This window comes from Suncus etruscus, chromosome 1 (assembly GCF_024139225.1).
Source record: "Suncus etruscus isolate mSunEtr1 chromosome 1, mSunEtr1.pri.cur, whole genome shotgun sequence".
Taxonomy (NCBI): Eukaryota; Metazoa; Chordata; class Mammalia; order Eulipotyphla; family Soricidae; genus Suncus; species Suncus etruscus.
This window is the reverse complement of record NC_064848.1, coordinates 108,764,028-108,908,206: the sequence shown is the minus strand read 5'-3', so window position 1 is coordinate 108,908,206 and position 144,179 is coordinate 108,764,028. Positions and strand designations below refer to the sequence as shown.

The 144,179-nt window shown below is 35.2% G+C and overlaps 1 protein-coding gene and 2 non-coding genes across 3 annotated transcripts; all 3 read left to right on the top strand.

Moving 5' to 3' along the window:
* The first annotated feature begins 14,037 nt into the window (after positions 1-14,037).
* LOC126027888 (U6 spliceosomal RNA) lies at positions 14,038-14,144 on the top strand. The gene has a single exon (XR_007502346.1). It is a non-coding gene; the product is annotated as a U6 spliceosomal RNA (small nuclear RNA).
* Positions 14,145-25,136: 10,992 nt separating this feature from the next.
* Positions 25,137-115,983, top strand: GNAI1 (G protein subunit alpha i1). Its single transcript, XM_049783903.1, has 8 exons — positions 25,137-25,497; positions 76,944-76,986; positions 77,082-77,223; positions 93,295-93,452; positions 99,567-99,695; positions 108,593-108,722; positions 109,915-110,068; positions 113,952-115,983. The coding sequence occupies exons 1-8, from the start codon at positions 25,380-25,382 to the stop codon at positions 114,140-114,142; spliced, it is 1,065 nt and encodes a 354-aa protein (XP_049639860.1). The 5' UTR covers positions 25,137-25,379; the 3' UTR covers positions 114,143-115,983.
* Positions 115,984-130,337: 14,354 nt separating this feature from the next.
* On the top strand, positions 130,338-130,470 carry LOC126032313 (small nucleolar RNA SNORA51). The gene has a single exon (XR_007503847.1). It is a non-coding gene; the product is annotated as a small nucleolar RNA SNORA51 (small nucleolar RNA).
* The last annotated feature ends 13,709 nt before the right edge of the window (positions 130,471-144,179 follow it).

The window sequence follows — 144,179 nt, the reverse complement described above, 5'->3', positions numbered from 1 at the left end:
TCTTCTCTGGCATTCATCCCCTGACGGCTTTCCTTGGCTGAGGTAAATGTTTCTGGGCTGGAGTTGTGGATAAGGCTGACTCTGCTGGCCCCCTTAAGCCCACCTATAAGGGGTCGAAGCAGAGGAGCCAATGAATACCACCACAACACGTAGAAAAACCCACAGCATAAGTGTGACAATGGGGAAACTATGCAGACTAACTTCAGCCATAGAGAATGAAGATGAAAACTCTGATGACCCAACAATGGCCAACCACCTAAGCAGTCTTTCAGAAATGGAGTTTAAAGAAGAAATATGGAGGATGCTCACAGAAATCAAAGAAAGTATAGAACAGAACACTAATAAAAATTAAGATAATATGAAGATAGAAATCAGAAAACTCCAAACTGAAATATCAGGTCAAATAACAGGTCTGAAAAACTTAGTAGATGAATTGAAGAACATAATGGATGAGCTTTCCAATAGGTTAAAATCAGCTGAGGATAGAATTAGTGCACTGGAAGATGAGATGCATAACAACTTTTCACAGCAGAAGAGATTGGAAAAAAGCCTTAAATCAAATGATCAGACAATGGAAAAATTACTCAAAGAATATGAGCAGATGAAAATAGAAGTCTTTGATAAGCTCAACAGAAACAACTTTAGAATCATTCAAGTCCCAGAGACCCAAGAAGAAAATCTCCAGGAAGAATCAACAGTCAAGAACATCATCATCACAAAGAAACTACCAGAGCTAGAGAAAACATGTGACCAAATCCTGCATGCCCGAAGAGTACCAGCTAAAAAAGACCCCAGGAGAAACACCCCAAGACACATCCTAGTCACAATGATGAATCCCACAGATAGAGATAGAATACTGCAAGCAGCAAGATCAAAAAGGGAAATTACATTCCAGGGAGCATCCCTGAAATTTACAGCAGATCTGTCACTCAAGACCAGAAGGCAGTGGTGGGATATAGTGACAAAACTCAATGAAATAAATGCTTCGCCAAGAATACTGCACCCAGCAAAACTAACTTTCAGGTTTGAAGGAAGTATACATGGCTTCACAGATAAACAATAGCTCAAAAACTTTACAGACTCAAAACCAGCCTTAAAATAAAACCTGAGAGATCTATTCTAAAGGCAAGACAGAACAAAAAACACACCAAACTTCTACACAAAGATGGCAATAAATCCCATGACAATTATTTCTCTCAATATCAGTGGACTAAATGCACCTGTTAAGAGGCACAGAGTGGCAAAATGGATCAAAAAAACTGAAGCCAACCTTCTGCTGCCTACAAGAAACACACCTGAATAGTCAGAATAAACATAGACTCAAAATCAAAGGCTGGAGGAAAATCATTCAAGCAAGCAACACCCTTAAAAAAGCGGGGGTGGCCATACTAATATCAGATGAAACAAAATTTATACTCAGAAAAGTTGTAAGGGACAAAGATGGATATTATGTACTAATCAAGGGATATGTACAGCAGGATGAAATCACTCTCCTAAACATATACGAACCCAATGAGGGACCAGCAAAGTATTTAATACAATTATTGACAAATCTGAAAAAGAATATCAATAATAACACTATAATTGTGGGAGACCTCAACACAGGCTTGTCAACACTTGATAGGTCAACCAAATGAAAACCCAACAAAAATATACTAGACCTGAAAAGAGAAATGGAAGAAAGATATATATAGGACAGTCCATCCTCAGAAACCTGGATACACATTCTTTTCCAACATACATGGGTCATTCTCCAGGATAGACCACATGCTGGCACATAATACATACCTCCATAAAATCAAGAAAATAGAACTTTTGCAGGCTAACTTTGCTGACCACAAGGCTCTGAAGTTAGATGTGAACTACAAAGGGACACAGAAGAAAAAATGTAACACCTGGAAATTAAACAGTCTACTACTGAACAACCAGTGGGTCCGAGATGAAATCAAAGAAGAAATCAAAAATTTCCTGGAAACAAACGACAATGAAAACACAAACTATCAGAACCTATGGGATACAGCAAATGTGGGACTGAGAGGAAAATTTATAGCTTTGCAAGAACACATCAGGAAGGAAGAAGGAGCATACATGAATAGCTTGATGACACAGCTTAGAGAATTAGAAAATGATCAACAAAAGAAACTAAAAATAGGGAGACAGAAGGAAATAACAAAGTTGAGAGCAGAAATCAATGAAATGGAAACCCAAAAAACAATCCGAAAGAACAACGAAAACAGAAGTTGGTTCTTTGAAAAAATAAACAAGAATGATAGACCATTGGCAAAACTCACAGAGCAAAAGAGAGAGAGAGAGAGAGAAACTTGATAATGTGTATTAGAAATGAAAAGGGGGAGATCACAACAGATACTGCAGAGATTCAAAGGGTATTCAGAGAATATTTTGAGAAACTCTACGCCACTAAATATAAGAACCTGGACAAAATGGATAAATGTTTGAACTTATATAAACTTCCATGGTAGAATAAAGAAGATGTAGCATATCTAAACACCCCCATAACTATTGAGGAAATTAAAACCGTAATAAAAAATTTGCCCAAAAACAAAAAGCCCAGGCCCTGTTGGATTCACGAATGAATTCTTTCAAACCTTTCAAAAGGAACTACTACCAATCCTGGCCAGGCTCTTTTATGAAATCAAAAAAAGGAACACTTCCAAATAGCTTTTATGAAGCCAACATCACCTTAATACCAAAACCAGACAGAGGTGCTGCCAAAAAAGAAAATTACAGACCAATATCCCTGATGAACACAGATGCAAAGATCCTCAACAAAATCCTGGTGAACAGGATCCAGTGCCTCATCAAGAAGTTCATTCACTTTGATCAAGTAGGTTTCATTCCAGGAATGCAAGGATGGTTTAACATCTGTAAATCTATCAACATAACACACAACATAAACAATAAGAAAAATAAAAATCACATGGTTATATCAATAGATGCAGAAAAAGCATTTGATAAGGTTCAACACCCATTCTTGATGAAAACTCTCAGCAAGATAGGAATAAAAGAAACCTTTCTCAATATAGTTAAAGCCATCTACCACAAGCCAGTGGCAAATATTATCCTCAATGGAGAAAAACTAAAAGCCTTCTCTCTAAATTCTGGTACAAGACAAGGCTGTCCTCTCTCACCACTCCTATTCAATATAGTACAGAAAGTTCTTGCTATAGCGATTAGGCAAGAAAAAGATATCAGGGGAATCCAGATAGAAAAGGAAGAAGTCAAGCTCTCACTGTTAGCAGATGACATGATACTCTACTTAGAAAACCCTAAAGACTCTACCAAAAAGCTTCTAGAAATAATAGATTCAAATAGCAAAGGGACAGACTACAAAATTAACACACAAAAATTAATGGTCTTTTCATACATTAATAATGATAGGGAAGAAATGGACATTAAGAGAACAATCTCATTCACATTCGTGCCACACAAACTCAAATATCTTGGAGTCAACCTGACTAAAGATGTGGAGGATCTATACAAAGAACTATAAAACATTGCTCCAAGAAATAAGAGAGGACACGCGGAAATGGAAACACATACCCTGCTCATGGATTGGCAGGATCAACATCATTAAAATGGCAATACTTCCAAAAGCATTGTACAGATTTAACGCGATTCCTCTAAAGATACCCATGACATTCTTCAAAGAAGTGGATCAAACACTTCTGAAATTCATTTGGAACAATAGACAACCTCGAATAGCTAAAGTACTCCTTGAGAAAAGAAATGTGGGAGGCATTACTTTCCCCAATTTTAAGCTGTATTACAAAGCAATAGTTATAAAAACAGCATGGTATTGGAATAAAGACAGACCCTCAGATCAGTGGAATAGGCTTGATTACTCAAAGAATGTTCCTCAGACATATAACCACCTAGTTTTTGATAAAGGAGCAAGAAATCTTAAATGGAGCAAGGAACGCCTATTCAACAAGTGGTGTTGGCATAACTGGTTAGCCACTTGCAAAAAAGCAAACATAGACCCCCAGCTAACACCATATACAGAGGTAAAATCCAAATGGATTAAAGACCTTGATATTAGATCTGAATCTATAAGGTATATAGAACAACATATAGGTGAAACACTCCAGGAAAATGAGACTAAAGCATCTTTAAGGAGTAGACAGCACTCTCCAAACAAGTGGAAGCAGAGATAAACAGATTGGACTATATTAAGCTGAGAAGCTTCTGCATCTCAAAGGAAATAGTGCCCAGAATAAAAAGGCCACCCACTGAGTGGGAGAAATTATTCACCCAATACTAATCAGATAAAGGACTAATATCCAAAATTTACAAGGTACTGACAGAACTATACAAGAAAAAAAAAACTAACCCCATCATAAAATGGGGAGAAGAAATGAACAGACACTTTGAAAAAGAAGAAAGGCAAATGGCCAAAAAGCACATGAAAAGATGCTCAACATCACTAATCGTCAGGGAGATGCAAATCAAAACTATTATGAGGTACCACCTCACTCCACTGAGATTGGCACACATCACAAAAAAGGAAAACAAGCAGTGCTGGCGGGGATGTGGAGAGAAAGGATCTCTTTTTCACTGCTGGTGGGAATGCCGTCTAGTACAACCTTTATGGAAAGTGATATGGAGCAAACTGGAAATTGAGCTTCCATACGATCCAGCTATACTACTCCTAGGAATATACCCGAGGAACACAAAAATACAATACAAAAATCCCTTCCTTACACCTATATTCATTGCAGCGCTATTTACAATAGCCAGACTCTGGAAACAACCAAGATGCCCTTCAACAGATGAGTAGCTAAAGAAACTGTGGTACATATACACAATGGAATACTATGCAGCCGTCAGGAGAGATGAAGCCATGAAATTTTCCTGTACATGGATGTACATGGAATCTATTATGCTGAGTGAAGTAAGTCAGAGGGAGAGAGAAAGACGCAGAATGGTTTCACTCATCTATGGGTTTTAAGTAAAATGAAAGACATTTTTAACAGTATCTCAGAGACAAGAGAGATAAGGGCTGGTAGGTGCAGGTTATGACATGAAGCTCATCACATAGAGTAACTAGTGCGGTTGGAGAGATGACTAAACTGAAAACTATCATAGCAATGTGAATGAATGAGGGAAATAAAAAGCCTGTCTCGAGTACAGGTGTGGGGGGATGGGGAGGAGGGATATTTGGGAAATTGGTGGTGGGAATGTTGCACTGGTGAAGGGGGGGTGTTCTTTACATGACTGTAATCATACAACTATAGTCATATTTGTAATTATGGTGTTTAAATAAAGATAATTATAAAAAAAGAAATAGTATCAGAGTAGAAGATCCGCAGAATATTTTCCTATTTTAGCAATATACCAAATGCTTTCTTTCTTTTTTCTAGAATACTGTCTTCACATTTTTAGTTGTTTGTGGTGACTGAGATCTAATTGAGATTTATTTGCCACATCCCCTTACTATCATGCTGGATCTTGGGATGAATTTTTAATACATCATTGACAATATTAAGGAAAATGCTAAAAATACATTTTTAAGTAAAACACTACATGCATTACATAAAAGAATGTTTTTAAAATATAAAAATATATCAATAATAATTCTATAATTAGGGTATTCATGTTGTCAACATACATGGGTGTTAAAATATTTTTAATGAACAAAGATGTATGGCATTTTAATTTTAGGAATAATAGTAATGATATAAAATTATTTTGAGGGAAAATAAATATGTTTTCCCACCTCTCCTACCTTCTCTCCTATTCCATTTTTATAGCCCTGGTTCAGTAGTTTATATTTTTATGGCCATAGTCTATTAACTCGATTCCATTTTTTATCCATAAAATGACACAGCAGTCTTTCTACCTCACAAATCCAATCAGGAAAATAAATGTTTTAAATAACTATGCAACTTAGGGTCTAGAGAATAAGTATAGTGGACTGGGTGTTCCATCCATTGCACCCTTAAGGTTTGAGAGCCATCAGGAATGATCTCTGAGAAGAAAGATAGACGTAAACATTGAGCACTGCTAGGTATGTCCGTGCCCCCCCCCAATGTAATTTATGGCATTCTATTTCATTAATATATTAATGGTATTCTATTTCATTCCCCAAATAATCCATACTGATTTTAAAATAAGTGTTCTTTTGTGATATAGGTGTGATGAAATAGTATATACTGAACTGGAATTGTCAATGGAAAATATGGATAGAATTTTTAGTTATATTTAAGAAGTAGAATTAATAGGGTAAAAAATAAATACCAATAGTTTTTTGGGGGAAATTGAGCATTCTCATGGCTTACTCCTAGCTCTGCACTTAGGGATCACTCCTGGGAATGCTCAGAAGGTTATTAGATCTAAGATCAAATCTTAACTTAGGATCATTAGGTACTTAGGATCAAATCTGAGTTAGCTGTACTCTACACAATACTATCATTCTGGCAGCACCACCAATGAATTTTATACTTTGATTAGTGAAATTGATTAAGAACTAGATAGTTAATGACACTTAATTAACAAAAACCACCAAACAATAATAAAAAAGCAATACATTTTGGCTGGAAATCAATTTCCAAACAGATTGATTCAGGAGACTTTGCATCTCTTGATGATGGTCTGATTTCTCATGAGGTTTTCATATGAATTAAGAGAACAACTTCATCCATAAATAACAGCATCCCGGACATTTATGTTTAAAATAGATAAAATCTTGTTTATTTAAACCAGGTATTTTTGAATGTTATAAAATAATTTTGGGAAATAGATAATATTTTTAGTAATATATTTCCATATAAAAGTTAGGAAAATCAACTGAGTTTTGTAAGATTATATAAAGAAATATAATTTTATATTTTCATGTATCCATCAAACATAATGCATAATATAAATAAATGATAAATAATTGAAATACAGTCCACCAAGAAAATTAAAAATTAATGTACTTGATTTTCTGTTGCATTTTATTTTACTACTCACATAGAATACTTTGTCTTTTTTGGTACACACATACAGATACCAAATTACAACCCACATAATGTTTCAGTATTAAATTTACAAAATGAACTTTAAAACTAGGCAAATTTTGGCTTTTAAAGGCTATATTTTTTAAAGATTACCTTATTTTTACTCTAGTTAACTTTATTTATTCATATCATATACTTAATAAGACACAAGATATTTCTTTAGTACATATTAAAGTTTTGAATAATGTATTTGCATTATGATTACTAAGATCTTGCATTATTTTGCACTCAAATTTATCTTATTTAGTTGAATAGTTTAAAAATAAATGTGTGTAAATATGTACAGATATTCTTTTGGAAGATGATTCAATAATATTTGAAATTACACAAAAGCAAATGGCAATTCAAAGTTCATTATGTAGATACAAAATTCTACATAAACATGACTCTATTAAAAATTTAGATACATAGTCTGGCCAAGTGTTAGCAAATGTAGACAATAAAGTGCTTCTCAAATTACTGAAGATGGAACAGAACATAAATGTTCTAAATGGGAAAAAATTGATTAGATTCTACATATTATTATAAAGCTGATTTTTAAATTAATATAAATTCTATTTTTTTGAAACTTTAAAACTGTCAATCATATTACCTGGAATAATCTTTTAGGTTTTGAAAACATACATTGATTATGACATTAAAATACAGTAGAAAAGTTCTCTCCTGTTCATTATAATAATGTCCTCTTCCCCACTTTATCCTGCTGACTATTGCCAGGATATTCTCTCTGCATATTTTCAACTCTTCTCCCTTAGTCTTAAACCTTAATTGATATATATTCCACTCAACTTTTCCTGAAAAAACTTAATTTATTGAAACTCCTTCACATTTTCAGCAACAATCTATTCCTTTTCTTTGTATTTTGCATAAGGAAATGTACTATCAATTCATTTTGATAAGCACTGGATTCCAGTACCTCTCACCGTTTCTTCTCCCAATATCTCCTCTGAGTTTTTAATTTCCTCATCTATTAATTAATCTCTTCCTCTGGATAATTACTGGATAAAACTACAGAAAGTCTCTACTACTTCTATTTCTTTTTTTGTTTTGTTTTTTTGTTTTCTTTTGGTTGTTTTTTTTTTGGGGGGGGGGGGTCATACCTGGCAGTGCTCAGGGATTATTCCTAGCTCTAGGCTCAGAAATCGCCCCTGGCAGGAACAGGGGACCATATGGGATGCCAGGATTCAAACTAATGACCTTCTGCATGCAAGGTAAATGCCTTACCTCCATGCTATCTCTCCGGCCCCACTATTTCTACTTCTTAAATGTTCCATTTAGCTCCTTGATTCTTCCAATTACTGAACTATTTTTCCATTTCTCTTCTTAGCAATCTCTGGAAAGTTGCTTTACTCTCTTCAATTCTATTATCCAATTCATCCATTAAGCTACATATATTTGATTTTATTCTCCTTTCCACTGACTCAGTTCTTCTCAAGGTCACCAATTACATTTAGAGTTGCCAATTTCAATACTAATTTATCTTTGTTTAACCTACTTGGCCTCTTGGCAGTATTCAACATGCTGGCAATTTTGTTTTTCAGGAAAACCTTCCCTATGCAATATTTGACCTAATCTGCTCTAGATTTTCTTTCTGCTTCCTTATCTTTTTTTTTTTTTTTTTTTTTACTGTCCATGTCCTTCTAGGTACACTTTTTATTTTGGATAGCTTTAAATGTATTTCTGTATTGTGTCATCTCAAATTTATTCTCCCATTCAGATTTCTGAATTCTAGTTCATATGAATTCTATTATAGATTCAGGTATTCAGCTATATGTAACATATTTATTCACTTAGGTGCCTAATCAGGATAAAATATTCAAAATACAGCTGACCATTTTTTCTCCATATTATCATTCCTCTTCCTGCATTCTGAAGTTACTCATGACTCTACCAGTTCCCTAAGAAGAAAAATATAATTTAAAAATTATACTTGATTACTTTCTGTTCCAAACCATCATTCCTGATATCCTGCTGACCAAACTATTTTGGACTAATCCAAATTATATGAATTCATTTTTGGCTTGAATTTATCTAAAATATATCAAATCTGTAATTGAACTGTACCATCCTTTCCTATATTATATTTTCATATTTCTTAAAAACTATAGGAAAAATATCAATTCCTGTCCTAATTAAGTTCTCCCATTTCCCAAGTATTATTGAGTGATCTAAAAACAAATTAGATCACATCATTTCTCTCTTCATTTTCTTCTTGATTTCTCCATTTGCACCTTTTCAGGATCAGTTCTTATTTATTTCTGTAAATATAAAATGACCCCCATTACTCTTTCTCTCCCTTAATGATTCAGTCAGTTTGCCTTGATTTTTTCTCCTATTTTCTCTCCCTCCTTTTTGCAGTCTTCCTCTCTCCTGTAAATATCATTTTAAATGGCTCTGCCTACTTCGTCTTCTTTTCTCACCCTGCTTTTATTTACCCCCACCTATCTCTATCTGAAAGTGTACTGCTCAAATTCTTGATCACAATCTGTCCATTTCAATATCCATTAGAAAGAATTTCCCCAAAGAACTGGACTTTGTTTCTCTTAGTTAAGGCCAATCTCTGCCCTAAAAAGCTCTTGTTAAGTGTGAAGAAATATTTAATAAATTTATAGACTTTATAAAGTATATTTGTTGTATAAAGAAGAGGAAGATTTTGAATGAAAGTTTCTTAGAAATCTAATTCTCAGTGGTCCAGTGCACACAATTTTCTAGATCATTAAAAAAATGTATACTCCAAGGAGATAAGAAATAAAGTTCAAAACAATAAAAGTAAAGCAAACTTACTTAGGGAATGCACACTATTTAATTGTTTTAAGTTACAGGAAAGTATATATATAATTATAGTAACACTGAAAAATATATGTAAGCCGTTAAGCTAATCTACTATTGTAGCAATGGTTAAACATCAATTAATATTTGATTACATAGTTTCCAAATTTTCTAAAGAAGTTCTAAATTTGGTTATTAGGACTTAAAACGTGGTTATACCAAAGAGAAAATAGATTTTTCTGCATATTTACTTATTTCTTAAATAAAGTTAATAAACATTATGTTTTCTTCAAAATATTATTAGTGCTATAAAATATTTTTTCAAAATACCATTTTCCAAAACATTAATTTTATTGCTTGATATACTACATTTTGACTTACTAAAAGCATAATTTCTGCACTGAGATGTGCCATCTGCTGAAATTTAAAGACAAAAATCTGTTTTAAAATGCAAAATATCTTAATAATAAAATTTTATTAATTACATGTTAAAATAACACTTTATATAAGTTAAATAAATATTTTAAAACTTTAATATGTTATTTATTAAAATTTATAATGTTTTCATTTTAATTGCATATGTATCATTTACATTATATTTACTGAATAGTACTTATGCTCATGTTCATAATTATTTACATATATACACATGAAAATATTTATGAAGTTTTTTTTATTAGTTATACTTTCTAACTCTCTAAGGCCATCAATGAATATCAGACATTTGATTTATTGCTCAGTATTTTATTGTATGCAATCTTAGCTGTGTATTTTTATAAGAACATTAAGATGATCTCTACATTTTCACTTTTTTGGCAATGCTAAGATAATATGAAATGATGTTTTTATTTGTGAAAGAAAGTTATATGGTCAACTATCTTCTATGCCAAATTGTAGAAGAACTGGAGAAAGCGAAATGAAATGTTTAGAAAGATATTAAATAATAAGAATAACACAAAGCAAAAAAAATGAAATCCAAAATTGGATTTCTGTGAGTAAAAAGGTAAAGGAATTAATGAAGTATCAGTCACAATGGGTCTATAAGGAGTACAGTGGTCTAAAAATATATTAGGCATAGCATCAAACTTAAGATAGAAGTGACCCAAATCAGGACATCAGAACTGACTGAATATGCTTCGTCCAATTGATCTTACCCAAATCTACCAGTTATTTTCATAACAAAAGGATGTTCTTAGCACATATGGAAGCTCCTTTATGATGTTTCATACTTTCGTTATATTAAGTCATGAAGATATTTTATAAATAACTTTTAAAATTCTATTAAATTTTTTGTAAAATATGTCAGATCATTTAACCCTTTGAGAACACTTACTTTCATATCCAGTTGAAATGAGAAATTTTATCATTTTAACTGTAGAAATAAAATTCTCTGAGGGATAGAAGAACTATTATTGATGGGCAAAAATACACTTTAAGAAATAATCTGAAATATAGTGAAACCCTGAGAATGTGAATGCCAGCTGAGTTCCAAGAATAAAAGAGTCTCTTAAGAATTCTCAGCATCAGAAAATGAAAGATTTTTCTCCTTGATGACCGGGGAAGGAAAAAAAAATAGGAACATAAGACTAAAAGGCAAAGAGAACAAAAAATATTATATATTAAAGTTTCATGTAATAAGATCTGTTACAAGTCTCCTTAGTGATAGACTTCTGGCATTCAAATCCCCAAATATGGGCATTTAGCTGCTTCTAGGAGATCTGAGCCAGGTATAGACTTTGTGTCATTATATGAAAGATGTCAAAGTGTATACGTAGTATGTAAATTAAGAATGTCTGGGCCTGGCGTTGGAGAGATGGCATGGAGGTAAGGCATTTACCTTGCATGCGGAAGGTCGGTGGTTCGAATCCCGGCATCCCATGAGTCTGCCAGAAGCGATTTCTGAGCATAGAGCCAGGATTAACCCCCAAGCGCTGCTGGGTGTGACCCAAAAACAAAACAAACAAACAAACAAAAAAGAAATGTCTGGGCCTAATCAATATGGAACAAAGGAAAAGCAGACATAGGCAAAACATATAACACCCAACGATTTCATTAAAAATACATTTCCTGATATTCTCAACAACTTGTCAAATAACTAAGCAGATATCACCTTTCGACAGATGAAAAAACTGTGAATATTTACTTACACATGACAGTGTTTAATATCAAATTAGTCTCAGAAAAGAACACTATCTATTAATTTTCTTCCTTTTTACTTTATGTCATTACAGTGAATTAGTTATTTCCTCCACATATTATGGAAACAACAGAACATTGGTACATTTTCCTAGTAACAAGAGTAAAGATATTTCCCTTTAACAAAATGTTTCCGATAACTCTTAAATTTTTTTGTTTTGTTTTTGTTTTTTGGGTCACACTGCAGCGCTCAGGTGTTACTCCTGGCTCTGGGCTCAGAACTGGGAATCACTGTTATAGGTACAATGTTTCTTTTAGAGTTAATAAAATAAAATTCCATAAAGTAATGATGTCTGCATAATCCTGAAAAAGTATAAAAACCCAGTGAATTGTATACTTTGAAATGATTTTGATATGTAAATTATGTATATGCTAATTAACAGAAAAGAAACTAAACATATCACATTTCTACTCAGGTAAAATTTAGTAGAATAAATTAATATTAAAGTGAACTAAGCTGAAGTCACATTGTTTTTATTATAGTCACAACATGTTTATTTTCGATGCTTCTCTATGTGGCTAATCCTTTAGACAGCACTGTCATATTCAAAATAAGTATAAACAATATTTTTCATATTAAATGTCGACCTCTTGGTTTTAGTCTATTATTTCAAACATTTATTATTTAATAATCTTATAAAAGCTAATATCTAGGAAAGAAAAATGTTTTAACTTTCATCATGCTTTGAATTTACCTGAAAGTAAACTCTTTGTTGTAAAAACCACTTTTAGTGTCTCAATCTATATAGGTCAGTTGTTCATTTCTACATTGAGAATTGAGAAGCAATGTAGAACATTGATAATTATCTTAAATTTTACTCTATAATTTTAACTAATTACTTTACTTAAACAGCCTGGTTACAAGTTTGATAATAATATATTTTTTTTCACAATTGCAAATTTGCTCATGATTGTGTTTCAGTCATACCCTCTTCACCATTGTACATTTTCTATCACCAATCTGCTGTTACTCTCCTGTCCTCCCCCCTGGCTGCCTCTAGGGCAGACATTTTTTTTTATCTCTCTTTCTCTCTTTTTTTTTTTTATATACCGTGATTTGTAATATTATTACTGAGGGGGTATTATGGCTATCATTTTATCTCCTTTCAGTACTCAATTTTTTCCAGAGTGATCATTTTTAACTCTCATTGTCCAAGAGGTCCCTTCTCTGTCTTATGTTTGTTTGTTGTCATTGCTTTAATAATAATATCTTTATTTAAGCACCATGGTTACAAACATATTTGTAGTTGGGTTTCAGTCATGAAATGTACAGCCCCTTCACAGTGCAACCATCCCACCACCAAATGCCCCCTATCTCCTTACTTTTTAGATTCAGGAAATGCTTAGAATTTCCTCATATTCTAAGCTTTTTGCACTTCATCCAGGAATTCTAAAAGTGCAGTATAGAAAAAGAATGGAAATTCCAAAAGAGCAGTTTAGAAAAGGAATGGGAATGCTGTAAGTTGCAACACCCTTCCATCAATAGCTGTACTCATCTCATTGTCCAAGGTAGAGTTTGGAAATGAAAAATATTGAATTTTATGACTGAAGCTTGAGAGCCTTCTCAAGTTAGAGCACATACTAGTCAAGACATATTAAAAAGAGTGGGCAGACATGCTAGGGCTTGCCTGTGAATAACAATGTACTCTAGGCAGGCCTGATGCCCATTTAACCAAAGATAGAAACTGCAGAGACCCTGCCTGGGCCTGCCTATTCCATGGAGATTAGTAACAGGACATGCAAAGAGGGCACAGAGTTCACAGTCCTTCCTTTAGGAGGAAACAATACACTGAACATTGAATGCCCAAGTCACTTGCCTAATAATTAACTGTATTTAATTGAGGTTGTGGGTACAGGATATATGGGAATAAAGGGGTCAAAGATAAATCAGGCAGAAGGAGGGCTGATTAGAAATTTTCTACCAATACTGGTGTCTTACCTGTTTTATCTGAGTCACTAATATCAGGCAGATTTAGGATCTTTAGCACTTGACAGATATTTTTGATATATATCTGTTTTGCATGTTGTTGCCTATTCAAAAATATGCATAATAGTGCTTGCCTCGGCAGCACATATACTAAAATTGGAACGATACAGAGAAGATTAGCATGTCTCCTGAGCAAGGATGACACACAAAAATATGCATAATTATGGTCTTACAGCACTCATGGTGATTTTTTTCCCATTTAATGACCCTAAACTCAGTACACAGAACTCGCTGCTTAATAATTTAATATAAGTCATATTTTGTGTTTTTTAGTCCCTAATCCACATAGCTCAATACATGTTACTGTCCAATAAATTCTTGTTAAACTTTTAATGTCATTATTTAAAAAAAACTGTTACTAATAACTGTAATTGGGTTAGTTAGGATAAGACCCAACACTTGCCTGAATTCCTCTGGCATGCCTTCTGCTACTAGTCCCTGGTGATCAACCCTTCTGTTGTAGTTCCTGCTGAGCAGAACAAGAGACACACATGTCAGTTTCACAACGTAAATAGAGCTACAAATAAAAAAAAACCGTTGAGCCCTGTAGGAAGCATAAACTGAGGGGGAGGTGTCAGTACAGCTATGTAGTAAATAAACACAGGTCTAATAAATCCAGGTAGCTCTTTCTTTCTTTTCTATGCTAGGCCATGCTTGAAGGATGGGCCTAGATTTACAGGATCCTTTTTTTTTTTTTTTAGAACAATGTGGTAAAAACAAGAAAATATTGTAGTAAAAAGAATCCTTATTCTTAGACTTATTTTCAAAGGGAAAGTAAGAAGCTTGAGATCCATCAATAGACAAAGCAAGTAGGAATCAAAACATACTCTAAAAATTTAGTGTATCAATGCTAAAAATGGATTTTGAATGGTGAATTTGGCTATAATTTGTACTTGTTCAATCTTTGGGTCCAAATTCCTCACTTAGCATCCAAGGCCCTCAATTAGTCTCTCTACCTGAATCTCCCCTTTCTCCTATTTTGCAAAAGAACTAGCTACTTTAACTTTCAAATATAAAAGGCAAAAAGGAAAGACATTATAATGATGAGCTATGATGTGCAAGGAACTGTGTTATTCATTTCATTATTAATCATAACACTCTGGTGATCTCTCATTTCAAAAATGAAATTGAGGCTTACAAATTACAATTTAGAGTAAAGTTAGAGGCTGTGATATATCTCAATCATGCAGTATTGGCCTTGTAGCTGGAGAACCTTGGTTCAATTCCTAGCACTGCAAAATGAGAATAGAAGGGGAAAGAAAAAAGACAGGAAAAGGAAGAGAGAAAGTATAATAAATCTTGGACTTTGTAATTGTAATGGCTTACACAATACCTAGGATCTAGCTTCTGCTTTTTTTGCAACCCTCACCTCTCTAATCTTTCATTTCTTTCTTCACTAGAAAACTTTGTTCATTAGGAACTGAACAAAATATTTAATCATTGGGTTCCTAAATTAGGATTAAAAGTTCTCCCTAATGACTTTATTGAGGAGATAAATTGAGGAGTGATAAATGGAAATTCTGTTCACCCTAGACTGCTCCCTTCTTATCTTTCATTATCAAGCTAAAATTATCACCTATTTAGAGAAATCTCCCTGAACAGTCATTCTTTTCACAGAAATAATTCCATGTTATGGTATTAAGGTATATGGTTCAGGTCATTCTTTAAGGAAGTGTTCTTAGTTGTCTGACAGCCTCTAACTAAACTGATCATCTTTGAATTCACTGTTGGATTCACATATAGGCTTGAGATCTCACTCTCTTAATAGTGTCCGAAGCCCTTGACTTAATAAAATGGTGTTACCTCACCCAGGCCAGTCCTCCTTTATTTAGTAATATTTAAAACAGGAGGAGTCCCCAGCATACTAAACAAGACTTATGCAGAGCTGTACCAATCTGGCATGCTTCCTTCTGAATTTTTCTTTTCTTGAATCTCAGGTCTCAAGATAACATCCAATTTGAAGATTCCTTACCTTCCCCGGTTCTTCCTCTCCTTTAGCTGTTATGGTAATTACTCTTCTAATATCTCAATATGCAGCATGTTTAATTTTTTTGAGTGTCAGGGGCTACTCCTGGCTATTTGCTCCTTGGGGCCGGCAAGGTGGCTCTAGAGGTAAGGTGTCTTCTTTGTAAGCTCTAGCCAAGGAAGGACCACGGTTCGATCCCCTGGTGTCCAATATAGTCCTCCTAAGCCAGGGGCAATTTCTGAGTGCTTAGCCAAGAGTAACCCCTGAGCATCAAATGGGTGTGTCCCGAAAAACCTAAAAAAAAAAAAAAAAAAAAAAAAAAAGAAAAGAAATTGCTCCTGATTTGGAAAACCATATGGAGTGCCAGGGATTGAATCCAGGTCCTTCCTAAGTCAGCTACATGAAAGGCAAACCCTCTACCGATGTGCTACTGCTTCAGCCCCAATTTTGTCTTAGTGTCTTGTTTCTTAGAAGGCCTGAACTGGTACAGATTTTTATAAAGAACTTACATTATCTCCATAGTTCACATAACTTTAGCATAGTGAAGGATGGATATGACAGTGGCCCCTATATAGGTTTATAGTAGGTTTATCATCTAGATTTGTGTAAGGGCACCTATGATGTGATGTCTGAACAATTACAAAACTGCCTGGCAACACCTTTTTCAGAATACATCCCTGTCATTTAGAGATTATGAAACTTCACATTTTAATGTATCCTGTTTACTATCCCATTTGCCTATTTATTAAAAATCTCTTTCCTATCAATGCTCTATCCACATTCCATCGTAATAGATCTTATTCTCAGAGTTAAAATAGAAACAAATTACACCCAATTCACAGGTGAATAGGAACATATCCTGGTTTAGTAATTAGTAATTAGTCTTGTTAAGTGAATTAATTAGATGACTATATATACATATATTATATATATGTATTGAGCCCAATACATATTGAGTTCAATATATATTGAACCCAGGTTCCCACTTTCTTTATTTACAGTTACTTTTCTAGCTCTTGGTGATAAAATAATAAAATAATTTCTGCTCTTTGTAATTTATATTCAAGTAAAAGAAGATAAGTTATAAAAATGTGTTTTATTTTAACTGTTATAAGGAAAACATAACACCTACTAAGGGAATGAAAAATGATAGATTGGTGTTAGGAAGTATTCCTCCCTGATAAGGTATACTTGAACAGGAATTGAATAATGAAGGGAATAAGGCAAGGAGATAACTGGTGTTCCAGACAAGGGGAATGTAAGTTCAAAGGCTCAATGATACACTAAGTTTATCACGTTAAAATCACATTGATCTTAGCCAAAAGGCCGAGAAATGATTATCATGTTAAAATCATAGGCTAGGAGTCAGGCAGACTAAACCACAGAGAAAAAGATAAAGTATGATAGCAATTAATACCTGAAATGAATGGGGTAAACTTGATAAATCAGGTAAGATCTTGTACATTAGCATAAGACATTTAGAAAGATTTTTCTCTAATTAAGAGGGTTTTGAATGGGTAGTTTTAAATACTTATTTTTGAAATCAAGGTCATATTCATCAGTAAGGGAAGTTGAAGTCACTGACAGTGATGGTTGGCCTGGTGATATTGACTGGATGGCTTTATACATTATGAGCCTAGAGTTGCAGTACTCGGTGTCTGGCAGTACTGAGATTACCTTGGCATTGCTCAGAAGCCACCAGGGTCACATCACCATGGCAGTATTTGAGAAACACTAGAATTGTACCTACTGGTTCTCAGAAAACTATGTATTGCTGGAGACTAAACTCATTGTCTCACTCAGATTAGGCATATACTTCACCTTGATTCACAGTCCCAGATCCATGAATGGGTAGTTTTAAGTAGAGCAGTATCAATAGTTGACTATCAATAATAGCTATTATTAAAAATAATAGTGTTTTATTATAGAAGTATAATTTCAATAACGGGAGAAAACAAGAAGTGGTAATGTTGGTAGGAGCACATGGACTAAAAAGCCAACCAACAAAGTATTTTATAAAACTTTAAAATTAATGTGGATAGTATTATTTGTCCAAATAATAATTTCAGTGGATGGTGTTATTTGTCCCAATTTTAATATATTTTAAGTGAGATAATGAAAGTTTATATTTTAGGGGATTAAAGTTATCATACTACACCTACCACCATGTACCAAATTTTGAATATATTTGTTTTCTGTTCCATGTTTGATTTTTAGACATTTCTTAGGGGATACCATAAGCTTAATGCTCAAGCATTCCCTCCTAGAGTTTCTGGGGGGTCATATGAGGTGCTTTAGATTTAACCCAGTGACTCCTGAATGCAAAGTATGTTTTCTAGACTATGGAGCTTTCAGGGGCCCTTTTTTATATTTGAATGCAAAGTTAGCAGGATTTATTAGCAGACTAATTATATAAAGCTGAAGTAAAAGGGAACATAAAATCTATCTTTGGAAGGATGATGGCATGAAATACAAAGTTTCCTCTAGTTGATCTCAAGCATATAGGAAAAGACAGAGACAGGCAAATAATTATTTGAACTATTATTTGAAATTTCTTTTGTTGAATAAAATGGTGGGTGTGAGAGTGATTTGAACTTATACATGGAACATATTCAGTGAAAAAGAGCCAACAAGGTTTATACAGAGAGAAATATTTATACAATAGGGCAGAGAAGATGAGAAAAGATCTATTGGATGAAAAGTTTTAGGGATTTAAGTAAAGGTGGTGATTTGGTATGGAATAAGAGAAAGTCAAAAATTGACATTTCCATGCTCTTTGTTCTGTGTTATAATTTTCTGGGAACGACCCTATCATATAATACTTGTGATAAACTATGAATTAAAAAGTAAATTCCTAATTCACATGTCCATTCATTATCTCATAGACCTACTACTCTCCATGCTTAACATTCTTGAAAACCTTAACATTAAGCTCTGTTTATAATTTAATTAATTCTTGAATTTTACATGGTAAGGTTTTCATTTATAGCAGTACTTAAGAGTGCATTAGAATATTGACTGACCACTATTTTTTGAAATGACATCATTGTAGGAATTCAGAATTATTGGAACCTTTCTTATGATTCTATTTAACACAGTAATTTTGATAGATAGGGGATATCCAATATACAGAGATTTAGGGACTTTCAGAAACAGAGGTGTAGTTAAAAAATGTTGAATGCTCTTAAATTAATTGATATTTTTTCATATTACACTAATTACTAATCCTTCTTTAATTTTTACTTGTCCCTGGAGATGGTTATTTTTAAAATAATATATTATGTCTTTTACATAGTCCTTAGTGTCTTATGGCTTCATTTACAATGATTTTCCTATTATCACAGGTACTGTTTATGACACTGAGAGATATTGAATATTAAAATGCCTTCCAGAAAAATGTAAATTCCCAGCCCCAAAACAGTCTGTACATGCTTGTGGTTTATCAGTGCTCTGGGGCCTGAGTGGTGATATGTATCATGCCTTTATGATGTTTCTTTGCATGTTATCTATGACACAATGTTGTACTATGCACATGCAAAGAGTTCTACTTGCCATGGAAAATGTCTCAGTGATAATTATTATTTTTTAAACTTTGTTTTTAGTCTCACAACTTCTATGATAAAAAATTGTTTGGTTTTAGTTTATAATATCTCTAATTTTTGAAAGATACATATACCCCTTCTATTGCCCTAGATATTCCTAGCTGCTACATAAACTACTAGAGAGATCGAAATGTTGTTTCTATAGCCAACTTGGCCAGTCAAAGGTATACACCACTCTCCAGACGTCTTTGTGTGTATATACTTATACAAATCAGTGTCTTAATTGATGTTTTATATTTTTTCTTTTTTCCCATAAAAATCCATCAACAAAATAAACTAACACTTTTCAAATATACCCTCACTTCCTACTTCACTTATTTACTTAAATTCAGGACAAACTGGGAATAATTGAAGGCTAAATAATGTCCTTCATTTTATTTATTTATTTATTTATTTATTTATTTATTTATTCATTCATTCATTCATTCATTCATTCATTCATTCATTTATTTGGGTTTTTGGGTTACACCCAGCAGCGCACAGTGGTTACTCCTGACTCTATGCTCAGAAATCGCTCTTGGCAGGCTCGGGGGACCATTTGGGATGCCGGGATTTGAATTACCAAACTTCTGCATGCAAGTCAAACGCCTTACCTCATGCTATCTCTCCACTCCATGTCCTTCATTTTAACCTCATTTCTGACACTAATGAATTAATAAATAATATAAAAATTAATTGCTGTAAAATTTCATCTGTCTCAAGATTATTCCTCATATGTGATCATTCTGTCCATACTTACACAGTATAATCAAGATGAATGAATTTTAAGGTTGTTCCTGCATCTTTAGAGATGGGGTGGGCATATTGTCACTATTTACCCTTTTAGGAAAAGATTGTTATAACTTTCTTTCAAAAATTCTATATCTCCTACCTTTAAACCAGACAAAAATGGCCATTTTTTAACTTTTATCTTTTATTTTCAGTCATTATGAAATAGTAATCCTGTCACTCTGCATTTCCATATTAAATAACCTATTTATCTACCTATTTTGCATGACACAGGTTGGAGTTACTTTCTGACCTAGACCTAGAATGCTCTTAGGTAAATATTATTCAGTATCATTTTACATTGACCTACAACTCTGAACTATAATTCTCAGTGTTACACAACAATTAAAAGTTGAAGTACTGGGACTGGAGCTGTGGTGTAAGTGGCAGGGATTTTGCCTTGCACTCACTAAGTTATGATGGACCGTGGTTTTATCCTCTGGCATCTCATATGGTCCCCAAGCCAGGAGCGAGTTCTGAGCACATAACCAGGAGTAACCCCTGAATGTCACTGGGTGTGTCCCAAAAAGAAAAAAAGTTGAAGCATTAACTAAATTAATGCTAGATATTTTCACATAAATTATCTAGATTGGATAAATCTAGAAGATAAAAATAGTATTAGAGTGGTATATGTGTATATGAGTATATGAGTAATAATATAGTAGGTAGGGTGTTTACCTTGCGTGCATTACATCCAGTTCAACCCCAGAAACTGCATAAGGTCCACCAAATACTATTGCAGATTTAAGAATGAGCCCTGAGCACACCTGGAATTAGCTCAAAAATAAAAAATAAAAATCATTTACTAGTTTCCAAAACCTAGGGTAAAAAGTGTATGTGGGAATGCAATTAGAAATTTATAACTATGAGAATTGGGGGAATATTTTGGAAGGAAGAATATGTTCTAGAAATAAATGCCGTGATCATTATACTACTCTGTACATGTGTTAAAAAGTCTTTAAATTTTATGTTGCAACTGGATAAAATATATTATTTATAATATATTATAATAGAACTGCTTTTAAAATATGATATACAAAGGGAAAACACAATGATAAATTTTGATTTATTTAACCTCTGCATATCATTTTTACTCTCCCAAAATAAATTCTTTTGGAGAGTTAAATATTGGTTTTACCCCCTTAACAGCATTGTTGAATCACATTTGCAACATCATAATTATGTGAGTCATTAGTTTGACTTGTAGCACCTCATAACTAGATTACTAGGTGGAAATCCATTTGTCCTGTTGGGAAAGATTTTTTTTTAAATCTTAATCATCCACTGCAAAGTATTAGAAGGGATTTTATCCATTGGATATAAGGATCTTTTTTATCCTTTGTATTAAATCCAAAACACTTTAGAAGTGCTCTTCCAAATTTAACCCGTATTTTCTCTCATTAATCACATTCAAAGTAAATTTCAACTATAAAACAATTACTTTCTCTAGCTTGATCTTTACTTATGAATACTTTGAGCTCTTTGCCCCTGCTGTGGATCAAACATCTGTGATTCCTACCATTCATATGTTGAGGTTCTAACCCAAACATGGCACTATTTAGATGGGATCTGTGGGAAGTGATTAAGTTTGAATGGAGTCATGAAAGTAAAACACTATGAAGAAATTCCCATTGAAAAAATTAGAAACTAAAAATTAGAAAATTTTTTGGTGGGAGGCAGAGAGGCAGTGCTCAAGGTTTATTATTCCTTCCTCTGGATCACTCCTGGAGAGACCATATACAATGTCTTAGATTAAGTTTTAAATGCCTAAAAATTAAGTTTCTTTCACTCCATGCAAGAAGGTGGCGATATGCTTTCTAATCCGGAAGAAATCTCACTGAATGAGGTGACTAGTAATTTGATTTTGGACTTCCCAGTGATAAAGAAATCCAGTTGTTTAAACCATCTAGATTATAGTATTTTGGTATGGTAACCTGATGTGTCTGATCATATTGCATGTATCCACAGTTGATGGCAATCTTAAAAAAAATCTGTTTGTGGGGGCTGGAGCAAAAACACAGCAGGTAAGGTATTTGCCTTGCATGCAGCCCATCTGGGTTCAATCCCTGACATCCCATATGGTCCTCGAGCCTGCAAGAAGTGATTTCTGAGTGCAGAGTCAGGAGTAAGTCCTAAGCACAGCCGCATGTGGCCCTCAAAGCCAAATAATAATATAAAGAAAATAAAAAGTGTGTTTTTCTCAAAAATATCCATCTCTTGGAATCTCTCATTATTGATCACTTATTCTACATTCTCTTAGAAATTTGACCTCACATAACTAACTTTCTGGCTTTTCCTTCCTTCCTTCCTTCCTTCCTTCCTTCCTTCCTTCCTTCCTTCCTTCCTTCCTTCCTTCCTTCCTTCCTTCCTCCCTCCCTCCCTCCCTCCCTCCCTCCCTCCCTCCCTCTTTCTTTCTTTCTTTCTTTCTTTCTTTCTTTCTTTCTTTCTTTCTTTCTTTCTTTCTTTCTTTCTTTCTTTCTTTCTTTCTTTCTTTCTTTCTTTCTTTCTTTCTTTCTTTTTCTGTGTGGGGTGGTGGTGTCTACATCTGCCTATGTTAAGAGTTTTTTCCTTCCTTATTCAATCAGTACTCAAGGATCATTCCTGGCCATGTGCAGGGATCAAACCTCTGTGGGAATCATTCAAGGCAAATGCCTTAGCCATTATACTATTATTTCTCTGTCACACATATATTTTTAAACTTTTCACCTGTTTAATAAATTTCTATAATGACAAGAATAATGTGCATTATTTTTTTTACATCTTTTATTTTCCTTCTAACACAAGTTTTCTTGTCATTTCCTGCAGTGTCCAGTCATGTCTGCTTCTTTCTTCCCTCTCTTCCCTAAACTTCAGGCCCTACACTCAATCTGATCTGAAGTTAGATGGACACAATTCAACTCTACTACTACCCAAACACCCTGTAAATTTTTTTTTAATTTAATAACAGAGTTTCTGATTTTCAGATAAAAATCTTTTATTTAGAGTACTAAGACTTATAAAGAGGAAAGAAAGTATTTTAACTTTGTACAATGTAAAGCTTGCTCTTTTATCTTGTGTCACAAGAGGTGATAGGCTAAGTTGAGGCCCTTTTGAAATGACATCTCTTCTATCCCTAGGGTTTGAATATTCACTGTGGGAGAGCAGGACCTGCCAGGGGCAATTTCTGAGTACAGAGCCAGGAGTAACGTTTGAGGGCCTCAGGTTGTGGCTCAAAAGCCAATCAATAGTATTTTTTTTATTAAAAATAAAGAGAAAATTGACAACTTCTGCTAGCCAACAAGGCTAGTATAAGGTTTCAAAGCTGTTTCACCACTTGTAGTATATACTCAGTTCTACTATTCCTCGAACGCTCAAGCCAGATTTCACAAATGGTGTTTTTAGAAAGTAACGCTCTAGCTGGAAATCAAAGTACAATTTCCTGATTTTCAGTCCATCGATGATGATGTTTATCTTTGAGAGCATACTCATGTCCATCAATTTGCCCTCAAGTGCCTAAGGGAGAGTTATAGTTTAACTGACTAGCCAGAGCTCAAACCTATGTTGTTTTGTTCAGGGTGGATAAGCTTTATTAAAGTAACTTAGAATTATACAAGCTGATAGATTGGAACTTTTTTTTTCTTTCCTTTTTTTTTTTCTTTTTGCTTTTTGGGCCACATCCTGTGACACTCAGGGGTTACTTCTGGCCATGAGCTCAGAAATCGCTCCTGGCAGGCTCAGGGGACCATATGGGACACTGGGGGGTTTGAACTGAGGTCTGTCCTTAGGGCTGCTTGCAAGGCAAACCCCCTACCTCTGTGCTATCACTCTGGTAGCCGATTGGAACTAAAATTTAGATCACTCCCTACATCCCATTTGATGGGTGGAGAAGGCCTGAAAAAGAAAAACAGAAAAGAACAATATGCCAGTGGTTTATGATTTACTAACATGGTCCTAAGCATGACTTCCAAGTTGCTTTCATGCAATCCCAGATGTCTGTTACCTTGTAGGATAGAAATGCTTGTGAGAGTATGTTTTATTGTTCTTGCCATTTTAAGATAACAATACCTGATACCTGGTCTCACATTTTTGTCGGGGGTGGGTGGGAGAATTCTCTGATTCTGAAAAGCAAAGGCAAGAATAAATGAGAGAAAGAAGGAAAAGGGAAGAAAATAAAACACAGAAGAAATGAAAGGGAGTTGAGCTCTCTCCCCAATCTCCCCAATCTCTTACACTAATCTTACACCATTCTCACCCCAATCCCCCGGACTTTTCAGTTTCAGATTGTTTCCAATTCCGGCCACACCAAGACTCTTCCCGTCATAGCTGCCTCGGTTTCCCGCAATCCTTAATACCAGCCAACAGGAGGGGTTTGTATTTGGAAAAAACCTTTGCGTCGCTGCTGGAGCTGGGCATGCTCAAATGCTCGGGACTGGCTTTTTATAAAAAAGATTTTTTAAAATTTCTTCCCGGCTTCCAACTTTGGCAGCCATCCACCCCTTCACGAAGGGCCAGGTGGGCACAGATCCGCCGGAGAGAGTGGACGGGCAAGATCTTCTAGCCCTGGGGCGGCCGGAGCGCACGAAGGGAGAGACCCGAGGGACCACGGTGCCTGCGCGCTCTAGCTGGGCCCAGCGCAGTGCGGGCCAAGTGTGCCCGGCTGGCGGCGCGGCGGCGGCGGCCGGGTGGGCGGACACGCGGGTGCGCGCGTTCCCGCCCGTGGGGGGCGCTGTCCGGGGCACGTGCGCGGCCGCGCGCTCGGGGAGTGGTCGCGGGGCGGGCCGGGGCGGGGCGGCGGCGGCGGCGGCGCGCGGACACCGGGCTCCGCGGGGCGGCTGGAGGAGGCTGCGGGGCGGCCGACGCGGTGTCTCGAGTGGGCAGCCAGCCGCGCAGTCCGGAGGCGCGCGGGGATCCTCGCAGCCGGCTGCTGCTGTCGCTTGGGTCTCGGGTGGGGCGGTCTGGCCCGCTGCGGAGTCTCTGGGTGAACGGCGATCACCTGTGTGTGCGTGCGTGTCTGTGTGTGAGTGTGTGTGTGTCGAACCCGCGCTCAGGACGTGCAGGGAGCGGCGGCCCGGCTCTCGCTGTGTCTCGGCACCATGGGCTGCACGCTTAGCGCCGAGGACAAGGCGGCGGTGGAGCGGAGTAAGATGATCGACCGCAATCTGCGCGAGGATGGCGAGAAGGCGGCGCGCGAGGTCAAGCTGCTGCTGCTCGGTAAGGCTGTGGCCGGCCGGCCGGGGCGTCCTGCGTGCGGGGGTGCCCGGGGCGCGGTGGGGTCTCGGGGTCTCTGCGAGCGCCCGGGGCCGTCGGCCAGCCGGGGAGAGAGATCCGCGCTAGCCAGACGCCCGAGGCGCGCGCCTCGTTGCACCCTCCCAGGCAAGAGATTTCGGGGAGAGGGAGCGCGTGGCGGGCGCGGTGCTAGAGCCCGAGGAGGGTGCTCCTCTCCGAAGGAGGTTCCCCTGCCTGTCCCCCCACTTCCAGGCGGCTCCAGGAGGACTCAGTCGATGGGGCAGGAGTTGGACTTGACTTACGCCTGCCTAGTCTAGGCACGGTCTTCTCGGGGAGTCCAGGGTCTCGCCTCCTTTTCATTGAATGGAGCGCAGCCTGGTTCAAATTGCAGGCACTCAGCGCCCCCAAACATCTCCAGCTTCCCTTCGGGGTATCTAGCTTCGCGGTTTTGGTGTGTCCACGTCGAGTGCCACTGGCGCTTTGTGGAATCCTGAAATGGGTGCTTGCATCTCCATGTGGGGGCTTACCGGTGATCGCAGTGGTCCCCTTTCCCTGCCAACTTCCTATGGCGACTCACTGAGATCGATGCGATTTTGCCTTGTTCAGTCCCAGCTGGTATTTTTATTCCGCTGGAGACGTGCGAAAAAACACCCGAGTTTGGCGACCCTGGCTCTCGCAGTAGGTGAGGCTGAGACTCAGCCCCTGGCAAAGGTGTGTGAGGGTCAGGCGGGCCAGATTCTGTCACTGATGCCGGGGTTTCTGATGAATGAGATATGCCCGGGAGACGCCAGCGTTGATTTGTCCAGAGTATTGTTCTCTTGGTGAAACGCCCTGTGACTGTCTTTTCCAGTTAATTTGAAGGCAGAGAACGTAGGAGTAAACCCTGATTTTTAACGGATACGCTAGGAGGTTTAGGAAAATATTCATCCCGTAAGATTTGTAGATTTATGAGTTCGAGTTTTTCTTTTGTTTGCTAGTTGCCTCCCTTCCCTGCCCCCAATATTGCTAAATACACACCACAGGCTCTGTAGGTATTTAAAGGTAAGATGCAAGATGGATCAGAATCTACCTTTGCGTTACCAGCGATTGCTTTTATATTTCTTTTTATCAGAAAAGGAGAAATATTGCACGCACCTGTGTTCAATAAGCTTCTGTTTCATTGGTTTAATGACTGCAGGACAAAAAAATTTTTTTCACCCCCCTCTTCTCCATTACTAGTAGGCTTAAGAGCAGCAAACTTGGCATGACTAAAAGTAATAATGATGTGAGTCATTTTTGCAAGCAAACTGTGAAATAACTTTGAATTTTAAAGACCTGGGTGGCATTCTTCGCCCCCGAACATAAATTTCTTTCCCTTAAAACTGTTTGCCTATTAGTTTTATCATTAATGAGCATTAATTGCATTGTGAGAGGTCAGTGTATCTTTAGCTTATGTCGAGTATACAAGTAGTACACCTTCAGTAGTTGCTTCCTTTATGACTTGAATATGCTGGAGACAAAAATGAAACAAAGGGAGAGTTAAAAATTCTTTTTCTGCAGTTTTCGCACTCCTGCTGTGACTCTTAGTTTGAGGCAGCCAGCCACCATATTTAAAGCAACTGAAAACCGAGTTCTGTGATGCTGTCTTATGCTTTAATTAGATCTCACTTAGAGATAAACTAGAAGGAAGATCCAAGGAGTTGGCTGTTTTTGTTCATGTTAGAATAGATCAGTATTTCTCAGCCTTAGACCTGTTGGCATTTCGGTCTTCTATTTCTTTGTTATGAAGGCGTCTTTTACATTACGGGGTATTTAGCAGCATCTTTAACCTCTTCTCATTGGATGCCAGTAGCAGTCACCAACGGACCATTGAAATATTCTCCAGATGGCCCCTGATACGTCCTGAGGCAAAGATTAACCTGGCAAAATCTTAGAAATGAAAATTAAAGTTGAGTGTGAAAGAGAGAAGGCAAAATTGCACCTCTCCTACTAACAAGAATGAAAGCTCTGAGAAAGATGTAGGAGCCTTGCTTTTCAGAAGTGATGGAGTCAGGGCTCCATACCACTTAACATTAGTCAGATTTCAAAACTGTTCTTGGCAACATCTTTAGGTAATGAATTAATGCCTTACTCCTTTCTGTTTATTTTTTTTTCCTTTCCTGCTGTCCCCCACCCAGTTTCTCTAGGTCTCTGTTGAACTCTGTCTTATTACCCCACCTCATCCTCCTTATCTGTTATACCCCTACACTACTCAAACTTTCCATCCCAGTTCCTATAAATAAACTACTAATTTAATTATTTTAGTGATAGTAATCTTGGGAATATTTGAATTAATTTCTTTAGCCTCATTTGATTCTACAGTGAGGTCTTGACCATTCTTTTTTTTAAATATTTAATATCATGTAATATATGTATACATAAGCAACTCAATTAAATTATTCCATTTAGCACAGCAATTGAATCAAGGGAAAAATAGAAAATGGTTTCTTAGTAACTTGAGCAGAGATACTTACATTTACCTTTGGTTTTCTTGCTTTTCAGTTATTTTTCTCATCAAGTATTTTTTTTTTAACTTGAGAAAAAAAATCTCTAAAGTACTTTTGAGATACCATATTAAACAATTTATACTGTTGCACCCCATAAGCATGTGTGTCTTTTTAGATTTCAGTATCGTTTTCAGAACTTGGTTTTTAAAGTTTCAGTGTCATCCTAATACCTCATTGGGAAGCTCATTTTAGTCATGAAAGTTTTCTGCTACATGTGACTAATTGTCCCAAGGGAAAGTCTTTTATTGTAGCATTGATTAGGTTCATTATTTTACCATTATATCTTTTACCATAGTATCTTTAGGAGTTTTTCCAGAGTGACTGCATGTGTACATATAGGCACATACATAGTTTGGAGTGTTGAGATGGGCTCCCCATGCTTAGGAGGTGGGGAGGACTGCAAACTATGTTCAGTTCAGTGTTAATGTCTGTGGATATACTACCCTGACATCTGCACTGACATTTGCTCATCTGCCATCTCCCCACTCTGGTCTGGGTGTTTGTTAAGTATTGTTTTTCTTACAACATTCAACAATAGAAGGAACTCCTTATTTTACTTATGGTTTTGGTAAAACGGGAATTTTCACTTTAATGGCTTGACTTTTAATCTACTTCACTCCAGCACATTTTTCTTCCTCTGCTTCTCTCCACAAGCAAAACTTCATCTCCTTTATCTTCTTCTTTAGAGTGATTTGAATATTGTATATTTGATTTGAATAGGTGTATGAAAATGAGGAGAGGAATTATTCTCTTCTGCTTGGTGAGTATTTTTCCATTGCCACAAGCAAACAGCTATTTGAAAATCTACATCATCAATCTTTTGCTCCCTTTAATCTTGCCCTCTGACTTCCCTAGTTGAGAAATTCTGGCAATGTAGGACTTGATTTTTGCATTGCTTTAGCTGTTTCTTTAGAATTGGCTCAGGCTCTTAGAAGTCAGAAAGCCTGTTTCTATGAATAAGTGGATCTGGTATTTCAACATGAATTTTATGTTTCTCTCTGGCTCATCTGTCTTGTTACTAACAGTTACTTTAAAAGAAGTCATGGATGGTATTAAATTATGTGCAGAAAGTGCTGATTTTTCTGTATCTTCTGTGTTTCTCCCTTCCATTTGTAGTTCAGTTATCTTCTGCTTCTGGCAGCCTAATTCCAGAAGGCTTTTCTGCTTCTGGTCTTTGCCTTTATTCTTCTTTCCTAACATTGTTTTCATGTTAACTCTGCTCAGAAAGCTTGTTTGGTATCATTATTGCCTGGTACATAAAAACTTTCCTCAAAAACTGACCTCCCTTTATCCCTGTACTCTTCTCTGGGCACCTTCCCTCTTCAAACAGGAGCAGTTGGCATATGGTAAAGCATATTTGCTCCCTGGTTTCTAGTGGTGTTTATCTTTATGCCCTTTTTGCTTGCCCTGCAGCTAGTGTGAACACACTAAGGGGAGGATCTTGTCAATTGTCCTTGTATCCCTCACAACCATTTACACAATTAGTTTATATTTATGTTAATATTTATTTGTAGGATTTGTGTTTATATGGACTATAAGCCATCTGCTTTGACATTTTCAGATAAAAATAGGTACCCAGCCAAACAATGGAAACAAAAAGGAGCAGTGAAAGTATGTGATGACCAAAGTACTAAGCAAAATATCTGAAAGCAAATTATTTGGTTCAAGAATTCTTTCTATACATATATGAAAATTTCAGTCTTTTTTTATCAATAGGTAATTAGATATTACCAATAAACAGTTTTATTGGAGAAGAGTTTATTGGAGAAGAGTCTGTTATATTGCAGTTGTGCTGTACTTAAAACTTTTTTTGTAGGAACAGTTCATCTTTAGTTTCATTTTAAGCAATAAAGAGCATAAATCTTCTTTAGTGTTTCGATGATAAGTCATTGGTATCATTGATAAGTCAATGATAGCATTGATGAAAAATGCCATTTTAAATCTGAAATATAAAAGCTGTAGTTTTTTGAACAGAGGGGCCAGAGTGATAGCACAGCAGGTAGGGCATTTGCCTTGCACGCTGCTTACCTGAGTTCAGTTCCAGTAAGCCTGTTGGGGGAGATTGCTGAGTGAAGAGCCAGGACAAACCCCTGAGAGCCACTGGGTATGGCCCAAAACCCCCCCAAATAATTTTTGAACAGAAATGAATAATTTTACATATCTATTACTTGCTTTGTTATATATTTTTCTGCCTAGAAAATTAGGATGCCAGATAAGAAAGAACATGAATGCATTTGCCACATTTGTAGGTCACATATTTATTGTTCACATGTTCTGGCATGCAGTTACTCAATGTGTGGCTTCCCAGCGTGACATTGGTGAGCTAAAATCCCAGATGGCATTTGAGCCATATTAGCATTGAAGGTGGAAATGTGCTTTGTTGAAGAGATGGAAACTGGAACATTGTTTGACTGAAACTCAATCATGAACAACTCTGTAATTGGGTATTTTATGGTCATTCAGTTAACATTTATTAATTAACAAAACCTAAAGTACATACCTAATCTTGTAGTTCATAGGTTATTTTCTGTCAGAAATTATTAAATATAATTAAAAATTCTTAAGAAAAAGTGTTAACATAGTTTTTGGGGGAGGCATAAGCTGGGGTATTTTGGGGCTAAACCTGGCAATGATGTGGGCTTATTCCTGGCTCTGTGCACAGGGATCATTTGTGGAGATCCTGGGGTACCATATATAGTGCTAGGGATCAAAGTGGGGTTAATGTGGAAGGCAAAACCTGATCCTCTTTTGTAATTTCTCTAGCAAAGTAGTTTTAAAACGCATACTGATTATCATAAACGTAGTACTTTAAAGCTGTGCATAATGTATTAGTTTCTTTTCTAGATGTATTAGGCCACAAATAGTTTTCTACAGGCAAAAATAAAAATGTTATCTATCATTCCTCCTTGATGGATGTTCAAGGAAAAGCCAGTCTAGACTTTTTCTACTTTTCTTCCATGTCTACCTGCTGTTGCCCCAGCGCACCTTTCTTCACCTTTCAAGCTAGCAAGGGAGAATGAATTCATCAATAGCATCACTCTCCTTTTTCACTGACACTGACCCTTATGATTGCACTAGACTTGCTCAAATCATAATGAGTAAAGGCTACATTTCAAGAGCCTTAGGATTCCTTTACCATGTAGGATTTAACTTGTCAGTGGTTCCAGATTTTGGCAGGCCTGGGTGATTTTGCCTATTAACTTTGTCTTACTACTATTGAGTTTATCCTCTAATTATCAGAATTCATATTTATCATGAAAAATACCCTTAACTTGCACCAACATCTCTAAAAGACTCAATCATTACAGCATCAATTGGACAGCTAATCTCTTCTATAATCATAATATAATTTGATTTTTATGGGTAAAATATTGGGCCAGAATTCTTTATTGTGAACTAAGTGACAAAAAAATAATGTGTGCTCCTAGAATGCAATGGTAGGAGAGGTACAGGAAATCAATTACAGACATTTCCGTTCAAAAGAAAAAAAATGAAAAGAATAAAGGAGTCATTAGAACTTGGCACATTGAGATACATTAAATAGTCTGCTCATGGGAATAATCTGGGCTCCTCTTCTGCCTGCTATTCTCCACCCTTTAGTCATCCTTCTTTTGTAATGGAAGGTAGCATTTGCTTGTTGTTTAGCAATTGTACTAGCCTCTGTCTTTTCTGCAGAATTATGATATTCTGACTGCATTCTTTCATTTTGAACTTTTTTTTATATTCTGTGTCTCCCTTTTCATTATTAAAGGTAAAGAAGAAATGTTCAAATTAAATAATTTGCTTGGAATCTCCTCTTTCGATAACCAAGCTCTTAAATTGCAAGTACTCTTTTTCAACATAACTACAGAAAATAATTTGCTTAATCTTTCTGTCATGCTAGGACAGGGATCACTTTTCCTTTGATTTCCTTTGTTTTCTAAGGAAGTGTGTTTGTTCTTGCTTTCCATTCAGTAACTCATTCATATATATATATATATATATATATATATATATATATATATATATATAGTCCTGCTTTATTTCAGTAGAAAATCCAATTTAACTATTTTCTAAGAGCTTATGTTTCTTCAGCCATGTTCCTCAAATTCTTTTAGGCCTCCTAGGAGAGCCATCAATATTATATTTATAATGATGTCAAGGCAGCCTGTTTACTTTTTTTTCTGTCGGGCATCAGCTTAGAAATCTTTGAGCCTCTGCCATTTTCTGATTTCAGAATCAGAGCAACTCCAGATAGCCACTTAGGTATTCCATATGCAACTTTTCACAGTGATGCATGACTGTGATTTTATGGTTATTTCTTTGGAATGTGTATGACTGTTTTGTCAGAGTAGAATCCCCAGCAGTCCCTGGTGCTTAATATTGAACCTATGGTTCTTAATAGAAACTGTGTGTTTGTGGACGAGTGGTACTCTACTTTGCCTTCTCCTCAATGGAGTTTTTCCTGCTTGTCCAGTTTAAATTAGTCTTCCTTCCTCTACTTTCCTAATTAACACTATTTTGAAACCAGCTTGTGAATTTACTTTTTTTTATCGTCTGTTTTGTCTCTAAGGGCTTAGCCTCATCAGACCATGAATCCTGTTGGACTTGTTTTCTTCTCAAGGGGTGGCACACAGTAGCCTTTACATAAGTGTTGATTAGATGAATGATAATTAGATTCTTGGATATTAATTTTTACAGTCCTAGAATGAGACAAACGATTGTACATTTTTTTCGTGCCTTGAATAATTCTAGAATTTTGACTCTTTTATTTCTATTATATTTAACTACAATAACTAGAAACTACATTAGTTCCAGAGAGTAACTAAAACCTACTACTTTACTTCTAATATAGTTCTTTTTTTTTTTTTTTTGGTTTTTGGTTTTTGGGCCACACCCGGTAACGCTCAGGGGTTACTCCTGGCTATGCGCTCAGAAGTCGCTCCTGGCTTGGGGGACCATATGGGACACCGGGGGATCGAACCGCGGTCCGTCCAAGGCTAGCGCAGGCAAGGCAGGCACCTTACCTCTTTGCGCCACCGCCCGGCCCCATTCTTAAAAACAAAATTAACATGCCAAATTCTTGTTGCATGTTCAGAAAAGTATTGTGATTTTTGTTAATTTCAGGATGGAGTGAAATACTATTTATATATTTGCATGTCCTGGATACTTTTTAACTGAGAGTTGCATTGTTCTCAGATGGTTTGACTTCTGGGGGGTGGTGGGGTTGGGCCATATCTAGTAGTTTTCTGCACTTATTCCTATCATGGTATAAAGGGTTTACTCCTGTAGTGATTCTGGGGCCATATATACTGAAGAGATCACATCTGGTTGTTTCCTCATATCAGTGTCCATTATCTCTATATAATTCTGGTTCCTTTACTGTTTTTTTTCCAAATATGCATATGGACAACAGTGAGCAATTAAATTCAGTCTTACAGCATTGTCTGTTATTCAAAATGCTGTGAATATGAGTTTGGGAAGTTTCTAATAGGGTGCTCAGATGCTTACCAATCCATTCTTTTTGTTTCATCTCACTCTAGATCAGAATGACCATTGGTGACATTTTAAGTATGGTCTATGCTTTTGGGATTCAGTTGTGTTTACCCAATCTTTAGAAGCATTTATAGTCTTAAGGAAACAAAATTTATGCATAAAATAATTCCTCATTATGACATTAAGGGAAGAAATGTCATGATAGGAAACTACATCAGAGCAGGGCATTTTAGCTCTGTGGCATGAAGGTAGACAGACAGAGAAGCAAGCTTCTGAGGAATTAGTGTGTTGAAATCAGTTCATTTCCTTCTTGTATTTCTGATATTACTTTTATATTCTTATTGGCTATAAGGCTTGATTGTATAGAAGCTGATAGCCTAGAAGAGACTTTACTGTTGTAATCTAATTTACTTATTTTTTTTAGGTGTAAGGAATTTTACCATTTAAGGTTAATTTCATTTTTAGTGTGTGTTTTTTTTAAATTTATTTTATTGAAACCATTTTATTTTACAAAGTCCTTCGTAGTTGGATTTCAGACATACAATGAATCAGAGCCATTTCCACCATCAGTTTTGGCCTCCCTCTACCAATGTTATAAAAATGTATCGTATAACTTTTGCCCCTTGGCTTGCCACTATAAAAGGTCCATTGTAAGTTTACATTCAGTCTCTTGATACTATTGTTGATTTTGGCTTGAATATTTAGTTCTGCCTTTTATATCTTCTCCAATGCACCTGAGACTACTTGGTCCTTGTCCCCATCCTTCTTTTCTTTTTATCTCCTCCTCCTTAATTTTATAGAAAAATGTAGAAATATGAGGTAAAACAAAGTAATTTTTGTTCCAATGTTCTATGAAAAAGGCTGGATCCCTTATCTAAATTAATAAAAGGGGGGGCCGGGTAGGTGGCGCTGGAGGTAAGGTGTCTGCCTTGCAAGCGCTAGCCAAGGAAGGACCGCGGTTCGATCCCCCGGCGTCCCATATGGTCCCCCCAAGCCAGGGGCGATTTCTGAGCACATAGCCAGGAGTAACCCCTGAGCATCAAACGGGTGTGGCCCAAAAACCAAAAAAAAAAAAAAAATAAAAGGGGTGGCAGTTTTTTGATTAGGTATAGTAAAAGGTAGGGGAAAATAGATAAAACCTTTGGCTTAAACCAGGGTGTCCCTAACAATGAATTATCCTGCTATAAGACCAACTACATACTAAATTGTCTAATCCCAAAGTCTTCCTTCATGGTCACAGGAAAAGTTCTCCTCCTTCACAGTTGTCATAGTCAGGCTTCAGTAATTAGAGATCTTGGTTTTTGTACAGATCTTTTGTTGAAGTCAGGGTATCATGGCCTGTCTTTTGGTTTCCTCTCATTATTAGGTGGAGAGGCAGGGAAACCCACCTTGAAAGAAAGTTATTGCTGTTTCCAAATAATTAGGGTTTCATATGAACCACCCTGGAGCAAGTTGGTTCCAGGGCAGCATTAAGGCCTTCCCTAGTAGAAGTTCAATTCTTGTTGGTGCAAAAAACCATGCCTGTTACCAAGATGGGCTCTAACATTTAGGAGTAAATAGCCAATGTCCAATCTACTGAAACATAAATCAAGTCATTATGACAAATGTTCAAGGTGAAAGCCCCTTGGAATATAAAATTTAGAAGTTCCTGTCCCTATTAGATAAGACTTTTTTCAATCTGTAAGATTTCCCATATTAATGTGCCTGTGCAAAAAGGAACAATGCCAAATGATACTATTGGTGGCTATGGGGGTAAAAATAACAAATTAAGCAATCCTTTATAACCTTGTTCTAACAGGAACTCAGAACCCAAGAGAAACTTATCTACTAGAATTTCCTACTAAACAAATTCAAAAAAAGGCAAGGAAAACTATATCTTTATAAGGAAATACACAGTAAAGATGATATCTATTAAGGAAATACACCTAAAGAAATATACAAAAGAAATATACATATCCCCTTTACGTCTTTTGAAAGAGTCTGGGGTTGGGATAAATTCCGGAGCACAGCTTCAGCCTGCGACTTGATCTTGTGGGGTCTGAAAACACCTCATAGCAATCACAGATCAGGAAAAATCCTCAATCTGAGGGTATATCAGAAGCCAAATCTGATAGTGACTAACAGTCTAGAGCAAACTGAGGTGGAAGAAAAGGGGTCTCCGAGAGTAAATCAGCAGCAGCAGCAGTGGTAGCAGTTTCTTCCCAGGTAGAGGCAAGGTGGGCTGTGAGGCTTTGCTTTTGCTTGGGAGCTGGCTGGCAGTGGTTTGGGGTGGGGGAATATTTTGGTTCCTGAGGAGTGAAGAGCCAAGGGTTAAAAGGGTTAAGTAAGGAAAATAACAAATTAGGGGTGAGAAAGGGCTTGTAAAGTGTTAAACAAGGGAGAGGGAAAGGAAAGGTTAAATATAGTAGAGGAAGGACTATATACAACATAGAGAGGCATTATATACAATACAGATGGACATTAGACAGACATAGATGTAGTCAACACACACCCACTCGCACACACACATAGACAATGAACTTTGATCCATAGGTTGTAGTTGAAAAACTGACCCAGGTGATATGGGCACTTAAAAAAATATAAAGCCAACAGGTCAGATGGAAAGGTTTTCCAATTCCTAGGAAAATCATCATTGGTGAGGGTAAACTTTTTTTTAAAGGGCTTCCTGGGTTAGATTGTGCACAGTGTATTCTTAAAACAATCATAATATGCAAGTCTAATTTTTTTAAGGAAGTGTCTGTGAGAAATGGTAGATAACTTAGAATTCTGGCAATAAAATGTTTTCCTGAGACCATGGGCGACTTATCCTAGATATTTTAGGTACAGTTTTCTTTTCTTTATGGTCTAGATAATTTATATATACCTGTAGCTAGGGCACAAAGTAAACTGAAACAACTAAATATTTTTGAGAGGGGCCAGAGAGATGGCTCAGGAGACTGGATTTCAAGCGGGGTATGTGGTGGCCCCAAGTTTCATCTTCCTGGGAGGCCCCTCAAAATAACAGAGTAACTGTAAGTTCTTAAAAATGCAATTTATTATTAAAATATTTTATAGGCCAGAGCAGTGGCACAAGAGGTATATATATATATGTGTATTTATATACATATACATATATATATACATATATATTTACATATATATTATAGGCCTAGTATATATATATATCCATTAAATCTTTATATTGACCTTTTTTTTTTTACAGAGGATGTATTTTTTTTTTACAGAGGACATCAAGAAGTATAAAATCAATCCTAGTTACTTGTTGCTGATCCCACCAATGCTTTCTTGTGTATCTTGGGTTTCTGTTCAGTCTCCTCACTGTGATCACTATGTCAATAAATATCTGTGCATTTTTAAAACTTTTATGGAAAATATCTTTAAGTACTAGAAAACTTTCCAAAGGACTTAAATGTAAGTTTCATCCACTTTTAGAATACATGAAATGATTTCCTGAAAACTTTCCTTTTACCTTCCTTGGAAATGAAACAGATGTTTTTATTGTAAATTATGAAACATTATGTTACTTGATACAAACAAATGTGCTATTTCTCAAGGGAGTTTGTGATTATTTCCCACAAATTTAAAAACCATCCTGGAACTCCTTAGAGTGATGACTCAGATTCCTAATAAAACTCCAGAATTGCCACGATTTTAATTTTAAGAAAGAAGCAACATCTCTTGGTAGTAACATTGATAGGGCCATAAGGGTGCATTCAATCTAAGATACAGGGTACAGTTTGTTGTTTTCACCCTGTAATTTATTTAATATATCTGTATTACATGTGTTTGTTTGTTGGGCCCTGCCTTATTTTTGAAAACTGTTATGGTATTTGAGAGGAATAGAACCTGTAAGTTTATGTTAAAATAAATATAAAATGGCAGTTAGAAGACAGTTGCCCTTTTAAAATTTGAAACCTACCTGCCTAGATGTAGTTCTGAAATTAATCTTACTTTAAGAGTTTCTTATATTTCAGTACATTTTAAATGGATTCATTTATTTTTACGAACTCAGTACATCACTACAATCAGCAGCCAAGCTAGGAAATAAACGTAAAAAAATTAGGAAATAAATATAAAAGGCGACACTATTCCCAAAGTTGCTACTTGCTCTCACCTAATTCAAGACTAATTCAAGAATTCTGGGTTTACTCCTACTCATTATTCCATTTTATCCTCTAGGACCTTTCCACTTACTCTAATATGCTGCATTATCTTCAAACCTTTTCTTGTTAAAAAGAACTGTGTACTGGAATGGTTTGCAAAAGTTCCCAAGCCATGTCTGACATTAAAAGTAATAAAATCCAAGTAAAACTATTTATGACTTCCTTAAATTGGTCTTGACATCTCATTTTCTCATCTAAACTTTATAGCTTTCTATAATATTGTGCTGATTTCTAGTTCTTAGTTTCTTGCTTTACAGATTCTCTTGAATTTACTGTTTAAGATTATTGCGGGGTGGAAGGTGTTGGTCCATTCTTAATAGCACCCAGGTACCCCTGGTTCTGTGCTCTCAAGTGACACTTGGTGGTGTACTGAGTCCCATATGTGGTTCTTAGCATTCTAATCAAGGTCATTAGGATGCAGGGCAAATATCTTAACTTTGCATTGCCTTTCTGTCCCACTTTTTATTTGTAAGTTTTGGACCTTTTTTTTTTTTTTAGTTGTACTTAAGTATAGAGAGAAATACAGATAGGCTGTTATGTAATCCACACTATATACTGCTTAAAGAAATAGTATTTTGAGTTTATTTTTTCTCTCATTCAAGTTTTTCTTATGATTAGGTTGGGCTTTTCATTTAAACCTCTATGTGTCTTAAAGCTTCTGTACATTTTATTATCTTTTATACTACTTACAAATCTTTCGATTGATTTTATTCATTAATAATCTAATCTGACTAATTTAGTAAATTGAACTTTACATTTTAATGGTGACGTTTTTATTTCAATAAAATATTTCTAATATTTTTACAAGTACAATTTTCTAGTCTTTCATCTTTCTGAAAAGTCATTTTCGTTATACATATTTAATGTTATCTTTGGGAAAATTGGCTATTGGAAACTCGAGGAGTTTAATGTTTGAGATCCCCTTACTGTATTCATAGTAGATTATGTTTTTATAAATTTATTATTAGAATATATTGACCAGAGCATTGTCTGTTCTCCCTGCGTGACTCAGTTTTTCTTCATCTCCTGGTTTGAGGAGGGAAAGGGCAAGTTGACTTCTAATTTTTCTATGTACAGAAATTCTAAAGCATCTAAACCATCACCTCTCACATGTTTATTTGGCCATTTCCTCTTTCCTATTTTCTTTTTAAGTTGTGGTACAGCTGTTTCTTGCCTTTTCATAAAGTTAGTCAAAACTTCATGGACTTTATTTTCTAAATATTTCCTGTCTCACTTTATCATACAGCAGCAGTGAGTTTAGGATTTCACTTTAGTTCTCTGTCTTTCTCTCCTGCCTGCTCTTTGTTCAGTGTGTCTGCTCAGGTGAGAGTTGTGTAAGATCTGTTTGGGGTGTGTGTGGAGGGGCTCCTTGTTCAGTTTTGAAGATTCTTATTGATTTCTATTGTATATGTCATTTGTCACCCAGAGTGCCAGTTTAAGAAATTAGAGCAGCTTAGTTGTTGTCTGCAGACATCCACAGTGAAGGGACTGCCTGGTGAAACAGATGAGGAAGTTCACAGCACTCACATGAGATAAAGGAAGCCAGAGCAGTAGGAGAAATGAACAGAGCTATGATCAACATGAGAATTATGTTGATTCTCATGGATATTTATGGATATTCACCCCTCACTGTGGATGTCTGCAGTCAACAAATAAACTGTTCTGTTTCACCAGGAAGTCTTTTGCAGCAGAATGGTATATGGTAGCCCATCTCTAGAGTGCTTTTATCATCAGCAGTCATTTTAGACATGTGGAAAATAAATACTTGGCACAAATTTGGAAGTGATGCTAAGGTGCTAGGAGGTCAGGTATTCAGGCAAGGTCAGGTATTCAGCATAGCCACCCATCACCACAAGAGTGCTTGCCTGTTCAAGGCCATTTGACTATCTTCTGGAACCATAATAGATCTCACATGGATTCTCTTTACTAATCACTTCATAATCTTTGACATACCAATTGCCTCTCAAATTTTGATCTGAAGCTTCAATGACTGTATAGCAAGTTGGACATTTGCCTTGTATGTGAAGACTAGTTTTGATCTCCAGAGTCTTATATGGTCCCTAGGAGTGATTCCCGAGTACAGAGCTGAGAATAATCCTTGAGCAATGCTGATATGGCTAAAACAAACAAATAAAAACCAATAAAAATAAAATAAAAATTGATCCAAGGAGACTAGGATAAAATAACGCACTGCATTCCAACGTCTCTAATCTACTTTTTGCAATTGTTATGTTACTGATCACCTCCAGACTTTCAGAATTAAGTTACTTGCATCCATCACTTCAGAAATCCCAACTATTTGTATTCATCCACTTTTTTTGACCGTTTCCCCCATTTTTTCCTCTAAATATAAAGGTGAGAAAATGGAATAATTCCAAAATTAGTTCAGTCATTCTATAGTTCTCTTTAAATTTCTCTTCTGATGTTTGGGTTTGTTTTTGTTTCCCCCCCAAATTTGCTGTATTGTGTTTTGCTTGCCCACATATAACTAACTTATTTTCTTAAATAGCTGTTCATACAACATTAATATGTACAGAAATAAGTAGCAATTTTTTATAATGTAAATCCTTATTCAAGAGTTCTGGAATGGAATCAGAGATTTTACATTTCTCACAAATTCTCAGGGAACATATTTTGTGGGGGAGGTTGGGCCACACTTTGTGGCACTCAGGAGTTACTCCTGGCTCTGCTCTCAGAAATCACTCGTGGCTAGTATTACCATGTGGGATGCCGGAAATCGCAACTGTGTCTGTTCTGGGTCAGCCGGATGCAAAGCAAAAGCCCTGCCACTGTGCTACTGCTCCAGCTCCAGGGAATACTTTTGTTGCAGAAATAAATCTCAGGCCATCCTTGGAGAGCAAAGTTCCAGAGTAGGTGATCTTCCTAAATTGCTTTAATTTTTCCATTTTATAAGTGTTTTCAAAGATGTGTTGGTCTTTGGTACATTCATGAAACTACCCTTTATTCAATAAAGTGTTCAAAATAGTACCTTGCATAAAGTGTTTTATGTTTCATGTTTTAAATCATTTCACACATATATGCCATTTTTTTATTCTTTATTTTCTTCTAATATAGTTAAATTTTTAATGTTAGGTATCTCATTTTAGTAATGCATTTTTGAAAAATGATAGCATCTTGAATGATAATATGGATTTCCTGGAGAGTGGTCAAAACTATTATTAGTGATAATGAATCTTCTGTGTATGTAGCAGTATTTTTGATGCATATTTCTTTTGATGAAATGCTCTAGGTCAGGGTAAATAGGACCTTATAGTATTTTATGAATGTTTTACCTGATAATATTCAAGATAAAATTCTTTTGTGAAGAGTTAATAAAGATGGTTTAAACTGATAAACTTTATAGTCTTTGGGAATAAAATAAGTTTATCTAGCCTAAATTCTCTTAATCTATGTACACATAGAACATATTTATTTCCTTTTAAAAGGAAATTCTAATGTTGGAATTAGTGAAGGTACCCACAAAATACTTTGCAATTAAATATAGTCTAAATTCTTCTAACTTAAGCTTTAATCACACTATGTTTTTTTAGTTGGGCTTACTGTAAGTTAGTTAAGACATCTGGTTCTTATGAAACATTTAACTACATCCAACAAATATTTTCAGAATGTCAACTCAGTGGCCTGTGTTATCTAGATGATTTGGAACAGAGTAGTCTATGGGAGTTGATATTAATTGAAATAGAGAAAACATTCTTTAAGCATTTTGCCAGTAGATGAAAGCAATATGGTTGTTTGGATTGATTTATACTTATATTTAAGTTAAAAAATGTAAGCCTTTGCTGTTTCTTTAGTCATTTGCCTTTGAAGTAAATAATTTTAACTTTGTTTTGAATGATTGGAATTTATATGTCAGCTTAAATTTTTATGGATTTTTCACAAAAGGGATACAAAAACATTTTAGAGCATATCATAAGTAAAAATTTCATAGTAATTTATGCTGTGCACATGGTGATGGTTAGAATTTCAGAACTGATTTCCTGAAAAGTTATTAACCAACTAATGTAGCCATTGTAATTTTAAGAGTCACATCTGCATCAACTTTCTTCTATAAAAAGGACCCAGTATAAAAAGTGTATTCTGAAAAATATAAAATTCACAAATAATAGCTACCTTGTGCTTGTCACCTGGATTTAATCTTTGTAATTTGTAGACTTCTTAGATTTGGAAATAAATTTGGATATGTGTGGATGCTTTTATTCATTGAACAAATATTAAGTTAAAAGACAGAATCTTTAGAAACTTCACAGATAAACAACATATTTTTCTGAATGCATTTTCTAGAATGGATACATATATTACATATAGACATTTTTATTTGAAAGAGAAATTAATTAACCAATTCATTTTACTTATATTAATTAGAATTGGTCATGTAATACTTGCATCTTTGTTGTATGTTTCTCATCCACATCTGTGTTTCTTCATCTTGTTACACTTTAACATAAATGTTTTATGTAAAGCTAAGTACAATTTAGAATTGTTTAAATCGTTGACATGTATAACTGATTTCTTGAATGATTTCTAACAAATGGTCATTATATTTACTTATTTGTATATGTCTTCAGGATGTTAGATTAGTCTAATCAGAAGTAGAAAAGACTGTTTAACAAGAAGAAAAAAATTGAGTCAGGGGCCACAGTGATAGTACAATGAGTAGGGCTCTTGCATGCAGCTGACCTGGCTTTGATCCCCAGGAGTGATTTCTTAGAGCAGAGCCAGGAGTAATCCTGATTATCATGGGATATGGCCCAAAACAAAACAAAAAAATATAAGAAAAGAAAAACAAAATCATTGATGAAGTCATTCATGTTAACATGGATACCATATACACCAGAAGCAAAGTTTTTATTTTACAGTAGTAAAAACTTTTTTATTGTGAAAATGAAAATTGAAAGGCAATACCATTTTATGCCTGTTAGAATTAGATACTACCAAATATTTACTAGGACAACTTGAAGATAATCTAGATGGATACTGATGTTAATAGAGCCATTCCAGAAAAGAAAGAAACGAGGACAAATAAATAAGGGAAATTGATTGAATAGAAATAATATACATGACTATTTTTTATTTCAGGAAATCTCTGGGACTATACAAACGAATAATTTAGTCAGCCTAAATTTCTACACAGGGAGGTGTATGAAAAATTTCAGTGACAAATTAAAATATTGTGTTTGCAAAACAATATGCTCTATAAGATACTCAAAGTTGAGCAATAATGTAAAAAAATGCCCAGGAGTAGGATAATCATGACATTTGAGTGGAGCATTTCTATAAGGGAGAGATATAGAAAAGTAAATAATATTCAGGGTTCTGTAAAGCTTTAATTCTTAACCGGGCTGCTGTAGACACAGCTGCTTTATTTTAAATTTCCTAGATAGTTTAGCATGACTTAAATGTTTTATAAGTAAGCACATTTTATTATTGTCAGCTATTTTGTGTCCATTTTGGGCATCTTCTGTGCTACATCTGCATATTTTCAGATATTTAGATTGCATCATTTCCCCCACTTTTTATGGAAATTATTCTGTTGTGTTATCCTTCTCCTTGATCTTCTTATCTCCACATTTTTGCCTTCATTTTATGTCAGTCCTCTTGATTGACTGACAGTTGTCTTCAGAAGTACTGTTTGTTTACATAATTCCACCCTGTTTATTAGCATGGGATTTAAGAGTCTTTCATTTCCATTCCACCTACCTTTACACCTTTCCCACAGCTGGTTCTTGGCAGTCTATGCGTTTACCCTGCCTTCTCATTTTGATACCCTTCTTTATGCTCTTCCTCTTTCTATAAATATTGTATTTCATCTATTTTTGGTGGCATGTATGTTCAGGATTGAGGTTTGGGACAAAATTAAATATCTGTATCCTTAGTAATAATAATATACTATCTATGCATTCCTGTATTGATTGCAGTGTATTGCATGTAATCATTTACATATAATACAATTATGTAAACACATAATTATGTATAATAATCATACATTTCTTCTAAGCAACCAAAAGCCAAAAATAAATTAGAACCAAAACTGCAATTACAGTTCTCATTACCATTACTTGTTATGCTGATTTGATATGTATCAGGTATAAACTGCTTTTGCATTTACCAAATGCCATTAAGGTGTGTCAGTTTTCTCCCCCTTTTCTATTTAGTTATTGTAAAACCCTTTTATGCTCCCTCTTCATTGGAATAAATACTGAGGCATCATCAATGACATCATGAGTCAAAAAGCTCGTAATTGTTCCCACTAAGTAGCCTTCTTTTCTATAAGAAATGTTACCTCTAAATCTAAATTCCAGTTGTTTCAATGCAGTCTAATTCAATAAATACTAATTAACTACCATAGGCTACATACTGTGTCTCATGTGGTGATGTAAACATGCATCAAACATGGATCCTGCTTTAAAGTATTAGTGACAAAATAAAGACCAAAGAAGTATTATTTATGGGGTGATAAATACTGGAGTTAAATATGAACTTAGGCACCTGGATTCAATTCAGAGCTGTTTATTGTAAAGTCTTGTTCTTTGGGGAATGTTTCCAAAGTGGTGCTTTGTTGACCTTGCTGCCCCACCAGTGGTGATGCCACCTGGGGTGGTGCTCAGGGGTCTGCAGGGCTGTCCCTGACATGCTAGAGGAACCATACAGTACTAGCAGCCATATCCTGGCTTATGTCTAACATGTTAGATAATCACTGCTTTATCTGCTGGCCCCCAAATTAAGCTTTTCACTGTAAAAGAAACACAAATATTGTAGTTGGTTTATTTATTTTGAATAGTAATGCTATGTTCTTCATTTTCTTCCATTGCCTTGTTTTCATTTCCTTTTTATAAACTTTCTTTCCTTCAGTTTCTCATGTATCTATATAGCCAAATACTAAGAATTTAAGAATCAATGTAAAAATATCCCAGATATCCTCATCATTGTTGACAAATTGGCACTGCTTGAGTATGATAGAGAAATTAAGAGGGCAGATTAAATTAATCTAGCATGTAGGTCTACTATATCCTTTAAGGAAATTCAAATTATTTTAATTTTTTATTTTTCTTTGATATAGGTTTAATAGGTAGTTTTAATATAGTCTAATGTTTGGTCAATATAATATGTATATGAAAAATTGAGGTCAAAGCCTATGTATTTTAAGGGGCCAGAGCAATAACACAGCGGTATGGTATTTGTCTCACACGCTGCTGACCTAGGATGGACCTGGGTTCTATCCTTGGCATCCCATATGGTCCTCCAGCCAGGAGCCATTTCTGAGTGCATAGCTATGAGTGGCCCCTGAGCATCACTGGGTGTGGCCCAAAAACCAAAACCAAAACAAACAAAGCTTCTATATTTTAAATAATTTTGTAGTATAGTTGAATACCAACTATTTGGTTACCAGATTTGATTTAATGCCATTTCTAATACTACAGGTTACTCAGTAATATCTTGGACTTACTTATTTTCACTGTAGCAGAAAATCATTGAGGTGATTACTAAATCGAAGGAACATTAAATTGTGATTGTTCCATCTGAGATGCAAAAATATCATACATATGCAAAGAAATAGTTCTGGTCATCTTTCAGCAAGAAGTTATATTGTTTGGGCCAGACCGATAGCACAGCAGTAGGGCATTTTCCTGGCATGCAGCTGACCAAGGACAAACCTAGGCTTGATCCCTGGCGTCCCATATGGTCTTCAGAGCCAGGAGCAATTTCTGAGGGCATAGTCAGGAGTAACCCCTCAGAATCACCAGGTGTGGCCCCCAAAACAAAACAAAGCAAAAGTTCATATTATTAACTATATTTTAATTAATATTTTAAAAAATGATCCTAGAGACTTTCCTCCAGAATCCATTAGTTAGTGATACAGACTTGTGTCATGAGCAAAGAGAGAGACAAATTTTAAGAGTAAGATAAGGATATATATTTTTCTTGTATCATTTACACAAAAGGAATATATTTTTACTTTTTAATCGAGATAGACAAACTTCTATTGTAATTTATATTATTTTCTAAAGTCATTTGTGACAATGTAGTTTAACTTATTTTTAGAGTAAAATGTCTTTATGTTAATACTCATGGTGGGTACATTTTATATTTGTGAGAAAGTTATAGAATGGCTTTTTATAAATGATGCTATCTCCTGGTTGCAAGATCTTATAAATATTTAACTAGCGCTTTGGGCTTAGCAATAGCTTTCTAGACTGTGCTCCAGAATTATATGTGAAGTCTAATTGTGAAAGACTTGGAGTTATATTTTATTAAATTACAGATATATTTTTAAAAAGCTTATTTTGAATATAGTTTTATTTTTAATAAGAACTATTACTGAAAAAATGCCTGTTGCATTTTATTAAATCATTATTTATATTTTATGATTATTATATAGTTATATTTATAATTATTAACTTAATAATAGTAGGTTATTTATTCTATTTCATTTTAAATCTGGGTGATTATTTTATAAATTTTTGACTTTTACTCAAGTTTAGAGATTTTCAGACATACTGACTAAAGTATGATTATGCAGTTTATGAATTATCAAGCTTTTCTTGGTAAAAGAAAAAGTGCTTTTAATAGTCTACATGAATAATTACAAGGCATTCTGTTTGGATTTTTTTGAACATTTGAGTTGCTGTTTCTTGCATAAAAGTACAAACTTTTCTTTAATAATATTAACTTCTCTCAAATAATTTGTAATTGTGAATTTCTGTCTTGTAACCATGTAATACTTGTATAAAGCGTGATTTTATTATTTTTGGGAATATGTTCCAGGTCTGTTATCCTTACATGTTTTAGTGATTTCAGAATTTTATTATTGGAGGGGTTGTTTTTGTTTTGAAATGAATTTTATTACGATTGAAACTCTTATGAGGTATCTCCCACCCCATACCTGACAGCTCTCATGGATTGCTCTCTACTCAGAAATTACTCCTGGCAAGCTCGGGAGTCTATATGGGATGACAAGGGTAGAACCAGGGTCTGCCTGGTGCTTGGCAAACTTCCTATCCTCTAAGCTATTGCTCCAGCCCCTGTGCTTACAGTTTTAAAATACATTTCATGTAGTCTAATTTTCAAGGTTTTGCACTCTTATTAAAGTGTCAAAGTCAGTGAGTAGGCTGATGTCTTTATTATTAAAGATCAGTGATTATAATTGAGGTTTTGAAATTTTAAGTAGCAGTGGTATTCTAGAAGGAATGATAACAGTTTATGCAGTTAAATGTTAAAGAAGAGAAAAAAACCATTGTGTCACAGAGCAGACTATTAGAAAGCTAATGTACATGTGTGAATGTTAAGTCAGCCCCTTTTTTCGCTGATAAAAGACAACTGTTGCAGCGGGATCTAGTTGCTTAGGATCCAGTGTTTATTTGCATGACCCTCAGACATTTCACCCTGCCTTAAAGGACAATGTTACATTTAGTTACACTCACTGTGTGTTTATTACAAACCATGCATTTTGTTCAAAGAACTGTAATTCGAGGAGAAAGAAGTTTCAGGATCCCCCAGATCGAATGTTGAGTGATTTAAGCCATTCTTTCTATAAGGTAAAACAAATCCCAAATACGTCTGAAAAACACACTTAAAAATAGAAGTACTGAAATGAAATCATTGTTTTCTGTTGCCAAACTCCCCTATAAGGTGTTTATGTTTTTAATCAGGGTGCTAATGTTTATCATTTCCTAAATTGTTCATTAAGACTTCTTTTCCAGAGTGACCTAGCCAGTCTTAGGAAATACTTTTCTTCTGAATTCTTTATAATCTATCCCAGTATTTATCAGGCAAGCATCATCCAAGTGCATTCCAACATTTCCCTCTATTTTTGCTCCGCTTACTTACATACAGAAGTAACGTCTAATTCTAAAGCTTTTGTAATCAGAGTCAATTTATCATCTTCCATTCCTCACAATTGACATGTAGGGACTGTTGTATTAGTTTTGATTTTTTTATGTCTGTTTTCTTGTGCTTGCCTTTTGATATTACCATATCAAGCTGAGTGTATTGTCAAGGATTATCAAAGTGGATACAAGGTTTTGGTGCTGTGTTACATACAGTCCTGAAGGGAATTTCTTGAAATATTATTTTAAAGGCTCTGCTCACTTGTTTACTGCAATGCCTTTGTCCTATTCAGATTCAAGTCCAGATGGACTTGGCTGAGTGACATCATATTTAGAACCATAGCTCTGAGGTTGGTTCTTTGTGTTTGAGCTAGACAATGAGGATTGTCTCCCTCTGAGCTCTCTGCATTTCTCTTGAGCTGTACCTAGAAATGTTAAATCCTACATTTCTGAGCTCTGTTTCCAGCAAGATACATATTGATAGACTGTAGCAAATTCTTTAGATATTGCTATTCCCTTTCTTCTTCAACAAATGCTAATATCTCAACTAGGCCCCTTCCTGTTTTTCTGAGAACTTAGTGGTGGCAGTCTTCATATAGTGTCTTGTCTCCATTTCTGTAGTTTATGCTGAAAAGATTTTAATGTTTTCAAGAGGTAGAATTTATAAAATTTAGTTTGAATCGGAACTTCAGTCCTTTACCAGGTGGAATGACATGGAGCATTTCTAAATATCTGGGGAATTCCAGCTCATCTGTGAACTTGACAGAAGACATCTGTGTAATAGGGAATGCTGTGAGGATTAGATATTGTGTCAAGTGTTGGACACATGCTAGGTGCTCATTATGTAGTGCTAATGTTGACCCCTCCCTGCCTTGATTGGATCACTCATTAACCATGAGTAAATAAATGAGTCCCTCCTGTTCCTTTGCTTCATAGATCTGTGCTTATATGCTGCTCTATTCTAAATCTATTTCAAAGGACTGTAGCCTCTCAGGAAGACTGCTACTCTTTAAAGTGAACTGACCCCACAAGTCACTTGTATGTATTATAGGCCACCTCTTTGTTAACTTGCTGATGTAAATTTTCTTCAAACATGAGGCAATTATTTGAGCAGTTTCTATTTGTAAATGCGTGGCATTCGGTACAGTGGAATAAACCAAACAGTTCACAGAGCCAGACTTCTTTATAGTTCATTGGATGTCATTTTCAGTATTAAAAAAAAAGGAGGACAAATAGGTTGCTCTTTTAGGGCTTTTACATGCTTAAAAATGTTTACATGTTAAAAATTATTAAAAAATAAATGCAGGACTAGAGGGATAGTGTAGTAAGTATGGTGTTTGATGCTTGCCTTGAATGCATGGATGCTATCTCTAACAGCACAACTGAACTGCTGAGCACCCACCAGGAGTGAGTGCTGTCAGATGTGGCTTGCCTCAACAACCAAGATAAAATGAGTTTCTAAAAAAGAAGTGAAATCTTGTGATATTCATTTACATGTTGTACTTTATTTCAAGTTGTTTTCAAATGAATTATTCGGTTTATTTTGCCAGTTAATATGTTTAAGCAAACAATGCTACCTGAAACTATATTATTCATATACTTAATACAGTGTGATGATATCTAATAGATATTTTGTTTAAAACAGTTTCAGTATTAAAGATGGCAGGTGTATTTTTTTCTTGATATTTACTAATGCTGTTTTTCAGGAAAAAATAATAGTCAAACATAGTAGTTGATGTTTTATAATTTTACTTCTACTTTTCTCCAGGAAACTGAATTTCCATGAGTAAAATAAAGGACTCTAATTAATTATGTTTAATTATTAAATTAATGAAGACTGAGTCAAAGTTAGTAGGCTAAAAAAATTTAGCACTTTTGAATTTTTGATAGTGGCATTGTGCATTGTGAATCCTCAGAAGGGAGTTTAGTACACACCTTTCTATACCAGGTTTTTATAGAACACTTTATTTGCATTTTTCATAATTTTAACATTCTAAGGTTGTAGTTTGTGAGAGGCTCATTCATGTAATACTTTACATCTTATATAGTATTACTTTATTTAATTCTCACAACCCTGTCAGATGCTTGTATTACTCATTAGGCATGTAGGCATAGGAAAAGCTATGAAGGCATCTGCTAAATTGGAGATTATGTCGAGAAAGATGTAATATCTTAAAATCAGGAGCAGCATGCTGTTTTGAGAAGTTAATTTAGTAGAGCTTTGGTGATTAAAGAGAAATCTGTTAGAAGACATTGATTTAGAGAATGGGAGTATAAGAATGTCAACTATTTGCAACAAGGCATGCTAGTGAAATGTTCCAATTATATTTGCGCAAAGAAAAAATTCCTTAAATGCTGTAAGTGTTTAAAGTGCATATGGTCCTATAAACCCTTAGAGCTGTTAAATTTTGAAGCACAAATTAGTCTATAATGTTATTCTTTGTTAATGTGGGTTTTTGTTTCTAAAGGGTTAGTTCCGCAATATGAAATATTTGGTTAGCATAAGAAAGACAAGTATTTTGTCTATGTTATATAGCATAACAGGACAAGGAAATTTCAACGGGGAATTGCCTAGGTGATGTTGGCCTCTAGACTATAGAACTGAGAAGGACAAGAAAGGTAGGAATGAATGAAAGGAGATTGGAGGGGACTCAGACCACATTGGTGTGTATCTCTCGAATATATCTATGTAATCTGACCTATCGAAAAAACAAAACTGAAAGCTTGAGATCTATAATACAGCAACCATACTTAAAAACATGTATGTTGAAGAGGCAGACTGGGGGTGGTGGGAGAAATTAGGGACATTGGTGGAGGGAATTTGAAATTGATGGGGTTGGTATTGGAACATTGTATGCTTGAAACTTAATTATGGGGCCAGAGTGATAGCTCAGCGGTAGGGCATTTGTCTTGGATGCAGCTGACCTGGGTTACATCCCAGTGCATCCCTTGTGGTCCTCCGAGCCTGCCAGATGTGATTTCTGAGCACAGAGCCTGGACTAACCCCTGAGTACCACTCTGTGTGGCCCCAAAACAAAGAAAAACACCCCACAAAACCAAAATACTTAACTATGGATAACAAAATCATGGAGCTTAATACAAAAAAAAAATAATACTTCAAATCAAGATGAAGGTGAGTCCAGGTGCTTTCTGTGCTCCTTAGACTACTTCAGAATGCTGAAATTGCCAATGCAGCACCCCTACTGTATCATGGAATTCATTATTGAAAGTCATTAGAAAGGGGATCAATTGTTTTATTAGTAGATGTAGTGCTCCCTTTTTTGTCAGGCAGTGGCTAGAGGATATGTGTATTTCATTGTATTTCATGAGCATTTATTTGTTAATGTATAAGGTAATTTGACTCTGCCTCTTCTATCTATCAAATTATTGAGGAAGTCTTTACGATTATTCTCATTGTATAGGACAGAAAGCCAATTACTGCTCTCAGATACATACACATCTGTATCCTAAAGCTGATTTAAGCAGCAGAGAGGAACTGCTCCATCTTCCAGATTCAATTCTGGAAGCTGGTATACAAACCAGAAAGCTGAATTTTCTTTTCAAGTGTCTTGTTTTCAGAGAGGTTTGTTTGTCTATTTGGATTTAGTTTTTCAGTAGAAATGGGAAAGAGCTCTACCTAAGATGAGGCCTTTCTTGGGTTGAATAAATTTGGCAAATACCATTTTTGAAGTTGGGTGAAGGATGTTGAAGATACTTGAGAGAAATAATAAATGGTCATTTGTCAGCCACAAGAAGTAGGGTTTGATGTAACTGAATATGGCTGAATGAGTTTTGAGGCAATACGAGATTGAAGAGATTTGGGGTAGACTGAGGAGAAAGGGAGATAAAGGATAGATTATGTGCCAATATTGTTCAGTTTCTCGTGTTTATGGTCTGTTGTAAACCTTACTCCTTTTTTCTGTACACAATCTATTAAAGTTTTCTGAAGTGAATTTACTTCAGGGAATGTGGCCAACTACTGACTTGGCCAAGTGCTGATCAAGAAGCCAGCCATATAACTGACTTGCTGAGACCTCCCAGGGAAGCTGACTCATCTAGTCTGCAATTGTCTCCATAGATCCTGTGTTCGCTTGGATCTAGTTGTAGCTTGTGTCAGTAGAAGGTCTGTAAAGGATTTAGATGTTTACAATGTTCCCTACATTAGAGTCTCTCAAATAATTTCCCTAAGCTAGATAATTTTAGTTATACCTTTATCACTTTGCCCCAGATATCTCAAAATCTTAGTAGCCCTCATGTGGGTGGGCCTATACCTATTTCCAAAACAATAACTTACTTTTTGTATACACCATACTGATTTCTACCTTTCCTCATTTCTAGATTCTGTTTGAATCAGTCTTCACTGTTGGCAGTTTGTTTATTATTTATGTTTATTTAGGGATTTTGGAAACACATCTAGCAGTGCATGGGATATTCTGGCCCTATGACCAGGAGTGTCCCATGGTGGTGCTTGGGAAACTTGTAGTGCTGTGGATCAAACTTCCATCTAGGGTAGGCTTTAGACAAGGCAAGCACTTTACTTCCTGTATGATTTTTCTGGCTCAGTGTTGATGATTTAATTATATTTAACCAAGATTCCTTGCTTACCAGATACAAACTCAACCTCGATGAACCTAGAGTCTTGCATGCCCAAGAACATCATGATGCATTCCTAAAGCCTTACTGAATTTATGCTTACTTTCTACTGTCTTTTCTGTATCTAAGGATCAAATCACAAAGGAACTGAGGTTTTTTTTCTTCATACCAGTATTTTCTTTTTTGAGTGCTCACAGTTTACCTTTTCAATTTTTTTTTTTTTTTTAGATCTTTCAGAAATGCATTCTTGGCTCTCATGATTTTTCCACTCCCTTTACTGTGGAGTATTTGTCCTATTTTTTCCCTTTAACATTTTTATGCTTGCTTCACTTTTGTTTGTGGATCTAACAAAGAAGCAAGCAACTGTAGAAGCAATAATGATGACTTTCAAAAAGCTCGTTGACATTTCAAAGCATTAAAGTACCACCTACTTCTTCACTCCACTGGGCCTTTTAAGAGAAATAGAGAAGCATCAGAAGAAAAGGGTTTATAGTAAGTTAGAAAATAAATCCCAGAAGATAAAGCTAAGGAAGACATTTGTCCCTCAGAAAAGAGATACTGGAGACTTTTTATGTGAGGATCTGTTTTAATGGCCAACTGATTTTGCACATTCCACAAAGATCAGACAAAAGGAAATGGATTTAAGCTGTGCTGTTCAAGATTTATGTTGAGTATAAATAGGAATTTTATGATTCTAAATATTGTTCCTTTCTGGAATGACTTTTGAGAGGAAGTTAGATTATTTCTCCCTCTCCTCTAAAGTCTCTAAAATAACAGATTTTCTAACGAAGTCTTCTTATAGTGCTCCTGAAGGCTAATAGAAACTATCAATGACCTCTACAAGTCCTTCCTTGCTTAGTGAGTTTCTTTTCACAAATCTCACCTTACATCTCACCTGGCTTAAGAGCCACTCTTGTTCTTTCTCTTCCTGTCATTTAAAGTGCTGTGAACATTCCATCGTGAATCTGCTAATGGAAAAGTGACAGTGCAGTTTAGCATTCTATCACAGTGTAGAAATAAAATTGCTTCATAGATTTTTGTAAAACATTACCTTGTTGTACTATTTCAGTATTTTAAATGGCACAAGGTAATTGATAATTTGTATTTGACAACAATCTTTATTTTTCAGTATACTTTCTGAATTTTGGCTGAGCATTGTTTTTGGTGAAATTGAGTATGGCAGAATTTTATTTCTGTTCTTGAAAATTTTTATTACTAGTTCTTTTACCTAAATTTTTTGTAACATATTTTCATATCATACTTTTTAAAAGCTAGAATATAATTAAGCAGGCCATATTTGTTTCTTAAAAAGAGCAATTCAGACTCATCCCTAAAATTCTTGATTATGAAATAAATCATATAATAGATGTATTGAAGGAAGTATTTCCATGTTTGCCACACCATTTGTTTAGCATCATCCTACCTGATGTTCACTCTATTGCATCTCATTGAATTAAAGATAAAAGAAAGTAAGTTAATATAAAAAATCTTTGAATCCTACATCTTCACTTACAATTGATGTGACCTTGAGTACTTTGCTTAATCTTTCTTAAGCTTTGTTTATATATTTTTAACATTAAGAAGAAGTTGTTAATATGAATGATGGCAAATAATGCAAAATACTTCATTAAATACTTGTTTGTTATATATAAGGGTTATAAAAGTGTCTATTTTATGTATTAAAAAGAACAGATAAAATTTATTTGTTCACCAGGCATTCTGTATGTACTGATTATGTAGAATACAAATAATCACTCCTTGTTTGCAGGACATATGGAAACAAATAGCAATTATGAAATGAGTGATTATTGAAATGTAATCTTTTGGGAGGTTTCTGTAAAGTTAACAAACTCCCAAATAATTTTATTTTTACATAAAATAGATGCTTCTTATAAACAATGATTATAAGGTATGCTTTATATTTGTTTGGTTTTAAAGTTATTTGTGTAGATAAACTACTAAAAAGAAACTTACTGACTTTTATCCTGTTTTTCTTTTAAGCTACATATTAACTTTAGTTCTTTCAGATTCTGAGTTTTGATAGTAATATATGTATTTATGAAATTATGTGCATACATTTTTTAAAGTTCCTCCTGTATTGTTATATTGTAGACCTCTTATATTTTGACTTTTTAAAAATTGGAAATAAACTGGGGATTTGACCCTATTTAGCATTTCAGCTAATGTGAGAGTGACCCTTGTTATTTTACATCTCTGGTGGATGTTCCCCTGTGACCACTGCAAATATATGTTGAAAAAAATGAAAGTTCTTTTCATCCTATGGAAATTATCTTTCTTAGTAGCAGTAACTTATAGCTAAAGTCATGTGGATTTGCATTATGTAGTATCACTGCATATATAATACAGTAATATTAGTGCTATTAAAATATAAAAATTGTTTTTATTTTAAAATGTCATGTGGTTTGAGCAACTCTTTTACACTCAAGATGATGGATATCAGTGTTGCTAAGAAGATACCTTCTGGCAAAGAGAAAGGGGGTGCATATTTTACTTAGCCCAGTGATTTCTTTCTTTTTTATTTTTTGTTTGTTTGTTTGTTTTTGTTTTTTTGGGTCATACCCAGAGTCACTCAGGGATCACCCCTGGTACTGGTTTTCTTTTTTTATCCTCAGATCCTGTTTAATTTTGTAGTAAATAATTTTATAGCACCTTTCCTTAATATCTTGATAGGAAATTGTTAATATTTACTTACCTTTAAATACTTAAAGCAGTCATTAGTATAATGATACTATTCTAACATAATTAAATGTATTAGAGAAATAGAAGAAAAAAATTAAAATTTTATTTTCAGTATGTAAATATGCATCCCAGATACTACTCATTATATATGTCTGATATTTAATTTTATAACTTGAAATTTCAAGAGATGTATTTCTGACAATAAATAGAAATGTTTTAATCAACTTATGAAATTTCTAAATGATCATCAGTCTTTTTTCCATTTATAGAGAAATTTCTTTCTGGGTGAAAAAAGGTGTTTATGTTTATATGAGAAGTGGAATTTGGTTTTAGACTCAAAGTGAACATTTCTACCTCCCTAAGTTTTTTCTAGTGAGTTTATCTACAGGGGCATTAAACAGCTATCCATTACATGGACACAGTTTCAGTGATAGAGTAGACATTCATAATACCCAACCCTTATTGTAACCAATCATTTTAGCACTCAAAAATGCTCTTATTAATACCTTTTACTTTTTCCATGTGCCTGCATCATTCTTTAGTTTGTATCACTGTCCTGAAATGAAAATAGAACTTCTACAGTTTCAATCTCTAGTAACAACCTTAATAGACAAAAATATATGAACTTGTACTTGTGAATAAAGGTACTCTAGAAATCTCTAGTCATATTTAACTCATTCTCATTAACATGATAACTTTTTTTAAAAAGATTACTGTGAAATATATTTAAATGAATATCTATGCTTTTAAACAATCTCATGTAAATAAAAGATATGCATCACTTTTTATATTAAAATATGAGTAATATGAAGTATGAATAATGTGAAATTAGCCACTTAATCAGTATTTCCTTACAATTTTAATGGCATTAAAAAGAGTCACATTGTTGCTCAACCATCACCATTACCCATCTTTGAATTTTTTCAGCAACCAAACCAACACTGGACTCATCAGATTTATTTCTCATTTCCCCTCCTCCATCATCTTCACAACCAATATTCTGCTTTCTGATTCTAAATATGACTGTGTAATTCCTGAAAGTAGGATTATACAATATTACTTTTTGTGTCTAGTTTATATTATCACTTATCTTTTGTCTTTCAAAGTTTTTATCTTACAAATGTTTGTATTGGTATAGGTCTCTTGATTTTCTACCCCTTTAAGATTGAATAATACACCTTTGAATTTATACCTTTAGATACATTTCAAATTTGGTCATTGTAAATAACGCTGAATGTACACAAGCATATTAATTTGCATTTGAGACTCAACTTAAGCTCTTTTAGTTATGTACCCAGGAATGTAATTGTGAATTCATAAAGTAGTCCCATTAAAAAAATTTTTATCTGCCATTGTTTTCAGTAGCAATGAAAGTTATAGCATTTCAAATTTGCATAAGTAGTACATAAGAATTACTTTCTCAACCTTCTTCACACTTGTTATTTACATTTTTATAGTCATTCTAATAGATCTGAGGTTTTATTGTGATGGTTTTTCATTTATTTTCTTGGGGACTAGTAATACTGAATACTTATATGTATTTATTGGCCATTTTGTGTTCCTTTTGAAGAGAAATGTCTGTCCAAGCCATTTGCTCATTTTAAATATGTGGTATTTGTGTTTCTGTTATTTCATTGCAGGAATGTCTTAAATATTCTAGTTAGTATCTCATGTCAGATTTAAATCTTAGAAATAGTTTTTGAATGCCTTTGTTTTGCATTTTGATTTATTCTAAATGTGTCTTTTTGATGCATAAGGTTTTTTACTCTAATGAAATACAATTTATATATATTTTAGTTTTTTGTGCTTCTGTTACTATAACCAATGAATCATTGTTAATTCAATGTTACGAAAATTTCTTCTGAAACTTTATTTTGAATTTGTAGTTTTATCTTTTTTATCTGGCTTTTGATATATTTTAAATTAATTTTTATTTATGGCATATGATAAGGCTTAAGTTTCAATCTTTTGCTTGTGGATATCAACTTTACTAAATTAAAAATGTTTATTAAGAAGCAAAATTGTTTTATTCAAAGAAATTTACTTAGAGGGCCAAAGTAGTAGTTCATCAGGGAGTCACCAACCTGGGCTTGATCTCGGGTAACCCATATAGATTACCATTAGTGATTCCTGATTATAGAACCAGGAGTTCCCGGCACTTCAGGAGTGACCCCAAAACAACAAAAACCTAAAATTTCATCAATTCCAACAAATTTACTTAGATGTGAGAAAAGAAATAAAAGTATTCAAGAGAGTACATGGGCTTCTCCAGAGGAAAAATGACTTTAAAGTTTTAACTTTCAAAGTTTTTGCTTATAGTCTTATTGTCAATATTTTATGTAGTTTTGTAACTTAAACTGTTCTACTTATGATTTTTCATAAAATTATCTTAATTCTTAAGTATAGGTATTAATTTTTTTCAGTTATTTTAGCTTTATGTTCTTCAGTTTTATTTTAGATCCATCTTCTTTTTGTATTTTAAGGTCTGATACTTGACCTCTAGGTATATTAATAGTTTTATTTGAAGGTATTTTTTAGTCTTATGTTTATTTTATTATATGTCAATTCTATATGTGAATTTACAAAATAACACATATAAACTAGAAAATGAAAAATATTTATGATTCTACCTTGAAAAATAATTGCAGTTTAATGTGTATTTTTTAGTTTCTGAATGTCTTTTCATACATTCATAAATAGGTATTTAATCTTTTTGTGCACTTTCAGAGTCTGCTTTCTTATATAATGTCTCCTGTACATTTTCTTTTTTTTAAATAATATTCTATTTAAACACCTTGGTTACAAACATGATTGTGGTTGTGTTTCAGCCATATCAGAGGACACCCCCCCATCACCAGAGCAACATTCCCACCACCAATGTCCCAAATATCCCTCCTCCCTACCCTGACCCCACAAGCTCTACACAGGCTTTCTATTTCCCTCATACATTCTCATTGTTAGGATAGTTTGCAATGTAGTTATTTCTCCAACTAAACTCATCACTCTGTAGTGAAGCTCTGTAACTTCCAGCCCTCCTCTCTTTTGTCTCTGAAAATTATTGCAAGAATGTCTTTCATTTTTCTTAAAACACATAGATGAGTGAGACTATTCTGCGTCGTTCTCTCTCTGACTTATTTCACTCAGCATAATAGATTCCATGTACATCCATGTATAGGAAAATTTCATGATGATCCAGCTATACCACTCCTAGGAATATACCCTAGGAACATGAAAATACAATACAAAAATCCCGTACTCCTGTTCATTTCCTACACTAACTCCTGTAGGCCCAATGCATTTGTTAAGCTTAGATAAAAATAATCACATAACTATATCATAATTACCTAAATGAATTCCTTATTCCTGAAGATTTCAATTAACTATACTCTTCCAATTGTTAAAATGCATCAATACAGTTAACAAATCTCTCAAAAGGTTCATAGTGCTGTGATATAACCAATTTAGGGGTTGGGCGTGTGATGGTACCAGCTCTGGCAGTTCTGATGGGTTACTACTGGCTCTGAACTCAGTAATTATTCTTAGTGGTGCTTAGGACCATATGGGATGGCAGGGATCAAACCTGGGTCAGCTGCCCTACCTGCTCTGTTATCATTGTGGTCCCATAGCCTATTTTTTTGTATTGCATTATTTTTTATTTTAAATTTAAACACCATGATTACAAATATAATTGTAGTTGTATGATTACAGTCATGTAAAGAACACCCCCCTTCACCAGTGCAGGATTCCCACCACCAATTTCCCAGATCTACCTACTCCCCACCCCACCCACACCTGTACTCGAGACAGGCTTTCTTTTTCCCTCATTCATTCACATTGTTATGATAGTTTTCAGTGTAGTTATTTCTCTAACTGCACTTATCACTCTATGTGGTGAGCTTCATGTCATTAGCTGCAGCTACATGGGAGGATAGGGGGAAGTAAGGGTTGGGACTGAGGCAGTAAAATATTAGAAGTGAGCTTTGTAGGGCAGTATCAAGGTCACAATACAAGATGGATATTATGGACATATAGAATATATGAATACAATACTATCAATATGAAAACAAGGAAAAAAATTTCCACTGATGTCCCAACATAAACCAGGGCTAGAACGGCCCGCCCTCCTCCCAGAGCGCATTCCTATTAGTGTAGGGATATATAAGGGGAAAGCCTGTTGACCCCTATAGTGTCACCTAGACCGTCGCCCCAGTAAGGACTGAAGTCCAGGGGAGAAAAATCCTATAACCTGGCAAGAGCTGGTCTCCAGAATCAAGGAGGAAACGGGAAGCCAGATGTCTGCCCGCCCTCCTCCCCGTGCACCTCCCCCCTGGAGTATTCAGGGAGTGGGGAAGCCTGAGGACCAGGGAAGGCCTGGAGTCAGGGAGAAAAGACAAGGATGACTGGGGGCCTGCCAAGCCTCCCAGCAACGCCCAGGCTAGGGAGAAAGGCTCTGGTATGGGGCCTCCACAGACCCTATACCTGGCAAGAGCTAATCTCCAGAATCAAAGAGGAAACCGGAAGTCAGATGTCTGGCCGCCCTCCTCCCCATGCACCTCCTCCCTGGAGTACTGAGGGAGGGGGGAACCTGAGGACCACTAAGAGTCCACCTGAACCCACTTCTGGCCATCTGAGCTGGCACCCAGGGAAGGCCTGGAGTCAGGGGAAAAGACAAGGATGGCTGGAGGTCTGCCAAGCCTCCCAGCACTCACCAGACTAGGGAGAAAGGCTCTGGTATGGGGCCTCCCCAAACCCCATATCTGGCAAGAGCTGGTCTCCAGAATCAAAGAGGAAACCAGAAGCCAGATGTCTGCCCGCCTTCCTCCCCATGCACCTCCCCCCTGGAGTACGGAGGGAGGGGGAAGCTGAGGACCACTAAGAGTCCACCTGAACCCACTTCTGGCCATCTGAGCTGGCACCCAGGGAAGGCCTGGAGTCAGGGGAAAAAAGACAAGGACGGCTGGGGGCCTGCCAAGCCTATTTTTAAGGTTTCCAAAATAGAATATCTATTGCCTTCTGACTGGTTGTAGTGGTTCTATTCTCGGTAAGTTCATGTGAGTTACTACTGCTCCCACATTTCTTATATTGTAGCATACTGGGTCAGCCAAAACTACTCAATAAATTGTTTATGATTAGTGAGTTAATTTTTATACTTACAGAATTTTTTTTACATTTTCTACTATTCTTATGCTTTGTTATTATTTATTCCATCTTTAACTTTTATTGGTTTATTAGTTTTATTTGTCCTATTTTAAATTAAAAAAATTATTCTCATAGCCTATTTCTCTAATTCTTAATTGATTCTTTAAACTTTATTTTCACTTTTTTTTAAATAAAGAACTTTACTCTTTAAAAATAAAATAAAACAATCTTGAACGACTTTGTAACTGTCTTAGTAAGGTGCAACTTTGTAACTAAGGTGATTCAATAAAAAAAAACTGTTTCCAGCTATGAACAAAGGTGAAAGAAAACTACATTGGATATGACAATTTGATCCATATTTCATGTCCTTGTGATACTGTAAATTGGGGCTTTTTTCCCTATCTAGTTATTATAAGAGCAGTCCATCTTTCTGTGATAAATCTCTGTTGAATAGTCTAAATGTAACTCTTAAGTTTGTAACCTTTGTAAATCTGGAATTCCAGAGTTTAAAATTTTCTCAAGAGGACATAATTTTTTTTACTAGTGGACTACTAATAAATTAGCAGAGTATATTATAATAGTTATATCCTATGTGCTTATCTTTATTGTTGTAGTGCTCACTGGATATTTTACTTGACATTTCTTTTTGTACTGTTGTGGTGTTTCACCCTCCTTTTCCCCTTCTCTCAAACCTAGGATGAGAGCTTCCAGAAGGACTCTGCCCATTTTCGGTATATTTGATTTTTTCCCCCAGTTTAGTATCTTTCTCTTCTTCAAACAAAACCACTTGAACTATCTAGTCCCACCTCCCAATTAGAGTGGGAAATAAGGGAAGTACCAAGACCAAACAGGTGTAGGACCTCTAAATAGTAAGCTAGGCACAGAGGGACCACTTATTCTAGCAGCCCCGGGGGTGAGGGAAGAGGATATGGGAGGTAGGACAGAAGCGGAGGTAGAGGGAGGACAATTCGGTGATGGGAACTCCCCTGTTTTTATGTTAATATGTACCTAAAATATTATCGTCAATGATATGTAAGCCACTATGATTAAAATAAATATTATATTAAAAATTGAATTTTTGCTTTAGATAATGTCACTCATCTTTTAAAAAACTACACTCAAATTATACACACTGGAATGGAAAATGGAAAGACGTCTCCATTTGGAAGGTTTCAATTTCTTTATATTATTCTCAACACTTAGTACTATTTTTCTGATTATAATAATCTTAATGTGTATGATACAACATCTTATTATGATTTTGATTTGTAGTTTTCTTATTTTGTCTGGTGTTGAGTATCATAACAGAAGCCCTAACTTGACACGTGGTATTAGGATGCTCTTCAGTAAAAATTAATCAGAAAAACTATAGCATATCGTTAATCTAAAATGTACAATTTTATATTTGATATCATGGAAAACACCATATCTTTAAGTACAGAAATGTTACTTTTTTAAAAACAGATTGAAAAAAGAAAATCGAGTGAAAATTTCCATTTACTGGTTCCATAAAAACATAACAACAGTTCTAACTCGAAATGAAAGAGTTATCAATTTAGGACCAGCTAGTCCCTTCTCATATAGTTCTTCACATTAAATATTTAAGTATCTCGGGCCCGGAGAGATAGCACAGCAACGTTTGCCTTGCAAGCAGCCGATCCAGGACGAAAGGTGGTTGGTTCGAATCCCGGTGTCCCATATGGTCCCCCGTGCCTGCCAGGAGCTATTTCTGAGCAGACAGCCAGGAGTAACCCCTGAGCACTGCCGGGTGTGGCCCAAAAACCAAAAAAAAAAAAAAAAAAAATTTAAGTATCTCATATCTGAAGCTTCTGCCCATGTAAATCTTTCCTGGTTTTCTTGCCAATGTATTTTATCCTCATCAGTCATGCCCTCCATTCGTCACCTGCTTGTATGTAAGATTTTTTATAAAGGGCAACTAACTCCCAGTTGAGAGGATAGATAGCTAATTTTGAGAGATTTGATATGTCATTCTTTTTTTTTCTTGATTCTCCATATCATTGTTAAAACTGACTCATAAACTCTTTAGGATGTTTTGCCTGTTTTTTCTTTTCTTATAAGCTTTAGGTGCCTTTAGGTAGAAGGATTTAGTTAAAACTGTTTTGTCATTTATTATAAGACTAACTTTTGTTTAGTGAAGACAGCAGATAAGACAAAAACAGTGAAGACCTGCTTTACTGAGGATAGAATTTTGACCCTGTGAATACAGTTTATAATTAGAATGTATGAATTGAGTGTGGTTATTGAATATATTAAACCTACATCTTAGTGTTATTGCATGAACAAGAAAGTATATCGAAATTATTTCCAGTAGTATAATGCACCATTCTGTTTTGTCTCATTACCTTCTTTTTTCCTTCATTTTTTATTTCCCTTTTTTCTTCTCCCTTCCTCCATCCTTATTTCTTCCATTCATAACTTATAGCTTCTTTTATTGTGCTTCAAACACTTAACCTGAGATTTGCCCTCTTGACAAAATATTAAGTTAGCTATGGCAATTAGGAAACCATCTAATTTATAATTTATAACTTAATGATTAAAATAAATTCGGGTGAAACTTTACCTCTTATAATAGAGAACTTGGTAGCAGGAAGTATAATAATCCTCTGGCAGACAATGTTGCTTTATAGATTTTTGCATCAGATTATTAATAGATTATTGTTGAGTTAAATATGCTTCATTATAAATTGTTATTGATCACCTACTTGAATGTCACACACTATTACTTCTATTTCACATGGGGGTTCTTCAGCTATCTATTAGACATCTTATTTTTTTCTTTAAACATCCCTTCTTTCCCTAGCCTTTGTTAAATAAAGCAATTTGTATTCCTCTAGGTTACCTCTCTGGATAGAATCCAGATAGCAAAAACCGTAACATTATTCTTCCTAATGGAATGAATTAAATTGAGAGTTTTAGGTGTTAGTAGATCAATGAAAACTGTACAAGGACTCTAGTTGTGTTACTTTTTCTATACTTTTTAATATATTTTTCTACCTTTTTATTGGTTTAATTCTGATGAATTGTTAAGATAACGTTAGCAGATGCTGATATTTTACATATGCTATAATTCTCTAGACTTTCCTGAATCTGAAATGCTGTCTGAGGTGCTTCTTGCCAGCTGTTCCTCCCTCTTGTGTAGCTGGAACCAAACCTTTCTCTCACTTCGTTTTCGGTGTACATAGTATTCCTGAACACAGTGGGGACTCCATTGATGTTTTCTGAGTGAAATAACACAACAAAAACCAATGGAACGGTTGATTTGTGTGACTGCTTCTTTAGATTCTGGACACAATGTTCTGCAGTCACCACCCATGTATTACTCAACTTTGATTTGATTGCCTGACATAGTTTTTGATCAAAGATATTAAAATTTTGATTGTGTAGTTTAGATAGATGATTTTGAAGACAGTAAATTATAAAGTGGTTACAGATATATGATGGTAAGAGTGAAAGACAGACAAATGAAGACAAATTAGAGGCCCCAAAGATAGCTGATCTACTGTCTCCTTTTTAGGAAAAAAAAAAACAACGAATCAGTCAGTGTTCTCCTTGAATTCAACCTTAAAGTTAAGGAAAAGTACCCCTAATTTGCACTGGTTTCTGCTACTCATTATTCCATTATTCCCCATTATTCCAGAACCACCCAGGTGAATAATATTACCCCATTTTTCCTAAGCATTGGTCTGATTCAGCTAAATCATAAACTTCTTTGGGTACCATTCAAAGAAGATTGCATTAAAGAATTGACAAGCATTTTTGAAAAATAGTTCTGTGAAGAATATAAATTGTTGTCTGAGGAAGTAATTAAAATCTGCATGTGTTGGAATGCCACATGGAAGTCTTCCATATTGTTGTGATAAAATATATCTGCCCAAAACTGCATGTCCTAAGGGGGAATCCTGAAGAAAATTTTTTGTAAACATACCTTGTGTATATTTTAGTTGAACAGAAAAATATACTTTTATGGGCAGGGCTATGAGTCACTGGTAGAGAGATTGCTGAGCTTTTGTGGCTCTCTGGTTTCTTAACTGGCAGAACAAAGGTGAGGTTGGTGGGGCTTAGCAGTGAAAGGAAAAGAAAAAATAAGAAAAAGACACTTAAACCTCCATCCTCACATTGTGAGTCCCTGAACTGTTTTCTCTTGAACAAAGGGAGATTGAGATTGACATTCTTCCTTTCTATTTTTAATTATGTCATTTGCCTGAATCAGACTCCACATTAAAACTTTAAGATATATATGAATATGCAGTTTGTGTTACAGAATGAATGAAAGTATAAACAAACGTTTGTATGTGCATCAAATTACTGTTTAAAGTACTAAGAGGATGATATGAGCTTACATCATTATGAAACTGTTAGCCAAATCCAGATGGCCTTGGAAGATAGTTGAGAAATATGTGAAAATTTATTTGGGAAAAATATGTATGGTAAAATATAATTAACATCTTTTTGAATGTACGTACTTAAAAACTATTGCTCTAATACTAATAGTGAGGCCTTTAAGTACTTTACACTAATTTTAATTTAATTCAATATTATCTATTTCAAGCTGTACCCCTAAAAGCTAGGATTGGGGAATTTACGGAATTGTATGTACAGTGTTGTGTAAGCTCTGTCTAGTTAGGTTAATTAAATAGTAAGAGGCTAGAGATAGGAGTTAAAGCACTTGGCCTGATGCAGTTGAGGTGGCCAGGATGTGATTCATATCTCTTGCATGTGGTTCCCTGGAAACCGCCTGGGGTCTATCAGTACAGAGTTGTAACATTCTTATTTGAGACATTGGCAGACAATCATGGATAGTCTGACTTGACAGTTTGGCAGTATTCATCTACAAGGAAGAGAGCTCAAGGCATTTGTTGCCTATAATAGTATTGAAGCTTTCAAACAAGAAAGGAATTTAAAAGGACTTTTTCCCTTATATTAGTAGATATCTTCACAAAATTCAAAGCATTGTCTGATGAAATGATGCATTATTTAATAATAAATTAAGTTTTTAACTATTAATAAACAAATGATATTAAAGGTACATCAATGCTTAGTTTTGTATAGATCAATGGATGAATTTCCAAGCCAGCATGGGTAAAAGATCCATTCTAAGTGCAAAATAGGTCAGAATATTTTTTAAACCACAGTATGAAATGTTCATAGAAATGCTATATTATAACCAGACCCTAAGCTACATTTTTCAAATTTTAGTGTAGAATTGAAGAAAACAAGGCATTTACTTGTAAATGCTACTAAAAATGTTCTTCCTTTTAAAAACTATGTAATTATATGGAAATGAATTTCTTTTTAGCCTTTAAAGTAATATTTTGTACCAATATATGATGGAAAATTCATTTTTATTTTAATAAACTATTTTTGGAAATGTATAGCAGTGTTGCTTATCTCATTTTTGAGAGGAGGAGGGAAATACAAGTATATAAATGTATAGATTTTTCTTTATAGCTAGGCCCTATTCGAATTACTAATGGAAAAAATGTGATGAGATTTTTTTATATTTAACTGGTTCTCAGTCTTTTGCTTATGCCAAAATCATATGGAGGGATTAAAATATAGAATTCTGGGCTCTGCTGCAGTTTTTTACTCAGTACCTTCTGTACAGGGCCTGGGAATATGTCTTTCTTTTCTGGTTTCAAGTCTTAAGATCTTACTTTGAGAAACTCTTCTGTTTATTTGGCTTTATTTGACAAACCTGTTGGAACTGGAACTATTGCCTTTTGAAAAAAAATGGATGAGAATTATAAAAAGATAAGTAACATAAGTGTAGAAATTATGGGTAGTATTAGTCTTAGTTCTTAGAAATATGTGATTGAAACTTGACGGCTGTATGGGAGCAAAGAGGAGGAAGGAAGAGGAGGACTGAAGGAGACATGGGTGGCAGTGGCTAATTTCAGGTAATAGAGTACACTCACTTTAATCATCCATATCTTAAACACTAAAACTAGTATAATCATTCTACCTAAATTATAATAAATTTAATTATCAAATGAATTACCTAGGCTGATACAACACTAGGGCTACTTACTTAGGCTAGCGTACTTACTGGCCTGTGGTGGACCTTGGTTTTGTCCCTAGCAGACCATATGGTTTTCTGACCAACTCCGTAAGTGATTCCTAAGAGCAGAGCCGGGGTGAGTCCTGAGCTGTACTGGACATAAATCCCAAACAACCAAAATGATTTATTAAAATCATCTACAGCTAGAATTGTTAAGTGTGTGAGGTATATAACTGATTTCAAATAAGTCAGTCTACTCAAGTTTTGTGTAACTAATAGAAAGACATGTGTTTCCTTTTGAGACAAAAACAAAGTACTGGCTATATTACAACAGTTACACTTGTCAGAAAATTGGCATTTATAGCACCGGTCTCCTGTGGGTCACATGAAATGCAAGAGGATAATGGCACAACAGTGAAACTTCGAAACCCCCAGTGATTGTTTTCCTTAATATCCAGAAAGCCTGTATAACCTTTGTTCTGGAGTATATATTGTCTGTAATATTCCAGACAATAAACAGGCAGCATCGCTGTCTCCTCCCATCACTGTCTCTCCACAATGGGAAAAATTATGTTTGTCTTAGAAGATTATTTTCACTATCAGGTCTTCTTAGACATTTTTTAACTCATAGCCCTTTTGTACCCCAGAAGTTTTATGTGATCCTGAGTACATAAATTAGGTATACAAATAAAACATTTACTGGTAATAAATTATAAATAAAATAAGTTTTGTGAAACTTTTCTGAGTTAAACAATAGGATTGTGGCCCACAATTTAAAGAGCTGGGCGCTATAGAAACATCCTTGAGGGCCCGGAGATAGCACAGCGGTGTTTGCCTTGCAAACAGCCAATCCAGGACCAAAGGTGGTTGGTTCGAATCCCGGTGTCCCGTATGGTTCCCCATGCCTGCCAGGAGCTATTTCTGAGCAGACAGCCAGGAGTAACCCCTGAGCACCGCCGGGTGTGGCCCAAAAACCAAAAAAAAAAAAAAAGAAACATCCTTGAAAAGATGTTTGAGAACAAATGCAATCCGTGCCTCTTGCTCTAATGGGTTTGAAAAATGTGGGAGAGATATAGATTGACACAAAGAAATTGAGACCATTTGTATATGTTAATTATTTGTTTATTAGTAAACATCTGAGCTTATATGAATGCAATTAGAATTGATTTTTAGACAAAGCAGTGTGGTTCTCTGATTAAAACATCTTTTACATTTCTAAATTATTTTCATTAACTATCATTGGGAGTGAAATTTCCTCATGCTTCTAGATAGTTTATAAAACAAAGATCTTTAGTAAAACAAGATGAGTTTCAATATGACAATGATACAGTATCTTATTTGCAATGTTATTATTTTGGATTGAGCATTGCTTGTGTACAATGAGTAATCTCCCTGTCTTTTTCTATTATTTATGCAACTTTCATTTGTAAAATATACTGTAATTATCTTTTGACCTTCACTTGGTAAAAATGCATCATTTACCTCTTTTGTTTTTTCTCATAAGCTTAATGTAATTAAAGTAATACCACTTGACTCAGGAACCAAACTTTCAGGTCATGTGACAGGAAGTAAACTCACAATAAGCTCTTCCATGCTTGGAATCAGAGTGAAATTGTTTTCAGTTATGACTAAGGGGAAATAGTTGCTGTTCTTCCTAGGTCAGCATGGTTTATACTTTTGCCTTAATTACTCATAAAAACATTTTAATATGATAATTGTAATATTTTCCCTAAATATAATCTTAGTGCTGCTTCTTTGTTTGGTCCCTCTTAGAAATGTTTCTGCGTGCTGCAACCATGGACAATGTTTTCTGTGGGCTTCATGTTACCTTTTCAGTACTAGGACTTTTCTTGGTAGCTTTCATCTGAAAAGGAGGAAATCTTGTCACCCACATCTTTCTTGAGGGATTAAAATCACTTTGAAAAGTGACTCTGGTTTTTTTTTTTTTTTTTGATAGAAAAATTCTTTAATCAAAACAAGTTTACATGTTGACATTTATGGTTTAACACTAATAAATCTGTCCAAATTTAAACTGTAAGGACCAAACAGATAACGACGGGTTTAATAGTGAGAATTTCCTCAAATCAGTGGGCCATAGTTCCATTATAAGACCTCTGAAAAGCAAAACTTGAATTACAGAGGCCAAGCATACACTGCATCTCACATGCACAACACTGTATTAAGCCTATTCCCTGTATTCATAGTTTCAAACATATGAGAAGTGTCTTGTTATTGAAAACCACAATCTGACCTAATGTTAAAAATATCTTCAAATGCTATATTTTAATTACTTTTTAATTTTGTTTTTAAACGTTTATGTCGTGATTTTTAGTCCCTCCAAATATAGAATAAGCAGGCTACCAAAGCACTCCTTTGTCTGTTGCCTTCGGGTGATCAGTGTTCCCACACTTTGCAGTTCTATAACATATGCAGTATAAAATGAAAGTTATCTTCTGATATAGTCATATTTTCAATTAGCTTAGTATCCTTATATAATATTTTTATTTACTTGTATAAGAATCATCAGATTTTTTCCAATTAAAAAAATATGACTTAAGTGATTTTCTTAATGAGTATTTTAAAAAACTTCAGAAACAAGACATTGCTCAAAAATAATCTTTCCATTTTAGCTATCAGTGCACGTGATCAGACGACTGAACCCAAAAAACAGATTCATTTCTATAGATACCCATTCCACTCTAAGTCATGTGATTTAAATGAATTCCCTGCCACAAAATATCCAAATGAATATCTGAATGGAGGATCTGATAATCAAGACAGTAATCAACCACAACATAATGGTGATAGTAATGAAGAAAGCAAAGACAGTCATGAGGCCAGCAGTAAGAAAAAGCCATCCAGTGAAGAGAAAGAAATTGAAATATCTTTGAAGGATTCTACGCTAGATAACTAGGTTGATAGACCTGGAACATAAGAACATTTGAGAAGTTTGTAATGGTTTTCATTTGAAATATTTAGATTGCTGGAAGTTTTAAAATTTTATAAGCATAGGTTTTGATGTCTACAACTTGTATTGAGGGAGGAAACCCCCTTACCTTTGTTTAAAAGTAAACATTGCTGATTGTACTTGTGCAGTATTAACAGCTACAATGTAGAGTACACATGGGGGGAATCCATTTTGAAAATGTTAAATGCCTTTCCAGACATTGGTTGTAGCATATTTTCAATTAGTGTGTGTATGTTAATGTGTAATTGAGAATAGGAAAAAAAAAGTCATTTTAAGAGCTACATGTACAGTTTTCCTCTTTCCCAAAATATTGTGGGGTTTGTGCATAGTTTTTACAGATAATTGGATTTACCACACTGTCTTTTCACTGTTTGTGAATTTTGTAGAAGTTACGCATTTTTAATGGTAGGTAAAATGTCATTTCTATGTAAGTATTCCCTCCTTTTGTCAAAAGTTTATTTTAAAACAATTTCAGTCTACATTGTGTTAACATCCCACTGCTTTGTAATAACGTGTGGTCTGTATGCCATTTTGTATGAATAGATATCCACCTGACATTTAACTGGCAATTTTATGAGGTGACTCTGGTTTTTATGTATTGTTATCAATTGACATACATTTGTATTTTATTTTAGTGCATTATTTGTATTGTATTTTATTCTCTTTTACTTGCCTTAGTGCAGTATGATTGGACAGCAAAGTTTGGATTCTTCGGTAGTAAAGAGTTGGATGATTGGCAGTTAAATTGGGTAAGAGTGGTAGATGAATTTGTTTCCCAGCAAGGCACATTATCTAGAACATGCCAGAGTTTACCTGTAAGTAGAAACTCAACTACCAGCCTGAAATTGGATGGCTCTGTTAAGTCAACATCACTTAATTATCTCTGAAATAGTATACATTGCAACACTGAATTTAAAATATTTTGATGATTCTCCAGAAATATGCTTGTGACCTCCAGTTGCCTATTCTTCTTTCCCTTTACCTTGTCAGTCTGTAGACTAGAGTTTTGGAAACATGGATTTTAGAATGGTGAGCTGATTTATGTGGTCTCCTTGTGTTGCCAGGAGAGAGACTGAAGTTTCATGATTGTCTTTTGTTGTGTCTTACCTTTCTGTAGTAGTGTTTGGTACGCAGTCATTCTTGTTCGTGCAAAAGGATAATGTCTATTTCAGGTATGAGTTGTTCGGGGAAGTTGTTTGTTGAGAGTTAAATTTGGAGGGAGGCTAACTCATAATTTTTATATTTTCTTTAAATATAGGTTTTCAAGATTCTTATAGTAAAAAATATTTATAGGCTATTGCCCATGTAGATAATTTAAAAGAAAATCTGCCATCCCAGAAATTTGTTTTCCAAAGTTGATATAAATTAAAACTTTTATTATTTGCTAAGCACATATATCTTGCATCACAGGCAGTCTGTTCAGTTCACAGTGCTAAACTAAATTAGATAAACCAGTGGTTTCCAACCTTATTATATCACTGTATTAAGATATTATAAAGACAGCAAGGAATTTCAACCCATTTTATAGCCAAACTAGTAGAATCCATTGCATATGTGTTTACAAGATAATCAATAACATAAGACATAGCACATATATTCCCTATGTGTTACTTGGCGGAAAAATCTTGACCTTATCCATTGTAAGAATACTCTTCTCATATCTTCATGAAAGGAGATGGCTTAGCAATTTGGAGTAAGAAATAGACCAAAATTAGGTTTCTTCCTTTACCCCAGAAAACTGGGGTTAAGATTATTATATGCCTTGATATTTATATTGAAAGAGATGACTCTCAGGTCCTTGAAAAAGATATTCTGGCCATAAAGCTAATAAATATTTCCTTTTTCATTGACAACACATTTCAAAGAGAAGAGAAAGTACTATTATTGCCCTTTGTACAAGTTTTCCTATCCATCCTTCCTACCCCTGTTCAATTTAAAATTCCTGTATAATATCTCCCTCAAACCTTAATATTCCTGTATAATTCCTGTATGAGATCTCCCTCAAGACTGCTGTTGGCTAAGAGCCTTACCAAAAATATGGCTAATTAACTCATGTTTGGTATTTACTACTCATCAAGTAGAAGTCAGTTATCATAAAGGTCTCTGTCTTTACTGATTTCATCATGAGGAGACTAACGAGAGAGAAGGGTGGCATGGGTGGAGGAGGTGAAAGGAATGGAGTTAAAGCAGACAGACTTTATTTAATTTTTCACAAATACATTATTATTTTTATCTTCTTTTATATTTCAGAAAACAGCACCAAATCCTTTCTTTATATTTTTTTATTTTTGTCAGTACCAGTTTTATAGAAGTCTTGAAAAGATGTCAGAAGCTGTCTTGAATAATAAGAATCGTTTGCCAGATTGTCTAATGTCAATTTATTTTCTGGCATTGATGCTGCAATGTCTTTCTCAGCATCTGGCACTGGCATGGAACCATTTGTCTTCTTATATCATCTTTTGTTAATTCCTCTTGTGTTACTATCCTCATTTCAGTGAACTCAGACAGCTAAAAATTATTTTTAATTTAGTTAAAATTTAGTTAAAATTTTCTTTCCAGAAAAAGGTCTCTTGGGATTGGAGGAATAGCACTAGGATAGGGCATTTGCCTAGTATGCTGCCATCCCAGGTTTGATCTGTAGCAACCCAGGTGGTCCCCTGAGTTTACTACGAGTAATTTCTGAACACAGATCCAGAAGTAACTCCTGAACATTGTGGGTGTAGACCACAAACCAAAAGAAATGTCTCTTATGTTTTGTTTGCTTATTTTATTTATTGTTAGCAATAAATTGCTAATTTGTATAATCTTTTTTTTTTTTTTTTGGTTTTTGGGCCACACCCGTTTGACACTCAGGGGTTACTCCTGGCTATGCACTCAGAAATCGCCCCTGGCTTGGGGGGACCATATGGGACACCGGGGGATCGAACAGTGGTCCATCCTACGCTAGCACTTGCAAGGTAGACACCTTACCTCTAGTGCCACCTTCCCGGCCCCAAATTTGTATAATTTTTATTTTCAACAAGGATGTCATATTTTTTGGTTTTAATCTGTATTTACCATAAGACCTGTTTATTTGTTTCTGTTGAGGATAAACCTTGATTTTTTTTCATTTATTAGTTACAGTATGATAAACCACTGGCTTTAAGTGCATTTGTAACTTGGCATTGCTTTATTTCAATTAAAAAAAAAAACAATTATTTAATTTTGTTTAATGTGCAATTTTACCCAGAAATTAGGATTCCTTGGGGCCCGTAGAGGTAAAGCACATTGCTAGCATGCACAAGACCTTGAGTTTCCTTTGCCACACATTACAGAGCATCTAGCACTTCTAGGTGTGGTTTTGAAGGTTCCAGAGAACTATCTACAGTGGATCTGAGCTAGGCTAAGCTTTAAGCTGAATGTAAACCTTATTTAAAAATTAGTGTTTAAGTCTCAATAATTTTTTCCTTTTATTGGGGGTGGTGGGTTTTTGAGCCACATCCGGCAATGCTTAGAGGTTACTCCTGGGTATGCACTCAAATATCGCCCCTGGCAGGCTCAGGGGATCATATGGGATGCCAGGAATTCAACCCAGGTCTGTACCAGGTCTGTACTGGGTTGGCTGTGTGCAAGGAAAATGCCCTATAGCTGTGCTATCACTCTGGCCCCAAATTCTTTATATCAACTAATTCACTATTTTAATAACTGAGTAATCTGTTATCAGGCGTCTAACAAACCTAAGGAGAGAACTGGGCGTATTTTCTTGGAAAGGATTTGGAGTTTGTTTTTTTTTTTTGTTTTGTTTTGTTTTGAGGCCACACCTAGCTGTGATCAGAGGTTACTTCTGGCTATGGAGCTCAGTAATCATTTCCTGCATGTTTGAGAGACCATATGGGATGCAGAGTATTGAAACCAGTCTAGTTGAGTGCAAGGCAAATATCCTTCCCTTGCTGTACTATTGCTCTGGCCCTGAGAAAATTTGTTTTCAGAGATCAGAAGTTCTTTAGATTATTTTTAACTTAATCAGCAGTGATAATTTACCTGTACTGTCCCTCACCAAAATCAGGGATAATCACTACCTTCTTTATAATATTCAGTTATATAAACTACTTGAGGAATTGAACGTAAGCCACAGGTTAATTTACTTTTTTTTAAATATATAAATCTTTGGGGCCCGGAGAGATAGCACAGCGGCGTTTGCCTTGCAAGCAGCTGATCCAGGACCAAAGGTGGTTGGTTCGAATCCCGGTGTCCCATATGGTCCCCCGTGCCTGCCAGGGCCTATTTCTGAGCAGACAGCCAGGAGTAACCCCTGAGCAACGCCGGGTGTGGCCCAAAAACAATATATTTATAAATCTTTATTTAAGAACCATGATTACAAGCATGTTCTTAGTCGGGTTTTAGTCATAAAAAGAATACCCCCCCCCCTTCACCTGTGTCTTGATTTCATTTCCTTCTCGTACTTTCCTTGTTCTAACTGGAAGCAATTCCTTTCCGGATTCATAGAGCAGACTGCTGTACAGCTGTGTCCTCATTGCAGATGGGTCCACTTTGTTACTGTGGTGATGCTCCTTGCCCTTCCACCATCTGTGTGGCATGTTATCATGTTATGCTGAGCTCCACTTCGTACACCTGCTGGGTTCAATATTTGCTTTCACAGTTGCAGTTTTCCACCAGCCACTTCCTTATCTTAGAGAATCCGTGACCCCCCTTCACCTCCCACCTCACCTCAGTGTGCTTTATATTTCTAACCTCCTGTCGTCAAACTGCAGGCCTCTTTACTCCTTAGCAGTTATGGTTTTCCCTTCCCACTACTTGACATAAAAAGTTGCATCTGTGACACAGTAATCAGTTTGTTGACCATTAGTTGACAAGCCCATAGTTACCTTGGCCACCTGGCCTTGTGATTCCAAATGCCACATTATCTCATCCTTTGATGTTTTTTATTATCTGTGTCTATCTGCATGTACATACATAAATTCCTCATTTCTTTTTGAAAGATGAGTACTGCAACCTTTTAAATCTGGATTTAAGTGAAAAATAGTAAGTAGCTGCCTGTCTCAATGACACTACTCAGAAAAGTCAAAGCTTTTCTCTTTTATTCTGTTCCCCATTACTTCTGACTTTAAAAAAGAAAAGAAAAGAAAAACAAGCAAAAACAACTGGTATTGCTTTCTGGTGGGCTCAGAAGTGACTGTCCAAAAAGGTGATTTGTAAAGAACAATCTTTAACTCTAAATATTTCAAATATAAGAAGCTAACTATGGGGTATGGGTTATTTCCTGCTTGGAGTCTGTGTGAAAGGAAAAGTTGAAATTTAATGATATGTTCACATAGTATGTATACTAATTATAATATCTTTGATCTTTTCCTGGTGTTTCAGCATCTAAAATAATTTATTCCTCAAGCAGTACTTGTTGACTAGTGCAGAAATTAAGTAGAAATCCAATCAAAAAGTTTATAATCTCCACTCCATTCTAATGTTAAACAGATTTTTTTTCTTTGAAGCACAGGCACTGGACTAGGTCCTTAGTACAAAATTTGATGCCCTAGGTCATCAATTATTTTAAGGGAATTAGAATTTTAAGATGTACTAACAGAAAAATTAGACTTTTCCTGACTAAGATTTCTAAGTACTCCTCTGAGTACATATAATTCATCTTGTAAGAATCTTATTCTGAACTTTTTCTGATATTTCCCATTGTATGGTTCAGTGATCTCACTTATTTGTATTAGACAAGCCTTTTTCTGTGCCTTTGAGTTATTCCACAAGTAAACTATTCCTGGAGGCTCTATGTAAGCTTTAAACAGCCCGGTATTTTTTAAATTAGAGAAATGTGTGAGCCATAATTCTTACAATTGTACTTTTCACAGAACCAAATACACTGTTGATGGTTAACAAATAATGGGTTATTTATTTGGGAATTGTTTTGAAATTCGCAGGTGCTCTCAAAGATTCAGAGACTGTCTGTAAATGAAGAATGCCATCTTTGTTAATTCAGCAGGGAAATTTTCTTGAATAACAAATCACTAGGAAAATATAAGAAATTTCTCCACCCACAGTAGATTTTCATATAAGCCATTAACTAGGCCTGTTTTCAAAACCCGATGATGAGGATGATGGTGATGAAGATGATGATGGTGTGTGTGTATAAAGGGGAGAAAAGGAAAAGAATGAAGAGAATGAGCTCAGTATTCTTTTTTATTTTTTTGGTTTTTGGGTCACACCCAGAAACTCTAGGGTTATCATATGGGACGCAGGGGTATTGAACTGCGGTCCATTGTAGGCTAGTGTGGGTAAGGCAGACACCTTACAGCTTGCGCCATCGATCCAGCCCCTCGGTAGTCTTTTTTAAATACTTCTATCAGTAACAAATAGCTTAGATTTAAGTGTAAAAGTGGATTTTATTAAATGGGTGTCTAAAACAAGTTAGCTACTGAGAATTCAAATAGAAATATGTGTCAAATGAGAGACAGCAAGATTCATGTGAACAGTGGGTTATGAAAGCTGGTGTCCTTCATTAGGCAGTATTTGCTTCTTCCTTGAAAGCCACCCAACATGGTGGCACACTGGATGTTCACAAGGAAAACTGAAGTTTGCAATGCAATCATTAACAAATTGCTATAGTAACTATAAGCTGTTCAGTAGTACTATAGGCATGGCTCTGGGAAAATGGTGCCACATAGCGAAAAGTCTGTTTATGTGTCTTAAACTGAGATGCATGCATACCAACATGATGTGTAGTCGACAAAAGATGGTGTGTAGTCAGTTTCTCTTTCCATAATTTATCTTTATATAAATGTTTTTGGTTTTGTGCCTTACTTTCTTATGACCTTGGTATACAGCAATAAGGAGGAACCTGATAAATAGCCTAATTTCATGGAAAGATAGCACCTATTTATTGTAAAGTATGAAGAATCAGAGAACTCTAATATTGTGAAAGGGGTATTTCATTAATAGCTCTTTCTGGTTGTTTCAAATTGTGTGGAGACCCTGAATATGAAGGAAATTTTGAAAATGGATTTATAGCTTGGGTGAAGGGCAAGATGAGAAAACACAGAGGGAATAGCATTTCCTCACTGCACAACATCTTATTCTCCAGTATAATCAGTGTAGTCTGTGTATTTAACTGTTTAATAACCAGAATTGAGCATTTACTGCATAAGACAGAGCTAAATTGACATATTTAATATGTTAAAACTCATGTGGTTTCTTGGCACTACTGCCACCTTCAGCACAAAGGCAAAGATTAAAGTTACAGTATAGTTGTGAAGCTGCACAATCTTAAATAAAATTGATTTATAGGATTTCAAGTAAAGCTATGGAAAATAGAATTTTTAGGGACTGGAGTTATAGCACAGCGGTAGGGCATTGGCATTGCATGCTGCCAACCTGAGATGGATCAGGGTCTGATCCTTGCATCCCATATAGGCCCCTGAGCCTGCCATGGCCAATTTCTGAGTGCATAGCCAGGAGTAACCACTGAGCACCACTAGGTGTGACCCCCAAAAACAAAAACAAAAAAAAAAGAAAATAGAATTTTTAATACTTTTGGAAATGTAAACCAGTTGGGAGTATATTTTAGTTGAGCATAATAAATTTTAAATATTATGAAATAATGAACAAATAAAATTTATATTTAAAACATTTTGTGTATCTTTAGAATCAAATACCCATTTTTGCATGTCATTTCTTTTTTTTTTGGGGGGGGGTCACACCTGGCAGTGCTCAGAGGTTACTCCTGGCTCTACGCTCAGAAATCACTCCTGGCAGGCATGGGGGACCATATGGGATGCTGGGATTCGAAACACTGACCTTCTGCATGCAAGGCAAATGCCTTATCTCCATGCTATCTCTCCGGCCCCATGCATATCATTTCTGCTACATTTTCTAAATACCCATTTTTATTTTTTAAAACTTAACAGTGAAAGGAGAAGTATATGTGCATTTTCATGTTATTGTTAGTTGGATATATGTTGTGAGGTAGAAAAATGATCCCTATTTTTTTAATTTTGCTTTTCTCAGGTGCTGGTGAATCTGGGAAAAGTACAATTGTGAAGCAGATGAAGTAAGTAGATTTAAAATATTAATTTTTTATATTTAAGTATATTCTTCGACCAAAGGAAATAATTTTTGTGTCTTTTGTTCCTTTTGTCTCATTAGAATCATTCATGAAGCTGGATATTCGGAAGAGGAATGTAAACAGTACAAAGCAGTGGTCTACAGCAACACTATCCAGTCCATCATTGCTATCATTAGGGCTATGGGAAGATTAAAGATAGACTTTGGTGACTCAGCTCGGGCGGTAAGTCATTAAACTCATAGAAGTGCACCAGATGAGTAAGGAAAATAGTTTTCAGGTTAATACACCACCATGTAACATAGATTTCATCAACTAGCTCACTTACACCAGTAATGTACTAAAAGTGGTCAGAAAGATTGTAGCGAGTAAATTGAATAAGAAATATCCAGGTGAATTTAAAGAGAATATGCAAGATAATATACTCTTCCTTGAAAAATTTTTGTTATTTGATTATGTGGTCACATGTAGCAGTGCAGGGCTTGCTTACTTCCAGCTCTGTGCTCAGAATATGCTCCTCTCCTAGAACGAATATGGGATCTAGGTGGTACCAAGGATTGAATCTGGGTTAACAATGCAAATGCATTACATACTCTCTCTCCACCCCTTTTTTTTGAAGAGTCCTTTTGTTATTCATTAATTTGAACAACTCTGGAATCAATCTAGTATATTCTGTACAACTAGTGTTTTTTTTCTTTAGGACTATTCTATTTCTTTACACCTTTGGGTAATTATTCCTGAGTTTATTTAACAGTCTGCATTGGCACTCTTCAATTTTTTTTTAATTTGGAATATAGAATTAATTATTTGTATTCATGACTAAATTAAAATGTAGTCTTCTCACATAAAATGAAAGCAGTGTAAAAGTTTGCCTCTCTTTGAAATAAGGAAATACTATTAGGAAATACTTATCAAAAATTTAGAGCTAACAGGATCTTTTAAAGGTAATCTGCTTCCATGACTTTATCAGTAAAGGAACTGCAACCCAGGAGATTGCATGATGCAAAGATCATCAGTGTTAGTTGTAACCAAGGCAATGTGACTTTGCTTTTTAATATATGACCTAATAACTTGTTTTGGATTTGATTAAAAGCAGCCCTGGTTCAGTTTATAAGGCACCATCTTTTTTTTTTTTCACTCAGCCTACTTCTTGCATAGTTTGTTTAAATTTTATTATGTATACAGTTTATTCTGAATTGGTTTTTTTCTTACCTGGTAAAACATGACCAATCCAAAGACCTTTAACTGAATCTCTAACTTAATTTTTAATAGCTGTATTAAAGTAGTTGGCGATTAGTACCATTACTTATTGTTTATAGTTTATTATATATTCACCTTGAATATATGTGTTGCATGCAGTCATTACTGTATATATTTTTGTAACATACTATATGTTTCTCTTTGTCTTTGTTGTATCTGGTAGATTTTTTGTTTGTTTTGTTTTTGTATTTAAGAGGATGCAGGGAAACAACCAACAATGTTAAAGGTTCTCTCCTGTCTCTGTAGTGAGGGATCACTCCTGGTGGGGCTCAGGAGGCCTTATAGATCAAATCTAGATCACCTATAAGGCAAATGTCCTACCTGCTGTCCTGTCTTTTAGCCTTTCTGATAGATTTTTATTATTTTTGTTTTAGAGCCACTCCTAGTGGTGCTGGGCACTTACTACTCGCTCTGCACTTGGGGAATCACTCTGGCTGGGAATCATATTGGATGCTGGGAATTGATCCTGGTGATTGATCCTTCCTGCAGTGTGCAAGGCAAATATCTTTCCACTGTACTATTCCTCTGTCCCCTGGTGCAATTTTCAAACAGAGACTTAAATTCATGTGTAGAGAAAATAAAACTGAATGAAAGCAACATTGTAGACATCTATAAAGTAAATCCAATTTATTTGTTTACGGTGCTTAGAGCTTCTGAGAGAAGTGTTTTTGAACCCAAAGACTCTCCTTAGATTCTGGCCAGAGGACATGGTGCTACCCAGGATGTGATGTTGGGATTACCTTGGCCATGCCAGAAGTTCTCAGGGCCTCTATGGTCACCCCAAGCAGAGTTGGGGGGGCGGGGCTCCAGGTCTGTTAACAGAGATGGTCTTGGAGATTCCAGGGATGCATCTGGTGATGCTTTGCAAATCATGTGTGCCAGGGATTGAACTACGGCTGACTGCATGACAGGCATGTGCTATTTATTTAACCCTTGTAATCTCAAGATCCTGGTTATTTTTAATTGGTTTTAATAATTTTGGGGCCACACCCGTTTGATGCTCAGGAGTTAATCCAAGTTAAGCGCTCAGAAATTGCCCTTGGCTTGGGGGGACCGTATGGAACGCCGGAGGATCGAACCGCTGTCCTTCTTGGCTAGCACTTGCAAGGCAGACACCTTACCTCTAGCACCACCTCACCGCCCCAGTTTTAATAATTTTGTAAATTACAGAGACATTGTCATTTACTTTGATTTCCTTTTAAAGATTAAAATGTATAGTATGGTTATATATACTGCTTTGTTCTAGCTGTAGTGTATTCATTATCCAGTCATTCTAAAAATGCCTTTTGATCTTTAGTCTTACCACAGACAGTACACCATGTTTAGATTAAAAATAAAGAAATTCTTGTACTATACACCAGTTCCAGTTAAGAATTTTTTTTTTTTTTTTTAAATTTTTTTTTTATTTAAACACCTTGATTACATACATGATTGTGTTTGGGTTTCAGTCATAAAAGGAACACCACCCATCACCAGTGCAACATTCCCATCACCCAAGTCCCAAATCACCCTCCTCCCCACCCAACCCCCGCCTGTACCCTAAACAGGCTCTACATTTCCCTCATACATTCTCAATATTAGGACAGTTCAAAATGTAGTTATTTCTCTAACTAAACTCATCACTCTTTGTGGTGAGCTTCCTGAGGTGAGCTGGAACTTCCAGCTCTTTTCTCTTTTGTGTCTGAAAATTATTATTACAAGGGTGTCTTTCATTTTTCTTAAAACCCATAGATGAGTGAGACCATTCTGCGTTTTTCTCTCTCTCTCTGACTTATTTCACTCAGCATAATAGATTCCATGTACATCCATGTATAGGAAAATTTCATGACTTCATCTCTCCTGACAGCTGCATAATATTCCATTGTGTATATGTACCACAGTTTCTTTAGCCATTCATCTGTTGAAGGGCATCTTGGTTGTTTCCAGAGTCTTGCTATGGTAAATAGAGCTGCAATGAATATAGGTGTAAGGAAGGGGTTTTTGTATTGTATTTTTGTGTTCCTAGGGTATATTCCTAGGAGTGGTATAGCTGGATCGTATGGGAGCTCGATTTCCAGTTTTTGGAGGAATCTCCATATCGCTTTCCATAAAGGTTGAACTAGACAGCATTCCCACCAGCAGTGGATAAGAGTTCCTTTCTCTCCACATCCCCGCCAACACTGTTTATTCTCATTCTTTGTGATGTGTGCCATTCTCTGGGGTGTGAGGTGGTATCTCATCGTTGTTTTGATTTGCATCTCCCTGATGATTAGTGATGTGGAACATTTTTTCATGTGTCTTTTGGCCATGCGTATTTCTTCTTTGTCAAAGTGTCTGTTCATTTCTTCTCCCCATTTTTTGATGGGGTTAGATGTTTTTTTCTTGTAAAGTTCTGTCAGTGCCTTGTATATTTTGGAGATTAGCCCCTTATCTGATGGGTATTGGGTGAATAGTTTCTCCCACTCAGTGGGTGGCTCTTGTATCCTGGGCACTATTTCCTTTGAGGTGCAGAAGCTTCTCAGCTTAATATATTCCCATCTGTTAATCTCTGCTTTCACTTGCTTGGAGAGTGCAGTTTCCTCCTTGAAGATGCCTGTAATGTCCTGTAGTGTTTTGCCTATGTGCTGTTCTATATATCTTATGGTTTTGGGGCTGATATCGAGGTCTTTAATCCATTTGGATTTTACCTTTGTACATGATGTTAGCTGGGGGTCTAAGTTTAATTTTTTGCAAGTGGCTATCCAATTGTGCCAACACCACTTGTTGAAGAGGCTTTCCCTGCTCCATTTAGGATTTCCTGCTCCTTTATCAAAAATTAGATGGTTGTATCTCTGGGGAACATTTTCTGAGTATTCAAGCCTATTCCACTGATCTGAGGACCTATCCTTATTCCAATACCATGCTGTTTTGATAACTGTTGCTTTGTAGTACAGTTTAAAGTTGGGAAAAGTAATTCCTCCCATATTCTTTTTCCCAATGATTGCTTTAGCTATTCGAGGGTGTTTATTGTTCCAAATGAATTTCAAAAGTGTCTGATCCACTTCTTTGAAGAATGTCATGGGTATCTTTAGAGGGATGGCATTAAATCTGTATAATGCCTTGGGGAGTATTGACATTTTGATGATGTTAATCCTGCCAATCCATGAGCAGGGTATGTGTTTCCATTTCCGTGTGTCCTCTCTTATTTCTTGGAGCAGAGTTTTATAGTTTTATTTGTATAGGTCCTTCACATATTTAGTCAAGTTGATTCCAAGATATTTGAGTTTGTGTGGTACTATTGTGAATGGGGTTGTTTTCTTAATGTCCATTTCTTCTTTATTACTGTTGGTGTATAGAAAGGCCATTGATTTTTGTGTGTTAATTTTGTAGCCTGCCACCTTGCTATATGAGTCTATTGTTTCTAGAAGCTTTTTGATAGAGTCTTTAGGGTTTTCTAAGTAGAGTATCATGTCATCTGCAAACAGTGAGAGCTTGACTTCTTCCTTTCCTATCTGGATTCCCTTGATATCCTTTTCTTGCCTAATCGCTATAGCAAGTACTTCCAGTGCTATGTTGAATAGGAGTGGTGAGAGAGGACAGCCTTGTCTTGTGCCAGAATTTAGAGGGAAGGCTTTCAGTTTTTCTCCATTGAGGATAATATTTGCCACTGGCTTGTGGTAGATGGCCTTCACTATATTGAGAAAGGTTCCCTCTATTCCCATCTTGCTGAGAGTTTTGATCAAGAATGGGTGTTGGACCTTATCAAATGCTTTCTCTGCATCTATTGATATGATCATGTGGTTTTTATTTTTCTTGTTATTGATGTTGTGTATTATGTTGATAGATTTACGGATGTTAAACCAGCCTTGCATTCCTGGGATGAAACCTACTTGATCGTAGTGGATGATCTTCTTAATGAGGCATTGAATCCTATTTGCCAGGATTTTGTTGAGGATCTTTGCATCTGCATTCATCAGTGATATTGGTCTGTAATTTTCTTTTTTGGTAGCGTCTCTGTCTGGTTTAGGTATCAAGGTGATGTTGGCTTCATAAAAGCTATTTGGAAGTGTTTCTGTTTGTTCAATTTCATGAAAGAGTCTTGCCAAGATTGGCAGTAGTTCCTCTTGGAAAGTTTGATAGAATTCATTAGTGAATCCATCTGGACCTGGGCTTTTGTTTTTCGGCAGACATTTGATTACTGTTTTAATTTCATCAATGGTGATGGGGGTGTTTAGATATGCTACATCCTCTTCCTTCAACCGTGGAAGATTATAAGAGTCCAAGAATTTATCCATTTCTTCCAGGTTCTCATTTTTAGTGGCGTAGAGTTTTTCAAAGTAGTTTCTGATTACCCTTTGAATCTCTGTCATATCAGTAGTGATCTCTCCTTTTTCATTCCTGATACGAGTTATCAAGTTTCTCTCTCTCTCTTTCTTTGTTAGGTTTGCCAGTGGTCTATCAATCTTGTTTATTTTTTCAAAGAACCAACTTCTGCTTTCGTTGATCTTTCGGATTGTTTTTTGAGTTTCCACTTCGTTGATTTCTGCTCTCAGCTTTGTTATTTCCTTCTGTCTTCCTGTTCTTGGGTCCTTTTGTTGAGCATTTTCTAGTTCTATTAGCTGTGTCATTAAGCTACTCAGGTAAGCTCCTTCTTCCTTCCTGATGTGTGCTTGCAAAGCTATAAATTTTCCTCTCAGTACTGCTTTTGCTGTGTCCCATAAGTTCTGAGAGTTTGTGTCTTTATTGTCATTTGTTTCCAGGAACCTTTTTATTTCCTCCTTGATTTCATCTCGGACCCACTGGTTATTGAGCATGAGGCTGTTTAACTTCCAGGTGTTAAAGTGTTTCTTCTGAGTCCCTTTGGAGTTCACAAATAATTTCAGAGCCTTGTGGTCAGCGAAGGTAGTCTGCAAAATTTCTATCCTCTTGATCTTATGGAGGTATGTTTTATGTGCCAGCATGTAGTCTATCCTGGAGAATGTCCCATGTACATTGGAGAAGAATGTGTATCCAGGTTTCTGGGGATGGAGTGTCCTATATATATCCACTAGGCCTCTTTCTTCCATTTCTCTCCTCAGGTCTAGTATATTCTTGTTGGGTTTCAGTCTGGTTGACCTGTCCAGTGTTGACAAAGCCGTGTTTAGGTCCCCCACAATTATTGTGTTGTTGTTGATATTATTTTTCAGATTTGTCAGCAGTTGTATTAAATATTTTGCTGGCCCCTCATTCGGTGCATATATGTTTAGGAGAGTGAATTCTTCCTGCTCTACGTACCCCTTGATTAATATAAAATGTCCGTCTTTGTCCCTTACAACCTTCCTGAGTATAAAGTTTGCATTATCTGATATTAGTATGGCCACTCCAGCTTTTTTATGGGTGTTGTTTGCTTGGATAACTTTTCTCCAGCCTTTTATTTTGAGTCTATGTTTGTTCTGACTATTCAGGTGCGTTTCTTGTAGGCAGCAGAAGGTTGGATTGAGTTTTTTGATCCATTTAGCCACTCTGTGTCTCTTAACTGGTGCATTTAGTCCATTGACGTTGAGAGAAAGAATTGTCCTGGGATTTAACGCCATCTTTATTTCAAAATTTGGTGTGTCTTTTGGGTAGTCTTGTCTTAGATTAGGTCTTTCAGTTTTTCTCTTAAGACTGGTTTTGTGTCTGTGAAGTTTCTGAGCTGTTTTTTGTCTGTGAAACCATGTATTCTTCCATCAAACCGGAAAGTGAGTTTTGCTGGGTATAGTATTCTGGGTGAAGCATTCATTTCATTCAGTCTTGTCACAATATCCCACCACTGCTTTCTGGCATTGAGCGTTTCTGGTGACAGGTCTGCTGTAAATCTCAGGGAAGCTTGCTTGAACATGATTTCCCCTTTTGATCTTGCTGTTTTCAGAATTCTGTCTCTATCTGTGGGATTTGTCATTGTGACTAGGATGTGTCTTGGGGTGGTTTTTCTGGGGTCTCTTTTGGTTGGTACTCTTCGGGCATGCAGGATTTGATCACATATATTCTTTAGCTCTGGAAGTTTCTCTTTAATGATGTTCTTGACCATTGATTCTTCCTGGAAATTTTCTTCCTGGGTCTCTGGGACTCCAATGATTCTTAAGTTGTTTCTGTTGATCTTATCATAGACTTCTATTTTCGTCTGTTCCCATTCTTTGACTAATTTTTCCATTGTCTGCTCATTTGCTTTAAGTTTTTTGTCCAATCTCTCCTGCTGTATGGAATTGTTATGTATCTCATCTTCCACAGCACCAAGTCTATTCTCAGCTTCTGATACCCTGTCCCAGAGCTTATCCATTTTGTCATTCACTTCGTTTACTGAGTTTTTCAGGCCTGTTAGTTGACATGTTATTTCAGTTTGGAGTTTTGTCATTTCTGCCTTCATATTTTCTTGGTTCTTATTAGTGTTCTGTTCAACTCGATCCATGGTTTCTTGGAGTCTGTTGAGCACCTTCCATATTGCTAGTCTAAAGTCCTTATCTGAGAGGTTGATTAGTTGTTCAGTCATTATCTGGTCCTCAGAATTGTCATCTTCATTCTCTATGTCTGATGCTGGCCTGCGCTGTTTCCCCATTGTCACATTTGTATTGTGGGTTTTTCTACGTGTTGTAGTGGTATTCATTGTCTATATGATGTAGGCAGCACACTCCTCTGGCTCCTCCCTTTCTGGATGGGCTGACTTGCCTCTAAGGGAGGGGAGTCCTCCGTGGATGAAGCCTCACACTGGGTCAAATCTTAGGCCCGAGCATGTAACAGAGAAGACAGTCCAGAGAGAAATGTTTGCTTCTGTGATATAGCGCCGTTCTTAGTGTGATTTTTCCTTCTTGTTGCAATGGAGTTCTTTCCTTAGAAAGAGTGCACGGCCGCGTAGCGAAGCGGAGCGGCCGTGCTCCTCTGAGCCTCTTTTTGCCCCACTCGCAAGAGTTTCACGCAAGAGGACAGTAGACAGACATAGACAGGTCACACTCACAGTCTTTCACAGCTGAGCCCCACTGGGCCGGTGTACTTTCGCGGATTTTCCCCGCCTGGTGTCACACACAGGGAGCCAGCTTTTGCAAAGGATAGCCGGTTTTTATGCTCTGAAGTCCCTCCCTGAAAATGGCGTCTGGGCGAGCGAGGTTTCTGGAGGCTCTTTTTGCCCCACTCGCAAGAGTTTCACGCAAGAGGACAGTAGACTGACATAGACAGGTCACACTCACAGTCTTTCACAGCTGAGCCCCACTGGGCCGGTGTACTTTCGCGGATTTTCCCCGCCTGGTGTCACACACAGGGAGCCAGCTTTTGCAAAGGATAGCCGGTTTTTATGCTCTGAAGTCCCTCCCTGAAAATGGCGTCTGGGCGAGCGAGGTTTCTGGAGGCTCTTTTTGCCCCACTCGCAAGAGTTTCACGCAAGAGGACAGTAGACAGACATAGACAGGTCACACTCACAGTCTTTCACAGCTGAGCCCCACTGGGCCGGTGTACTTTCGCGGATTTTCCCCGCCTGGTGTCACACACAGGGAGCCCCAGTTAAGAATTTTTAAAACATTTATCACTTTCACATACCATAGTGTTGTCTAGATTGTAAACATGATTAATAAAAGATATTGCTATCTTGATTTTAAATGGAGTGTGATCTATACAAGCTGCTTTTTATGGTGTCTTATTTTTATATATTTATTAATAATAATTGAAATTTGAGACTGCAAGATAGCACAATAGGTATGATGTTTTCCTTTTATGCAGCTGATGAGTTTCAATTCCCAGCATCCCATATGGTTCCCTGAGCCTCTTAGGAATAATTTCTGAGTGCAGAGTCAGGAGTAACCCCTGAGTGCTGCCACATATGGCCTCCAAACCAAAAAATAAATAAACAAAAGAATTATTATAGTTTTAGCCTCACTGTATTTTATTATTATTTTTAATGTTGCATAGAACAATGAGGCAATGCTAGGGACCACCAGGGCCAAGACAACTGGGCATAGGGTGTTCTCTGGAAGAAGAGTCATGGGAGGCATATGATGTATAGGATTTATTCAGGGATTTGACAAAGTAGGTATGTTCTCTAATATCTGAGCTGTCTCTCACGACCCTGTTTTCTTCTCAGTTACCTCAACATTATTTATATGAGTTGGTCTTAGTTTCCTGCTTGACTGGGAAAATTTGTTCTCTTACTAGGAAAATTTTTCCCCTGGTTTTCACATGCTTTGAAACTACATATGGATAGTTTCTCATTTTTGTTTCATATGTCCTAATAGGATATATTTTATTTGACTTCACTTGTGTACTAATAACTCTTATTTTCTTACCTACAGATTATGACTTCTTTTTGATTGTTGCATATGCAGCACACAGATGTTCTCACATTTATTTTCTGTCCTGTGTTCATTTGTTTCTCTATGAATTTTAGCATTTTAAAGGACTTGTGCCAATGAATATCTGTATGAATTAAATAGGACCAGAACATGAGGAAAGAGCATTGTAGTTTGGATTGAAAAATGTAGCATTTTTTGCTTGTTTGATTTTTGCCCCACCCTTTTTTTTTTCTTTCCTTCAAACAAAACCACATAACTTGAACCATCTTGTTCCGCCTCACAAATTGAGGGGAAAATAATGGAGGGTACCAAGTTCAAGCAGTCGTATGAACATTGAGTAGAAATAAAAAATGATCAGACTTAGGTAACAAATCCAAAGCCAACAACAACAGAATCGATACCCTATCTACAACGAGCTAGACACAGAGGGGATCACTCACACTAGCCCAGGGGAAAGGAGGGGGGATATGGGATGCATGCTGCCAACAGGGGTGCGGGGAGGACAACATTGGTGGTGGGAATGCCCTGATTTAATGTCACTATGTACCTAAAATACTACTGTGAAAGATTTGTAATCCACTTTGGTCAAAATAAAAAATTATTAAAAGGAAAAAATATATGGAGTAGCTGGAGCAATAGCATAGCATGTGGGGCATTTGCCTTGCACGCTCCCTATCCCAGCATCCCATTTGGTCCCCTGAGGCCTGCCAGGAATAACTTCTGAGTACAGAGCCATGAATAAGTCCTGGGTTCCACAGGGTGATGTCCAAAAGTCAAAAAATAAAAGGAAAAAATATTCTATGGTTAAAGAAGATAAAATATATTCTAGGGCCAAATATATTTCTGTGTCTAACAAAGATATTTAACTTTTATGATTTCTCATATACTTTCTCAGAATTTTACCAACATAGATATTATCAGCATTTTGATTTTTAATATCTAATGAATAATAAAGACTTTATTTCCTAGGTTTTTTTTTCTTCTTTTTAGTGAGCTTGTGAATATTTTGTATTTTGTTTGCTCAATTCTATAAAAATTGACTTTTTACATAGATTCACATACAAAATTATTAACCCTTTGTATATAACCCTAAGTATTTCTACTCAATTTACTTTTCACTTTTTAAAATACTATTCTTATCACTCGTCCTGTATTTAGCCCTTTTTTTTCTTATTAGAAAGACAGCCTTAAGTTTAGAATTTTTTTTAAAATACAAAAATGTTTTTCTAGTTAGTCTAAGAGATGGTATAGTCACTAAGGTGTGAGTTTTGCACACAGCTGATGTGGGTTCAACATGGGGTATCCTTAAACATGGTTCCTTAAATTACACTAGTAATGATCCTTGAACACAAAGCCAGGGGTAAACTTGAGCACAGGCAGACCCTGGGCCCGGAGAGATAGCACAGTGGCATTTGCCTTGTGAGCAGCCGATCCAGGACCAAAGGTGGTTGGTTCGAATCCCGGTGTCCCATATGGTCCCCCCCGTGCCTGCCAGGAGCTATTTCTGAGCAGACAGCCAGGAGTAACCCCTGAGCACCGCCGGGTGTGGCCCAAAAACCAAAAAAAAAAAAAAAAAAAAAAAAAAACCCTTTTATTTTTCAAGAATGTCATTTACCTGAGAATGTTAATGTCTTTTGTTAGGTGGGAATCTTGAGTATATTTTATTTGATCAACTCTTTCTTTAAACATTTCTTAAACATTTTATTCCTCAGTGACTTGAAATTTCTTTTACTAAGGGTAAATTAGTATAGAATGATAATTAATAACAGTTTCTAACTAAATGTATTACTAAGTGTATTTCCTGTTGACAGTTATCATTTCTTTTTCTTTTCATTTCATTTTCATTTCATTTGATTTTTGTTTCTCTTACTAAATTACCAAACGTCTCTATCTTTATTTCATCCTAAAATAGATTTAGTAGGCTTGAATAGTATTCAGGAATAATGACAGAAAATAAGAATTATAATATTTGTTGGTTATAACTAATCCCTGATAAATACTGCTACTATTTTTATGTAATCATTAATTACTATTACTTTTTCCAGTCATTATTTTGCCAATCATATTTCTTATTATTTGTAATATACATCTTATTAGTAGAATTAAAGGAGGTATCCTGAACATCTTTTACTTAAATAACAAGGCACTTATGCCTTTTTCTTCCACATAAACTTGAGATCCAACTGAGATCCAAATAGATTCTCATTTCTATTGAAACAAAATTTGTGCTGATGTTTTAATTAGAATTGCTTTTTAATATTTAGGTTAATTTGGAGAAAACTGATAACTATAAAATTTGAGAGATGCTAACTAATTAGTTGTGGTTGGCTTCATATTTTGCATATATGCAAAACAGAGCATATATTATTTAAATGAAAGGAAGCAGATTATTTTCTTGGTATTCCTAAAACTATAATATTTTGTGCCTAATAGCTTATAAAATTCTCAGAATAAGTTTAGTCAGTCTGGATGATATTAAATTGATCAATTATTTTGTTTTAAATAATTTTAAGATAGGAACACTTTATCTAGATATGTCTTAGTATGTCTTAGGTACTGCATCATTTAATACAGTGCTACTAGAAGTGTGGTTCCTGATCCATAGTTTTTTTTCATTAGATACATCATCATGTCTTTCATATTTGCTTCACAATTTTTTAGAAAGACAGTTGTTTATAAGACTTTCTTTTGTTAGCATTCTGGGTAGCCCAAAATGAGTAGTCTTGCAATTTTAAAAAAATGATTTAATTATTAGTAACTATTACCTCAAGTTAGCTTTCAATTTCAGTGTAATTGCATAACTTATCTTTATGAACCATATTTTACTTTATCTGTGTTGTAGGCCTTATTAAATACTTCTTTTGCCTATTAGAATCTTGCTATTTATTTTATATGTACTTATTGGTGTGTACACATTAATTATCCTTTAACCATCAATGCAAATGTTCCTAACATTTGCTTAGTACATTTTTCTAATAGTATGATTTTTACTTTTATATTTTTTTTGTTTCTAAAAGATATTAAAATATATATTAATGTGACAGGTGGTAACTTTTTGGGGGGTTCTGGGGAGTTTGGTCACACTTACAGTGGTTTCTGATCAGGGATCAATCCTGGCAGTGTTTGGGGGACATTTGTGGTGCTGAGAATAGAAATGGGCTCAGCCATGTGCAAGGCAGGTGTGTTAAACATTATATTTTCTCTATTCCCTTAACTCTCATTAATATGTGCCTACAATACTTTTTCCTCAGTTACTGATTATTTAAAAGTTTTGTTTGTTTGTTTTTGGGTCACACCTGTTGGCACTCAGGAGTTATTCCTGGCTGTGCACTCAGAAATCATTACTGACAGTCCCCAGGCTCAGGTTACTTTATGGGATGCCAGGGATAGAACCCTGGGCTGTCCTAGGTTATCCACGTGAAGGCAAATGCCCTGCCACTTTGCCATCACTCTCTTCTCTCCAAATTAATTTCTATCTACAAAAAAATGTACCCACCATTTTCTTGACATAATAAAATTCACATACCTCTTTTACTTTACATCACACATTAAGTACACTCAGGTTTATTCTTACTTTTTCTAATTTTGGGGTTCTATCCAAACTTGCTCAGGGGTTATTTCTGGCTCTGTGCTCAGGGATCACACCTGGTTGGGCTCCGAGACTATATGATACTGGGGATTAAATGTAGATTGGCCCCATGAAAGGCAAGCAAGTTCTCTCCTCCCTGTACTATATCTCAGGCATTCGTGTTTATGCTTCTGAGTGAACATACCATTCCATGATAAGATAGGATCATTGATCATCATGCAGTTTTAAAAAATGCTTTATCTTGCTTTTATATATCTTTTATATATATATATATTTTATATCTTTTATATTGGCTATGACTGTATATGAATTGTTGGCTAATATTTACAACTGGGTGACTCATTAGCTGTGGAATTTAAAATAAACTACTAACCTGTTGGTGCCTCGGGTTTGTTTCATACAAAATAAAACAATCAGATAGAACACTTTCCTAAATACTTTTCTGCTCAGATGTATTTTATTAAAACTAATTTGCAAATATCTGTCTTGTTGATAATGTCTATTCCAATTAGGTTTTCAGGAAGAGACTAATTTGCATTTTGTGAAGAACAGTCATTTTAAAATGTCACACAGAGAGAGAAACTCATAGATCAGTATTACAAAACTTTGTGTGTCTTTTTCCATGCTTCTTTTAAGAAGTTTGGAAGAAAATGTGATTGGTTTTTGTTTGTTTGTTTGTTTTTGGGCCAAACCCAGCAGCACTCTGGGATTACTCTTTGCTCTGTGCTTAGAAATTGATCATGGCAGACTATGGGGACCATATGGGTTGCCAGAGATCAAATATGGGTCTGTCCCTGGTTGGCCACATGCAAGGCAAATGCCTTACTGCTGTGCTATCTCTCCTGCCTCCAGAAAATGTGATCTTCTGTCCTATAAAAGGAACATAAATCTGTCAAGAAATTCTATTGAATTGGAAGGAGATATAATAATAAAAGTGATTAACCTCCCAAAAATAAGGACATTTCTACACTGCTTGGATTTATTCAGTAAAAAAGTAACAAATTTAGACATTTATCTTTGATTTGTATTTATTTGAAAAATTGACAACTTAATTATGAAAATGTTATTTTATGTCTCGAATATATTTTAAGTCTTGAAACCATTGTATGTTGGTTGTTAATAAGGATAGTCATACATGTTCCTTGCATGCATTTCTCTTGTTATTTACTAGAAAGAAAAACCTGCTTTATAATATGTTCCCAATCTGAGAAATTTATTGTTTATCGTAATTATTTTCACCTGAAAGAAGAAAGCTTCACAAATCCACAATGAGTTTTTGTTGTTAGCTGGTATACTTTGTTAGCCTTGTTCATAAATCATAATATGCACTATCACTTTATTAATATCTAGCTAATACTTTGAAAACTACCTTCTGAATAAATGTTGAATTGTTTAACAGTTCATTTCAAGCCACAAATATTATGCCAAAGAAATAGTGGCTTATGTTTCCTGTATTTTGAATTCAACAGTATTATCTATTGGAGACTAATTTTATTTTACTGGGAGGGAGCTCTACCACATCCAACAGTACCCAATGCTTTCTTCTAGCTCAGTAGTTAAAAATAATTCCTTATTGTTTTTGGAGAAGTCATATGTATGCCAGGAACAGAACTAGGATCAACAGTGTGAAAGGCAAGTAGTGCCTTACCATCTGTACCATCTCTTTGGCCCAAAGACTAATTTTATTTAGCACTATAGCAATTATAACTTGACCAATGTGAATTCTGTGAATTCTGTGAATGCAACAGAATTTTAAGAGCCTGTGTTTAAATAAATGAATATGAAATCTCATTAGCAAGCATTCACAATTTTAAATGGATCACATTGTCCTATAAAATTCCCTCTATGGTTCAGTAAAATATAAAATAATACGATAGTGCAAATATTTAAACCCACACAGTTATTTAAAGTTAAGCAAAACTTAAATTTTATGTAGATTTTCTCTGTTTAAAAACTTTTGGTTTTTGAGGCCGGAGAGGTGGTACTAGACATAAGGTGTCTGCCTTGCAAGCGCTAGCCAAGGAAGGACCGCAGTTCGATCCCCCCCCCCCCCCGACGTCTCATATGGTCCCCCAAGCCAGGGGCAATTTTTGAGTGCTTAACCAAGAGTAACCCCTGAGCATCAAATGGGTGTGGCCCCAAAAAAACAAAACAAAAAAAAAATCTTTTGGTTCTTGTCTTCTCTAGCGTCATTATTGTGTGTAGCCCAAAGTAGTGCTGGTTTTATTTTCTATTCTTGAGTTAGCAAATTATTTATATGTAATTTAGGATCTGAAAAATTTCAGACTATTCTATGAAACAATATTTGATTTCTGTCCTCCCAGAATTTCTTTTTGCTTCTCTTTATTATATCATAATAGGAACATTATTTAGACTCTATTGTACATTTATTTTTATTTTGGGGGGTTTGGAGCCCACACGTGGCAGTGCTCAAGGGTTTTTCCTGGCTCTATGCTCAGAAATTGCTCCTGGCAGGCTCATGGGATTCCATCACCATATGAGATGCTGAGGATTGAACCCAGGCCCATCCTAATTCAGCCGCATGCAAGGCAAATGCCCTACCCCTGTGCCATTCCTCTGGCACCCTTATAAAATAATTTTCAAATGATGAAAGCAATATTCTTAAATTTGAAGTATTATGAGAGGAAAGAGCATTGGGCATTATTCTTTTTCTCAAAAGTGATCACCTTTTCTGGAAAAAGAAACTGTCCATCGGTTATTGGTTAGTACCACTTCTTTCTGAGTGGTACTTGTAGTCTTCTGTAGGCCTCTGAGTAAAGAGTTAATACCACAAAACGTGAAATCATGATTTAAGTTTATATTCTTTTTGTTAAGCCATCTTTATTTTGTTTTAAATCAGTACCTTAGAGAAGTAAATATTATGACACCAATAAAAAAGGAAATTCAGGGGATGGAGTGGTGGTGCAAGCAGTAGGGTGCTTGCCTTGCACGAGCTAGCCTATGATGGACTGCGGTTCCATCCCCTAACATCCTATGTGGTTCCCCAAGCCAGAAGCGATTTCTGAGCACATAGCCAGGAGTAAACCCTGAGCGTCATCTGGTGTGCCCCCCCCCAAAAAAAAAACCAACAACATAAAAGGAAATTCACTGTTATATTTTTTTACCACTTTCCTTTGTGTTTTTATGTATAATGTCTCCCTTTTTAATTTTTGTTAATTGTCTTTAAATGTTCAGGATGATGCCCGCCAACTCTTTGTGCTTGCTGGAGCCGCTGAGGAAGGTTTTATGACTGCAGAACTTGCTGGAGTAATAAAGAGATTGTGGAAAGATAGTGGTGTACAAGCCTGTTTCAACAGATCCCGAGAGTACCAGCTTAATGATTCTGCAGCATAGTAAGTAATCATAATTTCAGATCTAAACTATCAAGAATTATTACTCCTAGTCAGTTTAATATCAAAGTTGGCTGGCACATTCTTATACAACTCTGGATGTTTGTGATGACTTGGGGTTTTTTTTGCCAATTTTTTAGACAGCAGTGCTGCTGTTTTCTTTGTGTTCAAAAGTGTCTCAAAGGACTTATGCTTATGTAACTGATTGAATGATCCATAGTATGTTGATTTCTAGTCTATTAATAAGAAAGTAATTATAACTTCCCAGAACAGTGTGAATTTAAATGTATCTCTAGTTAGCCTGGCACTAGTCAGACTGATTAGTGGTTGGAATCCTTTCATTACATTGGTAGAGAAGGAGTCAATGATTCACCCTCCTTTTAAAGTGATATACGCTTCTTTTAACTTGCCCCACGCTCTTCCTTGAGAAAATACGTATGCACTGGGAAATTGTCAGTTGTATGTATTTTATTACATTAGATGCTATTTTCATATATCTAAGTACAGTATTTTTGGAAAGAAAATCGTGTCCTGATATTCCAGGTGGTGATTCCATAGTGTGTCAAGAAAGTTGTGATAGGAACTGATTAGGAAACATTTTGATTTATGCTTTACACAGAATAAGAAACTCAACTATTTGTTTTTACAGTTTGGCACACAATCTCAAAAGTGTCAAATATGAGTAGCGTTAATTGGTTTTAAAATATGTACTGTGCACTCAGCTTACTTCCCAAGATAATTCTTACTATTTAGCCTGAGATGTGCTTACAGGCAACAGGGAGTATTAGCTAGATGATGGCTGGTATTAAATCATCTAGGTAAATACGAACACATTGCTACAGTGAAGGAGAACTGTTAGTTTTGTTGTCATAATTAACAACATTAATTATTGTAAGAAATGTTCATTTTAGTGTACACACCACAGCAGTTTCAAATGCTCTACATATGTTTGTAAATATATAAATGTATATCAGTACATATTACGTTTTATAAGTATTTCTATGTAGCATCCTATATAGCTCATCAGGTGTCATCACCTTTACTACAAAACTACTCTGAGTCACTGAATGGGTCTTTTTAATCCTTATTTTATGTGCTCATGATAAAATGCATTATTTTATACTACACATATATTTACATTTAAAGATTCACATATGAGACTAATGTTCTCTCTCTCTCTCTATCTCTGTCTCTCTCTCTCTCGCTCTCTCGCTCTCTCTCACTCCTCTTTCTCCCACTACAATAAATGCAGAAAGGTCTGTTTGGCTTAACATTGTATTTCCTTTGTCTAACATAATGATCACTCAATGTGGCCTTGATTAATCATGAATTAATTAGCTCAAAATTTTAAATAATAAATCACTTAGAGCAAGGACACAACTCAGACCAAAATATTTACTTTTTTTTTTACCATCAGAAAGATCTAAATGGGAATCACTGCTAAAGTACTAAGCTTGTTCTTTGCTGAGCCCAGCAAAGGGATCTAATGAAGTCATTGCAAGCTGCTTCTATTTCATCTATTGCTTAAAACCTCTTCTCCTGTTTACAGTTCTCAGATATTCATTGAGAAGATTGTTACTTTAGCTCCCTATTCTTTGTGCCAGTACTTGAGAAATATATATAATGATTAGAGTGATTTTGATTTCATTGTTACCTCTTAAAACTAACTGCCATTATACACTTTAAGTTGGTGATGTTTTAACAGTTGAACTTTTTCCACAGTTCCTAATTATTTTTGTCTTGTTGAACTGTAATTGTCTGTTATTTCAGGATGATTAGATGAACTCTAAGTAGAAGAGGACATGCCTAGAAAGATAAGGCCTTTACTTTGATCCCCAAACTAGAAGTCCAGCCCCCACAGAACTGATTATGGCCCAGTAGCCTCAGGGTACCACACACTAGCTCTGAGTAACTCCAGAAAAAGACCCAGCTCCTCCTCAATAAGTGCTGGTCATAACCAAACAATTAAACACAAAAAGAGCAAGACAATATATGTAAATGTGCATTCATATAAGAACTTGTAGAATCTTTAACTAAATAAGTATATTTGAGTAAAAGCATATAAATAATAGGAGCCTATTCAGACACAATAAAATATTTCCATGGTCTTTTTTTATATACATGATCACAATTTCCAATAAGTTACAATTGTTATATATGTGGAATTATGAACACAGATAAAATAGCAGGATTATCATCAATCTCTCATGCTATTATCTCTCTTTGTACTCTAGAAGCAATTCCACATTCATATACTTAAGAGTCTGATATATTTTTGGTTACTAGCTCAATATGTAGGTAGCTTCCCAACCACAACATCTCTAACATAAAATATTCATTTATTTTCTTTTGTTTGCATCAGCCTCTTCTAAATAGCTAAAAAACAGTTTTAGAGGACAGCATACCCATGTAAGTTATAATAATTAGTGCCTAACAGTAGCCTAGATCTTATTTTCTAAATTATATTTAATTATTCCCCTCAAGTTTTACAGAACATAGAATGAGGTTTTCCTCATGAGTTGACCTTCTGGGAATAAATGATATCCCCATTTATTTTACAGTAAAGGTGATTGAACCCAGGGCTTCATATATGCAAGGCAAGTTCTCTACTGCTGAGCTACATCCATACTCTCCCGACTCCTATTTTAAAATTAGACATAGGTAGAGTCTTTAGGGTTCTCTAAGTAGAGTTTTATATCATCTGCAAACAGTGAGAGTTTAACTTCTTCCCTTCCTATCTGGATTCCCTTGATATCTTTTCCTTGCCTAATCACTATAGCAAATACTTCCAGTACTATGTTGAATAACAGTGGTGAGAGAGTACAGCCCTGTCTTGTACCAGAATTTAGAGGAAAGGCTTTTAGTTTTTCTCCACTGAGGATGATATTTGCCATTGGCTTGTGGTAGATGGCCTTAATTATATTGAGAAAGGTTCCTTTCATTCCCATCTTGCTAAGAGTTTTTATCAAGAATGGGTGTTAGACCTTATCAAATGCTTTCTCTGCATGTATTGATATGATCATGTGATTTTTATTTTTTGATGGTGTGTATTATGTTGATCGATAAAGCTTCTAGAAACAATAGATTCATATAGCAAGGTGGCGGCAGGCTACAAAATTAACACACAAAAAAATCAATGGCCTTTTTATACACCAATAATGATAGAGAAGAAATGGACATTAAAGAAAACAACCCCATGGGGCTGGTGAGGTGGCACTAGAGGTAAGGTATCTGCCTTGCAAGCGCTAGACAAGGAAGGACCAGGGTTTGATCCCCCAGTCTCCCATATGGTCCCCCCTAACCAGGGGCAATTTTTGAGCGCTTAGCCAGGAGTAAACCCCCCATTCACATTAGTGCCACACAAACTCCAATATCTTGGAGTCAACTTGACTAAAGACGTGAAGGACCTATAAAAAAAACTATAAAACACTGCTTCATACCCTGCTCATGGATTGGCAGGATTAACATCTTTAAAGTGGAAATACTCCTCAAAGCATTGTAGAGATTTAATGAGATTCCTCTAAAGATAACCATGACATTCTTCAAAGAAGTGGATCAAACACTTCTGAAATTAATTTGGAACAATAAATACCTCGAATAGCTAAAGCACTCCTTGGGAAAAGATATATGGGAGGCATTACTTTCCCCAACTTTAAATTGTATTACAAAGCAATAGTTATCAAAACAGCATGGTATTGGAGTAAAGAAAGACTCTCAAATCAGTGGGATACGCTCAAGTATCAGAGCATGTACCCCAGACATACAATCACCTAATTTTTGGTAAAGGAGCAAGAAATCCTAAATGGGGCAGGAAAAGCCTCTTCAACAAGTGGTGTTGGCACAACTGGATAGCCACTTGCAAAAAAGCGAACTTAGAACCCTAGCTAACATCATGTACAAAGGTAAAATCCAAATGGATTAAAGACTTTGATATCAGACCTGAAACCATAAGGTATATAGAACAACATGTAGGTAAAATACTCCATGACATTAAGACTAAAGGCATCTTCAAGGAGGAATCTGCACTCCCCAAACAAGTAGAAGCAGAGATAAAGAGAGGGAAATATATTAAGCTGAGAAGCTTATATTAAGCTGAGAAGCTCCAGCACCTCAAAGGAAACAGTACCCAGGATAAAAGAGCCACCCACTGAATGGGAGAAACCATTCAAACAAAACCCATCAGATAAGGGGATAATATCTAAGATATTCAAGAATCTGACAGAAATTAACAAGAAAAAAATCTAGTCCCATAAAAAATGGGGAGAACAAATGAACAGACAATTCCTCAAGGTAGAAATACAAATGGCTAAAAGACACCAGAAAAAATTCTCCACATCACTAATTATCAGGGAAATGCAAATCAAAACAACTATGAGGTACCACCTCACACCCCAGAGATTGGCACACATCACAAAGAATGAGAACAAGCGGAGTTGGCGGGGATGTGGAGAGAAAAGAATTCTTAGCCACTGCTGGTGGAAATGCCGCCTAGTTCAACCTTTCTGGAAAGCGATATGGAGATTTCTCCAAAAACTGGAAATCAAGCTCCCATACAATCCAGCTATACCACTCTTTGGAATATACCTTAGGAACACAAAAATACAATGCAAAAATCCCTTCCTTACACCTATATTCATTGCAGCACTATTTACCATAGCAAGACTCTGGAAACAGCCAAGATGCCCTTCAACAGATGAATGGCTAAAGAAACTGTGGTACATATACACAATGGAATATTATGCAGCCATTAGGAGGGATGAAGTCATGAAATTTTTCTGTACATGGATGTACATGGAATCTATTATGCTGAGTGAAATAAGTCAGAAAGAGAAAAAGACACAGAATGGTCTCACTCATCTATGGGTTTTAAGAAAAATGAAAGATATTTTTGCAATAATTTTCAGAAACAAAAGAGAGGAGAGCTGGAAGTTACAGCCCACTTCATGAACCTCACTACAAAGAGTGATGAGTTCAATTAGAGAAATAACTACATTCCAGACTATCCTAACAATTAAAATGTATGAGGGAAATAGAAAACCTGTATGGAGTACATACAGGTGGGGGTTGGGTGGGAAGGAGGAAATTTGGGACATTGGTCATGAGAATGTTGCACCAGTGATGGGGTGTTCTTTACATGACTGAAACCCAACTACAATCATGTTTGTAATCAAGGTGTTTAAATAAAGACATAAAAAATTATACTTAGGCATTGATTGTTTCCACATGATATTCTAAGAAAAAACCCACAAGTGTTTCAGCCTCCATGCTATTTTACTTGCTTCTGCTCCTCCTGATGGAATGACATTTCTTTCTTTATATTTACAGTTCAGATTTCATAGTTTTATTCGTATCAGGACTACCTAGGAATCCTTCTTTAGTCCCTCAGTACCCAGGTTTTCTATGATACCAAACACAATTACCATGTGATATTTATTCAAAATAATGTATGTAGAAATGCCTGTTATCAAATGTTGACTACATATAAGCATGGCACCATGTGGAAAGTGTTGAATGAGTAACTAATATCATTAGGAAATGCAATAGACTGAATAAAGATGTTTGAGAGCTACTAGAATGCAAAAGTAAAGGAAAATTTGTATAGTATAATATTATCCATATCAAGATAAAAGCCAATTAGTCATTGAAAAATAACATCAGCTTCAACATTTGACCAATGGATATTTTGTTTCAACTATTGCTCATAATCTAATACTTCTAAATTCTTGATATAAAAGTTTAATGTCTGGAAAAAACCACAAGGAAACATTAAAAAAAGATTTGTAAAGACATTTATAAAGTAAATCTAAGAATGCATTTGGTTTGTTACTTTTGAGAGAGAAATTACTATACACTATTCTTAAAAAAAAAAAAAACCTAAGCAACATTTAAAAAGGGTAAAAGAACTTGTGGCTGGAAAAGTTATAGAAACATGTTAATTTTAGTGGAATTTAATACAAAATTTGAACCTTTTGGTGCTATTATATCATTACATTGATTTTTTAAAAAAAAATTCCTGGAAGTTTATACTATTACATGCATCAGAATGTTTAGTTTTTGTTATAAGTGATTTTTGTTGGCTTTATTAACTTTGAGTATATTGCTTTGATTATTTTTCAGCTATTTGAATGACTTGGACAGAATAGCACAATCAAATTATATTCCAACTCAACAAGATGTCCTCAGAACTAGAGTAAAGACTACAGGGATTGTTGAAACTCATTTTACTTTCAAAGATCTTCATTTTAAGTGAGTAATTTCAAAACAAGATATATAAATTTAAACATATATATGTCATGGGAATAAAAGATATAACAATATAGTTAAATTTTGAGGCTGGAAATTGTAAACTTTTGTTAGATAAGATTTAAAAGAATTTTGGAGCAAAAGAGTAATATTTTTGGAAGAATATTTATATTTTAATTGAAGCAAAAATACCAAGGGCTGGAGAGACAGCACAGGAAAACTCTTTTCTTGTATTTTTTCACTGTGATTTTGACAAAAGCCTTTTGGATTTTACATTTCAAGAGTAAATGATATCATAATATTAGTTTTTTTAGGGAAGTATTGTCATTTAGGTAAATCATTATACTCATAGAATATATGCTTATTATGGAAATGTTGAAAGAAGGGTAAATTTTAAATATACTCTTTAAAACTGCTATTTCACTTATAGTATAATATGTGTTTATTATAGTGTTTAGAAAACAGGGCATCTTGGAGTATATCTTATTATCTCTACTTTACAGAAAACCAGTCTCAAGGAAGTTATATTGCATTCATATTCACAGATATAAAATAATCACATGTTTATTTGCCAACTTACATTTCTGTAACATTATTATTTTTATAATATGAGATAAAATTGCTTAAACATAATAAAATACAGATTTTAATTGACAAATTTTGGTTTTATGAATGTAACTTTCCATGTGTGTTACTTTAATCCTTTCAGATTCTATTCCATTATTAAGCAAATTTTTCTTAAACAATATATTAGTATTAATTTACTCTAATTATGATATTAACTAAAAATTATGAAGAAAATAAAATTTGTTATTCCAAAAAAGAAAATATGTACATGAGTGAAGTAATGTACCTTCATAATTTTTCCATTGTGTAGTCATAGAAATCCTAGACCTCTGTAGTTTTAATCTTTACTGTTTGCATGTTACAAATGCTGCTATTTACCAATTTAATATTATTATTAGTAATGCTGAAACTAAATAAAGGGACTGGCAGAAATATTCTTTTAATAGTTTTATTGAAAGAAATTTAGAGAGATGTGTGTGTGCATGTCTAAGAGATGTGTTCAAGAGGACGATACATCTCTCGAATGAAAATAGTTGCATGAATTCTTGTTTCTAAAAAAAATTCAAATTCATTCAAAATGTAGCATTTTCTAAGTGTTAATTATATGCTATAAGTCTTTGAACAAAAATCCTTGTGAGGCCATTTTTAAAGGTGATGTCTAATTTAGTTCAAGTTGTTAGTCCAGCTTTTCTAAGCATCTTTCCTTATATCACATAGTTAGACTTTTATTACAAAAGTAATAAAATCATGTAAATTGTGAATTTATAGAGGGTTTTTTTGGGGGGGGCATCTTGAGAGTACTCAGGGCTTACTTTTTTGCTTAGGATTCACTCTGGCAGTGGTTGGGACTATATGTAAGGCCAGGGAGTATTAACCCTTTAGCCTGATTTTTACATATTGTATTAATTTTCTTAGCTTGACAGTTGTTTTTTCAACCCCAGCATGGCTGAATGGATAAGATGTCATCTTAACCTGTAAAGGAGCTTTATAGAGTTGTTGACTCAATTACATTCTCAGTAGAGAAAGATGGAGTAAAAATAATGCTGAAAGTGCTCATAATTTAATGCTCCATTTAAAATAGTTTACTTTATTAATGCCATAATATATACATTTTATTTGTGGTAAATTATTTCTAGATAATTATTTTTACATAAATTATTTCCAGATAAATTTATTTATCTATTTACTGGTGATTATTTCTTTACAGATTAAAAACTATTCATAAGAATTTGTATATTTCACCTGCTGTTTTAAAAATAAACATAGTTTTATCATGAACATAAGATAAATTTTGTTTTACTTTGGATCAGAAATTGTTAGCTGCTATCATTGCTTATACATGGTTCAAACTTTGTTTCTTAAATGTCCAATAAGCCTCAGAAGAATGAAGGATGGCAGGAGTGTACTTAGACTTTACAGATCTTTTTTTATAATTTTTTATTTAAACAAATTTATTACATACATGATTGTGCTTGGGTTTCAGTCATGTAAAGAACACCACCCATCACCAGTGCAACATTCCCATCACCAATGTCCCAAATCTCCCTCCTCCCCACCCGACCCCCACCTGTACTCTAGACAGGCTTTCTATTTCCCTCGTACATTCTCATTATTAGGACACTTCGAAACTTAGTTATTTCTCTAACTAAACTCATCCCTGTTTGCGGTGAGCTTCAGGAGGTGAGCTGTAACTTCCAGCTCTTTTCTCTTTTGTACCTGAAAATTATTATTGTAAGAATGTCTTTCATTTTTCTTAAAACCCATAGTTGAGTGAGACCATTCTGCATCTTTCTCTCTCTCTCTCTGACTTATTTCACTAAGCATAATAGATTCCATGTACATCCATGTATAGGAAAATTTCATGACTTCATTTCTCTTGATGACTGCATAATATTCCATTGTGTATATGTACCACAGTTTCTTTAGCCATTCGTCTGTTGAAGGGCATCTTGGTTGTTTCCAGAGTCTTGCTATGGTAAATAGTGCTGCAGTGAGTATAGGTGTTAAGGAAGGGAATTTTGTATTGTATTTTTGTTTTCCTAGGGTATATTCCTAGGAGTGGTATAGACGGGTCGTATGGGAGCTCGATTTCCAGTTTTTGGAGGAATCTCCATATCACTTTCCATAAAGATTGAATTAGACGGCATTCCCACCAGCAGTGGCTTAGAGTTCCTTTCTCTCCACATCCCAACCAAAACTGCTTGTTCTCATTCTTTGTGATGTGTACCAATCTCTGGGGTTTGAGGTGGTAGCTCATAGTTGTTTTGATTTGCATCTCCCTGATGATTAGTAATGTGGAGCATTTTTTCATGTGTCTTTTGGCCATTTGTATTTCTTCTTTGTCAAAGTGTCTGTCCATTTCTGCTCCCCATTTTTTTCCTTCTTTTTTTTTATTTAAGCACCTTGACTACATACATGATTGTGTTTGGGTTTCAGTCATGTAAAGAACACCACCCATCACCAGTGCAACATTCCCATCACCAATGTCCCAAGTCTCCCTCCTCCCCACCCGACCCCCCGCCTGTACTCTAAACAGGCTCTCCATTTCCCTCATACATTCTCATTATTATGAAAGTTCAAAATGTAGTTATTTCTCTAACTAAACTCATCACTCTTTGTGGTGAGCTTCCTGTGGTGAGCTGGAACTTTCAGCTCTTTTCTCTTTTGTGTCTGAAAATTATTATTGCAAGTATGTCTTTCATTTTTCTTAAAACCCATAGATGAGTGAGACCATTCTGCATTTTTCTCTCTCTCTCTCTCTCTGACTTATTTCACTCAGCATAATAGATTCCGTGTACGTCCATGTATAGGAAAATTTCATGACTTCATGTCTCCTGACAGCTGCATAATATTCCATTGTGTATATGTACCACAGTTTCTTTAGCCATTCGTCTGTTGAAGGGCATCTTGGTTGTTTCCAGAGTCTTGCTATGGTAAATAGTGCTGCAATGAATGTAGGTGTAAGGAAGGTGTTTTTGTACTGTATTTTTGTGTTCCTAGGGTATATTCCTAGGAGTGGTATAGCTGGATCATATGGGAGCTCGATTTCCAGTTTTTGGAGGAATCTCCATATTGCTTTCCATAAAGGTTGAACTAGACGGCATTCCCACCAGCAGTGGATAAGAGTTCCTTTCTCTCCACATCCCCGCCAACACTGTTTATTCTCATTCTTTGTGATGTGTGCCATTCTCTGTGGTGTGAGGTGGTATCTCATCATTGTTTTGATATGCATCTCACTGATGATTAGTGATGTGGTCTGCTCCCCATTTTTTGATGAGATTAGATGTTTTTTTCTTATAAGTTTCTGTCAGTGCCTCGTTATCAGACCAGAAACAACACATAGGTAAAACACTCCAGGACATTAAGACTAAAGGCATCTTCAAAGAGGAAACTGCACTCTCCAAGCAAGTGAAAGCAGAGATTAACAGATGGGAATATATTAAACTGAGAAGCTTCTGCACCTCAAAAGAAATAGTGCCCAGGATACTAGAATCCCCCACTGAGTGGGAGAAACTATTCACCCAATACCCATCAGACAAGGGGCTAGTCTCCAAAATATACAAGACTTTACAGATAGTATTTTAAAAAATCATTGTGTGCATATTTAATATTATAACTTACTGTCTACTATTAACTACTAAAATAAAATTACCAATTTATTTATTTATTTATCTATCTATTTTTTGTTTTTTTCTGGAGGAGTGTCACGCCCAGCAATGCTCAGGGGTTACTCCTGGCTCTACACTCAGAAATCACTTCTGGCAGGGTCGGGGGACCATATGGGATGCCGTGATTTGAACTGCCATTCTTCAGCATGCAAGGCAAATGCCTTCTCTCCACGCTATCTCTACAGCCCCATACCAATTTATTTTTTTGTAATTAGAATTAACTGATTCAAATGAGACAAGTAGAAATTGTAATTTAAAAAGTTTTGAGTCAAAGCAATAACACAGTGGGTAGGGAATTTGCCTTGCACATGGACAACCTGGAACTGACCTGAATTTGATCTGCAGCATCCCATATGTTCCCCTCAGCCTGCCAGGAAATATTTCTAAGCACAGAGCTGGGGGTAATCTCTAAGTGCTGCAGGGTGTTGCCCAAAACTCTTACTAACTAAATAAAGTAAAAATATTATTACTGCCATTAGTAGGCATTTGTGGTCATTAGCAACATTTGGAAATTTTGATGTTTAAAATATAAGCATCTCTTCTGTAAGATTAATCATGGCAATTTTTCCTTTAATGTGAAAATGAATTCACTAAGGTTTATAAAGTACCATGATTAACTATGAGTCTGAAAACATTTGGCCCCTTTATTAATTAGAGTTTCTGTGTCCTTAGATTCAATTACTGCATCAAAATTCATACTATTTGGGTATACCTACAAAGGTTACATTTTCTTATGATTTTTCCAGACAATATATCATTACAAATGCATATGTGATAGTTACATTCTATTTGGTAATCTAATTAAATCAATCTATCAATTTAGAGATTACTGAAAGTACACCAGGAGATAAATAGTACCATTAATTACTCATTTTAAAAGAGACTTGAATATTCACAGATTTTAATATCTATGGGAGTCTTGAAACTCTTTTTGAATATCAAGGGATACCTTTGTGGTCTGCTGGCTTTCTATTGTTATGGTCTATTATGGTCATAGCGGTATTATCTTATTATTTAAAATATAGTTAATATTATTGAGTCTCCATTATACCCTTCTACTTTTTCTGCCCCCTAAAATAAGAAATCTAAGAAAACTCAAAATTCTACCTTTTGATACCGGTCAAAAGCCTCATCTTTACATATGAAAAATTACATAATTATTTATTAAAAATACTTGAGATAGGGGCCGGAGCGGTAGCACAAGTGGCGTCTGCCTTGCACGCACTAACCTATAACTGACTGGTTCAATCCCCCCAGCATCCTATTTGATCCCCCAAGCCAGGAGCGATTTCTGAGTACATAGCCAGGAGTAACTGCATGTGGCCCAAAAAACAAATAAATAACAACAACAATAAAATACTGAGATAATATATTAAATAATGGCCTACAATAGCACCGCGGGTAGGATATTTGCCTTGCATGTGACGAACCTGGGTTTCATCCCCGGCATTCCATATGGCCCACTGAGACTGCCAAGGAGTGATTTCTAAGCACAAAGCCAGGAATAACTTCTGAGTGCTGATGTGTGTGGCACATAAACCAAAATGAATGAATGAATGAGTGAATGAATGAATGAACAAAATAAAAAATCTGACTTTTATGGAAAACAAAAGCATGATAAAATTTGTATTCAAGATTTTCATCTAGTTCTAAGTGATAATCTCTAAGGCAGCAATCTAATCATTTGAAATAGCAATTCTTAGTCATTTTTGTAGCTTGACTAATGAATTCTCAATGAATCTCAAAGTACATTCCTACACCAGCCTGATCATTTCATCTCCTCCCTAGTGATTTTAAAGCATACTAACATTTGAAAGCACTCACTTATATGAAAGGGTCTTTGTTTATGACCAGTCTATGATTTCACCTCATTCATTTCTAAGTTGAGCAAATAGATTTCTCCTGCAGTCATATTACTTGATTATCAAGTTAAAACTTTCAGATTATATATCCACAAGTAAATGGTATATATTTTTTAAAATACCCGAAGCTCTCTTGTTATCAACACTTTTGTATAGAAAATTAGTATCTTTAAAATATCTGTGAAAACAGTTGAATTATTCTACATTTTATGTAATATTTGTGTTTATGTGCATCCCTAGTAAGAAATATAAAGAGATCAAATAGTCTTTGTGGTTATACTTTTGAAAAGATAAGTTCATATTGAATATTCAGAGACCTATAAAGCTATGGTGAAAAAAAGGATAAAAAAATAAAAAACATGGTGGAAGACTATATTAGGGGAAAACGAAGTTCTTTTCTCATAATTCCTGTCTATGCTGGCAATCCTTGGTATTGTTTGTTTGTAGCAACATCACCACATCACTCCAGTCTTTGATCTCCTTCTCTGTGTTAGTCTGGTACCTTTCAACTTAAGCTTTGCACCTCAACCTCCTTTGACTTGCATAGATAGATACAAGGGAAGTCATGCTGTATGTCTTGTACTTGTATACATTCTTGCTTCAGTTAATATTCATGTATGTTGCTTACTGTTCTACATTTTGCCCTTTATTAACTACAGCACAGTTTGGCCAACTTTTTGCTTCTATAAAACAGTTCAGCTTTTATTTGGCATTCAGTTGTTATCAACACAAAAACCTTTAATATTTAATAAACATTCCAAGAATTTTTTTTCATGCATGAACACACATTTACTAAGAAGAAAGTGAAGAGAATGGTAGAAAAATATGAGACAAGTCTCACCTTTAAAATATATTTGAACCAGGTTATTTTTCAGTGCATTTAGGTATTTTTCTGCTAAGCAATACAGAATTCTTTTAATCTTTATTACCAAAGTATAAATCACTCACGTTTTCTTAGGTATTTGTAATTAGCAGCATCTGTCTCTGAGCAAGAAACAGGAAATCAGATTCCCTAGAGAAAAGTCAAGGAATTGGTTTATATGATTGCAGGGCTGGTATATACAGGATTTACAGACTTGGATAGAGAGATGCTATTTGAGACATAATTTTTTCCTCTGAAAAACCTAGATTTTTGTTCATAAGACTTAATTGGTCACTGGAAGAGGTCTGCTTGTATTGTCAAAAATAATCTCATTTAGGGGCTGGACAAAGAGTGTAGTGGGTAGGGTACTTCCTTTGCACAAAGCTGATTTAGATTTTATCTCAAGCATCATGTGTTCTCCATGCTCCTGTGCTAGGAGTGATCTCTGAATGTTGAGCCAGGAATAAGCCCTGAGAACTATAGAATGTGCCCTGCCTTTGCTCCACCAAAAAGGATAATCTCCTTTACAAAAATAACAATAACAGAAACTGATAATAGATAATAACCATCTATAAAATACCTTCATGCAGCACATTGGTTAGTATTCAATTCTGTAAACCAGTATGATAGGCTTAACCAGATAGACACATTAAACTTACTTTCCATATCAGAGGAGCATGGGCGTGAGATGGAATGGCTTTTGTGGTTATGTTAATTGATTAGGAGGTATGTGGTATTTGATTAGACTCTTAAAATAGGTTATATTTTTGGAAAATGGACCTTAAAATCATGCTCTTTGGCAATTTAGCAGAGTCAGCATTTTATGTTGTCCTTATTTGGTCTTTCTAACTATTCATTATGTGTTTTACCCATTTTGGTTTATTAAGTGGTAGACTCATTCCTTCATAGAACATACTTAAACTTCATAAGCAATTTACTAGCAAGAATGTAGAAAAAAGGCCACTTAAATGATGATGATAGAACCAAAACTATTTGCTGCACTCATATTTGGTTTATAGGACAATACTATTCTTCAGGGAGAACTCTTTTAGCCTGATAAGTGAGTAGGGACTGTTTTAATTAGAGAACCATCTAAATAAATGGAGCCTTTGAAAATGTACTACTTTGCATAGTGTTTTCATTATATAAGAGGCTGTTTCTAGGTTGTATAACATAATCTATGGAAATCTCAGCTTTTTTTTTTTTAATGATTTAAGCTCATATAAACAGAAGAAAGACCTTGTGTTTGTAGTATTTGTTTTGCTATCTTGAGCACTGTCATGTTCAGTGGTCATTCATTGAATATTGTGTAAAATAGAGTTTTTTTTTTTTCATTCTAAATTTTAAACCTATTTAGCAGGGTCATCAATCTTTTGTGTGTGTGTGTGTGTGTGTGTGTGTGTGTGTGTGTGTGTTTCTAACTGGTTTTCCTCTTTAATTTAGGCAACCTATGTTCCCATCTGAACTTGACTTACTTCCTCAGCTTTTTATTTATCTGGAATGCTTCCTTCTTTATGTTAGAGTCTTTCTTGCTGCCTCAGGTAGAAAGGAAAAGCATTCTGTAGAGGGATCTGGGAAACTTTCTTCTGCCTATACTACTCAGGCCTCACTGAGTAGTATACTAGCTCACCCTTGGATGTTTTCTATCATTCTTCTACATATACATATTCATATGTATTTGTTTTAATATTCTTTTTAAAGTGTTATTTGTCAATGAATGTGCTTATTATTTTTGTCTTCATTTTGAGATAGTCTTCTTTCAGTAGAAAAAGAAAGCAGCACTTTATGAAAACCATAAATAATGGTATTTTTCTCCCATAAAATCCTTTTCTCTTTTTTCCAACCCACCTCCCCTTTGCTATATGATTATTTTCTGTGATATGTAAAAATTCAAGCTTTCAGACACAGTGTGATGGCTTTACATTATTTGACCTCTTACAGAATGTTTGATGTGGGAGGTCAGCGATCTGAGCGGAAGAAATGGATTCATTGCTTCGAAGGGGTGACTGCCATCATCTTCTGTGTGGCTCTGAGTGACTATGACCTCGTTCTAGCCGAAGATGAAGAAATGGCAAGTGGAACCACTTTTTAAATGCTTGAGTATGAAATCTGAAGTACTGAAGATGTTGCCAAGAAGTTTTCTGAGAAATTCTTGTGCAAATTCTGAGAAAAAAAATCTTGGGAAATTCTTGCTAATGCCTGAATTATTTGAAAGTTCAGGCTCTTTCCTTTAACTTTTCTCTAATTTGCATACTAAAAAGGATGCCTGCTAGGAAATCACAGAATCCCAAGGAAAAGGAAACGACTCAGAATCTCATGCTTAACTTACAGTTACTTAGCCACATTATGCTTTTAAGTTAGTTCTATAATAACTAGTTTTTAATAAATTGTTTTGTCTATTAGTAATATTGAATTTTGATATACTTTGCTGCTGCCAGGTGATTTTCAGATGTGTTGCAGTTTAGCATTGTTCTGAAGAAATTTAGAACTATTATTTAAAATTAACTTTGGTTACCAAACTAGAAAAAAGAAGTGGGAAACAATATAAATGCACATCTTAAAGTACTTTTAACATCATATATATGTAGGGGCTCCGAAGAGAGCTCAAAGAGCTGGAACTTGAGGCCTGGCCTGGGAGAGGCCCAATATCCAGTCCCTGGCACCACATGGTCCCCAGAACACTATTGGAGGCTTACGGCAGTGCTGGTTCTGAGCAGTACCACATTGCCAGGTGAGCATTGAACCATCTGGATTATACAGCTGGACTTCTGGGCCAGGTGTCATCTGTTGGTTCCCAGGCTAACTGAATAGTGCTAGAGAATCCAACCAAATAAAACAGAAAATAAAAATTAGGTATATGTAGATATAGAAACATAAATTGTATGTTCATTTGAACACTATCTAATACCAGTTCCTATTTCCAAACCACTGGTATTGGAAGAGCAGGCAACTATTTAGCATGTAGAACTGATAGATTTTACTTATTATGCTAATGTTTAAATGCTAACTCTTCTCACTGAAATGTTTGTATTTGGTACTATGAGGTTATTACTCCTGCAACATTGGATGAACACAAGAAGTGATGATTTTACCTAAACTCAGAGCATGATTTATTCTTAAATAGCAGAAGTGCTTGTTTGTGATGTTATCTGTTTGTCAGCTGCCTCAACTCTATTTCATTCCAGCACTTGTTACTTTTCAAAATGTAATTTCTCAAAAGCTTTGACATTAGTGACAAACTGGCTGTATTCTCTCTATCACAGAATCGAATGCATGAAAGCATGAAGTTGTTCGACAGCATATGTAACAACAAATGGTTTACAGATACGTCTATCATTCTCTTTCTAAACAAGAAAGATCTCTTTGAAGAAAAAATAAAAAAGAGCCCTCTCACTATATGCTATCCAGAATATGCAGGTATTTAACTTTCTGTAAATAACTTTCAAGGCATATTTCTAAGTGGAAGTTCTCCTCCTACAAGATTTCACCTTGTGAGTCTCCTGGCTTAATAATTCTTAACTTTAAGGGAAATTATTTATCAAGCTCTATTTAAGCATAAATACTCCTTAGGGTATTACCAAGCATAACATTTATTGTATTGGAAAAGTTTTAGATAATTTTCATTATGATTCCAAGTCTCCATAAATTTAAAAGATTGACTTACTCATTCTCGTAAGAGCTTGAGTCAGGTATTGTGTGATACACTATACATAAGACATAACTCTGCAATCTAATCTCAGACAGACATAGTTATAAACAAACGAGCAATGCACTCTGATATCACAAACCAACATCATTAATAATTTTATGTGCATAAATGAGCCAGCTAAACCCTTCCAGGAGTCAGAATAGATTTTACAGAAAATATAAACTTAATGGTAAAATTTTTGATAGTACTAAAAGATAATACTAAGGAAAAGACCAAAGTGAGAAAAAAAAATAGGTACATTTAAGGGGCTGGAGTGGTAGCACAAGGATAGGGCATTTATCTTACACCTAAGACAATCCAAGATCCCCAGCATCCCATTATGGTACCTTGAACCTGCCAGGAGTGATTTTTGAGCACAGAGCTATGAGTAATTTTGAGCCACCAGTGGGCATGGCCCCAAAACCAAAAGATAAAAGAAAAAGAAAGATAGGTATATTTGTGAAATTTCCATAATTCTTTGATATTGAACAAATCAGCAATTTACATAAGCTTTAATACACAATAAGTAAAATCAGAAGTTAAGCCCAAAATACTTGTTACTCACTTAGTAGCACTTCCCCAGGCTATTGTTGAAAGCGGACACAGGACGAGAGATATTTATGCATATCTCCTTACCAACCAAACACAACCAACACAAAACTGTCGCTTAAACATAATAATTTATCTTTTATCTGTTTTGTGACTTGAGCATGTAATGTAACGACATTTTTAGGCATTAATTTTTCTCATTTAAAAAAATCTATTAGCTTTTATCTATTTTGTGTCTTGAGCATGTAATGTAACATTTTTAGGCATTAGTTTTTCTATTTAAAAAATCCATAAGAGTTGATTGCCTTTGACTTCCATATCTATAAAACTAAGTATTTGCAGTTTGACTGACTTAAGTTAATTGTTGTTAGTCTTCACTTGACCTTTTCTATTTCTTTCTTGAGTCTTCAGTGTCTTTTCACAACCTAAGATAAAACATTTTTATGTTGTCAATGCTTTTGTCTCCTGCATCTTTAAGTAAGAACACTGTGAGTTTCTTAAGTTACAAAATCTAAATTCCCATTCTTTCTTAGTCTGTTGCATCCTATATCCAGATTATAGCTACATATATTCAGTTTTCACTGGAACCAGGGGGAGTTGTGTTCTCAAGTAAATATAACCAGCTACTTATTACTACATTCTTATTTGTATTGAAAAGTTACATAGTTGAGTCTTGGACAGCATAATTTTAAACTATATGGTTCTACTTAATACACCATATATTTTCATTGAAGACAAAATGTTTTGGAGATTTGGAAATTCTTACAAATTAAGTAACTAAAATGTAGGAAAGAATCAGTATGTCATGAATTTAGGAAACATCTCAATGGTGTGTTTTACCATTTCCTGCATATACAGAATGCTGATTAGAGAGTTAATTTATTTTTTGTATTTGTTATGTGGACCACACCTGGTGGCACTCGGAGTTACTCCTGGCTCGAACTCAAAAATTACTCCTGGCAAACTCAGTCTTACCATATGGGGTGCCGGGAATCGATCCCTGGTTTGTCCCTGGTCAGCTGCATGCAAGGCAAAGCCCTGCCACTGTGCCACTGTGGCCCCTGGAGAGTTAAAATTTATCAAAATTTTTGTACACAAAATCTTGCAGACCATACACAATGCTATTCATATCAAATTACTCGTACGGATTAAAATCAATCATAGGCTATAAAGTTTAGGTTAGCCAATAGTTATACAAGGATTCTTTCCTGCACAGAGGTCAGCAATCCTAACCATGGTTTCAAGGTTTTGCTGTCCAAAACAGTTTCACAAAATTGCTTATTTAAAATTATAAAATAAAATCCTATTATTTAGTTATATTTTCACAAGTGTTTTAACACTAATAGAACTATAAATATTATCATTTTAAATTTTTTTCGTTATTTGGGCCATACCCAGTGGTACTCAGGAGTTAAATCCTGGCTCAATGCTCAGAAATAGCTCCTGGCAGGCTTGGGAAACCATATGGGATGCCAGAGATCAAATCTGAGTCGGCCATTTGCAAGGCAAATGTCTACTTGTGCTATTGCTCTAGCCCCTATTTTAAAATTTATTCCCAGTTTCAATATTTATATTATCTAGAATAGATAGCTTAGGTTTTTTTCTCATTTTTCATCATGCATTTTGCCATTTTCTGTTATGAGCTGCCTACTTTGTGTTCATCTTACTAGAGAGTTCTCAATAAATAGCTACAGGAATTTCATTACTGTTGCATTAATGTACTCTGATAAAATATCAAAAAGGCAAAATTAAGGGAAAAATCCTGTTTAGAAATGTATCAAAACTAATCAGTACCTACGAATAACTTGTCTACAAAGGTAAAGCATCTTTGCAATAAAAACTGTAAGATATTGATGAGCAGGACATGAAAGAAGACATTTTGAAAAATGGAAAGGTACTCCCTCATATGTATTAGTAAAATATTAGTTTCTGAAATAGTCAAAGCTCTTCATTGCACTCTACTCAAAATCTCAGTGGCAGTTTCCACAAAAATTAAACAAAACAAATCATTTTAAAATGTATATAAAACCACAAAAGTTTCTGAATAGCCAAAACTATCCTTAGAAAGATGTACAAAGATTAACAAAATCATGTTTCTTTGCTTCATATTATATTCAAACTCAAAGTAATCAGACCAGTATTATATTGACATAAAATACACAGAGATTAGTAAATAAACCTAGGAATATATGTTTGATATGTTAAAGGAGCCAGAAATACATAATGGGGAAAGGACAGTCTATTCAGTAAATGGTATTGGGAAAAATGGACACACACACACACACACACACACACACAATGTTCTTAAAGATGATAACCCATAACCCCCATCGTATACTATTCATGAAAAACTACTAAAAATATTATTAATAAAAGATCTTTAACCAAAAATATCCCAGTAGGAAACATGAAACATAGGCAGAAAAACATTTGTCTTACCAATATTTTTGGAGGGTAGGCTGCACCCAGCAGCACTCAGGGGTACCCCTGATTCTAAGATTAGAAGTCACTCCTGGAAGCTCAGGGAATCATACAGGATGCAGAGGATCAAACCTGGTTAGGCTGCATGCCCTGCTCACCATGCTATCACTCTGGCCCTCAATAATTTTTTTTGACAGAAAAACAATGAAACAAGCAAAAATTAGCAAGTGGGACCACACTAAAGTAAAAGACTTATTCACAACAAAAGAATCCAGTGAGAAAAAAAAAAGATCCTACCAAATGGGAGAACAAATGGAAATCATATATTTGAGTGTATAATTTCCAAAATAGAGAACTCATATTTTCAATATGAGAGAGAGAGAGAGAAGAGATAGATATGGAGATGGTGTGGCATATGGAACTGAAGCAGGAATAAAAATTAATGAAAATCTTTTTGTTAAGAGTAACTTATAATCATTGAACATAATAAGCATTCTGTGTTTTTATAGACTATTTTTTCCTTCTCCATTATAGAAGGAAAATAGAAGTCCACATATTTAATATCTGAAACTGACTGTTGACAAATCAGTCCATCTTGCCTAGTCTGATATTTATTTTAACTTTTCTTTTATTCCCTTTCAGGATCAAACACATATGAGGAGGCAGCTGCATATATTCAGTGTCAGTTTGAAGACCTCAATAAAAGAAAGGACACCAAGGAAATATACACCCACTTCACATGTGCCACAGATACTAAGAATGTGCAGTTTGTTTTTGATGCTGTAACAGATGTCATCATAAAAAATAACCTAAAAGATTGTGGCCTCTTTTAAGTATTGCTGTTAATGATAAAATGCATATTCAAACCAAATGAGTACTTCTATGTGGATCTCTCTAGAGTCTTGCAGCAACACAGTGTAGTATATGGCAAATGCTTCTGGGACCTGACCAAAGTTCTGTTTTTGTTTTCTCTACTGAAAGTAATAGGGCCTTTTATACATGTAAAATAGGGTCCTGCTACATGAAACTGAGGACAGTGTTAAAGCTGGGCTCTAGTGATTTGATGATTTCTGCGTAAGTGTAAATATGCAAATGTATGTATACATATATTTATAATTTAGTTCAATTTTTCTTTCAGGTTTTAAGAGTGGCAGCCTATAATAATTCTAGTGTGATGGCTTTGGGAGTAACAGACATATTAAATACTTTATACTGAATGACAGACAATTGCCATGTTTCCCGAGTTTTAAACAGCTTTATGTTTTGTCTTGTAAATTTCTAAGTACAGTAATTAATATTAGGAAACATTGCAGCCCTTGATTATGTGTATACTTGTAGTCATAAAAATGTTATTTGTATAAACATTGCACAGACTATTTTAATAACATGATTTGTTCCTTAAATTTAATGTTTTATTGAAATGTTCTTAAAGCAGATAAATATACCTGGAATTTGAATTGTTTATTTAAAATTGTATGCATAAATTTTTTCTTTTAAAAGTGCATGTTAATTGACTCTACATTTGATTTGAAAAGCTAAATTTTAGATTTTTGAAAATAGACTTATAAAAGATTTTTATTCTGTTGTTTTGTTTTCACTTTGAATTTTAATATTTGGATGGTGTTCATGCATTGCCTTAAAGGTGATGCTGCATTAATTTTTATACAACTTAAATAAATATGTTTTTATTTATAACTAAGTTTAGGTGGGTGTTGAAAGCATTTTTGTGGATAAAAAAATGTCAGCATAATGAATTTTGAGACATTCATTTGTGTATTTCCTTTGGGAAAATCCCTTGTACCTAAAATTCATGATAGTTTTATGGAAGACAATAAGAGAGATCTTAGAATACTCTGCTACTGATACAATGTAAGCTTTAAACTCATATATGTAACTAATTTCAAATTTAATTATCTCACTATTAAAAATTATTTTCCCATAGAATGTTCATATTTCATTTACTTGCTTGACTTTATATTATTTCTTTTAAAATGATGCAATTATTTTTAAAAATGATATGGAAAATTATACTTAGAAAATCAGTAATAATGTTCAATAAGTCAGTGATTGTCTGTATGCTCAAATAATTGTTACATATTGGCTAGTACTGAGCTTTTCTAGTCCTTTCTTTGGACAATTCACTAATGTCTTTCTGTGACCCCGTTTCATCAAAATGAACAGCATTACCCACCATTCCCTCTCCTTTATTTCCCAACTTCTGAAAATGTTAATGTTTTTGTAAGTTCCACTTGTGAGTAGTTTCTGAGTTTAGTTCTATGTGCTTTCATTTTGTGTATATGTGTGTATGTATGTATATGTGTGTGTGTGTGTGTGTGTGTGTAGATGACCAGACTACATTGATATCTGTTTCATTTAGGAAATTTCTTTGTAATGTAAAATTTATCTAACTTTCTGAAATGTGTTAGCTTAGATTCTTTATGTGCCTTTCATAGAGATGTTTTCATTTATTTACCGATGGAATATCTGTAATATCCATATTGTGAAAGTATGTATGAAAATCAACTAGACTGAATAAATTTGACTCATGAGAAAAACAGTTTAAAAAGCCACAGAGAAGCACATAATTGGTGACCATCATTGATGAATTCCTGAACTTTGTTCTGTGTACTTGTGTTGCTAATCCTAATAAATTTAAATTTTTAAAATTTTATAACCCTGTTGGCTTAAAAACGTTTTGCATTGGAATTTAAGTGTTTATCTCGAGAATATTAGTGTCTTCTTGATCCATGATATCTTTCTGCAATCTCATCTTCTCCAAGAAGCTTGAGTTTTCCCTGACCCAAGTTTTTTTTTTTTTAATGTACCTGTTAGGTATCACCTGTTTGATACACATTTCTAAGATTTATGTTCTCTTTCCAACTTAGTATACTTCAAAAGTCATGCATTATCATTTATCTCCTTTTATTTTTTCAAGGAGCCATGATTTACAATACTGTTCATGATAAAGCTTCATGTTTCCAAGATTCTCGTCCCATACTATATACAGGATTCCCTGCTTCCTTCCACCCTTTTCCAGGGTCCTTTTATCCTCCCTCTCCTCTACTTTGAAAGCTCAGTTTTGTAAACCCATTCTCCTATTCTGTTACTTTTTAAAACCAGTTTTCACCCTTTAATTTTTGTAATTCCTCTAAGTACTATAATTCATTTAATCCCTGAAAGGGAAACTTTTCAGACACTCAAGGATTCATTCTTCACCTATATTCCCAGCCACCATTTGCTCACAATTAAATGTTTCTACTTCCTGCAGCCCCTCATACCATCGCACTAGTTTGGTAATTCTCAGCAATGCAAAGGTGGGCAACACAGCATCCTCGGTCCTTTGCATTGAACCACAAGTCTAGTTGGCCAAGAATATGAATGGATCTCTGGAACACCATATGGGAGTCTTCCCTGTCAATCCCAAAATTATAATTAAAAATGATAATTAATCTTATATTTACACCTCTTTTTAAGGTTCCTAAGAAGGGTATGGGTTTGTATCATTTATTATCTGCAGTACTAACCACAAAGTCTTATGAAAGTATATATATTGTACTTCATGCTACATGTTAATGGTTGTCATTGTTTATTTCAGAGATATGTAGAAAAGGTTAAGAGCCTAGTTTAGGTTTCTAGTCCTGGTTCAAATTCTGCCAATATCTCTTATTCATTGGTAAACCTTGAGCAAGGTATTTTGTCAACTTTGCTTTTACTTTATATGATGAAAAGGGTGTTAAATCAGACCATTAACTTGATGGTTTTTATCAGGATTTTATGAGTTCACATTGCATATTGAGCTCTGAGAAGTGAGACTGATGGTGAATAATTTATAAAGTTATATTGTTATTTAGTTATAGAAAGTACTAAGCTTGGACTAATCAAAGAATCACAGTTACCAGAAAAAGCTGCATTTTACTCATCAACTTCAGGAAACTTGTTTTTCATTACCCCAAAACAGGAAATACACTATATTTAAGTTAATTTAGAAATTTTCCCTTGCATTTACTTTTCAAAACCTCTCAATAATTAAAATGCCATTACAGCAAGAGTTGTATATTTCACTACTCTCCAGGCCTCTTGCCGAGCTATTTTTCTATTAACCTATGACCACTTGCTTTGTTATCTTTGGTGAGTTCTATTATTTCTGATGTTATTGCAGTTAATTAAAAAACATCATGAAACATCTTTCACCAAGTCTAGCTGTGCATGAGCCGCAATCAACTACGGTCACATAGACCAAGGCTGATGAGATCTTACCTGAACCAGAACAGCTTTCTCTGTCACTTCTTTTTAATCACTTGAAATTTTTTTAGTTACTGTGTTAACACTATGATAGTATTAATGGTAGAGTTTGGTGCACACAGTGCTCCAACACCAAACCCTCCACCAGATTATTCACTTACCTCCACCATTGCTTCAGTTAGTTTCCACTGCCAGACTCCTCTCTCCTCCTCGTGGTAAGGATAGATCTTTAGGCTAGTTCTTAGCTTCTGTTGCCCTTGGCCATTTCTTGTTCTCTTATTTTATTTCTTCTTGAGTGAAATATGTAAAGTTAAATCTTTTGTTTCTTGGGCTTACTAACTATATACTTGTCTATACCAACAAAATTATTAGAAACACTCACTGTAAAGTGAGTTCTTTGGATAAACCATTGCTAATTGTGGAATAGCATAGTATCTCACCTAGAAGAATGGATTAAAATTCTGAGTGCAAGACTTGAGTCAAAGAAATTTCATTAAACATTTCTGTGGCAGAATCTTTACATTTATTTTAATTCTCCACATTACAAATGTATATTCTATATTACCAGGATTTTTTTTTGTTTTATTTGGGGGGGGGGGGTTGGGCCAAGCCAGGCAATGTTCAGGGGCCACTATTTCAGAGTGCAGGGAATATATATGAGGTGCTGAGGAGTGAAACTGGGTTGGCCTAATGTGCTATCACTCTGGCCCCTTCCATTGTGTTAAATCTATTTTTGCTCTTAATTTACAAAAATGACATGTTTGTACAATTTCACTCTTAAGTTTCAATTTCAAAAAAAGTCAACTGCAGAGACTAGCTATTAAATTTCAGATTCTTCTTTTACACCCTTTATTTTTAATTATCTGTGAAACTTCACAGTAAATCAAGAATTGTACTTTGGTCCTTTCCTTGCTTGAAAATTAAGAAAAAATTCAAGACCAATCAAATCTACCATATTTTCCAGCATATAAGACAACTTTTGAAACAAAAAAAGTCAAATCTGGGTTCATCTTATAAGCCGAGTATATCCCAAAAAATGTTTCAACATGCCGCTAAACGAAAATTGTCTGAATATTGCCACAAAACGAATTTTCCAACTCGAACCTGCACCAATCACTGCAAGGCTGTTCAGACCACCTCTCTAACTCAGCCAATCCAAGCAGGCTTTTTATGCATGCAAATTAGACAATGTTCTATACCCGAATCTACACTATAAAAAGACTGTTCAGTTTGGCCAGAGTCAGAGGAAGTCTATTACAGTATAATCTATGAACCTTTGCTTATTATGATTGGCTCACTGTGGTACATGAGCACAGGAACACATGCAGCACATGTAGCACAGGAACGTTCTGTCTGATACAGCGAATATAGGCCTAACCCTATGTTTTAACTGCATTATTCGGGGGTCATCTTATACACCTGGTCATCTTATACGCCGGCAAATATGGTACATCCAGCCATTCTTATCTTTGGGTTTCATTGAATCAATGGCTCAAAATGAATTGTCAATAGAAAAATCCTGAACTTAATCATTTTCTCACACAAACACACTAATGTACTGCCACATGTAGAATGATTTCTTCTGGAAAATTGCAACAGTAGAACATCCTATTTGAGTGTTGGAAAAGAGACAAAAAATTATATTCATGAGGTAGGAGAGGCTGAGATAAAATCTCACATCTTAGTGTGATGATGACCTAAACTTAAGAGGGAATTCAAAACTCCCAAGGTTATTCTTGAAAATTTATTTCTAAATCAAGCACCCCTTATTTTTCTTAAAAATGCTCCACATCATTAATCATCAGGGAGATAAAAATCAAAACAACTATGGAAACAACCAAGATACCTTTCAACAGATGAATAGCTAAAGAAACTGTGGTACATATACACAATGGAATATTATGCAGCCATCAGGAGAGATGAAGTCATGAAATTTTCCTATACATGGAGGTAAGTGGAATCTATTATGCTGAGAGAAATAAGCTAGAGGGAGAGAGATAGATGCAGAATGGTCTCACTCATCTATGGGTTTTAAGAAATATAAAAGACATTTTTGCAATAATGCTCAGAGACAAAAGAGAGAAGGGCTGGAAGGTCCAGCTCATGACATGAAGCTCACCACAAAGAGTGATGAGTGCAGTTAGAGAAATAACTACACTGAGAACTATCATAACAATGTGAACGAAAGAGGGATGTAGAAAACACCTGTCTAGAGTACAGGCGGTGGTGGGGTTGGGAGGAGGGAGATTTGGGACATTGCTGATGGGAATGTTGCACTGGTGAAGGGGGGTATTCTTTACATGACTGAAAACAAAGTACAATCATATGTATAATCAACTTGTTTAAAGATATTTAAAATAGATATACTAATAAAAATAGATATGCACCAGAGAGACAATTCCCCTAAGCTACTTACTATAAAGCCAATGGTTCTTGTAAATATAAACCACTTCTGCTACAGCAAGCTGAGTATCACTTTCTAGGGGGTGCCTGCTTGCAGAGTTATCTTAGAACAGAGGCACTCAACTGAAAAGGGCCCAGATGTTCTTTGAGGAGGACATGATTTCTTAAAACATTGACCTACGAGGAAGGTATTTAGATCTACACACATCATCTCTTAACATATTGAATGCTTCGGGAAGGATGAGTCCAGCTGATACTCTCTTTATAGTTCCTCTATGCCTCAAAGATAGCATCAAGGAGGGTGGTTAAATTCTCATAATGGATTAATAATTTTTATGACCCCAACTGTGGTACCCTATAAAATACATGACTAGTGACATGAGGGCTTATCCTTGGAACTCCAAGGCACAGAAATTAACAGAAAGAATTGTTTAACAGCAACTAGTGATAGATCAACAGACACAACAGAGTAAGGCACTTGTCTGTGAGAGAAGCCTATTGGCTTATTTTAGCTGAAGTTTGAGGCTTGACTTCTAAAGGTTAATCAGTTCTCTCTACTGACCTCAGAATATGGGGTTATATTCACTCACACTTTCTGATGTGGTCCCTGGATGACAGAGTGTTCTGATTTTTACGAGAATTAGTGCCCTAATTTTGCAGCTGCCTCCCATGGGATGTTTCTAATCACCTGATTCTGTTGGTCAGAGGGTCTTTGTTACATCTCACAGGATTGTCACAATCAGGGACACAGACTTTGACACACTGCGATGCCAAGGCACAAGACAAAAAGCAGACTGAAATACAGCCTAATGGTTTTCTGGATGAAGCCTAGGCTTCTGGTTTAAGTCCATTTAGTAGTGACTTAATGATATATTCTCCAGGGAAAGGGAATAAGTGCACACCATCTGCATCCTCTTTTTTCCTTGACCAAGTCATTGTTATCTTCCAGAATAAAATCTTTACAATAAGAGGTAGAATACAGACCCGGGGGACTGCTACTAGAGAAACTTCTAAATAGATGAACTGTGAAAGCCTGTGGTCTTAAATTTGTGGTCTTGTTGAACAATACATTGTGTGTATTTTAGACTAAAAGCATAACGTATGTTCCTTTGACCAACCCTGCAAGGAGTAATCTTTAAGCACTGCTAGGTGTGAAAAAAGTGGGGGGAGAATAAAAGACTTCTAGGTATACATTTTAAATAACACAGGACTAAACAGAATCCTTTGAATAATTAAAGTATAACATGAGAATTTCAAAACTGTATTTACATAGCTTTAATTTATAGCATATTATGTTTTCAAATATTTCAAATATATACAGAAAGTGAATGTATAATTCATTTACTAAGCACCTATGTGTGTCAACCTTTATTCATGGTGTTTTCTATGGCTTTCAATGGCTAGAGAATTCTCCCTAATGTTTTTGACAAGATATTCATTTTTCTGATAAGGAGGCAAGTTAAGAGAGTTTATGCATCTGGCACAATGTTGACTACCTAAGAAATGAAAAATCTGGAAAGAAAACCCAAGGCTATAAATCATACAGTAATCACATCTTCAAAATCCAATAACAAAGTTATTTTTCATGAGTGTCACAAAGTATAGCATAGCATGTCCAAATAGGTACTGTAAGTGTGGATTATATACAAAAGCATATCAATGACCACTAAAGATTCTACAGTAAAGAAACATGTCATATTAGCTCCTGTTTTTCAGACATCAGAACTGTGCCAACATAACAACCACCATCCCTTTATTTCAAAGGGCACTTGAAATGTAATTAGGCCAAATTAAGTATGAAATACACATAGCAATTCAAAGATCTCCAAATTTAATGTAGGTCTTGAACCAATGTGTTAGACATCAACTTAAATCTATTTTTAAATTCATTTACTTTGTTAATTACCCACTGAGAAATATGAAATCACATATGTCTTACATTTCATTTCCTTTTGGAAAAAGGATATATTTTTTCTTCAACAATTCTTTGGTTTCATGAAAAGTCTCCAAATTTACAGAAGTAGGTCCTTGGATATAAAGCTAAGATTTAAAGTATATTCAGGTTCTAAAATGCTATGATTTATGGTTTGATGTAAAATGACCTTTACTGTCTGAGGTGGGGGAGGTAATCTCATTTTAACTTCAAGTGTGTCTGCTGTAATAAAAGAGAGACATATACATTTTGAAGTCCATACTCTAAATCTGGTTTATTTAACTAAATGTATATTTTTAGTTCCAAACATGAAATAGGAGTGGACTGAAAAGGACATTTGAAAGTTACTATGCCAGAGTTTTAAACTCTTTTACACTCTTTAGCCAAATTTTAATTAGTTTTTTAATGTTGTTATTTTGTGTTTTGATTTTAATATGTTCAGTTTCCCTGGCCAAATTCCTTTCTTCCTCCACTCATCCCACAGGACTGGGCAGAGCATAGTCACGATAAAAATGCTTCCGAACTTTTTTCAGAGAATAGTAATTCCTTGGAGCTGTGGAGGAGGACAAGAATTTGATATTCTGAAGGACTTAAATTGGGATATGATATAAATATGCCAAGACTTTAGATAGACATATTGTTTTGTGATAAAAGACATCAAAAACAAAACACCTATTTATATGTCTACAGATTCTGGATTCTCAGGATTTGACTTAATATTAGTCTCACAAAAGTCTATTTACATTCATGCATCCTTTGGTAATATTCATAAAAATATGTATATGTACACCATTCTCTGAAAAATATGATGATTTTATACTTGACACAAAAAAAAACAACCAGGGCCGGGCGGTGGCGCTGGAGGTAAGGTGCCTGCCTTACCTGCGCTAGCCTAGGAGACGGACCGCGGTTCGATCCCCCGGCGTCCCATATGGTCCCCCAAGCCAGGAGCGACTTCTGAGCGCATAGCCAGGAGTAACCCCTGAGCGTTACCGGGTGTGGCCCAAAAAAACAAAAAAAAAAAAAAAAAAAAAAAAAAACAACCAATAAGGGGACTGTAGCAATAGCACAGTGGTAGGGCTTTTGCCTTGCATGTAGCTGATCTGGACTGGCTGGGTTCGATCCCCAGCATCTCATATGGTCTTACCAAGCCTATCCGGAGTGATTTCTGAGAGTAGAGCTACAAGTAAAACCAAAACAAGAAAAAAAGAAGAACAGTATTGCAGTATATGGATAAATTTATTTTTACTAAATTAGAATTATGAAGACACATTTTAGAATTGTGTAGTTTTTAATCAGATTATAAAGAACCAGATGTTTTAAATTGCTTGAAGTTGTGAGGAAAAGACTAGGCTTTATACAAGTTACCATATAACTAAAAAATGATGTATCCAATAAAGGCAGCAAATTAAATTGTATTTGCATCCATTGTTTTCTTGTGTGTTCATAGCTTTTAAACAAACATTTTAATATTTGAAAAACTCAAAACCATCAATCATGCACATACAAGTTCTATTGTATAAGATACAATATTTTAAACATTTCGTGTAGAATGTACTTTCAATATATATTTATATATAGTACATTTTAGAAGCATTTTTCTTTTTTTTTTTTCTTAGTTGATGCTCAGGGATTAATCCTGACTCTGCACTCAGGGACCATATGAGATGCAAAATATCGAACCTGGGTCAGCTTCAGGTAAGAAAAATGCCCTACTACTGGTTGTACTATCTCTCTAGTCCCAAAAGTATATTTTTCTACATAGAGACAATTTATTCTGTTTTATTTCTCAGAGTACAACTTTATGTTTTAAGTCTATAACTCTATCTGCATAATTATGTGGATAATCACAATCAATAGCTGGTTTCCAAGCTGCAGACTCTGGGCACTTGACAGAAAACTAAAACCCACAGTTTTTCACCATAATGACTGGTCCCCAAAATGGCAAAATGAGTCCATCTACTATTACACACAAATGTTCCATGTTTTCTAATTAAATGTTAACCCTCTTGGCCTTTGGCAATACTCTTTTTATGATTATCAAAGACAGAGGAAGACTTTGGATCTATTAACAGAAATGTCTGGGGGCTGAAGAGATAGTAGAGGGGGTAGGGCACAGACCTGGTTTGTTCCTTGTCACTCCATGTGGTCCTCCCATGTGGTGCCCAGAGTGATCTTTGAGCTCAGTCAAGATTCAATCCTGAGCACCACCAAGTGTGGTGTCCCCCCCCCCCCCAAAAAAAAAACACTATATTCTGAAGCAGGATTGCAGAGAGAGAAAGTACAAGTAGGGTGTGTGCCTTGCACCTGGCTGACCTTATTTAATCCTTGGTTTTTGAACCTTCCAGGTGTTATTCAAGTGAAGGCAGTCAGAAAAATAAAGTGAGATTTAATGATGTTGAAAAGTGTGATTTTTTTCAATTTTATTTTCAATGCTGAATTTTATTTTATTGTTTTGCCATTTATGTAGTCTTCCTACCTTTCTGGATATTTTGACAATTTCCTCTTATTTTGCTAACACTGTCATAAACATATTCATTTTGGCCATGTTCCTAGGAAGATAAATTATTAAGAATAATCAAAATCACAATTTAAACTTTTCTATAAGTTAAACTGTTTTTTAGAGTGAGTGTAGCAATTTTTACTCCTATATCTTCTAGAACACTTGAAACTTGCAACCGATTTGCATCAGGGCAGCAATGTTGATTTCATCATTAGTTGCTGAGAGACAGAACTTGTGGAATGTTGAGTTTATCCTCCAAGAATATCTCTTCTTTTGCTTCCTTGTGAGTCACCATGAGGTCAAGTCTAGTCACTGTGATAAGAATTCCTGTTTTAGGAAGCAATGCCAAAGAAAATAAATTGTAGGATTATCTGTATCCTTGGAACTCAATGTTGATTATCTTGCCTTCTTGTGTCTATATATGGTCTAGTTGGAACATTTCTACAGAAGAGAAAAGAAACATTATATGTGTTAGATGTCTTTGATCAAAATAATATATATGGAGACTAATAGGACATGACAGCCTTTTTTCACTTTTGGGATCTAGAGATAAAACTAACCTTCATTCCGATTAAGTCCAATTGGATCTACACAATTCAGTACAGGATTGGGTCAGCAATGTAGGGGGGCATCTTACAAAGGGAAGGAGAGGATCAAATGTTATATAAGGAAACATGAAAATTCTAACTACGGAAAAAGTGTGATTTTTATTTATATTACAATCCAGTTAAATGGAAAAGGCTAATTTCATACTATGTGGCAATATACAACCCTTCTCTTAGCTTCTATTTCATGTTAAAACCAGCTCCTGAAAAGTTAATCTCTAATCTAACTTTCTTATAATCAGAAAGATATATTTTACACAATGTTCCCCAAAATTACACCTTATCTTCTCAATATAGTCTTCTGAGTCTTATGAATATGCTAAGATTTCATTTTAAGTATTTCCTTTTGCCTGGGGCTGTATATACAGTATAATGGGTAGGTAGGATGCTTGACTCACATGGGTCAACCCAGGTTCATACTACCGAACAGCCCATATGATTCTCTGAGCACCATTAGAAGTGGTCAAGTGAAACTTCAGTACAAAATTAGGAGTAAACCTTGAACATTGCTAGATGTAACTCAGAAAACACTAAAAATATCTATATAAAACCTTAAAATGTGCTTTTCCATATTTTTCTCAATATACGTAATATAGGTTACATTTAGAGCAGTACCGTGAACACTAGCTACATTTTTTTGCCAATAGCCCAGTGCTTCTCAATGGCCCATTAGGAAGAAGAAAACATTTTTCATGCCCCCCCCCCGCATGCAACTGTAAATAGTATATTAAAAAAAACTTTAACCTACAAAACAAAAATATATAAAATAATGTGAGCTGATTTTTTTTAAACAGAGGTGATGTCTGGATTAATGGCTACAATGAGCACATTTTGCAACGCATAGCTTTTCGAAGAGAAGTTTGAAGCAGGACACAGCAACTCAGCTCTAGAAGCATACAGAGACATAAACACGGGTCTTAGCTTGTTATGACAGTGTTTGCCAGGTCAAAAGCACTCCCCTTTACGGAACCTTATGCCCCCTTTGGGGGGTGTGCCCCACTATTTGAGAAGCACTGCAATAGCCTGATGTAATCTCTGCTGATGATCTCATGTTTTACTTGGTGCATTCTTATGAAAAATTCTATTCTGGATAAGAGAGATAGTTCCAAGGACTGGAGTAGATACTTTGCATGGAGAAGTCATGGATTTTATCCCAGGCCATGTAAAGTCCTCTCAGCACTTCCAGGAGACTCCCAGCCCAGAGGCAGGAGCTGACTCCATAACCTGCAGGGTGTGCCAACACCACTCAGGCCCACTACATACAGTAAGAGATAAGATGGTCTAAAAGAAAAGCTTTTCTCAGAGAAATTTAAAATGCAAATATAAGCCTGTTTAATTAGGCAAATAAATAACTAAAGTGTTAACTCCTAAACAAAGAAGTCTAATCATCAGGCAGACTTTGGATACCATTCTATCTGGAGTTTTTATCAAAGCTGTTATCTCTATTTTTTCTACTTTTCCCTATGTGATAAATTGATTCTTTCTAGCTTTTCTACATTGTTGGATAGAATTCAGTGTGGCCAGACTGTATGCTCTAGTTAGAGAACCAAGAGAAAGTGAATCTTTTATTCAGTGTCTGTATTAGCCCAAAGGTTTGGATAGGTCTCCACCCTTGGGCCATCACTAATTAGGAAGATAGGTTATCATGATGAGTTTAGTCAGATCTGAAACCTAAACCTGCCAGAAAGACATACTGGGGCTCTGATGGACAAGCTCATGCTCCTCCCAATGACTTTTTATTGAAAGAAAAACATTTCTACAATGGAAACAATAGTAATTAAACACTCATGAATTGCTTACACACAAACACAAGCCATGAGTACACTATTAGGACCCAGGTAGAAGGTTTTATACTAAAGACTGATTTCATGCAGAAGAGCTTTATAATTGACTCTTTTCTAGCATGAACCTGCTAAACAGTCAGTCTTTAAATTTTCCATCAGTGCCAGATGGCTGCTAGAGTGTTTTTTCGAATTAAGTACACAAATGTGCTTGAAAAGTCACTTTGCTCAGATTCCTTAAACTTTGGAGCAAGGAGTTATTCACTGCTGTAGCTTTCCTGCTGAGGCAATTCTTTTTGAGGAACACAAGCTTGAGAAGTTTCACTCAATTTTTCTTTGGTTCATTTGGCTTTTATGCTTTTAAACCTTAGTGATTAAGTGCCTGTGCCTTTGCTGCAAGTACATCTTAAATATAAAATGTTATATGGAGAATGGTATCCCTAAATACACTCAGTGATTCCAAAAGCCTAACTTTTGTAATAAATGATGCCTTATTTAATTTTTCAAGTAATACTTTAATCTTCATATTCCAAGACACTAAATTTTAACCTATTTCCTTTAGAACCTAATTAGGGACCAGCTGATGTTTTTGTTTGTTTGTCAGTCATGCCCAATGGTGCTCAGGGCTTATGGAATCAGGTACTATACCTGGTGATGCTCAGGGAACCATATGTGGTGTCAAGAATTAAATTGGGTAGTAGGGACTGGAGTGGTGTCAAAAGCAGTAAGATGTCTTCCTTGCCGGAGCTAACCTAGGACAGGTCGTGGTTTGATCCCCCAGGCCAGGATCGAATTCTGAGTGCATAGCCAGGAGTAAACCCTGAGCATCACCAGGTGTGGCCCCAGAACAAAACAAAACAAAATAAATTGGGTAAATGATTGTGTGCAAGGAGAGTGCCTTACACCTGTGCCCCTCTTAATGTTCTATGTTTGTTTTCTCTCCCAACATTGGTATACCTTTTATCTGAATGATTATGAATTTATAAATGTTTATCACTCAGAAGACATATACTATATCAATATTTCATATTATAAAATCTATAATATGCATTTAGCTCATACATTTAGTGTTCATAAGTTCATTTCTTTTTATGGATTGTTTTTTTGAACTCACATAGTTCAAAATCATTTTGGCTAACTGGATCATGAGAAATGAGTGAAATCTTTGAAGTAGCTCCATATTTTCTCTTAAAGTTATTGGAGAAAATATGTGAAAAATTTTTGGTGGCAATTTACTGCTATTTTCAAACTATTGTTTCTCTAGCAATTGAAATGGACAGTTCTAAATATAGTTACTATTAGATATGCATATATTTAAGAAATAAAACCCTCTGACTTCTCTTGACTCCTGCTTATTTGACTAAAAATCTCTGTATGAGATACCCATGACATTTTTCAAAGAAGTGAATCAAACACTTCTGAAATTCATTTGGAACAATAAACAACCACGAATAGCTAAAGCAATACTTGGGAAAAGGAATATGGGAGGTAATACTTACCCCAACTTTAAACTGTATTTCAAAGTAATAGTTATTAAAACAGCATGGTATTGAAATAAAGACGGACCCTCAGATCAGTGGAACAGGCTTGAGTATTCAGAGACTATTTCCCAGATACACCGTCACCTAATTTTTGATGAAGGTACAAGAAATTCTAAATGGAACAGGGAAGGCCTCTTCAATAAGTAGTGTTGGCACAACTGGCTAGTCACTTGTAAAAAGGTGAACTTAGACCTTCTGTTAACATCATGTACAAATGTAAAATCCAAATGGATTAAAGACCTAGATATCAGACCTGAAACCATAAAGTATATAGAACAACATATAGGTCAAAAGCTCCATGACATTGAGACTAAATGTATCTTTAAAGAGGAAACCATACTCTCCAAACAAGTGGAAGCAGAAATAAATAAATGGGACTATATTAAGCTGAGAAGCTTCTGCACCTCAAAGGAAATAGTGCCCAGAATACAAGAGGCACCCACTGAGTGAGAGAAACTATTCACCCAATACCCATCAGATAAGGGGTTAATATCCAAAATAACAAGGCACTGATAGCCAAGATACCCTTCAACAGATGAATGGCTAAAGAAACTGTGGTACATATACACAATGGAATATTATGCAGTCATCAGGAGAGATGAAGTCATGAAATTTTCCTATACATGGATGTACATGGAATCTATTATGCTGAGTGAAATAAGTCAGAGAGAGAGAAAGACACAGAATGGTCTCACTCATTTATGGGTTTTAAGAAAAATGAAAGACATTCTTGCAATAATAACTTTCAGACGCAAAAGAGAAAAGAGCTAGAAGTTACAGCTCACCTCATGAAGCTCACCACAAACAGGGATGAGTTTAGAGAAATAACTACATTTTGAACTATCCTAATAATGAGAATGTACGAGGGAAATAGAAAGCCTGTCTAGAGTACAGGCGGGGGGTTGGGTGCGGAGGAGGGAGATTTGGGACATTGGTGATGGGAATGTTGCACTGGTGATGGGTGGTGTTCTTTACGTGACTGAAACCCAAACACAATCATGTATGTAATAAAGTTGTTTAAATAAAAAAATTAAAAAATAACAAGGCACTGACAGAACTTTACAAGAAAAAAACATTTAACCCAATCAAAAATGGGGAGAAGAAATGAACAGACACTTTGACAAAAAAAGAAATACAAATGGCTAAAAGGCACATGAAAAAATGCTCCACATCACTAATCATCAGTGAGATGCAAATCAAAACAACTATGAGGTACTATCTCCTGCCACAGAGAATGGCACACATCAGAAAGAATGAGAACAAGCAGTGCTGGCCGGGATGTGGAGAAAAAGGAACTCTTATTCACTGCTGGTGGGAATGCTATCTGGTCCAACCTTTGTGGAAAGCGATATGGAGATTTCTCTAAAAGCTGGAAGTTGAGCTTCCATACAATCCAGCTATCCCACTCCTAGGGATATATTCTTGGAACACAAAAATACAATACAAAAATACCTTTCGCACATCTATATTCATAGCAGTGTTATTTACAATAGCCAGACTCTGTAAACAGCCTAGATGCCCCTCAATAGATGAATGGTTAAAGAAACTATGGTACATACACATAATGAAATATTATGCAGCCATCAGAAGAGATGAAGTCATGAAATTTTCCTATACATGGATGTATAAGGAATCTATTATGCTGAGTGAAATAAGTCAGAGGGAGAGAGATAAACACAGAATGGTCTCCCTCATCTACAGGTTTTGAGAAAAATGAAAAACATTTGTGTAATGATTCTCAGAGACAAAATAGAGGAGGACTGGAGGGTCCTTTCTCCTGACATGAAGCTCACCCCAGGGATTGTTTAGTGTAGTCACAGAAATAATTACACTGAGAACTATCATAACAAAATATTACTGAATGAGGGAAGTAGAAAGCCTGTCTATAGTACAGACCAGTGTGGGGTGGGGAGGAAGGACACTTGGGATATTGGTCATGGGAATGTTGCACTGATGAAGGATTTTATATATATATATATATATATATATATATATATATATATATATATATATAAGATAAGGCCTTCCAATTCTTACCACAGGCTGTGTTCTTTACATTGACTGTATAGAAAGAGGAGGTACAGTAAATACACCCCATATACATCTCAACACAGCCCCTTTGCCTGGTCAGTATTGTGAATTGGGGGACAAAAAAAATCTCTGTATGACTAAGACTTTGAATTATAATACATGATAAAATAAACAAAAATAATTCTGAAAAAATGCTTGCTATTTTGCCTTCTTAGAGTTTTTTTTTTTTGGGGGGGGGGCTCCTGGGGAGGCCATGCCCTGCAGTGCTCATTACTCCTGGCTCTGCACTGAGAAATCACTCCTGGCAGGCTCAGGGATTGAACCAAGGTCTGTCCCTGTTTGGCTGCATGCATGCAATGCAAACTCCCTATTGCTGAGCTATTGCTCCAGCTCCTTTTTTGTAGAGTTTTAATATCATAAAACTAATAAAAAGTAATTCCAAGAAAATGCTTATTGTTTTTCCTCTTTTAGAGTTTTACAAGTATGTTAGCCTAATAAAGATTCAGAATGTAGTATCTGCACTAATGAAAGTTCCTGAACTGAATATAACCTAGGAGTTCCCAAGATATTTTGATCTAAGAATAATTTTTAGAAAAATATCTATTAAAATTTGTGAATCTATAAATGCCTAAAGACAACAGAAAGTGATAACTTTAGTCAGAAACTGTGTGAATATGCAGGGGACGATGACATATACTGGGGCAATGATAAAGGGAAGCACTCTGATGGAGTGTGTGTTGCTCTAATGATTTGTTCAAGAAACATTACCATAAACAGTACTGTATATCACAGTTACTAAAATAAATGTGTTACTTCCCTCCCCCAACTTCCTGTTTTGCTCACCTTAAGAGGCAGACCTGCCCATATCTGGGAGGGGTCTTTGGCTTCCTGTTTTGCTCACCTGGAGGGGGAAGAAAGGGGATTCCGGAGGAGGATTGAGAGAAGACTCAGCAAGAGAGGTGGCTGGCAGAAGCAGGTTTGAATGCAGGGCTACTTATGGAGCAGGCTTAAAAGGTTTTAAAAGCTTAGGAGCCACACATGATGGCTAGGGCTTTAATAAAGTTGATGTCTCCTGAAACCTGACTGCCTGTGGATCATTTCCTTGCTGCCACCCTGAGACCGCTGGCTGGAGGGGGTTGCAGGCGCATGGCCTGAGCCAGCAGAGAAAGGCCTATCTCCATCCATCTCACCATCATCCACTCATTCAGGACTCTATAATTAATATGTTTTTCTACACTTCAATGAACTTTTTAAAACTTCTTGTGAATCTAGTGCTTGAGAAATACACTAAGAAAAACTCTAGCATGTTGAGTTCCTTTTAGTAAGACAACAGTACATATGAAATATTTTTTCTGGAAGCTAAGTACTTTATGCACGATAACAGAAACTCAGAATGTACTGGAATTGTGGAGGAAAATTACATTTTCTTAAAGAGCAGTGATCTGGGCTCAATGCCTATCACAGTGCATTTAATATGGAAACTTTCACTCCTTACTCTGTGAACTTTATTGTTTTATTTTTGATTCATTTTTTGTTTACTTTATATTTGGTTTTGTTTTTTTGTTTTTGTTTTGTTTTGTTTTGGTTTTGGTTTTGTTACCTGTTTTAGATTATTTAAAATTTATCTTTTCATTTCCTTCCAAAATTGAACAATTCTGGCAGAAATGAGAATAATATTAGTAAATATGTCCACTGCTATCTTAAATTTTCCAATCTACTGATAATATTAGTAAACAAGCCATATAATTGTATTATATAGGAGATTTGATGACATATTTGAGAATGTTATCTCAAGTAACTAAATGTTATCTCAAGCTCCAGAAGGTTATTTTAGGTTGTTTTGTTTTTTTTAAGAACTCATATCAATGATTTGGATGAATGAGTGACGGTGAGTTGACCATCTGTCAGGAAGCAATGTTCCAAAAAAGAATAAAATGTATTCTGTAGATAGATGAATAGAGAAAACATGCTGGTTCAAATGAGTTAAATTAAGCATTTTTATTTAGTATCAGCATAGCAGGAATTTGGAGGAGGGAGCAGTGAATAGATGAAGTACACATCATGCACAATCTTGCAAATAACTTTTAAGAGTTTGGACATGATCAAACTTACAGTGCAAGTGGAAAGGTGGAGCATCAGGTGAACTGGTTAATTTAGTCCTCTTTAACACTTGCCCATAGAGAAGGGAGTCAATCAAATTAAATAAAGGATTGGCTAAGGATGGGAGAGGGTGGGAGATGGCATTGGATAAGGGAAACACTCCCCCTATCACCACTACACACACAAACATCCCCCACCCTAAACCCTGCCTCTTCACTCCCCACCCCCCACCCCATCTTCTATTTTTTGGCCCTTCCCTCGTTCTCTTTTACCCTCAGACTGCAGGGTCAGCCAGGAGAGTCAAACATAGCCAGAGAGAGGGCAGAGTAATGTCAAGCTCAGACTCCCAGAAAGAAATCAACCAAGGTCCCAAAACTCAAAAAGAGGCAGGCTAGAGATTTATGGAATGTATTTATGTGACTTCAGAAAAAAAAAACAAAACTGGGGTAGAATAGCAGAAAGACCCAGAGACAAGATTTTAGACTTTGATAGCCATTACTTCAGGGGAACTATTTTGGAAATGAGAAATAAATAAACAGATGGGACTATTTTAAGCTGAGAAGTTTCTGAACCTCAAAGGAAATAATGACAAGGATACAAAGGTCTGACACAGAATGGAGAAACTATTCACCATCAGATAAGGGGTTAATTTCTAAGATATATTAGAACTTAACAAGAAATAAACATCTAACCCCACCAAAAAAAAATGGGGTAAAAAATTAACAGACTCTGCTTCAAAGAAAAAATAGAAATGGCCAAAAGGCACATAAAAATGCTCCACATCACTAATCATCAGGGAGAAGCAAATCAAAACAATGTTGAGATACCATCTCACTGTACAGAGGCTAACACACATCACAAAAAATAAGAACAATTAGTGCTGGTGAGAATGTGGGGAGAAAGGAAGTCTCATTCACTGCTGGTGGGAATGCCATCTAGTTCAGCCATTATGGCAAACAATATGAAGATTCCTCAGAAAAAGGAAATTGAGCTCCCATATGGTCCAGCTACAGCACTCCTAGGCCTAGAAACAAAATAACGCAATACAAAACTGCCTTCTGCACACCTAGATTTATTACAGCACTATTTACAATAGCCAGGCTCTGGAAACAACCAAGATGCCACTTCAGCAGATGAGTGGCTAAAGCAATTATGCTACATATACACAATGGAATACTATGCAGCCTTCAGGAACGATGAAGTCAGGAAATTTTCCTATACAATGATGGTCATGAAAACTATTATGCTGAGTGAAATAAGTCAGAGAGAGAGAGAGCTAGACACAGAATAGTCTTACTCATTTGTAGTATTTAAGAGAAATAAGACATTATTGTAATAATGCTCAGAGACATTAGAGATGAGAGATGGAAGAATAAGTCCACAATATGAAGCTTACCACAAGAGTGATGAGTTCAGTTAGAGAAATAACAACACTAATAACTGTCAAGAGTTATTAGTGAGAGAAATAGAATGCATGTCTCGAATACTGGCAGGGGGTGGGGAGAAGGAGATGGTGAGAAGGTTGTATTGGTGAAGGTGGATGTCCTTTTTTAATAAGTGAAACCCAACTACAAACATGTTTGTAATCATAGTGCTTAAATATATTATTTTAAAAAAAGAGAAATAAAAATAATAATGATTCAGGGCTGGAAAGATAGTACACCTGGCAGGCGCTTACCTTGCAATTTGCCTTGCAAATTTCCTATGCAATTTCAATCTTCAGGATCCCTTATGGTCTCCCAGCACCTCCAGGAGGAATCTCTGAGCACCACCAGGTGAGGCCCAAAAAGCAAAACAAAACAAAACAAAACAAAATCTTTCTGCTGGAGGTATTTTTCTTATCTTAGTTATTATTTTAGATATGTGCAGTCTTCTACTCTATTTTAATGTGGCAGCTTTGAGCTACACCCAGAGATGGTCAGGGGTTACTTTTGGCTCTTCGCTAAGAAATCTTTCCTGGCAGGCTTGGGAATATGGGAAGCCTAGGATCCAACCTGGGTCGGCTACCCGATGTACTATCGCTCTCTGGTCCTTGTGAAGTCATTTTAGCTTCACATCTTTTATACTGCAGAGATTCCGAAAGGGAAACAAAGACTAAAAAGTTATGGCACGCTGAGGCTGTCTAAAAATTATCATCATAGATGTGAGAAGTAAATAGTTATGAAGAATTTCTACCAAACACTATGTTGATTTTTTTCTTTTTAAAAATTGTGTTTAATTAAGAGTGGAAATGGCATGCTTTTAAAATGCAACAATATATTGCAATCTATTTAAATGAGAAAATATATCACAATCAATTTACAATTATGATTAGAAGAACTTTTCCATCAAAATTATTAGACTGGTATGACCTAAATTCCTGATTCCTGTCTGAATAAGTTTGTGTCTTATAAAATCCAGTAAATGTGGCTCCTGGTCATTTAATAACTGAGCATCAGAATCAAGTATATTTTACTCTGATCATATTAATTTATCATTCTTCATATTTAATGGTATCTTTCTAGTTAACAATATTCGAGCTAACAAATTTTTAATTTTTTTGTTTTTCTTGATTTTAATTTCACCCAACTTTTCCCCCTCACCCCCAATTCAGTATTTTCCATTAATTATTTCATCTATGCAAGTTTCATTACAAATAAAATAAAGTTTTATTGTCGTCTTATATGCCCTTAAGATCTCTTAACTTAAGGCTTAGAAAGATAGCTAAAAAATTGAAGCAGAGCTTCCATGTAAAGGCCACAAGTGCCGTCCCTGCATACCATTATAGAACTGCTGTAGAAGTGAGAAAACATTACTTTATGCAGAATAATTTTAACATTTTGAAACAAAATTATTTTGGGGTAAAGAGATAGTACAGTGAATAGGGTGCTTGCTTTCTATGTGTCTAAAATGGTACCACATATTGTTCCACCTAGCATACCCTCAAAAAAAAAAAAAAAAAGAAAAAGAAAAACCCAAACACTATAACTGTAGATAAAAAAAACTTAATTTCTTTTAGCCTAATAGGTTGCTTTATTATGGTTATTTAAATTATTTGAAAAATCATTATTTGTCTTAGAAATATGTAGGTAATTTCATGAATCATTTAACTATCAATTTAAGATGTTTCTAGAATTTTCTCAACAAGTTTATTTTTATTCTTGGTTAATAGATTGTTTAACATTATTATTCATAGGCTAAGAGGGTTTAATTCAAACAATAAAATGTATAAATTATTAACATATTAACCATTCATAGGATATGGTATAGATAACATTATATAACTAAGGAATATTTAAAAATCAAGTTAAAATGGGATGTTGGTAATGATTTTTGGTGTTTTTTTTATGAACTGTATTATTTTTATTTGGAAGTAAGATCCCATTCACTCATAAAATTGTGCAATTTTGAATATTTTGAATTAAAAAAAACACATTTTCAAATAAGTAGATTTAAGTATAAACACTATGTATCACACTCTTTCTTTTCCTCCCTTTTTTTTTGCTAACAGGAGGGATAAAATAGAAATTTAAAACAATTTAAATGTTTCTGTGCTTAAAGTAATTAATTTAAAATTTGATATATTTTCTTTAGATAATGCAATAAATGATATTGTGAATTAGGAACTTTCAGGGGAAGCCATACATTATATCTATGATTCTTGGAAGATTATTGTATAGGTTGATTAATACAAAATGGAATTATATCATTTTATGGCAGAACAAGAAATTAGAACTAATATTGCTATAGTTTACCCACATACAAACTGAAGACAAAGATAATAATAGTAGTCTTTGTAGGCATCTCTATACCATTAGCACTGAGGAATAGATAACCCCTATGTTGACACATATATGACTGAAGTGTATAAATCATAATCTTGGAAATAGTCTATAAAGCAGAATTTAAATTATGAACACAACAGAGATAAAATTTGAGAGTTCCTGAACTAAGAAAAATTATTTTGTTTTTGAAAATAAAATTAGTTTATTTTGTGAACAAATGAGACACCAATTATTTCATGAAAATATTGCTGACAATTATATAAGAACAGATGTCATGTTCTTAAAAACAAAATTAATGTAAAAAATGAATGTTCAGGACCAGAGTGATATAGCAGAGTGGGTAGGGTATTCACTTTGCACCCCACATGTTCCCCTGAGCCTGCCAGGAGTAACTCCTGATCATTGCAAATGATGTGTGTGCAAATGGTGTGACGCAAACACCAAAAAAAAAAAAGTGGAAGCCAGAAAGATAGTACTGAGGATAGGATGTTTGCCTTGAAAATGGACAAAATATATTTGATCCCTGGTGCCCCATATAGTCTTCCCCCACCTTGAATGCCAGAAGTAAGCCCTGAGCACTGCTGGGCATAGACAGAAATTCCTAAAGAGTAAAAATAATGACATGTCATGTTCTTAAAAATGACATGTAAATTGTAAGTCCCATTATACTATCCAACCTTTGTTAAGGGTTCTTGTTTTCACTTTATATGCCACCTTGGATCTTGTGAATTTATGCCTCTGGACATCACATCAGTTCTTGAATTTGAAATCTCACACTGTTTGTCAACTAGTTTTATATGTCCAATAAACTCTGACTGAAGTAAGCCTCTCAAAATTAAGAACTTAATTGAATATTAAATCCAAAAAAACTTGTCTAGGCAGGAATAGCTGATATCTAGGCTGCCTCCTTATATTTCTCTAAGGACAGGAGGTTGAAAACAATCAGAAATATTTATTTGCAGCTAGACTACAAATGTATCTCAGGATCAGCCCATGAGAAAAAAGACTGATCAGTGTGATGCTGACCAAACTTGAACCTACATTTCTGGAAAAAAAAAATGTGCTCCTCTGTTCTCTTTTCTAGTAACTCTGCTTCTTGTATGTACATAGACAAGACGACTTTGGGGGACATGAGTCTATTGTTTTTTGTCATTGGCCCTGAATGAGGCTTTTTTTTTATCAACCCCTGTTTCTAATAAAGATTTTCAAAAATTATTATATACTGTTTATTGACTTGGCTTTAATCTTGTTGTTTCTGAAATATTGGCACTAGAGAAAATGTATTTTAATATTTTAACATTATAAGTTTTTGTGCATCTTACAATAGTCTCAAAGATCCTATCCACCATATATGGTCAGAATGTATGTATAGACACTTTTAATAGTTATATTGATTCATCCATAGTGTTTGTGATTCAAACTATTTATTAGCATACTGATAATATCTTTAAGATCACAGATTTACACCTCTTTTTTTCGCTGGAAGTCTTATTTATTGTAGGTGGTGGAGTAGGAGGGTAAGTTATTGTGGTGAGCATAGAATACATCACATACAATAACATTTTGAAAAAAAATCCACTAGACATATGGTAGTTCTCTATCAGCCTTGACAAAAACTGCTTTCTTTCCTACTTTCTCACATGAATTGGAAAGGAGGCACTTGCCACGGAAAAGGTGTATGTGCCAGAGATTCTATTGATCTTTTTTAAGCAAACACTTTAGCAGAAACAAGAGGGCAATTGAGAAGACACAATTGAGAGGATTAATTTACTCAACTGTGGTAGTCCATTTGCTACCAGCAGCTATCTGAAGTTTACAGATAAAGTGGAATGTGATTGGAACAAACAGATCTGTCTCCTTTAAATCTCTGGGGATCATATTCCTTAAGTGCTAAGATATTTCCCTATCAAGTCTGAAGAGGTGATATGAGGATAAGTTAGTCACCTACGCTGTTTCTTGCTCCAAAGGCTAAGGAAATATTAGTTTTTCCCCCATTATCATTTATACCACCTTATATATAAATTTGAAAACTCGGGAAGTAATACAAAAGTGTGTTTGTGGACCCAGTACATAGGCTGTGAAGTAAATCTGGCCAGGATTTAGTAGGGGTTATTTTAAGTGGGAGAGAAGGATAAATTGGTACTTCATATCCCTAACTTTTGTAGATAGGTTTTATTTTGGGGGGGGGGGTTGTTTTTGGGGCCACACCCAGCAGTTCTTAGAGGTTATTCCTGGTCCTGTACTCAGGAATAACTACTGGAGGATTAGGGGACTATATAAGATGCCAGGGATCAAACTTGGGTTGGGTTGGCTGTGTGCAAGGCAGATACCCTATCCTCTCTACTATCTTTCTAGTCTCATGTTCTTAACCATTAAAATAAATTCATATCATATATCCTTGATAATCCTCATTCCCAATGAGGTAAATGGTTACACACTGCTTTAGGGGAGTTTATACTACTGACATAATTGTAGCCCTCCCACATCAATTTGCTTATAGATGTTCCTAACTCATAATTTTTGATATTAAAAAACTGGCTCAGGCTTTGCAAACAAAATTTCATTGAGCTAGTTATATTCTTTATTTGATAGTAATTTTTACTTATCTATTTTATATAAATTAAGCAATCCCTAGATGTTGTCATAGGGTTTGCTTGTCACCTATAGGAATATGGTGTTATAATAATAATTTGTATAAGTCCTTGATTGGGAAACCCTAGTTCCTCTTATGATTTTATCACTCACTGTGATCACCATTGCTAAGACAATTAAGTGCTAACATATGGTCATGGAAATTATTATACATCTCATTGACTTCTTCCTCCCATTTTTTTCTGATAATACTCTATATGCCTCTAAAATTCATGTAAAGTATTAGAATCACCAATATTTTACCATTTCACATTTCTCTAAATTATAAGTAATCTGATAACTAATATATTTTATGGCTAAGCACATAATCTAGTAATAATAACGTGAGATTTGGAAATAATACAATAGTGGTAATACAAGATATATGAATCATACGGGAAGTTGAGAATGCTTAAAGAATGAAAACCTCAGCCCAATTCTGAATAAGAGAAATTATCCAAGCAAAGAAGGGAGTAAAGAGCTCCTATAAAAGAGAATTTGAGAAGGCTGATTCAGTAAATAACATTACAGACAATAGTTGATAAGATTGCTGTGGAATAGCAAGTAGAGAAATGGTGGAGATGGGGCCAGTGATTAGTACATAGAGTGATAAGAGATTAGTAAAGAGAGGATTACACAAGTAAACATCTTATTTCCTAGTAATTCCTTAAATGTTTCCAGTTTCCTGTCAACTTGAGTAGTTTTTTATTCTTAGAAAAGAAAATTTAATTTTCCCATTACCTGTTTTGGATGGTGACTAAGACTTTCTTATGATTTCAAAATCAAGAAATTCTTTCTTTTATTTGTGTATTTAAAGATATAAATGCACATCAACTGTAGATTTTCAGTGAAATATTACTTTTAGTTGCATTATTCAGTCCTCCTTTGTCACCTGTGATGTGTGGCTGGGTTCCTACTCTAGAGTGCTGTCCTAGGTGGGGATGCTGGTGGCAGTAGCTGGTGTTTGTCCCTGCCTTCAAGCCTCCTCCCTCCTGATACCTGTGAGAACGTGCAGACCTCAAGCACCAGCAATGGTGACTGTCAGTAGCTGAGCCTCAGCTCTCCTCCAGGTACCTGCGAAAGGTGCAGATCGCCCTACCCTCAAGCCCCCAAGTGCCGGCAATGGCGACCGCTGGTAGCCTAGCCTCAGATCCCCTCTCGGTACCAGCGCTGCATTCCAAGTGTCTAAGTATACTAGCTTCTTTAGATTGTCTTTAATATTCCCTCAAGGAAATGTGGGGCATTGGTGATGGGACCATTGCACTGGTGAAGGGGAGTGTCCTTTTGTATAACTGAAACTCAACTACAAACATATTTGTAATCATGGTACTTAAATATATTAATTAAAACATATATATAATAGTACAATAAAAATAACAAAATTGGTTTGTAAATAAAGTAGCTTAAAGACTAAAAAAAGCGAAAAAATATTCTTTCAAATAAGTTTTGTACCAACAGAGTAGTATCTGAGTAGGAAATAAAGGAAGAATTTTAGTGCTTGGATCTATGTTGTCAGGTTACAGCACACATTAGAAACATAAGAAAGAAATTTCCATCAAAGAGGCAAACATGATTAGGAAGGATGAGTTAGAGGAAATTTAAATATTGTGGTAAAAAGCATTAAGTATTGCAAGGGTCAGGATTAGACTTTCCTGAGTCACCACATTAAACCAAACAGAGGCCTTTCTAAATTAAAGAAAAATTACTGAGTATCAAGATTCATACAAACTTTAAGTGTTCCAATTAGGCGCTGTAACAGAGCTTTAGAAGGGTAGTTAATGAAAGGGGAAAATTTAAATGTTGCCTAGGTCAGGATTAACCAGACTTCCTGAGTTACACAATTATAACCAAACACTAAGTGAAAAAAATCAGCAAATATCAAAATTCATGACAACCTTAAGTTTTCCAGTTTGGAGCTGTAAAGGAGCTCTAAAACGCTAGTTATTGGAAGCATGACAAGACTCATTTAGGATTCAGAGACTGGTCCAAACTGTTTCTAAAGAGAGTGTAAACTCATTGAAGAAGATGATTAGATTTCACAATAGTAGGAATGTTGAAGTCATATGTGCTAATTCAATTTATGTACTATTTTTTTTGTTGTACAGATTAGGTGGGAGACATTTCATCCCTTCCTTGTTATCTGTTATTTTGTTATCCAACATTTCACCTCTTCCTTGTTATCTGTTATCTTGTTATCTTTGCTATCTGGGCGAGGCATTATTTTCCATCAAGTTTCCACCAAATGGGGGATCTCACTACAAAAGAAAAGGTACTAATAGGATGTAGAAATTAAAAGGCTTGTTTAGTCATAAAAAGAAGTCAAGTATCTATGATGAACTAACTCATGAATTAATCATTTGGTTGTGCCAATATGGCAATCAGGTAAGTTTAATAATATTTGCTAAAATGTATTTCCCATAGCCTTTAATAACTCACTACTATTCCAATATACTTTAAAATTCACACATTTCTAATACATTATCTCATAAGAACATTATACTTTGTGCTCTTTGATTGCCAGATATAGCCACTGATATTTCCTATTTATTGCCTACTAAGTTTATAGGATTTTTGAACATGTTTAAACAGTGACTTTGTTCACTTCTTTTCTGAGAAATGATCTGCTATTGGAAGCTGCACAGTATAAAACTGATTTTATTCAAAATTAAATGATCAAAATCTCTATTTTCAAATCTTAACACTGCAATAGCTATAATTTTTAGTAGGAGTGTTTCACCATATTAAAAAAGAAACACAAAATTAGAAACACTAATATTTTGTTAAACATTAGATAAATTAATTTAGTAATATATATCCAGTCAGCTCATTTCAAATAAATTAACATAGTTTTCAAGTTCTACATTGGTTTTTTTTATATCTTCTAGTACTTATTTAAAAAAAATTTATTTAGTGGAGAAAAAGATATTAGATATGTTAAAAAACATATATTATACTTTATTATATTTGAACCAAACATTGACCTTTATAGGAATGTGACTAAATTTTAACTTTAAGAATAGAAGTGATCTTTATGGTCATGAAGAAGTAAAACAGAATTGAGAAGTCATGATGTATTATCCATTTAAGAAAAAAATTTCTCTGATTCTTTAGAATTAGGCATCATTTTATCCCTATATCTTATTCAATAACTTGGTTCTACCTAATAGTAATTGAAACTTTTCTTTTATCTTCTACCTTTTATTTTGACCTATCTGCTTGTGCACAAAACTTTTGAAGTTGGTATTCATTTGATCAAATGACGCTGGATATATGGTCTACTCTGCAGGTAATAGTTTTAGTGCTAAGAAGTCCAGAGAACAAGGGTCTACCTAGAAATTTCTAGTGTTCATTAAAAGATATTAAAAGCCATTTTGTTCAAAGAAACTCATGTATTTTCCAGAACCAGTTCCTTAAACAGGAGTAAAATGGGTGAGTGACCTCTCTTCTCCCTTTTTTCTTCTCTACATGAACATAAATCTTTATATGAAAACTGGAAGTGGCCCCTGCCCATCATCGCCCTAATCAATACAGATTTCCATTAAATCATTCAGTAGTCTCATTTTATGTGCACAACCACCAATTTAAAAATTATTTTTAAAGAACTACCAGTAGTTTCAATATTATTAATGACATTTTCATGCATACATCATTCCAACACAAGAGTCCTCACCAAATATCTTCTTTCCCTCTGTCCCAAGCCCCCACCCCTATCATGTAATCTCAGACCAAGACACAAAATTTTCAGTTCCTATGACTTGGAGCATTTGTTTTCTTGCTAAGTTTCTTTTTCTTCTAGATATAAAAGATTACTTTCTCTTTTTTCCTTTGAATGGGATAGAGGGTATACCTGTTAGTGCTCAAAGCTTATCCCTACCTCTGTGCTTAAGGATTATTCCTGGAAAGGCTCTTGAGACCATAGAGAAGTGCTAGGAATTAATTGAATTTGGATCTACAAAGCAAGCACCCTATCCACTGAACAACCTCTCTAGCCCCAAGATTTTTTTCCTGTTTTATTTTTTTTTTTTGACGGTGGTGACACCTAAACACGTATAATTTAGTAAAGATAATTTTCTGAAATCCCACAATATTATAGCTAACCTTTCATCTTTCAAAGATTACATTAAAAAAATCTTGCTTTGGCCTCATCAGGTCCTGGATAATTCATCTCCCTTTTTTGATTTCTTTTTCAGTGTGTGCCATTTTCTTTCTATGTTGGCACCACACTGAATTCTCTATTAACCTAAAAGACAGCAAATATTTCCACCCGCAAAATTGTGTTCTGATTGATTCTTCTAGCTGGAATATTGACTAACAGCCTTTTGAAAGAGTGTGTCTTTTAATCATGCCTAAGATCCCATTATACAAACTGAAAAGTGCTATGATGACTTTATTATTGTTGTCTCTCCCATGTCTCATTTATCTATAATTCTATATATAGGATAATACTTATAATCTTGAAGTATTTTTGTTTTAATTCTCTCTCCACTATAACATATTTATCCAATAAGGTAGGGATGAGGTAATTCTTGATCAAAGAATTACTAGTGTCTTGATGATTATTTAACATGCAGAAAATATCTATGGAGTTTTAAATTACACCACATAAGTCATTCTAGAGGATTTACCTGGGATGAAATAGGATAAAACATATACTTTAAAAGAATAAAATTGAGCTGTAGTGGTTCCAAAATATTAGTTGTTTCCCATGATCTCTTGTATAGAGCAATCATAAGGGGATCAATTAAATAACTGAAATTAAGTTGGACTTTATCCATTCTACAGCTTCCAGATTTTACAGTTCCTAGGTAAAGTCTATTTGATAACAAGATTTAAATAATGGAAGGAATATAGTATTCTGGAGAAGTAACGCAGTGGTATTCTGAACCTATAGAGATATAAACAAAACACATTGCCATAAGATTAAGAGACTCCATGTTTTGTTTATTTATTTGCTTCTAAGGTACTCCCAGATATGTTCAGGGGTAATTCCTGGCACCATATATGCTGCAAGGAATGCCTGGTGTAAGAAAAGTGTCCTACTCACTATACTATTGTTCAGGCCCTAAGAGTCTCTTTATTAAAGAGAGAAAAATCTTAAGAGATTTCATCACAAGGAAATCTCCCTCCCCTTTTTCTTCCTTTTTATTATAACTTTAGAGAAGATAATGTTTGCTTAACTTATTGTGATTGTCACTTAACAGTATATATAAATAAGTAATGCTATTTATCTTATACTTGTACAATGATATATTATTGCATATTTTTTCTACATAAAATTGGACAAATTTACTGAGATTTCTCAGTAAAGCTGGAAACATGTTTTAGTGAACATTTGC

Coding starts and splice junctions, on each gene's coding strand:
- GNAI1 (XM_049783903.1), top strand. CDS start 25,380: ATGGGCTGCACGCTTAGCGCCGAGGACAAGGCGGCGGTGGAGCGGAGT. Junction 77,224..93,294: donor TTGGTGACTCAGCTCGGGCG/GTAAGTCATTAA, acceptor TTAAATGTTCAG/GATGATGCCCGCCAACTCTT. Junction 99,696..108,592: donor TTCAAAGATCTTCATTTTAA/GTGAGTAATTTC, acceptor GACCTCTTACAG/AATGTTTGATGTGGGAGGTC.